General features: G+C 48.3%; 1 protein-coding gene across 1 annotated transcript; it reads right to left on the reverse strand.

Annotated features, from left to right (window-relative positions):
- Positions 1-4,835: 4,835 nt before the first annotated feature.
- LOC135877954 (zinc finger protein 420-like) lies at positions 4,836-76,222 on the reverse strand. Its single transcript, XM_065403475.1, has 12 exons — positions 76,207-76,222; positions 74,771-74,862; positions 74,088-74,214; positions 53,112-53,203; positions 52,726-52,852; positions 52,387-52,500; positions 51,906-52,019; positions 35,841-35,929; positions 19,279-19,370; positions 18,601-18,794; positions 16,492-17,872; positions 4,836-5,916 (listed from the first exon to the last, which is right to left on the reverse strand). The coding sequence occupies exons 1-12, from the start codon at positions 76,220-76,222 to the stop codon at positions 4,836-4,838; spliced, it is 3,519 nt and encodes a 1,172-aa protein (XP_065259547.1).
- Positions 76,223-119,561: the final 43,339 nt, after the last annotated feature.

Below are 119,561 nucleotides of genomic sequence, written 5' to 3' on the forward strand. Positions count from 1 at the left end.
AGGGCCCTAGGTATAACCCCTGCCCCAGCAATGGGGACTCCAGGGCCAGAGCTGGGTGAATGCAGAGCGTTGGGATTGGGGAGGTGGGAAGAGGGGCCCCCACGGGGTGACACTGATCACCTAGCCAGGAACTAGAGAGTTATACAAGGGAAAGGGTCTGGAAAGTGCATTGGATACAAAAAGCCTCCCTGGCTGGCCTCTTTAAATGCTGCAGTAGTACACTGAGCCCAGTTCTTACTGGGCTAATAAAATACTAGTGATTATAATGCTTTCCACTCACGTAGTTAATGCTCTCAAAGGCACCTGCAAACAGCCATCACGTAAGCTCTCCAACCCCCCTACTACAGACCCAAGAGGGGTTTCCCTTCACATCTCCACTGAATTGCAGCCACCTCTGGGGTAGTGTGTTGCAAAAAACAATATGAACAGAGCACAGCAATGGTTTGGGACAGGAAGTGGAGAATCCTATATGTGACTGAAACTGCAGGCGGGTTAGGGAAGGTTGATGTCCTGACACTGGGGATCAGGATCTCAGTTTGATGTCTTACCTGAAAAACAGCAGCTCCATGTCTCCTGGCAGGGCTTTGAGGTCAGCACTGACTGGGGGGGGGGGAAACATCCCCGACGGAGCCTCCGCCCTGCTCCCTAGCAGTGGGGCCAGCCCGGACGACATGGGGAGAGCACCCCCTACTCAAGCCAGGGGTCCAAGTAAGAGGCTGGGCTATTTCAACCGTGAAGCCAGACCTCAGACAGGTTGCAGGCAGGGGTATCAGCAGCAGGACTTGAACATAAGACATCTGGCTCTTAAGGCACAAGACCCCACTCTGAGCTCAATGACTCAGCTCCGCCAGCCAACACGTGCCCTGGCCACTGCTTGTGGGGGAAAGAGCACTGCACTCACTGGGTTACGCGTACTGTCCTTCCCGTCACCCACCACCGATTCCCCGCAGACACGTACCGTCCTTCCCATCCCCCAACGCCTGACATGTACCGTCCTTCCCATCCCCCGCCGCCTGTTCCCCCCAGACCAGCGGTGACTCCAGGCACCAGCGCTCCAAGCGAGTGCCTGCGGTGGCAAGCCTCGGGGGGGGCGCCCTGCCAGTCCCTGCGAGGGCGGCAGTCAGGCAGCCTTCGGCGGCATGCCTGGGGAGGTCCGCTGGTCCCGCAGATTCGGCGGCAATTAGGCGGCAGGTACGCCAAAGCCGCGGGGCTGGCGGACCTCCTGCAGGCTTGCCACCGAATCCGCGGGACCGGGGACCTCCCGCAGGCATGCCGCTGAATCCGCGGGACTGGGGACCTCCTGCAGGCACGCCGCCGAAGCCGGCCTGCCTGCCGTGCTTGGGGTGGCAAAAAAGCTAGAGCCGCCCCTACCCCAGACACGTACCGTCCTTCCCATCCCCTACCGCCCATTCCCCCCAGACAGGTACCGTCCTTCCCGTCCCCCCTGTACACGTACCGCCCTTCCTGTCCCCCGCCGCCCATTCCCCCCAGACACGTACCGCCCTTCCTGTCCCCCGCCGCCCATTCCCCCCAGACACGTACCGTCCTTCCCGTCCCCCGCCGCCCCTTCCCCCCAGACACGTACCGCCCTTCCCGTCCCCCCCAGACACGTACCGCCCTTCCCATCCCCCGCCGCCCGTTTCCCCCCGACACGTACCGTCCTTCCCGCCCCCCGCTCCCCCCAGACACGTACCACCCTTCCTGTCCCCCGCCACCTGTTCCCCCCAGACATGTACCGCCCTTCCTGTCCCCCGCCGCCCGTTCCCCCCAGACAGGTACCGTCCTTCCCATCCCCCCATGCCCGTTCCCCCTGGACATGTACCATCCTTTCCATCCCCCGCCGCCCATTCCCTGCCGACACATACCGCCCTTCCCATCCCCTACCGCCCGTTCCCCCCGACACGTACCGCCCTTCCCGACCCCCCCCCCAGCCACATATCCCCCTTCCCGTCCCCCACTGCCCGGTCCCCCCAGACACGTACCACCCTTCTCGACTCCCCCAGACACATACCGCCCTTCCCATCCCCCCCAGACACGTCGTGATGTTGGACTCCATATGATTTTATGAAAATATGCTAATGAGTATTAATATAATGTGCCTAGAATATGCTTCCTGCAAAAGGTCTTTTGTAAGGTACCATTACAAAGTTTATAATCTACTGAGTGTGGTCACTCTATTTGTATGAATGTATCATTCTTGTATCTGAAACTAGAAATATGAAATATAACTCTGAGGGCCTATTGTAATTATGCAAAGTGTGGGCCATTAATGGTGGTTTAGAATCTTGATGGCACCCATTGACTAGGACAATTGACTGTAGATGGCTCTGTTTACTTGCAAGCCTTCCTGTGAGTCAGGCCGGGAAGAATGAAGGCTTGGGGTCTCACAGGACATGTGACCATGTCACCTGGTACCGGAATCCATCTTAAACCTGGTGCTTTTCCATTGAGAAGGAGGGGTGGGGACCTAGAGAGACAAAAGATTCCTGCCATGTGCCAAAGCTATATTGGGGGTGGAATAGAACAAAGGAGGCTGGAGTCATGAGAAATCCCGTAGCTACCACCTGAGCTGGAACAAGGATTGTACCAGGGGAAAGGATTGGGCCCAGACTAGTTCCCCGTTCCCCCCAGACACGTACTGCCCATCCTGACCCTCGCAACTTTCCCCCAAAACACATACCACCCTTCCCATCCCCTGCCGCCCATTCCCCCCAGACACGTACCGCCCTTCTCGACCCCCCCAGACACATACTGCCCTTCCCGACCCCCGCCACCTATTCCCGTCAGAGGAGGGCGGAGAAACTAACTGAATTCTTTGCATCAGTCTTCATGGCTGAGGATATGAGGGAGATTCCCAAGCCTGAGCCATTCTTTTTAGGTGACTGATCTGAGGAACTGTCCCAGATTGAGGTATCATTAGAGGAGGTATTGGAACAAACTGATAAATTAGACAGCAATAAGTCACCAGGACTAGATGGTATTCACCCAAGAGTTCTGAAGGAACTCAAATGTGAAATTGCACAACTATAACTGTAGTCTGTAACCTATTATTTAAATCAGCTTCTGTACCAGATGACTGGAGAATAGCTAATGTGACGCCAAATTTTTAAAAGGGCTCCAGAGGTGATCCCGGCAATCACAGGCCGGTAAACCTGACTTCAGTACTGGGCAAACTGGTTGAAACTATAATAAAGAACAATATTGTCAGACATATAGATAAACATAATTAGTTGAGGAAGAGTCAACATGGTTTTAGTAAAGGGAAATCATGCCTCACCAATCTACTAGAATTCTTTGAGGGGTCAACAAGCATGTGGACCAAGGGGATCCAGTGGATATAGTGTACTTAGATTTTCAGAAAGGTCCCTCACCAAAGGCTCTTACTCAAAGTAAGCTGCCACGGGATAAGAGGGAAGGTGCTCTCATGGATTGGTAACTGGATAAAAGATAGGAAACAAAGGGTAGGTATAAATGGTCAGTTTTCAGAATGGAGAGAGGTAAATAGTGGTGTCCCCCAGGGGTCTGTACTGGGCCCAGTCCTATTCAACATATTCATAAACGATCTGGAAAAAGGGGTAAACAGTGAGGCGTCAAAATTTGCAGATGATATAAAATTACTAAAGATAGTTAAGACCCAGGCAGACTGGAAGAGCTACAAAAGGATCTCTCAAAACTGGGTGACAGGGCAACAAAATGGCAGATGAAATTTAATAAATGCAAAGTAATGCACATTGGAAAATATAATCCCAACTATACATATAAAATGATGGGGTCTAAATTAGCTGTTACCACTCAAGAAAGAGATCTTGGAGTCCTTGTGGATAGTTCTCTGAAAACATTCACTCAATGTGCAGCAGCAGTCAAAAAAGCGAACAGAATGCTGGGAATAATTAAGAAAGGGATAGATAACAGGACAGAAAATATCATGTTGCCTCTATGTAAATCCATGGTACGCCCACATCTTAAATACTGTGTGCAGATGTGGTCACCCCATCTCAAAAAAGATATATTGGAATTGGAAAAGGTTCAGAAAAGGGCAACAAAAATGATTAGGGCTATGGAACGGCTTCCGTATGAGGAGAGATTAATAAGACTGGGACTTTTCAGCTTGAAAGAGACGGCTAAGGGGAGATATGATTGAGGTCTATAAAATCATGACTGGTGTAGAGAAAGTAGATAAGGAAGTGTTGTTTACTACTTCTCATAACACAAGAACTAGGGGTCACCAAATTAAATTAATAGCAGCAGGTTTAAAACAAACAAAAGGAAGTATTTCTTCACACAACGCACAGTCAACCTGTGGAACTCCTTGCCAGAGGATGTTGTGAAGGCCAAGACCATAACAGGGTTCAAAAAAGAACTAGATAGATTCATGGAAGATAGCCATTGATGGACCTATGAGCCAGGATGGTGTCCCTAGCCTCTGTTTGCCAGAAGCTGGGAATGGGCGACAGGGGATGGATCACTTGATGTGTATCTGTTCTGTTCATTCCCCCTGGGGCACCTGGTACTGGCCACTGTCGGTAGACAGGATACTGGGCTAGATGGACCTTTGGTCTGACCCAGTAGGGCCATTCTTATGTTCTTATGTTCCCCCTCAGACATGTACCGCCCTTTCTGTTCCCCCAGACATGTACAGACCTTCCCGTCCCCTGCCACCCGTTCCCCCCAGACACGTACTCCCCTCCCCTTCCACCCTGGAGCTTGAACCAGGCCGCCTCGAGCCGTCACAGTGATCCTCCTACTATCAATCCCCTCAGCGTCCACTGCAGCTTCCACTTTTCCCTTCATTGCCCCGCCAGGCACATATTCCCTTCCCGGTGCCCTGGTCCCAATCACCCCAGCCCGGCGCTCTCCTTGCTTCCTGCCTCATCACCCTCCTCCTCCTCCCCCTGGCTCTGTCCGAGTTGGGCCGCACCCCAGTCCCCCAGTGGGATCACTCCGGTGGGCTCCTGGCCCAGGTGAGTTCTCTGGTGCTGGGCCATGGCCGCCTTCTGCCCGAAGCCCTTCCCGCAGTGGCTGCAGCGGTAGGGCCGCTCCCCGGTGTGGGTGCTCTGGTGCTGGAGTAGGGCAGAGCTGCGGCTGAAGGCCTTGCCGCAGTCAGCGCAGGTGTAGGGCTTGAGGCCGGTGTGGGTGCGCCGGTGGATGTTGTAGGTGGAGGAGACGCTGAAGCTCTTGCCGCACTGGGGGCAGCGGTAGGGCCGCTCGCCGGTGTGGGTGCGCCGGTGCTGCAGCAGCGCCGAGCTGACGCCGAAGGCCTTGCCGCAGTCGCCACAGACATAGGGACGCTCGCCCCGGTGGGTGCGCTGGTGCTGCAGCAGGTTGGAGCTCTGGTTGAAGCCCTTGCCGCACTGCGGGCAGCGGTAGGGGCGCTCGCCCATGTGGGTGCGCTGGTGCCGGATGAGGTGGGAGCTCTCCACAAAGCGCTTGCCGCACTCGGCGCAGCTGTAGGGCTTCTCGCCAGTGTGGGTGCGCCGATGCCGCAGCAGGTCGGCGCTGAGCCGGAAGGCCTTGCCGCAGTCCGGGCAGCCGAAGGGTCGCTCGCCGGTGTGGAAGCGCTGGTGCTGGGTCACCTTGGAGCTCTGGGCGAAACGCTTGCCGCACTGCGGGCAGGGGAAGGGCTTTTCCCCCGTGTGCACCCGCCGGTGCTGTGCCAGGTCCGAGCTGTGCCCGAAGCTGCGCCCGCACTCCCCGCAGGTGTAGGGGCGCTCGCCGGTGTGTGTGCGCTGGTGGATGATGAGGTTGGAGCTCTGCGAGAAGGCCTTGCCGCACTCAGTGCACTTGTAGGGGCGCTCGCCGGTGTGGGAGCGCCGGTGCTGGGCCAGGTGCGAGTCCTGCCGGTAGCTCTTGCCACACTCGGGGCAGGTGTAGGGCTTTTCCCCCGTGTGCGTGCGGCGGTGGCGGGCCAGGTGGGAGCTGTTCCCGAAGCTCTTCCCGCAGTCAGGGCAGATAGTGGATTTCTGCCCCTTGAGGGCTTTGGGAAGGAGCTCGGGGTCCTCTGATCCTTCGGGTGTCTCCCCCGCGGGGTCTCCCTGCTGCCGTCCCACCAAGACGGTGTCTCCACATGCAGGGCTCTGGGACCTCCCGCGAGACTCGGCTCCCACAGGCCCTTCCTGCTGGGGATTCTCCTCCTCTGTCCTGGCACCTGCTGGACGAGAGAGAGAGTCCAGGCAGGGCTGTGCCAGGGATGGCAAAGGGCTTTGCTACAAAGAAATCAACATTTGTACCAATCCCACAGCCAGAGCCCCCCAGCCCCTGCTCTGATGTGCTTTGTCCTGCCCGGTGCTGCAGCGGCTCTCATCAAGAGATGAGACTGAGACCCGGGTCCCATTGCGCCTGGCGCTGCACAGACTCCAGCTAAAATCAGGGCCCCCTCGTGCCGGGTACTGCACCCACCCACACCCGGAGAAACAGTCCCTGCCCTCACAATCTAAGGAGGACAGGGAGGCCCAGAGGGGGAAGCGGCTCCCCCAGGCCCTGCAGCAGAGGCCGAGTTGGGGAATAGAACCCAGGAGTCCGGGCGCCCAGCCCAGCTTCGGAGAGCAACAGCGATCGCTCCCCTGCGGGTCTTCTCCTCTGCGGCCTCTTCCAAAGATCCAGGATCTGCACCGCGCTGGAAAATCCCCTGAGCTTCCCCCCTCGGCTCGGACACCAATGGAAAAGCCCAGCCGGGCAGCAGGACCCCCAGCTCGGGGGGCGAGTGTAACCCACCCCCTGGCCTCCCCCTTCCCTCCCGGAGCCGCGCGTTCCTCACCCGTGCGGGCGCCTCCGGGGAGCTCCCTGCCCGGGGAGCGCTGGAGATCCGGGACCCGCGGCTCTGCCCCCGGCTCCATGCGGGGGGGCAGGGCAGGGAATGCCGCTGGGGGCGGGGGGAGGAAACAGCGGCTATTTCCTACACACAGAGCTCCGGGGGGTTAATCCCCAGACCCGCCCCCGTCCCTGCTGCCCCGGAGCTGGCTGGGGGTGTGTGTGTCTCTAGCCCCCATCTGGCTCCGATCCCCCCCGGCCCTGCGGCCGCTTCCCCCGGGCAGCGATTTCCTGCCTCCGCGGCTGCTTCTCTCCCTCCCCCGGGGCCGCCCCTGGCTGCGCCCCGCTGCGGGTTCCCCGGGGTGCCGGGCGCTGGGTTCCCGGGCGCGCTGGCTCCGCGCTCAGCCCCGCCGCCGCTTTCCGAGGGGGCAGCTGGGATTGGGAACAGGAAGGTCCCTGCGTTATCCAGACCCCTTCGCCGCACTTCCGACGCCTTAGGAGGAGGGGGAGAGATTTTCCCAGGGAAGAGGGGGGAGGGGCGAGGGCTCACCCTGGGGTGGAGGTGGGTGATGATCATGGGGGCCCTGTCCCCGGGGAGGCAGGTGAAGCCCCATCACTGCAGTGATCCCAGTCCAAGAGCCTCTTGTATTTCTTCAACGTCTGCCACAGCAGAGCCTTTTTATACGCCTTGCAAATCCTCCATAGGCACTGGCTGAACCAGCACTGAGATGCAGCCACCTCTGGGGTGGGGGCTGGGTATACAGGGACCCCTCGCCGGGTGCTGACAGTGGCCTCTGGGGTGGGGTGCAGAGGCTGTTTACCCAGCAATCCCTTCGCAGCAGCCACCTCTGGGGTGGAGCACGGCTCTTCTCAGCCCCCCACTCCTGGTTCCAAAGGTTGTAAACTCTGAGGCAGGGTCCCTGTTCTGCACATAACTAATGTCCCTTTATTATCAATTTAGCAAAGCTGGCTGGGTTTATTGTCTGGGACGGGGGTGGCCAACCTGTGGCTCCGGAGCCACATGCGGCTCTTCAGGAGTTAATATGTGGCTCCTTGTATAGGCACCGACTCCGGGGCTGGAGTAGGGTGACCAGACAGCAAGTGTGAAAAATCGGGACAGGGGGTGGGGGGTAATAGGAGCCTAGATAAGAAAAAGACCAAAAAATTGGGGAAAAGAACAGGAGTACTTGTGGCACCTTAGAGACTAACAAATTTATTTGAGCATAAGCTTTCGTGGGCTACAGCCCACTTCTTCGGATGCAAGAATGCAAGAATCTTCGGATGTAGCCCATGAAAGCTTATGCTCAAATAAATTTGTTAGTCTCCAAGGTGCCACAAGTACTCCTGTTCTTTTTGCGGATACAGACTAACACGGCTGCTACTCTGAAAAAAATTGGGACTGTCCCTATAAAATCAGGACATCTGGTCACCCTAGGCTGGAGCTACAGGTGCCAACTTTCCAAGGTGCCGGGGGGTGCTCACCAGGGGCGGCTCTATTTATTTTGCCACCCGAAGCACAGCAAGCGGGCTGCCTTCGGCGGCATGCCTGCAGGAGGTCTGCCGGTCCCGTGGCTTCGGCGTACCTACCGCCAAATCCGCGGACCGGCGGACCTCCCGCAGGCATGCCGCTGAAGGCAGCCTGACTGCCGCCCTCACGGCGACCGGCAGGCCACCCCCTGCGGCTTGACGCCCCAGGCACGCGCTTGGTGCGCTGGTGCCTGGAGCCTCCCCTGGTGCTCACTGCTCAACCCCTGGCTCTGCCACAGGCCTTGCCCCCACTCTACCCCTTCCCATCCCATCCCCTGAGCCTGCTGTGCCCTCGCTCCTCCCCCTCCTGCCTGGAGCCTCCTGCACCCCACGAAACGGCTGATCGGGAGGTGCGAGGAGGGAGGGGGAGGCGATGATCGGTGGGGCTGCCAGTGGGTGGGAGGCGCTGGGGGGGGGGGGAAGCTGAGGGGGGGCTGCTGACATATTACTGTGGCTCTTTGGCAATGTCCATTGGTAAATTCTGGCTCCTTCTCAGGCTCCGATTGGCCACCCCTGGCCTGGGAGATTCCTGCATACCTGACTCTGCCACTCACCTATTGTGAGACCTTGGGCAAATCATTCCTCTCTCCTGCCCTTTGTCTATCTTATATTAACCTCTTTAGGGCCTCAATTATCTCTTATTCTGTGTCTGCGCCGCGCCTGAAGCCCTGATCTCACAGGAGGCCTCTAGGTGCTACTGTTAAGATTAACTATAATAAGAGTAATTAATTAGTCTTTCCACTAGTCTCCCAATCTTGAAATGAAGCATTTTCTATATGAAAAAAACAAACAGATTTTATAATAATAATGAGATATACCTATCTCATAGAGCTGGAAGGGATCCTGAAAGGTCATTGAGCCTTTACTAGCAGGACCAAATACTGATTTTGCCCCAGATCCCTAAGTGGTCCCCTCAAGGATTGAACTCACAACTCTGGGTTTAGCAGGCCAATGCTCAAACCACTGAGCTATCCCTCCCCCTTATTTATTGGGTGTCTTTGCAAATGACAGATACAACCGGCCTCTCCCCCAAAGTCATTGCAGAGCATGGGGCCATTTGCATCCCTGATTGGAGTCTCCAAAGATATTAACGCCATTGACCATTCAGATGTCTTGTTGATTTCATGAATCTGTGGTGGGGCTAGGAGGGGAAAGGATACAGCTCCCCGATCACACAAGGAGACAGAGAATCTGAGAATCATGAGCAAAACAGAATTCAACAGCTGCTTTCAAACAGGGCCAGGCCTGCGTTTTTCTGTCACAGGGGGAAGGTGTGTTACTTACAGGCCTGTTCCAACACCCATTGGAATTAGTGGAGAGGTTCTGTGAGGTTCTCAGATCCCCAGCTGGTGTGAATGGGCTGTAAATCCACCGGAATCAATGGGGCGATTCCAGTTGACACCAGCTGAGGCTCTGGCTCACTGATTTTGATGGGAATTGGATCAGGCCCTGAATTCAGGAATCAACCAACAGTCTTGAGTCTCTTTGGAGTCTGCATTTGGATGCCAAGTGCTGTGCTGCAGGATAACGAGGGTGATGCTGCAGCTGGGAACAGTGAAGATCCTGCGAATGTCCCTGAAGGCCAGGATGTGACCTCAGATTATATCAGGAGGACCAGTTTGGAGAAGAAGTCAGTGAAAACCCTGGAGAGGGGGATATGCCTGGCCAGAGACTGGAAATCCAAGCTGGTTACTGCAACTCTCCTTCCCTCCCCTCCCCTAGTTTTCTGGATAAATTGTACTTTCAACACTGAGGACTTTAAGTTATGGCCAAATAATTTACTGTCCTGGCTAATATGCCGTGCATTGGCATTGGTTGGGTGTGTGTGCGTGTGTGTGTGTGGTAGTGCAGACGCCATGACATTTGCACGGCCTCCTCTATCTTCCCCTCCCCTCCACCAGCCTCTGCTGGGCACAATCCCAAGTGGATGCAGAGCCCTGGGGGAAAAGGTTTCTGAAAAGCCAACGTTGCTGTTTATCCAAGAGGTCAGAGTATGGGTTGTACGGCTTGTGCTGAAGCCCACGGTCTGTAGCAAGTTCACAAACAGAAATCAGCGCCCCTCTGTGGGGGTGGAGGGGTTCAAACACTGCTTGGATCAATACTCTCCATCCTAGCTCAGGCTTCAGTTGGTTTCCTTCATTTCCCCCCAGTCCTGGTAGCTTATTCTGGGAAGTTTCTCAGGCAGCATGAATTCTACATGGCCTTTCAAGAGAACTGGGGTGCAAACCTGCTAGGGCCTCCATAACAGCCAGGTCCCTACCAAATTCACAGCTCATTTTGACTAATTTAAAAACCCTCTGGCCTTGAAATTGACCAATGTCACCATTTCAGATGTTTCCAGCTGACATTTCATGGTATTGTAACCATGGGGGTCCCGCCAAAATGGGAGAATGGGGGAGTTCAGAGGTTGTTGTAGGGGGGTCACAGCATTGTCACCCTCACTTCTGTGCTGCCTTCAGACCAAGGCTCTGAGGGCAGCAGCCAGCAACCTTTCTGAAGCTAGAGGAGGTTCCCAGATGTGGAGGTGGGTCCCGGCTGCTGGGAGCACCTGTCACGGAGTCCCTGGGCAATGCTTTGGAACTGCTCCCCACAAAGCCAGTCAGGACTTTGGGGAGCCTCCTCTCCCTTGGAGGCTCTTTCCAGGGCAAGAAGCTCACACGGCTTCACCATCCTGGGTCTGACCTTGGAGCATTCAGCATATACCCCTCCATGCACTTCTCACACTGAGTCTGTCCAGGCGGGGTGCTGGGGAAGCCACAGGGTCCTGCACGCACCCCCACTTCGCAGTCAGACGTGACTCTTAGCCAGCCAGTAAAATAGAGGTTTATTAGATGACAGGAACACCATCTAAAGCAGAGCTTGTAGGTACAGAGAACAGAACCCCTCAGCCGGGTCCATTCTGGGGCCCAGCGAGCCAGACAACCCCGTCTGCCCTCACTTCCTGTCCCCGGCCAGCTCCCTACTGAAAACCCTCTCCAGCCCCTCCTTTCTGGCCTTTGTCTCTTTCCCGGGCCAGGAGGTCACCTGATCTCTTTGTTCACCTTTAGCTATTCCCTTACAGGGGGGAAGGGCCCCAGCCATTTGTAGCCAGGATACAGAGTGTTGGGCAATTATGCACACTGGAGACTTAAGAAATGCATAGGGGAAACTGAGGCACCCACACAGTATTCAGAGGAAACATTAAGAACAGTCCCACTTTGTCAGAGCATCTCAGCTGGGGGCTCCTACCTGCTAGTCCCTGGCAGATTAACACAAGGGCCTTGGCCCATTTGGGGGCATCCAGAAAAATGGACACCTGAGCCCCAGAAGGAACTGCAAGGGAACCCCTGAGCCCCAGCTGCAGATGCCAGGCAGAAGCCTCAAGCCCAGGCATGCAGAGCGCCGGCAAGCGTGGGGAGGGGCATGAAAGTCCTGAGCTCAGCGCCCCAGGAGATGCTCACTATCATAAGATTCAGTCCCAGTCCAAGGGAGGTATAAATTATTACGCATCAAGTAAATGTTTCACCTTCATAGTCCTTCCTAGCAGATGGGGGCGTTGGTTTCACTGTGGATCTGGGTAATCACTTACCACTGGCACTGGTAATTCCAGGTGCAATTTTATAGACCCCTGACTTCTTATATCAGGGGTCGGCAACCTTTCAGGAGTGGTGTGCAGAGTCTTCATTTATTCACTCTAATATAAGGTTTTGCGTGCCAGTAATACATTTTAACGTTTTTAGAAGGTCTCTTTCTATAAGTCTATAATATATAACTAAACTATTGTTGTATGTAAAGTAAATAAGGTTTATAAAATGTTTAAGAAGCTTCATTTAAAATTAAATTAAAACACAGAGCCCCCCGGACCCGTGGCCAGGACCCGGGAAGTGTGAGTGCCACTGAAAATCAGCTCGCGTGCTGCCTTCGGCACGCGTGCCATAGGTTGCCTACCCCTGTCTTATATACTCCGTGGGGGAGGCAGAAGTCTTAAAGAAAAAAGCAGCCTCAAAAATTGTTTCCAGTAAAACAGACCAAGCAAAGAATATCTTCCTTCTATCTTAAATACAGTACAGACATTGCGGGTGGAGCAGAATAAGGACCAGTCTATGCCTTGAAGTGTAAAAGAGAGGATCCGTCTCCAGGGTGCTGACCAGAAGAGAGTCCCTCACAGAGAATCCATAAATTTCGTAGCTTCTGTTGCTGTGCAAAAACTGTGGCATTATCCTTCAGTCTTAATCTGAAATGTGGCCGGAAATGAAATGTAGTACGTCATCGGCCTTGTATGTTCATATCCATGGCCTTATTGAACTGTCTGGTGCCACATTTTAAAAACTTCATTAAAAAATGAGGAAAGGTCTTGGTCTCACATCTGCTGGGGGCTTCGGGGCAAAGAAACAGTGCTCCCTCTCAATTTCAAAATCAGTTCCCGAAGGGAGTTTTAAGAATTCAGGGACAGCCTTATTTAGGAATTCAATAGACTTACCTTTCTCAAAGCCCTCCAGAAAGGCAACCAAATGCAAATTATTATATCTTGTTCTGCCCTCCTGATAGTCCACTCTCTCCTGTAGGGCTCTAATTCTCTGCACTTGCTGATTTGAGGAGGCGTTACTGGCTGTTACAGAGTCCTCCAATGCAGACACATGGGCCTCAACTTACCCCACTCTCCTTCGTAGGCTGGTTTGATGAGCTGCAGTGGTCTTTTTCACATCAGCAATATCTGCTGACATTGTTCTTCAGAGAGTTAATTCTTCTGAGATCTACTGAAGCACCTGCAAGGTCTGTTCAGGATTCTATCCGGAGCTTCTTCCTACATCTTCATATGACATGAGCTCTCAAATAGCTTTTGCTTTTTGCAGGCCTGCTTCGTTACTGGAGAAGAGGAGAGGTCCAAACTCTTATCCAGGGATCCCGTAGCAGATGGTGCATTGATATCAATCTAAATTAACTACATTTATAGTAGGATTGCTGTTATTTTGAACAGATTCTGCGGGGTATCGCGAGGAGCTTGGAGTTCAGGCAGCCTACCTCCCCTGTTGGCTCCCCTGGAATCCTGTTGTTATTATTAACCATATATTTGATGAAAGTGGCCGCTAGTGCTACTAGCCAGCTAGGGCATGTCTACACAGTGAGGGGCAGCCAGCAGCACCAAGTCTCAGAGTGTGGGTCAACAGACTTGACCTTGAATTACTGTGCTAAAAAGAGCTGTGGAGACATTGCCGCTCGGGCTGAGACCCTAGGCTGATTAGCCAGGTCTCACAGCTATTTTTAGCACTATAGCGTGGGCTCCGCAAGCCCAAGTGTGTCAACCCGGGCTCTGAGACTCACTGAGCCCAAGCTCCAGCCCGAGGTGAAACATCTCACAGCTATTGTTAACGCTGCAGAGTGAGCCCGAGTCCGTCGACCTGGGCTCTGAGACTTACTGCTACTTGCTGTGTAGATAGCCCCAAAGTGGCATAGTAGGCTGCTGTGGGGGTGGAGCATGACTGACTGACTTCTGCTCTCAGCTATCTCCGTGACACCACTGATTTCCTGAGAAAACGACAATACATTGCAAAAAGAACAGGAGTCCTTGTGGCACCTTAGAGACTAACAAATTTATTAGAGCATAAGCTTTCGTGGGCTACAACCCACTTCTTCGGATGCATAAAGTGGGTTGTAGCCCACGAAAGCTTATGCTCTAATAAATTTGTTAGTCTCTAAGGTGCCACAAGTACTCCTGTTCTTTTTGCGGATACAGACTAACACGGCTGCTACTCTGAAACCTACAATACATTGGTGATCTTCCAGAAAACACCATCCTAGCCACCATGGATGTGGAGGCTCTCTACACAAACATCCCACACACAGATGGAATACAAGCTGTCAGGAACAGTATCCCTGATGATGACACAGCACAACTGGTTGCTGAACTCTGACTTTATCCTCACGCACAATTCTTTCAAATTTGGTGACACTATATACCTCCAGACCAGTGGCACCGCTATGGCCCCACAATATGCCAACATTTTTATGGCTGACCTGGAACAACGCTTCCTCAGCTCTCGTCCACTCACGCCCCTTCTCTACCTACACTACATTGATGACATCTTTATCATCTGGACTCATGGGAAGGAGACTCTGGAAGAATTCCACCACGATTTCAATAGCTTCCACCCCACCATCAACCTCAGCCTGGACCAATCTACACGGGAGGTCCACTTCCTAGACACCAGAGTACAAATAAGTGACGGTCACATTAACACCACACTATACCGAAAACCCACCGACCACTATGCCTACCTTCATGCCTCCAGCTTCCATCCCGGACACACCACACGATCCGTCTACAGCCAAGCGCTGAGGTACAACTGCATTTGCTCCAACCCCTCAGACAGAGACCAACACCCACAAGATCTTCACCAAGCATTCTCAAAACTACGATACCCGCACGAGGAAATAAGGAAACAGATCAACAGATCCAGACGTGTACCCAGAAACCTCCTGCTGCGAGACAAGCCCAAGAAAGAAACCAACAGAACTCCACTGGCCATCACCTACAGCCCTCAGCTAAAACCTCTCCAACGCATCATCAGTGATCTACAACCCATCCTGGACAACAATCCCTCACATTCACAGGCCTTGGGAGGCAGGCCAGTCCTCGCCCACAGACAACCCGCCAACCTTAAACATATTCTCACCAGCAACCACACACCGTACCACAGTAACTCTAACTCAGGAACCAATCCCTGCAACAAACCTCGATGCCAACTCTGCCCACATATCTACACCAGCGACACCATCACAGGACCTAACCAGATCAGCCACAACATCACCGGTTCATTCACCTGCACGTCCACCAATGTAATATACGCCATCATGTGCCAGCAATGCCCCTCTGCTATGTACATTGGCCAAACTGGACAATCCCTACATAAAAGGATAAACGGACACAAGTCAGATATCAGGAATGGCAATATACAAAAACCTGTAGGAGAACACTTCAACCTCCCTGGCCACACAATAGCAGATTTAAAGGTAGCCATCCTGCAGCAAAAAAACTTCAGGACCAGACTCCAAAGAGAAACTGCTGAGCTTCAGTTCATTTGCAAATTTGACAACATCAGCTCAGGATTAAACAAAGACTGTGAATGGCTAGCCAACTACAAAAGCAGTTTCTCCTCCCTTGGTGTTCACACCTCAACTGCTAGCAGAGGGCCTCATCCTCCCTGATTGAACTAACCTCATTATCTCTAGACTGATTCTTGCCTGCATATTTATACCTGCCTCTGGAAATTTCCACTACATGCATCTGACGAAGTGGGCATTCACCCACGAATGCTCACGCTCCTATACGTCTGTTAGTCTATAAGGTGCCACAGGACTCTTTGTCGCTTTTTACAGATCCAGACTAACACGGCTACCCCTCTGATACTTTACTTCTGCTTGGCAGTCACCTTTAATCTTCCCTCATTAAGGGTTTGTCTGCATGGGGAATTTTACAGGCCATACACAACTGTAATTATATCTCTCTCACTCCCCACGTGGACACACTTATTCCAGAATAAAAGTGTCCACATGGGAAGTTGTACCAGTATAACCATAGCGGCATAACTATACTGGTAGAACTCCTCATATAGACAAGTCCTAAAAGATACACAAACGCGCACAAGTATTCCTCCTCCTGCAACATCCCAGTTTTCAAATGATCCATATCTCCATTACCAGGCACTCTCTGTCTTGGTTCCTGACGCTGTGCCCTTACGATCAGTGTTCCCACAAAATTCAACTCCATTACCTTGCAATTCCCACTAATCCCCCCACCCCTGCCAAAGGATCTGTTCCTACCTTCACCAGCTCCTTTGCCCTCCTGAATCTCGGATCTGTCATCATAAATAAGCCAATACTTCCCGCCCATCCTTCTTACACCTTGAACTTAAGTGCCCCTCTCCAAGCAAAGAAAGTACCATACCACTGTTTTATATTACACGTGGAATCCCTATTGTGCTGCTAGAGCTAATGTCATCGGAAGTTACACTTTCTGTATTGGGTTTCTTGTTCACATGGAGGTTTACCAAGGGTGTAACAAGCTTTTGTGTTTGATTGACGCTTTTCCCACATTCAGTACATTTGTGAGGTCTCTCTCCCTGGTGCGCTGACGGTTGCTGGGTAAGGGTGAAGGTCTGATGAAAGCTTTTCCCACATTCAGTGCATTTGTGAGGTCTCGCTTTGCGATGCACTAACTGATGCTGGGAAAGGGCGAACTTCTGACGAAAGCTTCTCTCACAGTGAGGGCATTTAAAGGGCCTCTCCCCAGTGTGGATCCTCAGGTGCTTAGTCAGAGTTGATTTCTTCCTGAAGCCTTGCCCACATTCAGTGCATTTATAAGGTTTTTCCCCCGTGTGGGTTCTACAGTGACTGGAAAGGTCCCCTTTCAGCCTGAAGCTTTTGTCACAGTCAGGACACTGATAGGGTTTCTCTCCTGTGTGGATTCTCCTATGCAGAACAAGGTATGAGCTCTCTCTGAAGCTTTTCCCACAGTCAGCGCAGCTATAGGGTTTCTCCTCTTTGTGCGTCCGTAGGTGTTTACTGAGTGGCGACTTCCGTCCAAAGCTCTTCCCACAGTCAGCACATACATAAGGTTTCTCTCCCGTGTGGCTTTTTTGATGCCTTCGGAGGTGTGAGTTCCGGCGGTAGCTTTTCCCACACTCAGCACAGCTGTGTCGTTTCTCATCTGGGTGGATTTTCTGATGCAGGTCAGCGGCTGAGCTCCTACTAAAGCTTCTCTTACTTTGTGTATTCAGTTGTGCTCCCACCTTGGTTCCCTGGTAGGCGACGGTGCGGTTCAATTTCTTAGAACTTCCTTCACATACAGCAGATTCACAGTCTTTCCCCCCTGCCGGGTAAACTCGCTGCTGTCCTCTCCTTCCCCGACTCTTACCAGCATCTGCCCATTCACATCTCTGAGATGCCTCACAAGGCTCCGCTCCCACTGGCTTTTCCTGTTGGGGATGCTCATCCTTGTTCTCACTCACAATCCCATTGTGAAACCCTCTATGCATCTCTTCATTGTGGATTCTCTGATGCTGAATAAGTCTCTTTCTCAGGATAAAGACCTGGCCGCACACTGGACACTTATGGGGTCTCTCCAACTTGTGGACTGTGTAACGATGAAGAACAAGGCTTGTCTTGTGTCTGAAGCTTTTCCCGCATTCATTACATTTAGAGAGTCTCTCCCCTGTGTGAATTCTCAGATGTATCTGAAGGCACTGTTGTTGAGAAAAGCTTTGGCCACATTCATTACACTTGTAGGCACCCTTTTCTGCACAAGTTTGCTGACAATGCTTAACGAGGAGTGAGCATTTATTGAAACTTTCCCCAGGTTCAGTACCTGTGTTTGGGCTCTCCCCCGTGCAGGCTGTCTGGTGGGTGCTGGTGTCTTTGGATTTCTCTAAACTTCTTTTGCTATGAGTGGATTTACTCCTGCCTGGAGGGTCTTCCCAGAGCCTCTCTGTCCTGCCCTGACTCTCACAGGCATCTCTCCACTCAAGGCAACAGTGTCTCCCTGAGAACATCCTTTGTGGTTCTGCTCCTGTAGATACAACTTTCTGGGCTTTTTCCTCCTTCTCGCTCACCGTCCCAGCACCTGGCGGGAGAAAGAGAGAATCCAGATGCGATTCATTGCCTGTGCTGGGTGCAGACGGGGCAGCAAAGGGATTTGTCTCTGATCAGAAAACCTGATGGACAAGAAGCAAATTTCCCTAATATTTCCCTGGAGGAATGAGGAGGGGCCAGTTCTGACTCAAAGTCCCATCTGAACCTGAAGAAAAAGGCTGGGGGAGGAGAAGGCTTCAGGGTCAGGCAGGACAAGTGGGAGCCAGGAGTGACTCCTGCCCTGAGGACAGGACACAACAGAGAGTGAGATGAGATGAGACAGAACAGGAGCAGTCCTTAGTGGGTTTGCTGAGATCCCAGCTTTTCCCTCAGCCCCAGATGGTTTCCTGATTGGTGTCACTCATTCCTCACCAGTGCTAGTGCCTCTTGCGTTCTCCCTTTCATCAGAGCACTGGAGATCTGGGAACCACGGCTCTTCCCCTCGCTCTATCTGGGACAGCACATCTGGTTTAGTGATCGGAAATCCTGCTCATTGGAAAGAGGTACATGCATCACAACATATCAAGTATTTCTCGATCACTTAACTACAAAGAACAGCAAAGAAAATCTTGGAATGAAGGGGAAAGACACAATCCATATAGGTTGTCACCCATTCAGTATCCCATTTTGGCAAGCAGATTATCTGGTGGGAAATGGGCTGTGTTCCTTACAGGAGATTTAGGCCATGTCTACACTACAGGGACTATAGCAACTGCTCACCCAACGACATGAGAGTCTCGTAATTCTCCTGCATGACGTCTCTGTAGAGTTCCTTCTGCTTTTCATCCAAAAGAGCCCATTCATCTTCAGAGAAGAACACGGCCACCTCCTCAAATGTCACTGGCATCTGAAAGGACATGGGTCCCCCACTCAGCCCGTCTAGTCTGGCCACAATCCCACCAATCAGACACAAGCTGAGCAGCAAAGGGCAAAGCCATCACTGTCAATGCAGCATTATGGGGGGGGGGGGAGGTATCCCATTTCCCACTCTCCCAACCTCCTCCACACAGCAAGAGATGCCAGACTCAGCTTGCCCTCAAAGCTCCCCATCCCTACAGGGCTCTTAGCCCCAACCCAGGCCACTGAAGCAAGCACCTGGATCCACAAGGGAGCCCCACTCAGCACATGCTGTTCCCGCAATAGCCTCACCGCTCAGTCACGGGATGAACAGCCAGGGACAAAGCCTGGCCACCTGGAGGGGCATGAAGTGAGCTATCCAGGATGTGGGAGGAGCTCCACATGCACAAGGCACCTCCCAAAAAAGCGGTGTGATTATTTTATTGATGGTGGAGAAGGAAAGTTGGAAAGGCTGGGAGGAGGTGGGAGCAATGAGCGAGGACAGACAAGGAAGTAGCACGGCCCGGCAGGAAGAACAGTACAGACCATTTCACCACTCACCATAAAGCCAAATCTATGGAGTGAGGCCACCATATCTTGGTCTCCTTCATTCCCCTTATCAGGAGGAGCAGAAAGATGAGGTCCAGGTAGGTCTAAAGGATGATAAAGATACCGTTGGAGGGACCCACACAGACACATATGCTCCTGGACCTCACAACTCTACTAGGAACAGGGAACCACCCACCCTTCACACGCCACTAGACAACCAAATGCTGTTCCGATGATTTCATACAGGCTGCCTCAGGGACACCCCTCCCTGCTGTGCTATCCATGCTCCCCAACACCACATGCATTTCCACACACAACTTATTACCTAGTTGCCGTGAATACTGCAGCTTCTCTCTGAAGTCACAGCTCAGTTGTGGCCCTGGGCGGTGGAACCTCTGAGACCTTGAGCTGGACGGGGGCTCCATCATCTCAGAAATCCCTTCTCTTCCGATCACAGAAACTGAGACCTGGGAAACATAGACGTTGTTAGCTCTGTGTGAGGGACAAAGGTAGCATCTGAGGGGTAGTGACAAATGGCTCTCGGAGTCTCTACTAAACAGTTATTGAAAGCCAATGGGCCTCCCACAGATATGAAAGGGGCTCTGTGTCCCCCCACATTTCCATCTTCCAGTTTTCACCAATATCAGTTGGGTTCTGCCCATTGATAACTAGAAGAGATCCCTCAATTTTGTATTTCTTCCTTGTAGCCTTCTGCCCAGACCAAACCTTCTTCCTTCCTGGGCTGATTTTTTCTTCCTAGTGAACCTTTCTGAACTCAGGTGATGTTACCTCAATTCTACCTTTTATTTGACTGATCCTGGCACCTAGGAATATCAGATCACAATTGCACTCCTGCAGGTAGTTGGCTCTTTTTATGCTTTTTAAATGAACATTATTATTATTTATTGGTATTACCCTAGAGCCCAGGAGTCCTAGTCATGGGCCAGGATTCCATTGTATTGGGTGCTGAACAAAGAGAGAAAAATGATATTCGATTCCCCAAAGAGCTTCCCTTGTAACATAATCCCTCTACATTTGAGGGGCATCACTCAAAGGGGTATCTAATTTTCTCATGAGTCTGAGTTAACAGAATTTTATGTAATGGAAACCTTTTTGTTTGAACCTCGACCAGATCCAGATTTAGCTGTTCCTCTTACAGGATGTATTTGTCACATTCAGATCTAAAAGGTTTTGACCCTCAAAACTGAGGACACACTTTATTTTACATTTCACATTGATCATTTGGACAAGGGGGCCTGTTTGCTAAGCCATCTCTTACTTAACGGGTAGTAATTTCCAAACCATGCTAGTATAACCAAGGTACGGAGTAAATCTTTACGAATTCCCTTGGTGCTTTTGTCTAAAGACATTGGCCAGTGGGCAGCAATCTTTAATTTCCCATTTCAGCTAGGGAGAAATTTAGATTACACTAACTAGTTTAAAAGCAATGCGGTCTGTCACTCTCACTTCCATAGCCTCCTAGGGACGGTCAGGAAAGTTACAATATGTCTACACTAGAAAGGTTATGGTGGAGCCCAGCATAGCCCCCTAGTGCAGACGCAATGTACACTGACAGGAGTGTTTCTGATGGCAAGTGAACACCTCCCCGAACAGCATTAGCTATGCTGCTAGCAGCATTTTTCTTTCGGCATAGCTGTGTTCATACTGGGGGTTTTGTCAGCATAGCCATGTTACTGAGGGTGTGTGGTTTTTCAGCCCTGACTGACAGACCGACGCCGGCATAAGTTTTAAGTGGAGACCAGGCCTTAGTTCCTCTTTTAGAGTACAACCAACTTTTGGCTGCACACCCAGAAGTGTAGCTGGTGCTCTTGCTTTTTCACTGTTTCTTTTGCCTGGAAGATGTTTATCTTAAACTAAACTTTACAGAAGCAATAACTTAAAGGGACAGTTCCAGTAAATAACCCCCAAATTCCTTGTTGAAGCTAATTAATACTCCAATTGTATGGAGGTTAGACTGACTTTGCATCCACAGCTGGAATCGCAAGGTTATACATGCCAAAGATAAAACTACCTAAGCATAACATAGGCTCTTTTAATTTCTCACTTGTATTTCACAGAATCATAGACATGTAGGGCTGGAAGGGGCCTCAAAGGGTCATCCAGTCCAGTCCCCTGCGCTGAGGAAGGACCAAATAAACCTCCTAGAACATCCGTGACAGGTGTTTGTCCAACCTGTTCTTATAAGACAGCGATGATGGGGTTCCACAACTTCCCATGGAAGATTATTCCACAGCTAAACTCCCCTTCTAGCTAGAAAGCTTTTCTTAACAGTATTGGACCCAGGACTGACCCCTGTGGAACCCCACTAGATACACCCTCCCAGTTTGATAGCAAACCATTGACATTTACTCTGAGTAATTTTTACACTTTGAATAATTTTTTCAACCACCTTATCATAATTTCATCCAAACCACATTTCCCTGGTTTACTCGTGATAATGTTATCTGGGACTGTGTCAGAAGCCCAACTAAAATTGAGATATGTCATGTCTAGTGCTTCCCCTTTATCCACTAGGCCAGTGACCTTCAGCCTGCTAAGTGCCACGGCAACAGCCAGCATTAAAAACTTTTTACGAAAGGAACAGAAAAAAGAAAAGAAAAAACAGTTAAGCCATTTGAAATATAAAGTATTAAGCAAGGCTTTCATTTCAACTATATCCCTTATTCCATTTTCCTTTAGCTGTAGAATGTTTTTAGAAAAAGGGCGGGGGGGGGGGGGAGAGGAGGAAACTGTTCAGAAGTCCTTTGGATGGTGTTATGGATGATAACAACATTCTTTTTTGAGGGGGAAAGGAGAAGAAGTTAGATGAAATGGGCTGGATCTGTTTCTATTGTTAAAGTCTGATCTTGTTTCCTTGAAGACAGAACAAGACAAATGCACAGAAGAGGGAAGAGGAAAGAACAGCAAAGATAGAAAATGCAGTTCTGTCTCGCATGCTGACTCTTACTTGTAACCCAGCTCTTGGAGAAACAGAAAATGGAAAAGGTACTTGGTTGTATTGCAAGGTTTACAAATTCCTCATCCCAAAATTGGGATTTTCAAATCTTATTTGATTAGATGACATATGAACTTTTCTAATGTTAATAAAGATAAGAACTTACAACTCACTTTATTTACACCTAAAACAATCTTAACAGTGCTGCTGTTCTCTGTCTTAAAAAGTTTAGAAACACACTAGCTCTTATCACATTTTGACTGAATGCCCAGAGTGGGTAAAGATCGAAAAAATCTCCCAATCCCATCCCCCACCTTTTCCATATTTAAAGCTGCACATGTCATGAACCGTGAAACTGTCATGCACAAGTGGTTAAATTTCCTGACTTGCAAAAATTTTAGCCCTAGTGGCATTTTTACCCCTATATATTTCCTCCTTTTTAAAAGGAAGCAGCCAGCTAATGTTCTTTAGCCACATGTGCATCCATAAGCCATTTGCTACACCCAAAGGTAGTTAAAATCCACCAGCATTTTAGTCTATGGCAGACCTTGCCCACCAACATTTCACGGCTACTGAAGCAATGTAGCCGCTCCCAGAGATCTAAGCCGAATCACCAGAACTGCGCCAATTCACATACACAAAAACAACCACCACCATGTTTTGTTTTTCCAATCACAAAAATCTTTTGGGCTGCAACAACCGTTTCCAATGGTTTGAATCTCAATTTACAGTCAATGCAGTAGCAGCCTTGAATTAAGTTGGCATTCAGTTAAAAAAGAGTTACTCGTGATGTTGTCTGAGCAGAAGTTTGCTTTAGCAACTTAACCTTTAACAATTTAAAACACTTTATTTTATCACTTTTGCATTTTGCTTAAAAATGCCTTTATGTTGATGGTTCAAAGTTATTACCAGTTAGAGAAACTACAAACCTTAAGAAACACAAAACAAAGCATTTGTAAAAAGATTTCAAAAACAGTAATAACTATCAAACAAAATTATAAAACCCTCAGATTTTTCAAATAAGACCATTAGCAGATGGCTTTGCATGCCCAACCCAAACAAATTCAAACACACTTGGAGAACAATTGCTAGTTTGCCAGAGTTTTCAGCTACGGAGTACGTACATTAATCTTAACCAATTTGGGTCCATTGATTTCTGATCCCACACTCTTCCAGTTTATCAAACACAATCTTAACAGAATCCTAGGCCTGGTCTACACTACGAGTTTAGGTCGACTTTAGCCGCATTAATTCGAATTTAGCCTGGACACGTTCACACGACGAAGCCCTTTCTTTCGACTTAAAGGGCCCTTTAAACCGGTTTCTTTACTCCACCTCCGACGAGGGGATTAGCGATAAAATCGGCCTTAGGGGGTCGGAATTGGGTTAGTGTGGACGGAATTCGACGTTATTGGCCTCCGGGAGCTATCCCACAGTGCTTCATTGTGACCGCTCTGGACAGCACTCTCAACTCAGATGCACTGGCCAGGTAGACAGGAAAAGCCCCGCGAACGTTTGAATTTCATTTCCTTTTTGCTCAGCGTGGAGAGCACAGGTGACCACGCAGCTCATCAGCACAGGTAACCATGATGGAGTCCCAGGATCGCAAAAGAGCTCCAGCATGGACAGAACGGGAGGTACGGGATCTGCTCGCCATATGGGGAGATGAATCAGTGCTGGCCGAACTCCGAAGCAGTAAACGAAATGGCAAAATATTAGAAAAGGTCTCAAAGGCCATGAAGGACAGAGGCCATAACAGGGACGCACAGCAGTGCCGCGTGAAAATTAAGGAGCTAAGGCAAGCCTACCACAAAGCCAGAGAAGCAAACGGAAGGTCCGGGGCTGAGCCGCAAACATGCCGCTTCTACGCGGAGCTGCATGCCATTCTAGGGGGTGCAGCCACCACTACCCCAACCGTGTGCTATGACTCCCTCACTGGAGAAACACACAGGGAAGCGGGTTCGGGGTACGAGGAAGATAAGGATGAAGATAATGTAAATAGCTCACAGCAGCAAGGAAGCGGAGAAACCGGTTTCCCCAACAGCCAGGATATGTTTATCACCCTGGACCTGGAACCAGTAACCCCCGAACTCACCCAAGACCCTGTGGGCACACAGGGGATCTCTGGTGAGTGTACCTTTGTAAATATTACACATGGTTTAAAAGCAAGCGTGTTTAATGATTAATTTGCCCTGGCAATCGCGGCCAGTACAGCTACTGGAAAAGTCTGTTAACGTGTATGGGGATGGAGCGGAAATCCTCCAGGGACATCTCCAGAAAGCTCTCCTTCATGTACTCCCAAAGCCTTTGCAAAAGGTTTCTGGGGAGGGCTGCCTTATGCCGTCCGCCATGGTAGGACACTTTACCACACCAGGCCAGTAGCACGTAGTCTGGAATCATTGCATAACAAAAGCATGGCAGCGTATGGTCCCGGTGTTTGCTGGCATGCAGACAACATCCATTCCTTATCGCTCTTTGTTATCCTCAGGAGAGTGATATCATTCACGGTCACCTGGTTGAAATGGGGCAATTTTATTAAGGGGACATTCAGAGGTGCCCCTTCCTGCTCTGCTGAACAGAAATATTCCCCGCTGTTAGCCACGCGGTGGGGGGGAGGGGTGAAGTGATCGTCCCAGAGAATTGGGTGTGTGGGGGAGGGGAATTAGTTGGGTTTGTGCTGCACGTTAACCCTGAAACCGCAGCCCCTCCTTTTACATTGCAAACCCATTTTAAATGGCCAACCCAACGGGTGCTTGGTACGATTAATGAGAGCAGTACTGTTTTAAACCATCCCCACATGTTAACAAGGTTAAAAAAGCCAAAAGACTGTGTCTTACCATGGCTGCCTGCAAGCTGAAATCTGTGGCCTGGCACTGCGTGAGTGATCTCTCACACCAAACCGGCAGGCCCTCAATATAAGAGGAAAAATGCGACCTTGTAATGAAAGCACATGTGCTGTGTGATGTGAACAGCAAAATGTAACGTGAAAGAGTGTACCCATTGTTCTCTAAAATGTATCTTTTTTAACCACCTCCCCCTTCTCCTCCACCAGCTGCAAATGTTTCTCCTTCACAGAGGCTAGTGAATATTCGAAAGCGGAAGCGAAGGACGCGTGATGAAATGTTTACTGAACTACAGACTGCCTCCCACGCTGACAGAGCACAGCAGAATGCGTGGAGGCAGTCAATTACTGATTTTAGAAAAGCCCAATATGAGCGAGAGGAGAGGTGGTGTGCTGAATCGCGGGCTGAAGAGGAGAGGTGGCGTCAGCTTGCACACAGAAGGCAAGAGTCGATGCTCCGGCTGCTGGAGCATCAAACTGATATGCTCCTGCGTATGGTTGAGCTGCAGGAAAGGCAGCAGGAGCAGAGACCGCCGCTACAGCCCCTGTGTAACCACCAGCCCTCCTCCCCAAGTCCCATTGCCTCCTCACCCAGACGCCCAAGAACACGGTGGGGGGGCCTCCGGCCACCCAGTCACTCCACCCTAGATGATTTCCCGAGCAATAAGTGTTAAAGTTTTAAAGTTTTAAACTGCAGTGTGTCCTTTTCCTTCCCTCCTCCCCCACCCATCCCGGGCTACCTTTGCAATTATCCCCCTAGTTGTGTGATGAATTAATAAAGAATGCATGAATGTGAAGTAACAATGACTTTATTGCCTCTGCAAGTGGTGCTCGCAGGGGGGAGGGAAGGGTGGGGTGGTTGGTTTACAGGGAAGTAGAGTGAACCGGGTGGGGGGTGGTGGAGGGTTCATCAAGGAGAAACAAACAGAAGTTTCACACCGTAGCCTGGCCAGTCACAAAACTAGTTTTCAAAGCTTCTCTGATGCGCACCACGCCCTGCTGTACTCTTCTAACCGCCCTGGTGTCTGGCTGCGCGTAATCAGCGGCCAGGCGATTTGCCTCAACCTCCCACCCCGCCATAAATGTCTCCCCCTTACTCTCACAGATATTGTGGAGCGCACAGCAAGCAGCAATAACAATGGGGATATTCTTTTCGCTAAGGTCTGAGCGAGTCAGTAAGCTGCGCCAGCGCGCTTTTAAACGCCCAAATGCACATTCCACCACCATTCGGCACTTGCTCAGCCTGTAGTTGAACAGGTCCTGACTCCTGTCCAGGCTGCCTGTGTACGGCTTCATGAGCCATGGCATTAAGGGGTAGGCTGGGTCCCCAAGGATCACGATAGGCATTTCAACATCCCCAACGGTTATTTTCTGGTCCGGGAAGAAAGTCCCTTCCTCCAGCTTTTGAAACAGAACAGAGTGCCTGAAGACGCGAGCATCATGTACCCTTCCCGGCCAGCCCACGTTGATGTCGGTGAAACGTCCCTTGTGATCCACCAGGGCTTGCAGCAGCATTGAAAAGTACCCCTTGCGGTTTATGTACTCGGTGGCTTGGTGCTCCGGTGCCAAGATAGGGATATGGGTTCCGTCTATCGCCCCACCACAGTTTGGGAATCCCATTGCAGCAAAGCCATCCACTATGGCCTGCACGTTTCACAGAGTCACTACCCTTGATATCAGCAGGTCTTTGATTGCCCTGGCAACTTGGATCACAGCAGCCCCCACAGTAGATTTGCCCACTCCAAATTGATTCCCGACTGACCGGTAGCTGTCTGGCGTTGCAAGCTTCCACAGGGCTATCGCCACTCGCTTCTCAACTGTGAGGGCTGCTCTCATCCTGGTATTCTGGCGCTTCAGGGCAGGGGAAAGCAAGTCACAAAGTTCCATGAAAGTGCCCTTACGCATGCGAAAGTTTCGCAGCCACTGGGAATCGTCCCACACCTGCAGCACGATGCGGTCCCACCAGTCTGTGCTTGTTTCCCGGGCCCAGAATCGGCGTTCCACGGCATGAACCTGCCCCAGGAACACCATGATTTCCATATTGCTGGGGCCTGTGCCTTGTTAGAGGTCTAGGTCCATGTCCATTTCCTCATCACTCTCGTCGCCGCGCTGCAATCGCCTCCTCCTCGGCTGGTCCTGGTTTTGCTTTGGCATGTCCTGGCTCTGCATATACTCCAGGACAATGCGCGTGGTGTTCATAGTGCTCATAATTGCCGCGGTGATCTGAGCGGGCTCCATGATCCCAGTGCTATGGCGTCTGGTCTGAAAAAAGGCGCGAAACTAGTATCTGAAGGACCAGGGGAAGGAGAGAGGGAGGGAGGGAGGGAGGGAGGGGCGAGTGACGACATGGCGTACAGGTACAGGGAATTAAAATCAAGAAAGGTGGCTGTGCATCAGGGAGAAATACAAACAACGGTCACACAGAATGCCCCTCCCCCCCCCCGAGATTGAACTCCTAAGCCTGGGTTTAGCGGGCCATTGATTTGACGGAGGGAGGGGGGAAGGAAATGAATACAGAACAAATCTATTTTTTACATCTTAATACGACGGTGCAGCATGACTGATAGCCCTCGACATTTTCTGGGTGCTTGGCAGCAAATACTGGGCGCTTGGCAGTATGATGATGACGGATACCAGTCATAATATACTATTTACTGCCAAAAGGCAAGGGGTTGCTGCTGTGTAGCAATGTAGCCCCACGTCTGCCAGCCACATGTCTGCCAGCACCCAGATCGCCCTCGGCCTCTTCTGGGTGCTTAGCAGACAATACTTGGCAGAAAATAGTATACTACGACTGATAGCCATCATTGTCAAGACAGTTCGATAGGTGTCAATGATTGATGGCCACGGCTGTCCGACGAGGACGGTTACCAGTCGTAATAAGCCATCTACTGCCAAAAGGCAAAAGGTAAGGGGCTGGTGCAATGCAGCCCTACGGCTGCCAGCCCCACAGCTACCAGCACCCAGATCGCTGATGAAGGCTACCAGTGATGCTGCACCGTCTACCGCCAAAAGGCAGTTAGCTGCTGCTGCTGTGTAGCAATGCAGTCCCACGTCTGCCAGCACCCGGATGACATATGGTGACGGTGAGCTGAGCTGAGCGGGCTCCATGCTTGCCGTGGTATGTTGTCTGCACAGGTAACCCAGGTAAAAAGGCGCGAATCTATTGTCTGCCGTTGCTGTGACGGAGGGGGAGGGGCCTGACGCAATGTACCCAGAACCCCCCGCGGCACTGTTTTGCATCATTCGGGCATTGCGATCTCAACCCATAATTCCAATGGGCGCCGGAGACTGCGGGAACTGTGGGATAGCTACCCATAGTGCAATGCGCCGGAAGTCGACGCTAGCCTCGGTACTGTGGACGCGGTCCGCCGACTTCATGCACTTAGAGCATTTTATGTGGGGACACACACAATCGGCTGCATACAACCGATTTCTATAAAACCGGCTTCTATAAATTCGACCTAATTTCGTAGTGTAGACATACCCCTAGAGTTATAGGATTTACAAATCTCGTTTGATTAGATGCTATCAAAATCACAGTTAAACCCTTCCCAGGTTAATAAAGCTAAGAACTCACTTCATTTGTAGCTAAAACAAACTTAAAACTGTGGCTGGGTGGAAAAGCTTCCCCCACTGATTTCTGATCCCACACACCTCTTGTTTACCAGACATGATTTTAACACAATCCTAGAGTTAGATCAGCAGGCCTGTTTGTTTTGAGTAACCCAATCTGTCTGTTTCCCTTTTGTACCTTTTCCCATTAGTATTTTTTATAGGTGACTTGAACGTTTTATAAAATTTTAGCCATTTTCCCACAGTTGGTGTAGGCCTGTCTGGCCCCAGTTATTACAACAGGTGTACATGTAATGTAGTTTTTATTACCACAGTGCTTCGGAGGCGTACTCCTGGACCATGGTCCCATTCTGCTAGGCACAGCAGTGTGAAATGCAAGTTTGGATGTAAATATCACTAGGCGGAATCGTCACTAAAAGGAAATTAGTACGTACAGTTTTCTTTCTCCGGCTATGAACTCCGATGGTTCCTCTTACTGTTGCTGAGTCTCTGAGTTGATGGAGTTTCTTCTTGGTGGTTTCTAGAGACTATGGAACAGAGAGATTCTAGTAGGGTAAAAATCTTCCGTAACTCAGGAAACATCTTTTCTACAAGGGACCCACTGATTTTCAAATATAGTTGGTTTTCAACCAATTGCACCAAAGAAATTATTTTTTTCAGAGGCTTTCACAGGAAGCTTTGAGCTTAAAGCAAACTCTACTGCTCTGTGTCTGTGAAGTTCCTACTTCATTCACATCAGAGCCCTGAGCTACTTCCGCTTTTTCAGTAAAAAATGATCAAATGAGGAGAGTTCTTTATAGCTCTTCTCCATTTTCAACCAGTTACACTGAAGAAATTATTCTGTTGAAGAAGTTCTCAGCAGGAAGCTTTTCGCTTAAAGCAAACTCTACCACTTGGAGTCTGCTTGTAACAACAGGAACATACTGGAATAAGGAACTTCCTCCCCCCCCCCCCCCAGGGTGAAGAGCCCTGAGTTACTAACCCTTTTTCAGTAATAATCAATGATGAGATACGGAGGGCCTCTACGGCTTTCCAGCTTTTCCTTTTCAAAGCATGCGGCTGGCTAGTGTGGAAGGGAGATACACGGACATTGAGAGAGAGACAATCCTTTTTTTGTTCACGTGGATTAAAGATTTGCCTTATTAGCTACTCTTTTGTAACTTTGTCATTTCTACAGTGTTATATTTTACATTTTTTTCATTTACTGTCACTTTCTTAAAGTGCCCAGTTTTAGGTACCAAACTTAAGACAAATTGGAGAGGGGCCAGAAGACAGCAAAATAAATAAATAAAATAGTAAGAGATTCAGAAAACCTGACCTATGAGGAAAGGTTAAAAAATCTGGAACGTTTAGTCTTGAGAAAAGAAACTGAAGGTGGACTTGATAATAGTCTTCAAATATGTTAAGGGCTCCTATAAAAAGAGGATGGTGATCAATTGTTCTCCATGTCAACTGAAAACAGGAGAAGAAGCAATTGGCTTAATCTACAAGGGAGATTGCGGCCTGGTCTACACTACGAGTTTAGGTCGACTTTAGAAGGGTTAAATTGAATTAAGCCTGGACACGTCCACACGATGAAGCCCTTTCTTTCGACTTAAAGGGCCCTTTAAACCGGTTTCTTTACTCCACCTCCGACGAGGGGATTAGCGCTAAAATCGGCCTTTGCGGGTCAGATTTGGGGTAGTGTGGACGGAATTCGACGTTATTGGCCTCCGGGAGCTATCCCACAGTTCTTCATTGTGACCGCTCTGGACAGCGCTCTCAACTCAGATGCACTGACCAGGTAGACAGGAAAAGCCCCGCGAACTTTTGAATTTCATTTCCTGTTTGCCCAGCGTGGAGAGCACAGGTGACCACGCAGAGCTCATCAGCACAGGTAACCATGATGGAGTCCCAGGATCGCAAAAGAGCTCCAGCATGGACCGAACGGGAGGTACGGGATCTGCTCGCCATATGGGGAGATGAATCAGTGCTGGCTGAACTCCGTAGCAGTAAACGAAATGGCAAAATATTAGAAAAGGTCTCAAAGGCCATGAAGGACAGAGGCCATAACAGGGACGCACAGCAGTGCCGCGTGAAAATTAAGGAGCTACGGCAAGCCTACCACAAAGCCAGAGAGGCAAACGGAAGGTCTTGGGCAGAGCCGCAAACATGCCGCTTCTACGCGGAGCTGCATGCCATGCTAGGGGGTGTAGCCACCACTACCCCAACCGTGTGCTATGACTCCCTCACTGGAGAAACACACAGGGAAGCGGGTTCGGGGTACGAGGAAGATGATGATGATGAAGACAATGAAGATAGCTCACAGCAAGGAAGCGGAGAAACCGGTTTCCCCAACAGCCAGGATATGTTTATCACCCTGGACCTGGAACCAGTAACCCCCGAACTCACCCAAGGCGTGCTCCCAGACCCTGAGGGCACACAAGGGACCTCTGGTGAGTGTACCTTTGTAAATATTACACATGGTTTAAAAGCAAGCGTGTTTAATGATTAATTTGCCCTGGCAATCGCGGCCAGTCCAGCTACTGGAAAAGTCTGTTAACGTGTATGGGGATGGAGCGGAAATCCTCCAGGGACATCTCCAGAAAGCTCTCCTTCATGTACTCCCAAAGCCTTTGCAAAAGGTTTCTGGGGAGGGCTGCCTTATCCCGTCCGCCATGGTAGGACACTTTACCACGCCAGGCCAGTAGCACGTAGTCTGGAATCATTGCATAACAAAGCATGGCAGCGTATGGTCCCGGTGTTTGCTGGCATGCAGACAACATCCATTCCTTATCTCTCTTTGTTATCCTCAGGAGAGTGAGATCATTCACGGTCACCTGGTTGAAATGGGGCAATTTTATTAAGGGGGCATTCAGAGGTGCCCCTTCCTGCTCTGCTGAACAGAAATATTCCCCGCTGTTAGCCACGCGGTGGGGGGGAGGGGTGAAGTGATCATCCCAGAGAATTGGGTGTGTGTGTGGGGGGGTAGTTGGGTTTGTACTGCATGTTAACCCGGAAACCGCAGCCCCTCCTTTTACATTGCAAACCCATTTTAAATGGCCAACCCAACGAGTGCTTGGTATGGGAAATGAGAGCGCTACTGTTTGAAACCATTCCCACATGTTAACAAGGTTAAAAAAGCCAAAAGACTGTCTTACCATGGCTGCCTGCAAGCCGAAATCTGTGGCCTGGCACTGCGTGGGTGATCTCTCACACCAAACCGGCAGGCCCTCAATATAAGAGGAAAAATGCGACCTTGTAACGAAAGCATATGTGCTGTGTAATGTGAACAGCAAAATTTAACGTGAAAGAGTGTACCCATTGTTCTCTAAAATGTGTCTTTTTTAACCACCTCTCCCTTGTCCTCCACCAGCTGCAAATGTTTCTCCTTCACAGAGGCTAGTGAAGATTAGAAAGAGAAAACGGAGGACGTGGGATGATATGTTCACGGAACTCCAGATGTCCTCCCACGCTGACAGAGCACAGCAGAATGCGTGGAGGAAGTCAATGTCAGACTACAGAAAAGCACAATATGAACGAGAGGAGAGGTGGCGGGCTGAATCGCGGGATGAACAGAGCAAGTTGCGGGCTGAAGATGATAGGTGGCGTCAGCTTGCAGACAGAAGGCAAGAGTCGATGCTCCGGCTGCTGGAGCATCAAACTGATATGCTCCAGTGTATGGTTGAGCTGCAGGAAAGGCAGCAGGAGCAGAGACCGCCGCTACAGCCCCTGTGTAACCAACAGCCCTCCTCCCCAAGTTCCATAGCCTCCTCACCCAGACGCCCAAGAACACGGTGGGGGGGCCTCCGGCCACCCAGTCACTCCACCCCAGATGATTGCCCTAGCATCAGAAGGCTGGCCTTCAATAAGAGTTACAGTTTTAAACTGCAGTGTGTCCTTTTCCTTCCCTCCTCCCCCACCCATCCCGGGATACCTTGGCAATTATCCCCCTAGTTGTGTGATGAATTAATAAAGAATGCATGAATGTGAAGTAACAATGACTTTATTGCCTCTGCAAGCGGTGCTCGAAGGGGGGAGGGGAGGGGAGGGTGGGGTGGTTGGTTTACAGGGAAGTAGAGTGAACCCGGTGTGTGTGTGTGTGGGGGGCGCAGAGGGTTCATCAAGGAGAAACAAACAGAAGTTTCACACCGTAGCCTGGCCAGTCACAAAACTAGTTTTCAAAGCTTCTCTGATGCGCACCACACCCTGCTGTACTCTTCTAACCACCCTGGTGTCTGGCTGCGCGTAATCAGCGGCCAGGCGATTTGCCTCAACCTCCCACCCCGCCATAAATGTCTCCCCCTTACTCTCACAGATATTGTGGAGCGCACAGCAAGCAGCAATAACAATGGGGATATTCTTTTCGCTGAGGTCTGAGTGAGTCAGTAAGCTGCACCAGCGCGCTTTTAAACGTCCAAATGCACATTCCACCACCATTCGGCACTTGCTCAGCCTGTAGTTGAACAGGTCCTGACTCCTGTCCAGGCTGCCTGTGTACGGCTTCATGAGCCATGGCATTAAGGGGTAGGCTGGGTCCCCAAGGATCACGATAGGCATTTCAACATCCCAAACGGTTATTTTCTGGTCCGGGAAGAAAGTCCCTTCCTCCAGCTTTCGAAACAGACCAGAGTGCCTGAAGACGCGAGCATCATGGTCCTTTCCCGGCCATCCCACGTTGATGTTGGTGAAACGTCCCTTGTGATCCACCAGGGCTTGCAGCAGCATTGAAAAGTACCCCTTGCAGTTTATGTACTCGGTGGCTTGGTGCTCCGGTGTCAAGATAGGGATATGGGTTCCGTCTATGGCCCCACCACAGTTTGGGAATCCCATTGCAGCAAAGCCATCCACTATGGCCTGCACGTTTCCCAGAGTCACTACCCTTGATATCAGCAGGTCTTTGATTGCCCTGGCAACTTGGATCACAGCAGCCCCCACAGCAGATTTGCCCACTCCAAATTGATTCCCGACTGACCGGTAGCTGTCTGGCGTTGCAAGCTTCCACAGGGCTATCGCCACTCGCTTCTCAACTGTGAGGGCTGCTCTCATCCTGGTATTCTGGCAGGGGAAAGCAAGTCACAAAGTTCCATGAAAGTGCCCTTACGCATGCGAAAGTTTCGCAGCCACTGGGAATCGTCCCACACCAGCAACACGATGCGGTCCCACCAGTCTGTGCTTGTTTCCAGGGCCCAGAATCGGCATTCCATGGCATGAACCTGCCCCAGTAACACCATGATTTGCAAATTGCTGGGGCCCGTACCTTGTGTGAGGGCTGTGTCCATGTCAATTTCCTCATCACTCTCGTCGCCGCGCTGCAATCGCCTCATCGGCTGGTTCTGGTTTTGCTTTGGCATGTTCTGGCTCTGCATATACTCCAGGACAATGCGCGTGGTGTTCATAGTGCTCATAATTGCCGCGGTGATCTGAGTGGGCTCCATGATCCCAGTGCTATGGCGTCTGGTCTGAAAAAAGGCGCGAAACTGACGGACGGAGGGAGGGGTGACTGACGACATGGCGTACAGGTACAGGGAATTAAAATCAATAAAGGTGGCTGTGCATCAGGGAGAAACACAAACAACTGTCACACAGAATGGCCCCCCCAAAGATTGAACTCAAAACCCTGGGTTTAGCAGGCCGTTGATTTCATGGAGGGAAGGGGAAGCAAATGAATACATCATTTTTTAGATCTTAAGCTGGCAGCAGACGGTGCAGCATGACTGATAGCCCTCGGCATCTTCTGGGTACTTGGCAGAAGATACTGTACTATGACTGCTAGCCATCATCGTCAAGACGGTTCAATCGGAATGCCGGCAGGACTGAGTCTCCAGGAGACAAAGCATGTCTGCCCAGGTGCCTCTGACTGAACTGGAATACGACGATGACGGATATCAATCTTAATACACCATCTACTGCCAAAAGGCAAGGGGCTGCTGCTGTGTAGCAATGCAGCCCCACGTCTGCCGGCACCCAGATAGCCGATGAAGGCTACCAGTCATACTGCACCGTCTACTGCCAAAAGGCAATTAGCTGCTGCTGTGTAGCAATGCAGTGCCACGTCTGCCGGCACCCAGATGACATATGGTGACGGTGAGCTGAGCTGAGCGGGCTCCATGCTTGCCGTGGTATGTTGTCTGCACAGGTAACCCAGGTAAAAAGGTGCGAATCGATTGTCTGCCGTTGCTCTGACGGAGGGGGAGGGGCCTGACGGCATGTACCCAGAACCCCCCGCGACACTGTTTTGCATCATCAGGCATTGGGATCTCAACCCAGAATTCCAATGGGCGGCGGAGACTGCGGGAACTGTGGGATAGCTACCCACAGTGCAACGCTCCGGAAGTCGACGCTAGCCTCGGTACTGTGGACGCAGTCCGCCGGCTTCATGCACTTAGAGCATTTTATGTGGGGACACACACAATCGACTGTATAAAACCGATTTCTATAAAACCGGCTTCTATAAATTCAACCTAATTTCATAGTGTAGACATACCCTTAGAGAGCTCAATGGGTTTAGCTTCGCAAAAAGAAGATTCAGAGGTGATTTGTTACCATTTAAATGCCTTTATGGGGAGAAAATCTCAGGGCCTAAAGGGCTGTTTAATCTAGTGGAAAAAGGCAGAGCCACCGCCAATGACTGCAAGCTGAAGCAAGCTAAATTTGAATTAGCAATAAGTACCAAATTTTTAAACCACTGGAACAAACTACTAAGGGAAGTTTATATAAACCTATGGAGCTGATTTCCACTAGATAGCATTGAGATTTGGACCGCATGGAATTTTGATAAAGGATCAGATAGAAACAGAGATAACGAAAACCTCCAGAGTTACACTAGCTGAATTAATATATAATGTATATATGAGGAATCTGTTTCAGGGCACAAGCCAACAACTGGTTGACAGGATTAGACAGAAACTTTTGCTAGGGAGAGATTTCCCTATAATTGTCCACTACGGGGTTTCCTGGCATCTGAAATAACCTGGGTCCCCCACTCAGCACCTGCCTGCTCTGGCCACAATCCCACCCCTCAGACACAAGCTGAGCAGCAAAGGGCAAAGACATCACTGTCAACGCAGCATTATGGGGGGGAGGAATCCCATTTCCCACTCTCCCAACCTCCTCCACACAGCAAGAGATGCCAGACTCAGCCTGCCCACAGAGCTCCCCATTCCTCCAGAACTCAGCCCCAACTCAGGCCACTGAAACAAGCACCGTTTCACAACTCACCATAAAGCCAAACCTACAGAGCGAGGCCACCATCTCCTGGTCTCTTTCATTCCCCTTATAAGGAACAAACAAATAGGGCGCAGGAAGATCTAAAGGATTACAAAGATACCGTTAGAGGGACCCACACAGACACACACACTCCTGGACCTCACAACTCTACTAGGAACACTGATTCACCCAGCCTCCACATGCCATTAGACAGCCAAACGCTGTCCCAATGATTTCATACAGGCTGCCTTGGGGACTCCCCTCCCTGCTGTGCTATCCATGCTCCCCAACATCACATGCATCTCCACACACAACTTATTACCTAGTTGCCGTGAATACTGCAGCTTCTCTCTGAGGTCACAGCTCAGTTGTGGTCCTGGGCAGTGGAACCTCTGTGACCTTGAGCTGGACGGGGGCTCCATCGTCTCAGAAATCCCTTCTCTTCCGATCACACAAACTGAGACCTGGGAAACATAGATGTTGTTAGCTCTGTGTGAGGGACAAAGGTAGCATCTGAGGGGTAGTGACCAATGGCTCTCAGATTCTCTACTAAACAGAGTTATTGAAAGCCGATGGGCCTGCCACACACACGAAAGGGGCTCTGTGTCCCCCCACATTTCCATCTTCCAGTTTTCACCAATATCAGTTGTGTTCTGCACATTGAGGACTAGAAGAGATCCCTCAATTTTGTATTTCTTCCTTGTAGTCTTCTGCCCAGAACAAACCTTCTTCCTTCCTGGGCTGATTTTTTCTTCCTAGTGAACCTTTCTGCACTCAGGTGATGTTACCTCAATTCTGCCTTTTATTTGACTGGTCCTGGCACCTAGGAATATCAGATCACAATTGCACTCCTGCAGGTAGTTGGCTCTTTTTATGCTTTTTAATTATTATTATTTATGTTCCCTTAGAGCTCAGGACTCTTAATCATGGGGCAAGACCCCATTGTATCAGGCACTGAAAAAGGACAGAACAAAAAAAGACAGTCTTTAACCCAAAGAGCTTCCCTTGTAACATAATCCTTCTACATTTCAGGGGCATCACTCAAAGGTTTTACAATTTTCTCATGAGTATGAATTTACAGAATTTTATTTAATGGCAACCTTTTTGTTGGAACTTGTACCAGATCCAGATTTAACTGTTCCTTTTTCGAGACTCTTAAGGAATTTGAAATATACAGTACTACATAAGGCTTTCATTTAAACTATACGCCTTATTCCATTTTCCTTTAGCTGTAGAGAGTATTCAAGAGAGGGGAGGAGGAAACCCTGAGAAGCAGTCTTTTTGATGTTCCTATGGATGGTAACAACATTCCTTTTCGGGGGGCGGCTGAGGGGAGGGGGAAGAGAAGAAGTTAGATGAAATGGGCTGGAGCTGTTGTTTCTGTTGTTAAAGTCTGATCTCGTTTCTGTGAAGACAAAACAAGACAAATGTGCAGAAAAAGGGAGAGGAAAGAACAGCAAAGATAGAAAATCCAGTTCTGTCTCGCATGCTGATTCGCAACCCAGCTGTTGTAGAAATGGGCGGGGTGGGGGAGGAAAGTACTTGCTTGTATTGTAAGGTTTGCACATTCCTCATCCCAAAATTGGGATTTTCAAATCTTATTTGATTAGATGCTACAAACATCACATTTGAACCTTTCCAATGCTAATAAAGATAAGAACTTACAACTCATTGGATTTGTACCTATAAACTTAAAACTGATGGTGGTCTCTTGTCTTCAGATTTTTAGAAACAGAAACAGACTAGCTCTTGTCACATTTTTCCTCCGAGTCTAGATTGGGGAAAGAGCGAAAATCTTTCCCCACCCCCCACCCCTCTTGCGGAACTTCAGCGGCAGCTCAAAGAGGAAAAGAGGGACCCGCTGCCGAATTGCCGCTGAAGACCCGGACGTGCCGCCCCTTTCCATTGGCTGCCCCAAGCACCTGCTTCCATTGCTGGTGCCTGGAGCCGGCCCTGCAAGTGGTTAAACTTGCTGACTAGCAGAAATTTTAGCCCTTGTGTCATTTTTACCCCTGTATATTTCCTCCTTTTAAAAAGAAGCAGCCAGTGAATGTTCTTTGGAACCAATTTTGCATCCATGAGCCATTTGCTACACCCAAAGGTAGTACACCCTACAGCAGGCCTTGCCCACCAACATTTCACGGCCACTGAGGCAATTTAGCCGCTCCCAGAGGTCTAATTCGAACCACTAGAACTGCGCTGTTTCACATAACAAAATCCACCACCAACACGTTGTTTTGTTTTTCCAATCACAAAAAAATCTTGAGGGTTGCAACAGCCCTTGCGGATGGTTTGAAACTCAATTTACAGTCAATGTACAGCCCTGAATTAAGCTGCCATTCCGCTGAAAAATGTTATCCGAGCAGAAGTTTGCTTTAGCAACTTAACAATTTAAAACACTTTATTTTATCACTTTTGCATTTTGCTTAAAAATGACTTTACGTTGAAAGTTCAAAGTTACCACCAGTTAGGGAAACTACAAACCTTAAAATACACAAAAGAAAAACAAAGCATTTGTAAAAAAAGATTTAAAAACCAGTAATAACTATCAAACAAAATTATAAAACCCTCTGATTTTTTAAAGAAGAACATTAGCAGACGGCTTTGCATGCTCAGCCCAAACACACTTGGATAACAATTGGTAATTTGCCAGAGTATGTACGTTAACCTTAACCAATTTTGGTGCATTGATTTCTGATCCCAGACTCCCGTTGTTTACCAGACACGATTGTAACAATTCTAGAGTGATAGGATATACAAATCTCATTTGATTAGATGCTAGCAAAATCATAGTTAAACCTTTCAAAGGTTAACAAAGCGAAGAATGTACAACTCACTTCATTTGTAGCTAAAACAAACTTAAAACTGGCTGGGTGGAAAAACTTTCCCCACTGATTTCTGATCCCACATTCCTCTTGTTTACCAGACATGATCTTGACACACTCTTTGACTTAGACCAGCAGGCCTGTTTGTTGGGAGTAACCCAATCTGTTTGTCTCCCTTTTGAACCGTTTCCCATTAGCATTTGTTATAGGTGCCTGGAACATTTTAGAACATTTTAGCCATTTTTCCACAGTCGGGGTAGGCCTGTCCGGCCCCAGTTATTACAACATGTGTACATATCATGTAGTATTTATTACCACAGTGCCTTGGAGGTTTACTCATGGACCACAACCCCATTCTGCTAGGCACAGCTGTGTGAAATGCAAGTTTGGATGTAAATATCACGAGGCAGAATGGCGACTAAAAGGAAATAAGCATGTACAGCTTTCTCTCTTTCAGAGTCCAGCCATGGACTCTCGCGGTTCTCTTACCGCTTCCGAGTCTCTGAGTTGATGGACTTTCTTCTTGGTGGTTTCTAGAGACTGGAGAACAGAGATTCTAGTAGGGTAAAATACTTCTGTAACTCAGAAAACACCTATTAAACAATGGACCCACTGCTTGTCAACTACAGTTGGTTTTCAACCAATTGCACCAAAGAAATTATTTCTTCACAGGCTTTCACAGGAAGCTTTGAGCTTAAAGCTGTTGCGTGTCTGAATTAATGACTCAAGATTGTCAAAATAACAGGCTCAATTGGAATTATTTAATCTCAGATTGTTAATCAGAGATTAGTACAGCACTATATAGAAAGAAATAGCTACATTACCCCCCTTTCTTGTCAGTCTAATTGCTGAATGTGTGTCTGTCCTGCATCTGGAAGGGAAGTGCAGTCTTCATTCTCTCAATTAAGTTTCCATATCAATTTGATTAGATAGGGTTTCAGACAAAAGAAACCTCGTTGCCAAGAATATTCTGCCAGAGACATATGTTGTGATGTCATTTCTATATATTCTCAGTTTACCTGATTTATGTGTGAAGACACGGTTATTTACAGCTGGGAGGACTAACAATTCTTTAAGATAATCTCTCCCAGTGTATCCTTCTTATCCCACTATCATTCTTCCCTTTTGATTCCCCAACAGGAAATATCTACTCTAACAATCATCCTGTTAGAGCAAAAGGTCAACTATTTGCCTATTATCCCAGCTGCTCCCCACATGCACGAAGCTGCTTTCCGCATACACGTATACAAAACAATCAGTCAAGGAAGTCAGACATATGTATCCTGAAGACCCCCAAAAGGAATTCAAAAAATTGCATAGGCTAGCAAACTGTATGCACGCTAAGTTGTTTGTTACCGGGTATAAAAAGGCCTGCTCTGCACTTGTAAAGTGTGCTTCTCCCTCTGGCATTAGTCGAGGGGTGCACCCGCTCAGCTGACTGATCAATAAAGAACTTGAAGCCGTCTTCTAGACTCCCGTGCCTCCTTGGGGTAATTGGGTAGCTCCAGCGGGAAACGAGCCCATTTGGCTAACAATCCCTTACTGGCAGCCACTCTGACAATTTTTCCTAAAATAGTTAATTAACTTTAGGAAAAACAAATAATTGTGCACATACACATGTCCAAATCATTGTCATTTATTTATGATGATTTTTTTTTTAAATTTGCAAACTCAATAATAAAAATATTGTACAGTTGTCGCTATTCTTTACTGGACCTAAACAGAATAGCAACAAAACAAAGGTGCTTTGCATGTTCTTCTGGTCTTTTGTTGTTGTTGTTTCTTTTGCTTTTTTAGTGGTCTGTTTTTAAGACTTGCTAGCTAGCAAGTCTGCTCCTGTGAAAAGTGTTATTTGTATGTTTGTTAACATCACTTTTCACAGAAGCAGACTTGCTAGCTAACTGGGAGGCAGTGAAAAGCGCTATTAACAAACATTTCACTTTTCAAAGCAGATTTACTCAGCCCCAGCAAGCTGTAGGACAAATTAAGACCTGGATGGGGAGGTGGGTAGGGAGGTGGCGGCGGCCAGGGAGAATGGGGAGTGTGTGAGGGGCCAGGGGAAGCAGCAAGGACCAGTGGCAATGGGTGGGGATGAGCCCGGTGCCCAAAGCCCTGTGGCTGGGGACCGGAGCCTGCTGCTAAGCGACTAGGGACCAGGGCCGGAGAATGCAGCAGGGTCCAGGGGTGATGGTGGGGGATGAGCGCTGGGCCAGAGCGCTCATCCCCCACCACGAAGGGGGGGGGAGCGGTGAGCCCAGGACCAGTTGACGGAGCCTGCCACCACGCGGCTGGAGCCCAAAGCCCCACGTTTGGAGCCGGCCGCCTGTCACTGCAGGGTTGAAGTTGGAAGCTCGAGCCCCACCACCCCTAGGAAGGTGGGGAACTCACACCAGCTGCCTGTTCCTCTGGCATTTCTGGCTCCAGAAGGGGGCAGGGTCCAACCCCTGCTGGCACCGCTCGCTCCCGCCGCTTTCCCCTCCCTGCCCGCTCTGCTCCCGGACCCCGGACTCACCGCCGCTCCCGGGGCTGTTCCCGGCAGGGATCGGGGGGTCTCGCCCGCAGCGCAGCCAGACGCGGCCCGGGCGCCGGGAGTTTTCCCAACGAGGAAACAGGAGCCGCGGAAACCAGGAAGTCCCGCCCCTATTAACTTCCCCCCAGCCCATGGCCCGGGCCCCTCTCCGCGGGGATCGCCCCGGGGGTGATTAGGGGCGGGGCTTATTCAGGGGCCGCAGGTTTGTATCATTTTCGGTGGTGCCCAGAACGGGTCCAAGTCCCGCCCCCAGCATATTGGTGCATATAACACAATGCATGGGGTGGGGCTGAGGGGTGTGGGAGGGGCTCAGGGCTGGGAATTAGGGTGTATGGGGGTGAGGGCTGTGGTTGGGGATGAGGGGTTTGGGGTGTGGGAGAGGATAGGGCAGAGGGTTGGGGTGTATGGGGGTGAGGGCTGTGGTTGGGGATGAGGGGTTTGGGGTGTGGGAGAGGATAGGGCAGAGGGTTGGGGTGTGTGGGGGTGAGGGCTGTGGTTGGGGATGAGGGGTTTGGGGTGTGGGAGAGGATAGGGCAGAGGGGTGGGGGGTGGGGGGTGAGGGCTGTGGTTGGGGATGAGGGGTTTGGGGTGTGGGAGAGGATAGGGCAGAGGGTTGGGGGGTGGGGGGTGAGGGCTGTGGTTGGGGATGAGGGGTTTGGGGTGTGGGAGGGGCTCAGGGCTAAGGCAGAGGATTGGGGTGCAGGGGTGAGGGCTGCAGGGGGGGCTGGGGATGAGGGGTTCTGGGTGCAGGAGGGGAGCTCAGGGCTGGGGCAGAGGCAGGGCCGGTTCCAGCGTTTTTGCCGCCCCAAGCGGCGGGGGGGGGGGGGAGCCGCGATCGGCACTTCTACCACTGCTGCTTCATTCTTCGGCGGTAATTCGGCGGCAGTTCCTGCCCTCCACGGGGGACTGAAGGACATGCCGCACCTTTCCCTTGGTCTCCTTGCTGCGCTGGTGCCTGGAGCCGGCCCTGGGCAGAGGGTTGGGGTGGGGGGTGAGGGCTCTGGGGTAGGGCTGGAGATGAGGAGTTTGGGGTGCAGGCAGGCAGCCCCAGGGCTGGGGACAGAGAGGACTCCACAGTCCCCCCAGCCCTCTCCCCCCAAAGCAGCGAGCTCCAGGGGAGGGCCCCCATCTCCCCCTGGCAGTACACTCACTCGGCACTGTCACTGCACATGCTCCTAGGGGCTGGGCCCCTCTGGTCCAGGAAGCCCCCTCGCTTCACCTCCCCTGTGGTGGGTGCCAGGGGGAGGGGGCTGCCATCACATGTGTGCCGCCGCCTCATCCTGCTGCCGGTGCCGCTCCCTTTTGTAGCCGGCAGCGGCCGGCAAGGGAGCGGAGCAGCAGGGCAGCTGCCCAGGGCACAGGCAGGGACGCTCCGGGGCAGTGCACGGGGGCAGCAGGTGGGGCCGGAGGAGAGACCCAACCCCAAACATTGGTGGAGCCGGTCCCCCAGGCCCTGAATTTGCTGGAGCACGGACACCACAGGCCCATATAACTCGCCGCTCATGGGTTTATTTGACCACCTCTGTGGTTGTTTCTTCTAATTCACCAGAGATACTGTAATAGGTCAGCCAGAGAAATCACAGGATTTATTAGGACACTGCAACTACCAACTCCGATACACACACAGGCAAGACAGGTTTCCTCTGACCTTGAACTAAGCTCACGTGTTCCAGAGGACGAGGGTTGACACCTGTCTGGGTTTTACCTGGGCCGTCCGGTTTTTGGCTTCTGTGTCCAGGTGCTGTTTAGGGTTGCCAGGTGGCAGCTTTTTGACTGGAAAGTCTGGTCAAAATGGGGACGTGGCAGTGTCTGGTCAGTACAAAGTCCAATGACCCCGAGGCGGGGTCAAGTGCCGGGTCATTAACCCGTGCCAGCCCGGGTCACCTCCTACCTGCAGGCAGGCTCCTTGTCAGCCTGCAGCAGCTGCCATCCCAGCCCCAGAGCAGAGGGAGCCCAGCTGGTGGGGGGAGGTGAGGTGGAGACAATTCAGCAAGCAAGGGGGGGGAAGAGGAGCAACAGGGGTGGGGCCTTGGGGGGCAAGAGGCAGACAAGGGAGCAGGGCCTGAGTGAAGAGGGAGAGAAGAGGTGGAGCCTGGTGGAAGAGGCGGAGAAGGGGTGGGGCTTTGGGGGAAGAGGCAGGGCAGGGGCAGGGCTTCAGGGGTCGAGTTAGCAGCAGTTAGAAAGGTGGCAACCCTACAGAAAACACTCTGATATTTCCAGAAACTGGGGGGACAACATGAGTGTGAGATCCCGCCACATGGGGGACATGATCTTTAAGAGCATGCCCACCCTGCCCCTGCCCCTGCTGGTGTGACCTCTACTCATGGTGAGTGCAAAGTCACGCTGCATGGGGGACACTATTTTTAAGAATGCCTTGTCCCACTGGCGTGACCTACGTGCAAGGTCATACTGCATGAAGCGTGCCATTTTTAAGAGTCAGAAGGGGCAGAACATTGTCCCCCATCCAATACCAGTCCCAGTACTGAAAAGAGGACAAACTTCTCAAAAAGAGGACCAGCCAGTTTTATACGGAACAAGTGGCCTCCCCACCCGTAACCCTGCGCTTCCCAACCAGGACAACACACATTATGAAAACAAGACAACTTAACACTAAGATAAAGATGCACCAGCTGTTGGTGGAGGTGCTATCTGCACAGATCATTACAACATTCCCCACTTCCGTTTAATAAGAGTTTGAAAACAGCAACCAAAACATTACTGCTGAAACTCCTAGGAATCCAGGTAGTCTGCCGTCCACGCGGGTTTCCGGGTTGGTCTTCCCTCTGAAGCCCTGTATTCAGTCATGGACACATCAATTTTGGTTTTGTTTTAACAACAGTGGCAGGGCTTAGCACGTTTGGCATTCACTTTGTATTCCCTGGTTTTCAGAGGTTTAGGTTTAGCCACTTTTCAGTCTGGAAGGGCATGAGGCACCACTGAGCAACCCTAACTCGGCATACATTAATGATTTTGGGAGGCATTTAAATACAGGATAGACACTATACGTCTCTACTTAGTGCCCCAGTTCCAGGAGTCATGTGATTACAGCAGAATCTCAGCTTTGATTAAAAGAAAACTCTCATCTGTTATTTTTACAGAGGCCAAAGAGTGTGCTTATTCACCTAAAAAGGAGAGAAATTCCTGGTCTCCATAGGACACTCCTCAAATAAGGAGACAAGGTCCTTGCCCCCCAAAGAGTTTACAGTCTACATCAGGGGTAGGCAACCTATGGCACGCGTGCCAAAGGCGGCACGCGAGCTGATTTTCAGTGGCACTCACACTGCCCGGGTCCTGGCCACCCGTCCAGGGGGCTCTGCATTTTAATCTAATTTTAAATGAAGCTTCTTAAACATTTTAAAAACCTTATTTACTTTACATACAACAATAGTTTAGTTATATATTATAGACTTATAGAAAGAGACCTTCTATAAACATTAAAATGTATTACTGGCACGCGAAACCTTAAATTAGAGTGAATAAATGAAGACTCGGCACAGCACTTCTGAAAGGTTGCTGACCCCTGGTCTACATATTGGATTTGGTTTGCACTTTGCAGTGCAGAGCTGGAAGATATCGTGTGTAGGAAGCTAGAAACCCTGAGAAAGTTGCTGTGTCTTGAGGCAAGTGCATTGTTTCCATATCTAGCCATTTTATCCCTTCTTGCAATATTTGGTGCTTTTCTTAAAGCCTTGCTCATGGAATCAGGTGATCATGTGAGAATCTCTGCTTTAATTTTTTAAAAGTGTTTACTAACCTTCTGTAAAGGTTGTTCTTTGAGATGTGTTGCACACGTCCATTCCTTCTAGGTGTGTGTGCACCCCAACACACTTGCTGAAAATTTTTTCCTCAGTGGTACCTGTCACTAAGGAACCCAGCCATCCCCTTGCCCCCTCTGTTCCTTCTTTCCAGAAAACTACGATGTAGAGGGCAGGAGGGTGGATCACGGAATAAACATGTGCAACACACCTTGAAGAACAACAGTGTTACCAGATTTGCCCATTACTTTGTGGTATGCTCATTTATTAGGGTTACTCTTTGGGGAGCGGGGAGTGTAATTCTATCAATGTACTGCTTGTGTCACTTGTGTTCTCATATGGAGCTCTACTTCTCCCTGCTGCAAGTTCCCTCCCAATGGAGCTATCCTGCAGGACCGAGGTTCTCCAGGGCTGGGTTCCTCCAGCCCCAGAATCAGATGAACACACACATTAACAGAGCGTATCTGAGCGGACCAGGTCAACCAGCACTCCCAAGCATACCCCTTATATGTCCCTGGACTCAGCAGGCTGGGTCGAGCAGCACTTCCAAGCTGCCACCCTCATATGCCACGAGCACGGTACCAGAATAGAGCACGCCTGAGTAGGCAGGGTCGAGCAGCACTTCCAAGTTGCCGCATGTCCCTATCCCCACTTTCCCATTACAGTTGTTCTGGTAGTAACCCACGTGATGAGCAAACCCCACAGGATTTTTGGGCGCTGCAGGGCTCTTTAGCTTAGGTAAGAGGAGCGTTGCTGCAGAGCGAATGGGGAAGCCAAAAACACAAAAGAGAGAGAGGGAGGGAGGGAAACAACCAGCTTAACCATAAAAGTTATTTATTGCCAGGTAATAACCATATAAGGAGAACTAAACAAACAATACAGCCAAATACAAGTGTTGTGATATATAAAACTATATCCAGTGTGATTCATATACCATGTAATATGTTATAGGTCATTGAGGCCTGGTATGAATGACGTGTACTTGACATGAATACGTGCGTTGCAAGTTGGCAACCAAAGCAAGAACTTAAGATCAAGAACTATTAGAACTATTTGTGCAAAAACAATCTTATGTTCAGAGAAAAATACAGAAAATCATCAGAAAAGGAAACAACACCAGCTGGACTGATATAAAATTGTATAAGAATTGGAGGAAATGGCATGCCTTGGATCATGGCGGCCTGCCCAGGATTGTGTCTTTGAAATCGTGTGGGTAGAATGCCTTTGCTTACTAGGCCAAGAACCGATGATGCAACAGAATGGACTATAAATGGTTGCCTATGATTTCTCCAAATCGGAATAGTTTATTGATCCAGAGCCCCGTGTGGATATAGATGTGGTTTTTGCCGGCTCCCAGCATCTTATGATCTTATCCTGACGGAAGGAACCTCGACTGACCATCGGGACTATGCTGACCTTTGGATTCTGGTATAGTATGTTTGGGGTATGAACGTAGAGTGAGTAAGGTTTGTTTTGTAATCAATAAAGAGCATTTAGAGTATTATATACCAACACTGTGTCTGGTATCTACTTGCTCCCCATGGGAGACCTCTACTGCGGGTCTAACACAAGGCCATTCACTTAAGAATGCCGGCCGTGGCTGTAGAATGGGCAACTGTATCCTAGAAAGCAGTGACTCTGAAAAGGATTTAGGGGTCACAGTTGACAGACATCTGAACATGAGCTCCCAGTGTGATCCTGTGGCAAAAAGGGCTAATGTGATGTTTGGATGTATAATCAGAGGAGTAATAAGTAGGGCGAGAGTGATTTTACTCCTGTGTACCACATTGGTGAAACTGATACTATAATACTGTGTACAGTTCTTGTAGTCACATTTTACAAATCATGTTGAAACACTGGAGAGAGGGTACAGAGAGGAGCCACAAAATGATCACAGGGCTCGACAAAATACCTCACAGTGAAGGACTTAGAGAGCTCAATGTGTTCAGCGTCTCAAAAAGAAGATTCAGAGGTCAGGTGATTTGATTACAATTTAAATGCCTTTAAAGGGAGAAAATGCTGGGTCCTAAAGGGCTGTTTAATGGAATGGAGGAAGAGCCACTGCCAATGACTGCAAAATGAAGCAAAACAAATTTGAATTAGGAATAAAATTCCCAAATTTTAAAGGTGAGGGTGATTAACTACTGGAACAAACTTCCGAGGGAAGTGGTGGATTCTCTTTCTCTCTTCAGATCAAGGTTGGATGCCTTTCTAGGTGTTCTTTAGGCAAACATAGGTTATTGGGTAGCTGGGTGAAATGTAATAGCCTGTGATATACAGGAGATCAGATTATCTCATATATAGAGTTATAAACCTATAGAAATCATTTCCACTAGATAGCATTGAGATTTAGGCCTCATGGAATTTTGAAAAAGGATCAGATAGAAACAGAGATAATGAGAACCTCCACAGTTACACTAGCTGAACTAATATATAATGTATATATGGGGAATCTGTTTCAGGACACAAACCAACAATTGGTTGACAGGATTAGGCAGAAACTTTTGCTAGGGACAGATTTCCCCATAATTGTCCACTACAGGGTTTCCTGCACGTTCCAACCAAGTGTGTTGTGCTGGCCGCTGTCAGACACAGGACCAGCTGAACGACTGGTCTGCTCTGATGTGGCTATTGAGACTGAACAACGTCAGGGCAGTTGATGAAAGAAGAAAGAATTGATTTTGCAGACCGGTAAAAGAAGCGGGGCTCAGATCCCAGACTCTTCCCAGTGAGAGGGAGGGAACAGGCAGCTGAGCAAAAATGGATCCCCTTAAAAATTCTTCAGGAACAAGGGATTTACCCGTACAACCTTCCAGAGAAAAAGCAATGTGTTCCTTAGTACTAGGAGCCAGGGGGGTGTTTTTGTTGTGAACTACAGTGTCACCACAGGCCCCAGCACAACCAAAGAAATACACAAACTCACTGTTTCATAATAGGCACACCCACCTTCCCTGGGGCATTCATGTTTAATTAATAGCACACAGAGTTAACAGTGTAAAGTAGTGCTACTTTTGTTAAATCAGTCTATTGAGAAATGAAAAGAAAGGCATCTCTTCTTTGATCTGTAGTCACTTCCCCTTAATGCCTCACACTTCTGGGACACTGTCCTCCATCCTTATGAAATCCAGTCACTATTAGGCCCCATTCCCCTTACAGCTAGAAATGTGATCTTGTAAGTGGTTTGAGATGGTTGCTGATTAAGTTTGTCATCAGTTAATGAGACCTCAGATACCTCGGCTCAATCACTTTATTGATTAGCAATAAAACAGCATAATACAGAAAGGTCAGACATTACCAGTGTAGAGAACAGTCTTTCAGTGACTGTAGTTTCCATATTTCTTGTGTTGATAATCAACCAATAATTTGTCAATAATTAATAAATGACTAGCTAATAATGGATAGGAATTTTAATTGTGATTATATATTTAATGAATAGCCTTCTCTTAAATTTAGATTTGGTTAACAAGTCAGCTTTGAATGAATTTATTCAACAGTCAAGACAGCACATACAATTACTCACAACTGTAGAAGGCCTTCTCTGTAGTTTCAGACAGTCTGGATCCTGTCTGCCAATGGTCTTACTTATGATTTCTTGTGGTAACTATACTCTGGTAACTCTCCTTAGTTCAACATTTCAACCCTTATCAATTTCCTCCTTTTGGTGTATACTTCTCCATATCTTAGGCCTTGTCTACACTACAGTGGTAAGTCGACCTAAATTACACAACTCCAATAACGTAGCTGGAGTTGATGTAGCTTAGGTCGATTTACTGTGGTGTCTACACCGCGCTGCATCGACAGGAGATGTCCTCCCATCAACTTACCTTACACTTCTCATTCCAGTGGAGTACCGGAATTGATGAGAGAGCGATCTGCAGTTGATTTAGTGGGTCTTAACTAGACCCACTAAATCGATGCCCAGTGCATCGACTGCAGCAGCATCGATCCCCGGTAAGTGTATACATGCCCTTACTTCAGTTCCCTCAGACTCTTACTTCAGTTCCCTTTTCCTTGTACTTTTTCAACTGTTTCAAAACCTACTGGTTATTCATTGTTTATGGCCTTTTTTGGCCAATTTTATGCATTACATATCTTGCAAATATGTTGCACTTAGTACATTGCAAAAATATATTGCATAACAAAATATGTCATCGGTTGCTGCATTGTAAAATTCCATTCCTTGCTAGATAGCTTTTTCTTAATTGCAAAGTATCATGGGAATCTTGTCCCAAGGCAAGCCGTAAAATCTTTCCTCACCTATCTTAAAGTGTCAACACCTGTCTACTCCAATTTGCTTATCCCGACACATATACCCCAATTGTTTACAACCTAGTAGCTCCTTATTCGTTGGCAACCCATTATTAACCATATGCCTTTGAAAGTGAGCTGTATCTTTAGCCAATAGCACTATAGCCAGTTAGTACATGGCAGAAAGCTGTTGTGAGGGTGGGGCAAGGCTGACTTACTCCTGTTCACCTGTCACCTTTCAAATTTCTCTTGCTAAGGGCTTGTCTACACGTGGAATTAAACTGGCATAAAATATACCAGTATAATTATACCTCTGTAACTTCCCATGTTGACACACTTATTCACAGGAAGTTATGCCACTATAACCGTACTGGCAAAATTACCTACTCGAGATTCCCATTTATCCATCTCAGGACTGCATGAGCTCTTTTGGAGACCGCATCGCACCAGGAACTGATATTCAGCTGATTATCCACCACAAACCCAAAATCTTTTCCAGAGTCCCACCTTCCCAGATAGAATCCCCCATCCTGTAAGTATGGCCTACATGTTTTGTCCTAGATGTAGACGTTTAGCCACATTAAAATGCAGACTGTTTTCTTTCGCCCAGTTTGCAAAGTGATCCAGTTCACTGTGAATCAGTGACCAGTCCTCTTCATTGATTTACCACCCCCCGGATTAGAGTGTCATCTGCAGACTTGATCAATGATCATTTTAGTTTTTTTTCCAAGTCATTGATAAAAATGTTACATAGCAGCAGATCAAGAATGGATCTCTGCAGGACCCCACTAGAAACACACCTGTTCAATGAGGATTCCCTGTTTACAGTTACAGATTGAGACATCTCAGTTCGCCAGGTTTTAATCCGTTTGTAGAGCACCATGTTAAATACCCGTGTCTTCGCAATGTGTGGAGGATGCCATTTTGTTCTACAAAATGGCATCCTCCCTGTGTATTCAGGGGCCGGGTGGAATCATCCCCCTGGCACAGCCAGTCAGGAAGTCATATTCAAGGCTCACATGGGAATGCAATCCATCCATTGCATCCATTGATGGCATGCTGCTGCTCAGCTTCCAAAATTCAACTCCACTGCCTTGAAATTCCCACTAACCATCCCCAAAACCCATTGACAGATCAGTTCCTCTCTTCATCAGCTTTGTCCCCCTCCCATCATCATAAATAAGGCGATACTACCCACCCATCTTCCTTAAGCCTTGTATTTTAGAATACATACGGATGGAGAAGTGTCTCACCAGAATAAAAAAAAAAAAATACCACTCCACTGTTTTCTACCATTGCAATTACAGATCTGTTTAATCTGAAGCTACATTTGCTGTATGGGGTTTCTTTTTCAAGTGCAGTTTTGCCAAGTGTTGAACAAGGTTTGATTTGTGATTGAAGCCTTTCCCACATTCCGTACACGTGTGAGTCCTCACTTCCCGGTGCCTTAACTGATGCTGGGAAAGGGAGAACTTCTGACGAAAGCTTCTCTCACACTGGGTGCATTTATAGGGCTGCTCCCCAGTGTGGGTCCTCATGTGTTTCTGTAGGGTTTCTTTCCGCCCAAAGCCTTGCCCGCATTCGGTGCATTTAAAAGGTTTAGCTCCCGTGTGGGTTTTACGGTGAGTACAAAGGACCCCTTTCAGTCTGAAGCTTTTGTCACAGTCAGGACACTGATAGGCTCTCTCCCCTGTGTGGATTGTCTGATGTGAAGCAAGGTGCAAGTACTCCCTGAATTTTTTCCCACAGTCAGGGCAGCTGTAGTTTTTCTCCTCTTTGTGGATCCTTTCATGTCTGCTGAGTGACGATCTGCAGTTAAAGCTCTTTCCGCAGTCGGCGCATACATGGGATTTCTCTCCCGTGTGTTTTTTCTGATGCCATCGGAGGTGCGAGTTGTGGTAATAGCTTTTCCCGCACTCAGCACAGCTGTAACGTCTCTCTTTGGGACGGACTTTCTGATGCACTGCTGGGTTACTACTGAAGCTTTTCTGGTCACTACTTGTACTCGGTTGTGCTCCCCTATTGGTGCTCTCGTGGCCAATGGTGCAGTTCAGTTTCTTGGAAACTTTTTTATGTTGCACAGATATGCTGCCGCTCTCCCCTGTAGGGCTCCCGTGCTGCCTTCGTGCAGCTCCCTCACTTCCACAGGCTTCTTCCCACTCAAGACTCTGGGGTCTTGCCAACAACATCCTGTCCCGCTCTGCTCTCACAAGCCCTTCCTTCTCTCTCACCATCCCATCGTTAAACCCTCTAGATACCTCTCCTGAATGGATACTCTGATGCTGAATAAGTCTCTCTCTCAGGATAAAGAGCTGGCCACAGTCTGGACACTTATGGGGTCTCTCTGACTTGTGGACTGTGTAACAATGAAGAACAAGGCTTGTCTTGAGCCTGAAGCTTTCCCCACATTCATTACATGTATAAGGTTGCTCCTCTGGGTGAATTCTCAGATGTAGCTGAAGGTTTTCTTGTCGAGCGAAGCCTTTGCCACACTCATAACACTTGTAGACACTTTTTTCTGCACCAGTTTGCTGACAGTGCTGAATAAGGAGCGAACTGTTACTGACTCTTTCCCCCAGTTCATTGACAGTATTTGGTGTCTCCCCCATATGGGTTACCGGGTGGGCACTGGATTTCCTCAAACCTCTTCTCTTGTGAGTGGATTTACTCCTGCCTGGAGGGTCTCCCCTCTGCCATCCCACCCTGCCATGACTCTCACTGGCATCTGCCACGTCAGGGCACTGCGGTCTCCCTAAGAACATCCTGTGCATCTTCACTCCCACAGCCCCTTCCTGCTGGGGACTCTCCTCGTTTTCACTTGCTGTCCCGGTACCTGTTAGGAGAGAGAATCCAGATGGGATTCACTGCATGTGCTGGGGACGGAGGGGGCAGTAAAGGAATTTGTCACTGATAAGAGAACCAGATAGGTAGGAAGTAAATTCCCCCAAATCTTTCCACAGAAGGGAAAAGAGGGGCCAGTTCTGCCTGAAAATCCCATCTGAGCCTTAAGGAAAAGGCTTCTGCCAGGGATCAGGCAGAATGAGTGGAAGCCAGGAGTGAGACCTGCCATGAGGACAGGGCACAACAATGAGTCAGATGAGATGGGACAGAACAAGGGGAGGACTCAGTGGGTTTGCTGGGATCCCAGCTTTTCCCCTCAGGCCCAGATGGTTTCTCAGTTGGTGTCACTCATTCCTCACCTGTCGTAGTACCTCTTGGGATTTTCCTTTCCTCGGAGCCCTGGAGATCTGGGAACCACATCTCTTCCCCTCGCTCTATCTGGGACAGCACATCTGGTTTAGCAATCGGAAATCCTGCTCATTGGAAAGAGGTACATGCATCACAACGTGTCAAGTATTTGTCGATCACTTAACTACAAAGAACAGCAAAGAAAATCTTGGAATGAAGGGGAAAGACACAATCCATATAGGCTTCAGTATCCACTTTCGGCAAGCAGACTGTCTGGTGGGAAATGGGCTGTGTTCCTTATAGGAGATTTAGGCCATGTCTACACTACGGGGACTATAACAACTGCTCACCCAATGAGAGGAGAGTCTCATAATTCTCCTGCATGACATCTCTGTAGAGTTCCTTCTGCTTTTCATCCAAAAGAGCCCATTCATCTTCAGAGAAGTACACGGCCACCTCCTCAAATGTCACTGGCATCTGAAATGACATGGGTCCCCCACTCAGCCCCTGTCTGGTCTGGCCACAATCTCACCACTCAGACACAAGCTGAGCAGCAAAAGGCAACGCCATCACAGTCAACGCAGCATTATAGGGGGGGAGGAATCCCATTTCCCACTATCCCAAACTCCTCCACACAGCAAGAGATGCCAGACTCAGCCTGCCCACAAAGCTCCCCATTCCTCCAGAACTCAGCCCCAACTCAGGCCACTGAAACAAGCACCGTTTCACAACTCACCATAAAGCCAAACCTACAGAGTGAAGCCACCATATCCTGGTATCCTTCATTCCCCTTATCATAAGGAACAATCAAATAGGGCGCAGGAAGATCTAAAGGATTACAAAGATACCGTTAGAGGGACCCACACAGACACACACGCTCCTGGACCTCACAACTCTATTAGGAACAGGGATTCACCCAGCCTCCACGTGCCACTAGACAACCAAATGCTGTTCCGATGATTTCATGCAGGCTGCCTTGGGGACTCCCCTCCCTGCTGTGCTATCCATGCTCCCCAACATCACATGCATCTCCACACACAACTTATTACCTAGTTGCCGTGAATACTGCAGCTTCTTTCTGAGGTCACAGCTCAGTTGTGGTCCTGGGCGGTGGAACCTCTGAGACCTTGAGCTGGACGGGGGCTCCATCATCTCAGAAATTCCTTCTCTTCTGATCACACAAACTGAGACCTGGGAAACATAGATGTTGTTAGCTCTGTGTGAGGGACAAAGGTAGCATCTATGGGGCAGTGACAAGTGGCTCTCAGATTCTCTACTCAACAGAGTTATTGAAAGCCGATGGGCCTGCCACACACATGAAAGGGGCTCTGTGTCCCCCCACATTTCCATCTTCCAGTTTTCACCAATATCAGTTGCGTTCTGCCCTTTGATGACTAGAAGAGATCCCTCAATTTTGTATTTCTTCCTTGTAGCCTTCTGCCGAGACCAAGCCTTCTTCCTTCCTGGGCTGATTTTTTCTTCCTAGTGAACCCTTTCTGCACTCAGGTGATGTTACCTCAATTCTGCCTTTTATTTGACTGGTCCTGGCACCTAGAACTATCAGATCACAATTGCACTCCTGCAGGTAGTTGGCTCTTTTTATGCTTTTTAATGAACATTATTATTATTTATTTATGTTCCCTTAGAGCTCAGGACTCTTAATCATGGGGCAAGACCCCATTGTATCAGGCACTGAAAAAGGACAGAACAAAAAGACAATCTTTAACCCAAAGAGCTTCCCTTGTAACATAATCCTTCTACATTTCAGGGGCATCACTCAAAGGTTTTACAATTTTCTCATGAGTATGAATTTACAGAATTTTATTTAATGGCAACCTTTTTGTTGGAACTTGTACCAGATCCAGATTTAACTGTTCCTTTTTCGAGACTCTTAAGGAATTTGAAATGTACAGTACTACATAAGGCTTTCATTTCAACTATACGCCTTATTCCATTTTCCTTTAGCTGTAGAGAGTATTCAAGAGGGGGGGAGGAGGAAACCCTGAGAAGCAGTCTTTTTGATGTTCTTATGGATGGTAACAACATTCCTTTTCGGGGTGGGGGGGGAGCGGGGGAGGGAGAGAAGAAGTTAGATGAAATGGGCTGGAGCTGTTGCTTCTGTTGTTAAAGTCTGATCTCGTTTCTGCGAAAACAACACAAGACAAATGTGCAGAAAAAGGGAGAGGAAAACAGCAAAGATAGAAAATGCAGTTCTGTCTCGCATGCTGACTCGCAAACCCGCTGTTGTAGAAACTGGGGTGGGGGGGGAAAGAGAGTACTTGCTTGTATTGTAAGGTTTGCAAATTCCTCATCTCAAAATTGGGATTTTCAAATCTTATTTGACCAGATGCTACAAAAAAAAAAAAAAAAAAAAAAAAAAAAAAGATTTAAAAACCAGTAATAACTATCAAACAAAATTATAAAACCCTCTGATTTTTTAAACAAGAACATTAGCAGATGGCTTTGCCCAAACAAGCTCAAACACACTTGGAATACAACTGGTAGTTTGCCAGAGTTTTCAGCTACTGAGTATGTACGTTAACCTTAACCAATTTGGGTCCATTGATTTCTGATCCCAGACTCCTGTTGTTTACCAGACACAATCATAACACAATTCTAGAGTTATAGGATTTACAAATCTCATTTGATTAGATGCTACCAAAATCATAGTTAAACCTTTCAAAGGTTAACAAAGCTAAGAATTTACAACTCACTTCATTTGTAGCTAAAACAAACTTAAAACTAGCTGGGTGGAAAAACTTCCCCCACTGATTTCTGATCACATTCCTCTTGTTTACCAGACATGATCTTGACACACTCTTTGGCCTGGTCTACACTACGCCTTTAATTCGGATTTAGCGGCTTTAATTCGAATTAACGCTGGACCCGTCCACACAACGAAGCCATTTAATTCGATTTCTGTACTCCACCCCGACGAGCGGAGTAGCGTCAAAATCGAATTTGTCAATTCGAATTAGCGTTAGTGTGGCCGCAATTCGATGGTATTGGCCTCCGGGAGCTATCCCACAGTGCACCATTGTGACCTCTCTGGACAGCAATCTGAACTCGCATGCACTGGCCAGGTAGACAGGAAAAGCCCCAGGAGAATTTGAATTTCATTTCCTGTTTGCCCAGCGTGGAGAGCACAGGTGACCACAGATACCTCAGCTCATCAGGCACAGGTAACCATGCAGGCTGATAATCGAAAAAGAGCACCAGCATGGACCGCACGGGAGGTACTGGATCTGATCGCTATATGGGGAGAGGATTCAGTGCTAGCAGAACTTCGTTCAAAAAGACGAAATGCCAAAACTTTTGAAAAAATCTCCAAGGGCATGATGGAGAGAGGCCACAATAGGGACTCAGATCAGTGCCGCGTGAAAGTCAAGGAGCTCAGACAAGCCTATCAAAAAGCAAAGGAGGCAAACGGTCGCTCCGGGTCAGAGCCGCGGACATGCCGCTTCTACGCCGAGCTAAATGCAATTCTAGGGGGGGCCGCCACCACTACCCCACCTGTGACCGTGGATTCCGGGTCGGGGATAGTCTCATCAGCTACACCTGAGGATTCTACGGATGGGGAAGAGGAGGAGGAGGAGGAGGACGAGCTTGCAGAGAGCACCCAGCACTCCGTTCTCCCCAACAGCCAGGATCTTTTTCTCAGCCTGACTGAAGTACCCTCCCAAGCCTCCCAAGCCAGTACCCAAGACCATGACCCCATGGAAGGGACCTCAGGTGAGTTTACCTTTTAAAATATAAAACATGGTTTAAAAGCAAGCGTTTTTTAATGATTAATTTGCCCTGAGGACTTGGGATGCATTTGCGGCCAGTATAGCTACTGGAAAAGTCTGTTAACGTATCTGGGGATGGAGCGGAAATCCTCCAGGGACATCTCCATGAAGCTCTCCTGGAGGTACTCCAAAAGCCTTGCCACAAGGTTTCTGGGCAGTGCAGCCTTATTCCGTCCTCCATGGTAGGACACTTGACCACGCCATGCTTGCAGCAAGTAATCTGGTATCATTGCCTGACAAAGCCTGGCAGCGTATGGTCCCGGTGTTTGCTGGCATTCAAGCAACATCCGTTCTTTATCTTGCTGTGTAATCCTCAGGAGAGTGATATCGCTCATGGTAACCTGGTTGAAATACGGGAACTTAATTAAGGGGACAGAGGTGGCCGTTCCTACTGGGCTGTTTGCCTGTGGCTGAAAAGAAATCCTTCCCTGCAGTTAGCCAAGCACGGCGGGGGGGGGGGGGGGGGGGGGAATTGGCCCTGAGCTTTTCGCGTTTGGCTAGCAGGGATCTTCCCTGTTACCAGCCACGCGGTCGGGGGAGGGGTACATTGATCATCCCAGGGAATTCATGGCGAGGGGGGGGGTTGAGTTTGGTTTCTGCAGGGATCTTCCCTGATACCTGCCACGCGGTCGGGGGAGGGGTACATTGATCATCCCAGGGAATTCATGGCGGGGGGGGGGAGCGGGGGGGTGAGTTTGGTTTCTGCAGGGATCTTCCCTGATACCTGCCACGCGGTGGGGGGAGGGGTACATTGATCATCCCAGGGAATTCATGGCGGGAGGGGTGGGGTGGGGTGGGTAGTTTGGTTTCTGCAGGGATCTTCCCTGATACCTGCCACGCGGTGGGGGGAGGGATAAAGCGATCATCCCAGAGAATTGGATGGTGGGGGGGGTTAGTTTGTTTTCTGCTGCTGAAGGTTAACAGGAAAACCGCAGCAAACAGGCTTTGCTTGGTATGTGGGAAAGGAGGGCGCAGAAGCCGAAAGACAATGGCTTACCATGGCTGCCTGCAAGCTGAATTCTGTTGCCCGGACCTGCGTCTGTGATCTCTAACACCAAAGCCACAGGCACTCAATATTAAGATGGAAAATGCGACCTTGTACTGAAATCACATGTGCTATGTAATGTGAATAGTGTTTTTCACCATGAAAGAGTATAAGCATTGTTCTGTAAAATGTATCAGTTTAAAAACTTTTCTCCTTTCTTTCAACGCTCCCTCCAGCAGCTGCAAATTTTTCAAGGCTCCCTCCTCCGTCCCGAAGGCTCTCTCAGATAAGGAGGCGTAGAAAGAGGACGCGAGACGAGATGTTCACAGAAATCATGGAATCCACCCGCAATGAAAGAGCTCATTTGAATGAGTGGAAGGACACTGTATCTAAATTTAGGAAAGATGCCAGTGAACGTGAGGTCTTGAGGGACGCTCGAGATGAGAGGTGGCAGGCTGCAACGCTGGGGCTGCTGCGTGAGCAAACGGACATGCTCCGGCGTCTGGTGGAGCTTCAGGAACGGCAGCAGGAGGATGACAGAGTGCCGCTGCAGCCGCTGTATAACCTCCCTCCCCCCTCACCATGTTCCATATCCATATCCCCCTCACCCAGACGTGTAAGAACGCGGGGGGGGGGGGGGGGGGAGGCTCCATACACCTTCCCATTCCACCCCAGTGGACAGCCCAACCAAAAGGCTGTCATTATATTGAATTTATTCAGTGGCCTTTTACTTCCCTCCTATCCTCCTCCCAAACCTCACCCAGATTACCTTCTTGGTTCTCTTCCTATGTTTATAATCACTTAATAAAGAATACATGATTTTTAAATGGGGAGGGTGGGTTCCTTACAGAGAATGAATGAGTCAATAAAGGGGGCTGGTTTTCATAACAGAGTGCCGCTACAGCCCCTGTATAACCCCCCTCCCCCCTCACCATGTTCCATAGCCTCCTCACCCAGACGTGTAAGAACGCGGGGGGGGGGGAGGCTCCGTACACCTTCCCATTCCACCCCAGTGGACAGACCAAGCAAAAGGCTGTCATTTTTTTAACCATTTTTTAATGGCCTTTTCCTTCCCTCCTCCCAAACCCCACCCGGTTTCCCTCCCTCTTTTTATAATCTATGAATAAAGAATAAATGATTTTTAAACGATAGTGACTTTATTTTGGTTTGAAAGCAAGCTGGGGGAAGGGGGAGGGTGGGTTCCTTACAGAGAATGAGTCAATAAAGGGGGCGTGTTTTCATGAAGGAGAAACAAACTGAAATTTCACACTGTAGCTTGGCCAGTCATGAAACTGGTTTTCAAAGCTTCTCTGATGCACACTGCTTCCTGGTGTGCTCTTCTAATCGCCCTGGTGTCTGGCTGCGCGTAATCAACAGCCAGGCGATTTGGCTCAGCCTCCCACCCTGCCATAAAGGTCTCCCCCTTACTTTCACAGAGATTGTGGAGCACACAGCAAGCAGAAATAACAATGGGGAGATTTCTTTGGCTGAGGTCAGAGCGAGTCAGTAGCGATCGCCAGCGACCTTTTAAATGGCCAAATGCACATTCTACCACCATTCTGCACTTGCTCAGCCTGTAGTTAAACAGCTCCTGACTCCTGTCCAGACTGCCTGTGTATGGCTTCATGAGCCATGGCATTAAGGGGTAGGCTGGGTCTCCAAGAATAACTATTGGCATTTCAACATCCCCAACAGTCATTTTCTGGTCCGGGAACTAAGTCCCTTGCTGCAGCCCTTTAAACAGAGTAGTGTTCCTGAAGACGCGAGCATCATGAACCCTTCCCGGCCAGCCCGCGTTGATGTTGGTGAAACGTCCCTTGTGATCCACAAGTGCTTGCAGCACCATTGAAAAGTACCCCTTGCGGTTTATGTACTGGGTACCCTGGTGCTCCGGTGCCAAGACAGAGATGTGGGTTCCATCTATCGCCCCACCACAGTTAGGGAATCCCATTGCAGCAAAGCCATCCACTATGACCTGCACATCTCCCAGAGTCACTAGCTTGTGTAGCAGCACCTCAGTGATTGCTTTGGCTACTTGCATCACAGCAGCCCCCACAGTAGATTTCCCCACTCCAAATTGATTCCCGACTGACCGGTAGCTGTCTGGCGTTGCAAGCTTCCACAGGGCTATTGCCACTCGCTTCTCAACTGTGAGGGCTGCTCTCATCCTGGTATTCTGGCGCTTCAGGGCAGGGGAAAGCAAGTCACAAAGTTCCATGAAAGTGCCCTTACGCATGCGAAAGTTCCGCAGCCACTGGGAATCGTCCCACACCTGCAACACTATGCGGTCCCACCAGTCTGTGCTTGTTTCCCGGGCCCAGAATCGGCGTTCCATGCCTATAACCTGCCCCATTAACAGCATGATCTCCAAAGCACCGGGTCCCGCGGTTCGATAGAATTCCATGTCCATATCCTCATCACTCTCGTCGCCGCGCTGCTGTAGCCTGCTCCTCGCCGCCTGGTTTTCCAGGTTCTTGTTCAGCATAAACTGCACGATAAGGCGCGAGGTATTTACAATGTTCATGACTGCTGTCTTGAGCTGAGCGGGCTCCATGCTTGCCGTGGTATGACGTCTGCACTGTTCACCCAGGAAAAAGGCGCGAAACGGTTGTCTGCCGTTGCTTTCAGGGAGGGAGGGGGAGGCTGTACCCAGAACCTCCTGCGACAATGTTTTTTGCCCCATCATGCACTGGGGTCTCAACCCAGAATTCCAAGGGGGGTGGAGACTGCGGGAACTATGGGATAGCTATGGGAAAGCTACCCACAATGCAACGCTCTGGAAATCGATGCTAGTACGGTAGCTTGGACGCACACCACCGAATTAATGTGCCTAGTGTGGCCGAATACATTCGAATTTATAAAATCGGTTTTCTAAATTCGAATTATATAAATTCGGATTAATCCCGTAGTGTAGACATACCCTTTGAGTTAGATCAGCAGGCCTGTTTGTTGGGAGTAACCCAATCTGTTTGTCTCCCTTTTGAACCGTTTCCCATTAGCATTTGTTATAGGTGCCTGGAACATTTTAGAACATTTTAGCCATTTTTCCACAGTTGGGGTAGGCCTGTCCGGCCCCAGTTATTACAACAGGTGTACATGTAATGGAGTATTTATTACCACAGTGCCTCGGAAGTTTACTCATGGACCACAACCCCATTCTGCTAGGCACAGCTGTGTGAAATGCAAGTTTGGATGTAAATAACACGAGGCAGAATGGCGACTAAAAGGAAATAAGCATGTACAGCTTTCTCTCTTTCAGGGTCCAGCCATGGACTCTCGCGGTTCTCTTACCGTTTCCGAGTCTCTGAGTTGATGGACTTTCTTCTTGGTGGTTTCTAGAGACTGGAGAACAGAGATTCTAGTAGGGTAAAATACTTCTGTAACTCAGAAAACACCTATCAAACAATGGACCCGCTGCTTGTCAACTACAGTTGGTTTTCAACCAATTGCACCAAAGAAATTATTTCTTCACAGGCTTTCATAGGAAGCTTTGAGCTTAAAGCTGTTGCGTGTCTGAATTAATGACTCAAGACTGTCGAAATAACAGGCTCAACTGGAATTATTTAATCTCAGATTAATCAGAGTTTAGTACAGCACTATACAGAAAGAAATAGCTACATTACCCCCTTTCTTGTCAGTCTAATTGCTGAATGTGTGTCTGTCCTGCATCTGGAAGGGAAGTGCAGTCTTCATTCTCCCAATTAAATTTCCATATCAATTTGATTAGATAGGGTTTCAGACAAAAGAAACCTCGTTGCCAAGAATATTCTGCCAGAGACATATGTTGTGATGTCATTTCTATATATTCTCAGTTTACCTGATTTATGTGTGAAGACACGGTTATTTACAGCTGGGAGGACTAACAATTCTTTAAGATAATCTCTCCCCGGGTATCCTTCTTACCCCACTATCATTCTTCCCTGTTAATTCCCCAACAGGAAATATCTGCTCTAACGATCATCCCTTGCTGGCAGCCACTCTGACAATTTTTCCTAAAATACTTAATTAACTTTAGGAAAAACAAATAATTGTGCACATACACATGTCCAAATCATTGTCATTTATTTATGATGATTTTTTTTTTTAATTTGCAAACTCAATAATAAAAATATTGTACAGTTGTCGCTATTCTTTACTGGACCTAAACAGAACAGAAACAAAACGAAGGTCTTTGCATGTTCTTCTGGTCTTTTGTTGTTGTTGTTTCTTTTGCTTTTTTAGTGGTCTGTTTTTAAGACTTGCTAGCTAGCAAGTCTGCTCCTGTGAAAAGTGTTATTTGTACGTTTGTTAATATCACTTTTCACAGAAGCAGACTTGCTAGCTAACTGGGAGGCAGTGAAAAGCGCTATTAACAAACATTTCACTTTTCAAAGCAGATTTACTCAGCCCCAGCAAGCTGTGGGACAAATTAAGACCTGGATGGGGAGGTGGGTAGGGAGGTGGCAGTGGCCAGGGAGAATGGGGAGTGGGTGAGGGGCCAGGGGAAGCAGCAGGGACCAGTGGCAATGGGTGGGGATGAGCCCGGTGCCGATGCCCAAAGCCCTGTGGCTGGGGACCCGAGCCTGCTGCCAAGCGACTAGGGACCAGGGCCGGAGGATGCAGCAGGGTCCAGGGGTGATGGCAGGGGATGAGCGCAGGGCCAGAGCCCAAAGCCCCATGGCTGGATCCTGGGGTCCCACAGCCAGAGGCCGGGGGATAGAGCCCGCTGCCGTGCAGCTAGAGCTTGGGGATGGAGGAGGCAGTGGGGCCAGGGTGATGGGCAGGGGGTGGTGAGCCTGGGGACGGAGCCCAAAGTCCCATGGCTAGATCCCAAGGCCCCACAGCCGGAGCCCAGGGAACAGAGCCTGCCGCACCTTTGGAACAAAATAATTATAGCCACATGCGGGGCTGGCATGGGGTGGCGCTGTACCACTTTAAATACACCGGTATTGTTAAAGCACGACACCTTGTGTGTGTGCACAAGGCCTTTGGGGATTACCAAGGCTTTTTTAAAAGTGTTGTCTCTCAGGACAGTTGCTGGCTGGGTTGCAGGGGCCCCTCCTGGGCACTGGCTGCACAGAGCTCCCCACTTTGCACCCCAAACACTGGCTGGGTGGAGAGGACCCTGCAAGGCTCAGTTACACACAAACACACACACACACACACACACACACAGGGCTCCCCGGAAACTGGCTGGGTGGAGAGGACCCTGCAAAGCTCAGTTACACCCCCACACCCCTCTCCCCGGGAGCGGGGCTGGGCGAACCCAGCTGTGCCCCGCTGGGCTCAGGCTCTGATCCCTCGTCGCGGGCACCGCTCGCTCCCGCCGCGGCAGGGGCCGCTTTCCCCTCCCTGCCCGCTCTGCTCCCGGACCCCGGACTCACCGCCGCTCCCGGGGCTGTTCCCGGCAGGGATCGGGGGGTCTCGCCCGCAGCGCGGCCCGGGCGCCGGGAGTTTTCCCAACGAGGAAACAGGAGCCGCGGAAACCAGGAAGTTCCGCCCCTATTAACTTCCCCCCCGGCCATGGCCCGGGCCCCTCTCCGCGGGGATCGCCCCGGGGGTGATTAGGGGCGGGGCTTATTCAGGGGCCGCAGGTTTGTATCATTTTCGGTGGTGCCCAGAACGGGTCCAAGTCCCGCCCCCAGCCCCCTGCATATTGGTGCATATAACACAATGCATGGGGTGGGGCTGAGGGGTGTGGGAGGGGCTCAGGGCTGGGAATTAGGGTGTGTGGGGGTGAGGGCTGTGGTTGGGGATGAGGGGTTTGGGGTGTGGGAGAGGATAGGGCAGAGGGTTGGGGTGTGTGGGGGTGAGGGCTGTGGTTGGGGATGAGGGGTTTGGGGTGTGGGAGGGGCTCAGGGCTAAGGCAGAGGATTGGGGTGCAGGGGTGAGGGCTGCAGGGGGGGGCTGGGGATGAGGGGTTCTGGGTGCAGGAGGGGAGCTCAGGGCTGGGGCAGAGGCAGGGCCGGTTCCAGCGTTTTTGCCGCCCCAAGCGGCGGCGGGGGGGAGCCGCGATCGGCACTTCTACCACTGCTGCTTCATTCTTCGGCGGTAATTCGGCGGCAGTTCCTGCCCTCCACAGGGGACTGAAGGACATGCCGCACCTTTCCCTTGGCCTCCTTGCTGCGCTGGTGCCTGGAGCCGGCCCTGGGCAGAGGGTTGGGGCGGGGGGTGAGGGCTCTGGGGTAGGGCTGGAGATGAGGAGTTTGGGGTGCAGGCAGGCAGCCCCAGGGCTGGGGACAGAGAGGACTCCACAGTCCCCCCAGCCCTCTCCCCCCAAAGCAGCGAGCTCCAGGGGAGGGCCCCCATCTCCCCCTGGCAGTACACTCACTCGGCACTGTCACTGCACATGCTCCTAGGGGCTGGGCCCCTCTGGTCCAGGAAGCCCCCTCGCCTCACCTCCCCTGTGGTGGGTGCCAGGGGGAGGGGGCTGCCATCACATGTGTGCCGCCGCCTCATCCTGCTGCCGGTGCCGCTCCCTTTTGTAGCTGGCAGCGGCCGGCAAGGGAGCGGAGCAGCAGGGCAGCTGCCCAGGGCACAGGCAGGGACGCTCCGGGGCAGTGCACGGGGGCAGCAGGCGGGGCCGGAGGAGAGACCCAACCCTAAACATTGGTGGAGCCGGTCCCCCAGGCCCTGAATTTGCTGGAGCACGAACACCACAGGCCCATATAACTCGCCGCTCATGGGTTTATTTGACCACCTCTGTGGTTGTTTCTTCTAATTCACTAGAGATACTGTAATAGGTCAGCCATGTCTGGTTTTGTCCCAGTACTGAAAAGAGGACAAACTTCTCAAAAAGTGGACCATCCAGTTTTATACGGGACAAGTGGCCTCCCCACCCTTAACCCTGCACTTCCCAACCAGGACAACACACATTATGAAAACAAGACAACTTAACACTAAGATAAAGATGCACCAGCTGTTGGTGGAGGTGCTATCTGCACAGATCATTACAACATTCCCCACTTCCGTTTAATAAGAGTTTGAAAACAGCAACCAAAATATTACTGCTGAAACTCCTAGGAATCCAGGTAGTCTGCCATCCACACGGGTTTCTGGGTTGGTCTTCCCTCTGAAGCCTTGTTTTTAGTCATGGACACATCAGTTTTGGTTTTGTTTTAACAACAGTGGCAGGGGCTTGGCATGTTTGGCATTCACTTTGTATTCCCTGGTTTTCAGAGGTTTAGGTTTAGCCACTTTTTAGTCTGGAAGGGCATGAGGCACCACTGAGCAACCCTAACTCGGCATACATTAATGATTTTGGGAGGCATTTAAATAAGGGATAGACACTATACGTCTCTACTTAGTGCCCCAGTTCCAGGAGTCATGTGATTACAGCAGAATCTCAGCTTTGATTAAAAGAAAACTCTCATCTGTTATTTTTACGGAGGCCAAAGAGTGTGCTTATTCACCTAGAAAGGAGAGAAATTCCTGGTCTCCATAGGACATTCCTCAAATAAGGAGACAAGGTCCTCACCCCCAAAGAGTTTACAGTCTACATCAGGGGTAGGCAACCTATGGCACGCGTGCCAAAGGTGGCACGCGAGCTGATTTTCAGTGGCACTCATACTGCCCAGGTCCTGGCCACTGGTGCGGGGGGCTCTGCATTTTAATCTAATTTTAAATGAAGCTTCTTAAACATTTTAAAAACCTTATTTACTTTACATACAACAATAGTTTAGTTATATATTATGGACTTATAGAAAGAGACCTTCTAAAAACATTAAAATGTATTACCGGCATGCGAAACCTTAAATTAGAGTGAATAAATGAAGACTCGGCACACCACTTCTGAAAGGTTGCTGACCCCTGGTCTACATATTGGATTTGGTTTGCACTTTGCAGTGCAGAGCTGGAAGATATCGTGTGTAGGAAGCTAGAAACCCTGAGGAAGTTGCTGTGTCTTGAGGCGAGTGCCTTGTTTCCATATCTAGCCATTTTATCCCTTCTTGCAATATTTGGTGCTTTTCTTAAAGCCTTGCTCATGGAGTCAGGTGATCATGTGAGAATCTCTGCTTTAATTTTTAAAAAAGTGTTTACTAACCTTCTGTAAAGGTTGTTCTTTGCACATGTCCATTCCTTCTAGGTGTGTGTGCACCCCAAGCACAGTTGCTGAAAATTTTCCCCTCAGCAGTACCTGTCATTAAGGCACCCAGCCATCCCCTCACGCCCTCCGTTCCTTCTTTCCAGAAAACTACGATGTAGAGGGCAGGAGGGTGGATCACGGAATAGACACATGCAACACACCTCGAAGAACAACAGTGTTCCCAGATTTGCCCGTTACTTTGGGGTACGCTTATTTATTAGGGTTACTCTTCGGGGGGGGGGTTCTGTAATTCTATCAATGTACTGCTTGTGTCACTTGTGTTCTTATATGGAGCTCTACTTCTCCCTTCTACAAGTCCCCTCCCAATGGAGCTATCCTGCAGGACCGAAGTTCTCCAGGCCTGGGTTCCTCCAGCCCCAGAATCAGATGAACACACACATTAACAGAGTGTATCTCAGTGGACCAGGTCAATCAGCACTCTCAAGCGTACCCCTTATATGTCCCTGGACTCAGCAGGCTGGGTCGAGCAGCACTTCCAAGCTGCCACCCTCATATGCCACCAGCATGGCACCAGAACAGAGCACGCCTGAGTAGGCAGGGTCAAGCAGCATTTCCAAGTTGCCGCACTCCTATGCCACAGGTTCAGCATGTCCCTATCCCCACTTTCCCGTTACAATTGTTCTGGTAGTAACCCACTTGATGAGAAAACCCCACAGGATTTTTGGGTGCTGCAGGGATCTTTAGCTTAGGTAAGAGGAGCGTTGCTGCAGAGCAAATGGGGAAGCCAAAAACACAAAAGAGAGAGAGAGAGAGAGGGAGGGAAGCAACCAGCTTAACCATAAAAGTTATTTATTGCCAGGTAATAACCATTCAAGGAAAACCAAACAAACAATACAGCCAAATACAAGTGTTGGGATATATATATGTACACACACACTCACACACATTGTGATTCATATACCATGTAATATGTTATAGGTCATTGAGGCCTGGTATGAATGACGTGTGCTTGACATGAATACGTGCGTTGAAAGTTGGCAACTGAAGCAAGAACTTACGGTCAAGGACTATTAGAACTATTTGTGCAAAAACAATCTTATGTTCTGAGAAAAATACAGAAAATCATCAGAAAAGGAAACAACACCAGCTGGACTGATATAAAATTGTATAAGAATTGGAGGAAATGACACACCTTGGATCATGGTGGCCTGCCCAGGATTGTATCTTTGGAATTGTGTGGGTAGAAGGCCTAGTAAACAAAGGCAAAGAACCGATGCAACGGAATGCACTATAAATGGTTGCCTATGCTTTCTGTAAATCGGAATCGTTTATTGATCCAGAGCCCCGGGTGAATATAGATGTGGTTTTTGCCGGCTCCCTGCATCTTATGATCTTATCCTGATGGAAAGAATCTCAACTGACCGTCGGGACTATTCTGACCTTTGGACTCTGGTATAGTATGTTTGGGGTGTGAATGTGGAGTGAGAAAAGTTTGTTTTGTAATCAATAAAGAGCATTTAGAGTATTATATACCAACACTGCGTCCAGTATCTACTTGTTCCTCATCCCGTAGGGAGACCTCTATTGCGGGTCTAACACAAGTCATCCACCTAAGAACTAAGAATGCTGGCCGTGGCTGCAGAATGGGTGACTGTATCCTAGAAAGCAGTGACTCTGAAAAGGATTTAGGGGTCACAGTTGACAGACATCTGAACATGAGCTCCCCGTGTGATCCTGGGGCGAAAAGTGATAACGTGATGTTTGGATGTATAATCAGAGGAGTAATAAGTAGGGCGAGAGTGATTTTACTCCTGTGTACCACATTGGTGAGACTGATACTATAATACTGTGTACAGTTCTTGTAGTCACATTTTACAAAGCATGTTGAAACACTGGAGAGAGGGTACAGAGAGGAGCCACAAAATGATCACAGGGCTAGACAAAATACCTCACAATGAAGGACTTAGAGAGCTCAATGTGTTCAGCGTCTCAAAAAGATTCAGAGGTCAGGTGATTTGATTACAATTTAAATGTCTTTAGAGGGAGAAAATGCTGGGTCCTAAAGGACTGTTTAATGTAATGGAGGAAGAGCCACTGCCAGTGACTGCAAAATGAAGCAAAACAAATTTGAATTAGGAATAAATTCCCAAGTTTTAAAGGTGAGGGTGATTAACTACTGGAACAAACTTCCGAGGGAAGTGGTGGATTCTCTTTCTCTTGCTGTCTTCAGATCAAGGCTGGATGCCTTTCTAGGTGTTCTTTAGGCAAACATAGGTTATTGGGTAGCTGGGTGAAATGTAATAGCCTGTGATATACAGGAGATCAGATTATCTCATATATAGATATATAAACCTATGGAAATCATTTCCACTAGATAGCATTGAGACGTAGACCTCATGGAATTTTGAAAAAGGATCAGATAGAAACAGAGATAATGAGAACCTCCAGAGTTACACTAGCTGAACTAATATATAATGTAGATATGGGGAATCTGTTTCAGGACACAAACCAACAACTGGTTGACAGGATTAGGCAGAAACTTTTGCTAGGGACAGATTTTGCCATAATTGTCCACTACGGGGTTTCCTGCACGTTCCAACCAAGTGTGTAGTGCTGGCTGCTGTCAGACACAGGACTAGCTGAACGATTGGTCTGCTCTGATGTGGCTATTGAGACTGAACGTCAGGGCAGTTGATGAAAGAAGAAAGAATTGATTTTGCAGACGGGTAAAAGAGAGGCGCAGATCCCAGACTCTTCCCAGTGAGAGGGAGGGAACAGGCAGCTGAGCAAAAATGGATCCCCTTAAAAATTCTTCAGGAACAAGGGATTTACCCCCACAACCTTCCAGAGAAAAAGCAATGTGTTCCTTAGTACTAGGAGCCAGGGGGGTGTTTTTGTTGTGAACTACAGTGTCACCACAGGCCCCAGCACAACCAAAGAAATACACAAACTCACTGTTTCATAATAGGCACACCCACCTTCCCTGGGGCATTCATGTTTAATTAATAGCACACAGAGTTAACAGTGTAAAGTAGTGCTACTTTTGTTCAATCAGTCTATTGAGAAATGAAAAGAAAGGCATCTCTTCTTTGATCTGTAGTCACTTCCCCTTAATGCCTCACACTTCTGGGACACTGTCCTCCATCCTTATGAAATCCAGTCACTATTAGGCCCCATTCCCCTTACAGCTAGAAATGTGATCTTGTAAGTGGTTTGAGATGGTTGCTGGTTAAGTTTGTCATCAGTTAATGAGACCTCAGATACCTTGGCTCAATCACTTTATTGATTAGCAATAAAACAGCATAATACAGAAAGGTCAGACATTACCAGTGTAGAGAACAGTCTTCCAGTGACTGTAGTTTACATATTTCTTGTGTTGATAATCAACCAATAATTTGTCAATAATTAATAAATGAATAGCTAATAATGGATAGGAATTTTAATTGTGATTATATGTTTAATGAATAACCTTCTCTTAAATTTAGATTTGGTTAAACTTACCGGGGGATCAATGTGCGCGATCGATCCTCCGGGGGTCAATTTAGTGGGTCTAGTGAAGACCCGCTAAATTGACCACCGATTGCTCTCTCGTCGACTCTGGTACTCCACTGGAACAAGAAGCATAAGGTAAGTCGATGGGAGAGTTTCTCCCGTTAACCCAGCGCGGTGTAGACACAATAAGTTCACCGAAGGTACGTCAACTCCAACTACGTTATTCACGTAGCTGGAGTTGCGTAACTTAGGTCGACTTAGCCCCGTCGTGTAGACCTGCCCTTAAGGCCCTTTCCTCAGTTCCCTCTTCCTTGTAATTTTCCAAGTGTTTCAACACCAAGTAGTTAATCATGGTTTATGGCCTTTTTTGGACATTTTTATTCGTTACATATATGTTGCGGTTAGTACATTGCAAAAATATATCTTATATAAAATATGTCATCAGTTATTGCATTGTAAAATTCCATTCCTTGCTAGATAGCTTTAACTGCAAAGCATCATGGGACTCTTGTCCCAAGGCAAGCCGTAAAATCTTTTCTGACCTATCTAAGTGTCAACACCTGTGTCTGTTCCAATTTGTTTATACAGTCACATATACCCCAGTTGTTTTCAACCTAGTTACTTCCTTGTTTTGTTCATACCACTCACATCTCCCTTACACAGCAAAACATTTAGGACTTGCAATTAATGGTTAAAACATCTGCAAACAGATCAGTCTCAGTACCTCTCCATTCCTTATTTCACCAGCAAGCATAGCAATCGGTCACACATATCCTTTATACATTTTGCATAGCTGCAAAGCCTTAGGGGACTTTGTCTCATAAGCTAACAAATCACACTCAGGCTTAACTGGCTGTAAGTTTAACGGGGCATTTTCTGTTTTCCAGTTCATACCCAGCACTCTGCCCAACTGTGTTTTTTAGGAGTAAATTGTGAAACCTTTCAGGCAGCTATTCCATACAGGATAAGTAGCAGGTCCCTGCACCAAGGATTATGAGTACTTTTCCCAGACACCTTCAATGGACTATGGGATGCACAGCTCAGGGAGGGAGTAGCACTTGCATTACCAGTTACACTGGCCCAGTTGGGGTACTTGCCTTACAGGAGAAAAATCACGGTGTGCCTACCCACTTGGAATAGGCTGAACTGCTGGGGATGGAAGATCCAGGTGAAGATGCACTCGTTGGCATCCCATTATTAACCATATGCCTTTGAAAGTGAGCTGTATCTTTAGCCAATAGTGCTATAGCCAGTTAGTGCATGGTAGAAAGCTGTTGTGAGGGTGGGGCAAGGCTGATTTACTCCTGTTCACCTGTTACCTTGAAAACTACTCTCGCTAAGAGCTTGCCTACACGTGGAATTTAACTGGCATAAAATATACCAGTGTAATTATGCCTCTGTAACTCTCCAGGTTGACACACTTATTCACAGGAAGTTATGCCATTATAACCGTACTTGCAAAATTATACCAGTAAAACTTCCGGAGTAGATAAACCCTGAGACATGTTTAAAAAAAAATCCAGTTGCCTCAGTACCAAATACAGAGGTAAAAGAACCTCTCTGCTCCTACTCGAGATTCCTGTTTATGCATCTCAGGACTGCATGAGCTCTTTTGGAGACAGCATTGCACCGGGAGCTCATATTCAGCTGATTATCCACCACACCCCACATCTTTTCCAGAGTCCCACGTTCCCAGGATAGAATCCCCCCATCCTGTAAGTATAGCCTACATTCTTCATTCATACATGTATATATTTACGTTTAGCCACATTAAAATGCATATAGTTTTCTTTTGCCCAGCTTGCAAAGTGATCCAGTTCACTGTGAATCCGTGACCTGTCCTCTTCATTATTTACCACTCCCCCAATTTATGTGTCATCTGCAAATTTTATCAGTGATCATTTTCTGTTTTTTTCCGGGTCACTGATAAAAATGTTACAAAGCAGAGGATCAAGAACCGATCTCTGCAGGACCCCACTAGAAACACACCTGCTCAATGAGGATTCCCTGTTTACAGTTACAGATTGAGACATCTCAGTTCGCCAGGTTTTAATCCGTTTGTAGAGTGCCATGTTAAATACCCGTGTCTTCGCAATGTGCGGAGGATGCCATTTTGTTCTGTAGTGTGTTCAGGGGCTGGATGGAATCGTCCCACTGGCACAGCCAGTCAGGAAGATGGCATGCCGCTGCTCAACTTGCAAAATTCAACTCCACTCCCTTGAAATTCCCACTAACCATCCCCAAAACCCATTGACAGATCAGTTCCTCTCTTCATCAGCTTTGTCCCCCTCCCACATCTCACTCCCATGATCATAAATAAGGTGATACTACCAACCCATCCTCCTTAAACCTTGTATTTTAGAATAAGTACGAGTGGAGAAGTGTCTCACCAGAATCAAAAAAGTACCAGCCCATTATTTTCTATCATTACAATTGTAGATCAATTTAACCTGAAGTTACATTTGCTGTATGGGGTTTCTTTTTCAAGTGGACATTTGCCAAGTGTTTAAGAAGATTTGATCGGTCATTGAAGCTTTTCCCACAGTCAGTACATTTGTGAGGTCTATCTCCCCGATGCACAGACTGATGCGTGGTAAGGTGGGACTTCTGAAGAAAGATTTTCCCACATTCAGTACATTTGTGAGGCCTCTCTCCCTGGTGTATTAACTGATGCTGGGAAAGGGCGAACTTCTGACGAAAGCTTTTATCACACTGCGCACATTTATAGGGCCGCTCTCCGGTGTGGATCCTCATGTGTTTAGTCAGGGTTGATTTCCGCCCAAAGCCTTGCCCACATTCGGTGCATTTGTAAGGTTTATCCCCTGTGTGGGTTCTACAGTGACTGGTAAAGTGTCCTCGCAGCCTGAAGCTTTTGTCGCAGTCGGGACACTGATAGGGTCTCTCTTCCCTGTGGATTCTCTGATGCATAGTAAGGTATGAGTACTCGCTGAAGTTTTTCCCACAGTCAGTGCAGCTATAGTTTTTCTCCTCTTTGTGGGTCCTTTCATGTCTGCTGAGTATTGACCTGTACACAAAGCTCTTTCCACAATCCGCACATACATAGGGTCTCTCTCCTGTATGGTTTTTCTGATGCCTTCGAAGGTGAGCATGCTGGTGGTAGCTTTTCCCACATTCAGCACAGCTGTAACGTTTCTCTTCCAGGTGGGTTTTCTGATGCACAGAAAGAGCTGAGAAGCTTTTCTCATTGTCACCATTTGTGCTTGTTTGTGCTCCGGTGTTGGTGCCCTGGTGGGTGATGGTGCTTTTCAATTTCTTGGAATCTCTCTCGCGTTGATTAGATATACTGCCTCTTTTGCCTGCAGGGCGTCTCTGCTGCCTTCGTGCCATGCCCTGACTTCCACAGCCTCCTCCCTGCTCAGGACCCCGGGGTCTCCCCGATGATGTCCTCTGTGGTTCTGCTCCTGCAGGCCCTTCCCGCTGGAGATTCTTAGCTTCATCTTCACTCATGATCCCATCATTAAATCCTCTAGGTTCCTCTTCTTTGTGGATTCTCTGATGTTGAACAAGTCTCTCTCTTAGGACAAATTGCTGGCCACAGTATGGACACTTATAGGGTCTCTCCACCCTGTGGACTATGTAACGATGATATATAAGGATTGTCTTCGCTCTGAATCTTTTCCCACACTCAGTACATTTATAAGGTTGTTCCATTCTGTGACTCATGGTGTGATCTTTGAGCACTGAACTCCGACTGAAGCTTTTCCCGCATTCTTTACATTTATAAGGTCTCTCTCCTTTGTGAGTTCTCAGATGTATCTGAAGGTATTTTTCTTGAGTGAAGCTTTTCCTACACTCACTACACTTGTAAGCACTCTTTTCTGCACCAGTTTGATGATGCTTAATCAGGAGAGAGCAGTCATTGAAAATTTCCCCAAGTTCAGTGTCTGTATTTGGTCTCTTCCCCATGCAGTCTGTATGCTGTGTGCTGGTGTCTTTGGATTTCCTTAAGCCTGTTTTGCTGCAAGTGGATTTACTTTGTCTCGAGTCTGGAGGGTCTCCGTGCTGCTGTCTCACCTTGCCCCTACTCTCACTGGCATCTCCCCACTCAGGGCACTGGGGTTTCCCCGACAACATCATGTCTGGCTTTGCTCTCGCAGACCCTTTTTTCTGGGGATTCTTGTCCCTGTTCTCACTCACAATCCCATCGTTGAACCCTCTAGATGCCTCTTCGTTGTGGATTCTCTGATGCTGAATAAATCTCTCTCTCAGAATAAAGAGCTGGCCGCAGTCTGGACACTTATGGGGTCTCTCTGACTTGTGGACTGTGTAACGGTGAAGAACAAGGCTTGTCTTGTGTCTGAAGCTTTTCTTGCATTTGTTACATTTATAGGGTCTCTCCCTTCTGTGAATTTTCAGATGTATCTGAAGGTATTCTTGTCGAGTGAAGCTTTTGCCACACTCACTACACCTGACGGCACTCTTTTCTGCACTAGTTTGCTGATAATGTTGAATAAGAAGAGAGCTGTTACTGACTCTTTCCCCCAGTTCATTGATGGTATTTGGTGTCAACCCAATATGGGTTACTGGGTGGGCGCTGGTGTCTGTGGATTTCCTCAAGCCTCTTTTGCTGTGAGTAGATTTACTCCTGCCTGGAGAGTCTCCTCTCTGCCGCCCCATTCTGTCCTGACTCTTGCTGACATCTGCCCCATCAGAGCCCTGCGGTCTTCCTGAGAACATCCTGTGCATCTTCACTCCCACAGCCCCTTCCTGCTGGGGACTCTCCTTGTTTTCACTTGCTGTCCCGGTACCTGTTGGGAGAGAGAATCCAGATGGGATTCACTGCATGTGCTGGGGACAGAGGGGGCGGTAAAGGGATTTATCATTGATAACAGAACCTGATAGGCAGGAAGTATATTCCACCAAGTGGCAGAGGAGGGGCGAGTTCTGCCTCAAAGTCTCATCTGAGCCCTAAGAAAAAGGCTGAGGGAGGAAAAGGCTTCTGCCAGGGATCAGGCAGGACGATTGGGAGCCAGGAGTGACACCTGCCATGAGGACAGGACATAATAGTGAGTCAGATGAGATGGGACAGAACAGGGAGAGGACTCAGTGGGTTTGCTGGGATCCCAGCTTTTCCAAGCCCCAGATTGTTTCTCAATTGGTGTCACTCATTCCTCACCTGTCTTAGTGCCTCTTGGGATTTCCCTTTCCGCAGAGCCCTGGAGATCTGGGAGCCACATCTCTTCCCCTCGCTCCATCTGGGATAGCACATCTGGTTTAGCAATCGGAAATCCTGCTCATTGGAAAGAGGTACATGCATCACAACATGTTAAGTATTTGTCGATCACTTAACTACAAAGAACATTCCAAGATTTTCTTTGCTGAAGGGGAAAGACATAATTCATATAGTTTATAAAAGATTTAGGCCATGTCTACACTACGGGGACTATAGCAACTGCTCACCCAACGAGAGGAGAGTCTCATAATTCTCCTGCAAGACATCTCTGTAGAGTTCCTTCTGCTTTTCATCCAAAAGAGCCCATTCATCTTCAGAGAAGTACACGGCCACCTCCTCAAACGTCACTGGCATCTGAAATGACATGGGTCCCCCACTCAGCACCTGTCTGGTCTGGCCACAATCCCACCAATCAGGCACAAGCTGAGCAGCAAAGGGCAGAGCCATCACCATCAATGCAGCATTGGAGGAGGGGAAGGAATCCCATTTCCCACTATCCCAACCTCCTCCACACAGCAAGAGATGCCAGACTCAGCTTGCCCATCCCCACAGAGCTCTTAGCCCCAATCCAGGCCACTCAAGCAAGCACCTGGAGCCACAAGGGAGCCCCATTCAGCACATGCTGTTCCTGCAATAGTCTCACCACTCAGTCGTGGGATGAACTGCCAGGGGCGAATCCTGACCACCTGGAGGGACATGAAGTGAGCTATCCAGGATGTTGGAGAAGCTCCACATGCACAAGGCACCTCCCAAAGAAAGGGGTGTGATTATTTTATTGATGGGGAAGAAAAAGTTGGAAAGACCATTGAGCAATGGAGGAGCCGGGAGGAAGTGAGAGGAATGAGTGAGGACAGACAAGGAAGCAGCACGGCCCAGGAGGAGGAACAGTGCGGACCGTTTCACAACTCACCATAAAGCCGAACCTATGGAGCGAGGCCACCATATCCTGGTCTCCTTCATTCCCCTTATCATAAGGAACAATCAAATAGGGCGCAGGAAGATCTAAAGGATTACAAAGATACTGTTAGAGGGACGCACACAAACACATACGCTCCTGGACCTCACGACTCTACTAGGAACAGGGATTCACCCAGCCTCCACGTGCCACTAGACAACCAAATGCTGTTTCGATGATTTCATACAGGCTGCCTTGGGGACTTCCCTCCCTGCTGTACTATCCATGCTCCCCAACACAACATGCCTCTCCACACACAACTTATTACCTAGTTGCCGTGGATACTGCAGCTTCTCTCTGAGGTCACAGCTTAGTTGTGGTACTGGGCGGTGGAACCTCCGAGACCTTGAGCTGGATGGGGGCTCCATCGTCTCAGAAATCCCTTCTCTTCCGATCACACAAACTGAGACCTGGGAAACAGATACGTTGTTAGCTCTGTGTGAGGGACAAAGGTAGCATCTGAGGGGCAGTGACAAGTGGCTTTCAGATTCTCTACTAAACAGAGTTATTGAAAGCCGATGGGCCTGCCACACACACGAAAGGGGCTCTGTGTCCCCCCTCATTTCCATCTTCCAGTTTTCACCAATATCAGTTGGGTTCTGCCCTTTGATGACTAGAAGAGATCCCTCAATTTTGTATTTCTTCCTTGTAGCCTTCTGCCCAAACCAAACCTTCTTCCTTCCTGTGCTGCTTTTTTCTTCCTAGTGAACCTTTCTGCACTCAGGTGATGTTACCTCAATTCTGCCTTTTATTTGACTGATCCTGGCACCTAGAACTATCAGATCACAATTGCAGTCCTGCAGGTAGTTGGCTCTTTTTATGCTTTTTAATGAACATTATTATTATTTATTGGTATTACCCTAGAGCCCAGGCGTCCTAGTCATGGGCCAGGATTCCATTGTATTGGGTGCTGTACAAAGAGAGAGAAAAACTATATTCGATTCCCCAAAGAGCTTCCCTTGTAACATAATCCCTCTACATTTGAGGGGCATCACTCAAAGGGGTATCTAATTTTCTCATGAGTCTGAGTTAACAGAATTTTATTTAATGAAAATCTTTTTGTTTGAACCTCGACCAGATCCAGATTTAGCTGTTCCTCTTTCAAGACCCTTTTTAGACCCAAACAAAGCTTTATACCCGTGCTCTACATTTTCCAGTGTACTTGTCTTTTTGGTAGTGAGAGAATAGCTCTAGTTTGATTTAAATGAGTGCTTTTCCCAGAAGGGGCTCCAGTCATCATCATATCGGAACTGTTAGGTTACCTCCGGCCTCTGTGTCAGACCAAGCCTCGTCATAGGAAGATGCTGAACTCTGAAGTAACATTAAAATACCCAGAAAACCATCTGTTCTATGTTTCTTGTTAAATGAGAGAGACAGTCTATACGATTTACCTGTGTCCAGCTTCATGGTTCAAGATGTATTTGTCACATTCAGATCAAAAAAGTTTTGACCCTCAAAACTGAGGACACACTTTATTTTACATTTCACATTGATCATTTGGACAAGGGTGCCTGTTTGCTAAGCCATCTCTTACTTAACGGGTACTAATTTCCAAACCATGCTAGTATAACCAAGGTATGGACTAAATCTTTACAAATTCCCTTGGTGCTTTTGTCTAAAGACATTGGCCAGTGGGCAGCAATCTTTAATTTCCCATTTCAGCTAGGGAGAAATTTAGATTACACTGACTAGTTTAAAAGCAATGCGGTCTGTCACTCACTTCCATAGCCTCCTAGGGACTGTCAGGAAAGTTACAATATGTCTACACTAGAAAGGTTATGGTGGAGCCCAGCATAGCCCCCTAGTGCAGACGCAATGTACACTGACAGAAGTGTTTCTGATGGCAAGTGAACACCTCCCCGAACAGCATTAGCTATGCTGCTAGCAGCATTTTTCTTTCAGCATAGCTGTGTTCACACTGGGGGTTTTGTCAGCATAGCCATGTTACTGAGGGTGTGTGGTTTTTCAGCCCTGACAGACCGATGCCGGCATAAGTTTTAAGTGGAGACCAGGCCTTAGTTCCTCTTTTAGAGTACAACCAACTTTTGGCTGCACACCCAGAAGTGTAGCTGGTGCTCTTGCTTTTTCACTATTTCTTTTGCCTGGAAGATTTTTACCTTAAACTAAACTTTACAGAAGCAAAACATAAAGGGATAGTTCCAATAAATAACCCCCAAATTCCTTGTTGAATGTAATTAATACTCCAATTGTATGGAGGTTAGACTGACTTTGCATTCACAATTGGAATTGCAAGGTTATACATGCCAAAGATAAAACTACCTAAGCATAACATAGGATCTTTTAATTTCTCACTTGCATTTCATAGAATTATAGAAATGTAGGGCGGGGAGGGGCCTCAAAGGGTCATCCAGTCCAGTCTCCTGGGCTAAGGCAGGACCAAGTAAACCTTCTAGACCATCCTGGACAGGTGTTTGTCCAACCTGTTTTTACATCCTCCACTGATAGGGATTCCACAACTTCCCATGGAAGATTATTCCAGAGCTTAACTACCCATCTTGTTAGAAAGATTTTCCTAATACTACCGGAACTAGGACTGATCCCTGCGGAACCCCACTGGATACACACTCCCACTTTGATAGCGGACCATTGATGATTACTCTTTGAGTAGGGGCTCTCAATAATTTTTGCATCCACCTTATAGTAATTTAATCTAGACCACATTTCCCTAGTTTCCTTATGATAATGTTATGTGGGACAGTGTCAAAAATCTAAGTAAAATTGAGATCATAGAATATCAGGGTTGGAAGGAACCTCAGGAGGTCATCTAGTCCAATCCCCTGCTCAAAGCAAGACCAATCCCCAGACAGATTTTTACCCCCGTTCCCTAAATGGCCCCCTCAAGGATTGAACTCACAACCCTGGGTTTAGCAGGCCAATGCTCAAACCACTGAGGTATCCCTCCCCCCATGTCTGCTGCTTCCCCCTATACATTAGGCCAGTAACCCTCAGCTTGCTTAGTGCTAGGTCAACAACCAGCATTAAAAACTTTTTTTAACCTTTTACTAAAGGTACCAAGGAAAAAAAGAAAAAACAATTAAGCAATTTGAAATGTAAAGTATAAAGCAAGGCTTTCATTTCAACTATATCCCTTATTCCATTTTCCTTTAGCTGTAGACAGTTTTTAGAAGAGGGGGGAGGAATCTTTTAGACGGTGCTAAGGATGGTAACAACCTTCCTTTTTGTGGGGGAAGAGAAGAAGTTAGTTGAAATGGGCTGAAGTTGCTGTTTCTGTTTTTAAAGTCTGCTCTCGTGTCCGTGAAGACAGAACAAGACAAATGCACAGAAAAGGGAGAGGAAAGAACAAGACAGACAGAAAATGCAGTTCTGTCTCGTGTGCTGACTCTTACTTGCAATCTCGCTGCTGGAGAAACAGAAAAAAGATAAAGGTACTTGGCTGTGTTTTAAGGTTTGCAAATTCCTCATCCCAAAATTGGGATTTTCAAATCTTATTTGATTGGATGCTACAAAAATCACATTTGAACCTTTCTGATGTTAATAAAGATAAGAACTTACAACTCACTTTATTTGTAGCTTTATTTGGCTTTGTCCATATTGTTAGTAATTTGTATGAGGTGAGTTTTTTTACAGGCCAATAATGACTTTAACTGTAACTCTAGTGGGGGAATGTAGACAAGAAAGGTGGGTGTACTTTGGATAGTTAAATCCTGATAGGCTGGGTTGGACTGGAATTAATGGTGATGTTTTTAAAAGTGGGAATAGGGGAAATAGCTTGATTTCCTATTAAAGTGGGTTGCTTTGGAGTAAAACAAAAATTTGATTTTGTGACAAGACACTTTAAGGAACCATATTGGTACCTCTTTTGATTGGTAACCACGCAAAAATATCTATTTTTAGCATAGGTTACCCTTTTTATTGGAGTTTTTTAATTGGTCAACCTTACCAGGCATGATGATGAATTTTGTAAAAAAAAATTCTGCAGTTTACACAGAACAGTGATTGTCTTAAACACATTACACCTACAGATATACGGAGGCCCTTTTTTAGAGCAACAGGCCATCTGTGGTACTTTTCAGGTTTGAGTTAGAGTGTGATAGACCACCAAGGGAGGTACATTAACGTGTTTCCTATAGATGTCGCCTTTGAGGTGACCTATAGAATGGACAGCTACCAATTGCCAGTACACATCCTTGTCTGGGTTAAATACTGGTAACGAGACTGTGAATGAGACATACAAGGATCGTGCCATTATACAATTTTTTGAAAAAGAACAACCGTTTTGGTTAGGGTGAGGTGTTACAGATCCCATCTTGTTTATAGCACCCACTGATAAATGCCGGCATGAATTTAAACATGTGGATTGGTTTTTTTTTTGTTTTCAGCTTTTGAAAACATTTGGGACAGTACCAACTTAACAGTTGCTCATTTTTAATTAAGTTAGGAACCTTTTTTTAATTTTAAGGATTGTAATATATTAGTGATTACATTTACAACGTATTTTCCATATGCAGAGCATATAATCTTTTTAAAGTGTTGATTCCTGTGCTGATTATTGTTTTAAGCGATTAGCTGATTAATTTTATGTTGGGTTTTATTAAATAGTTGGGTTATGTTATGCATATTATGAACAGTAAATTGCTTTTTCTGAGACAATTTTTTTATTTTTTGTAACATTGGATTTAAATGTTCGCTTGATTTTAAATTGACACTTTTGAATTAAATAGTTCTGTTAGGGATTTTAAACTTTTAAAGAGTTTTAAGCTACGCTTTCTTCTAGAGGTATGTGGTTTATGGAATTTATTATTAATTCCCAACAGAACAATATTTTGCACTTGTTGATGTGAATAAAATTGCAGCCCAAATTGTACTGAGAAAAAGGAAGCCACTTTGGTATGCTGACAATAGCTAATTTTTTCTAGATACCAATTAAACAAATGTAACACTACGGGAATATGCATAAACTGAACCTGATTACTTTTTCTATTATGGGTGTTGTGGTGAGACCACTAGCAGGGTCTGGGTTTATTATTGGACAAGTTACATGATTTGGTATTGGGTTATTATAATTATAGTTAATACTTGGATTTTGAACCTAAAGTTCAAATGTAACATTTAGTACACTTTTTTGCTTTCTGATTTGGTTTGAAAATTAGCTATAATGAGCATTTTATATTGTTCTTTATTTTTATATTTAAGTTTATATAAGGTTAAACTCCCCCCACACACCATTATTAGATTATTACAAATGGCTTTTTTTTTTTTTTTTTTTTTTTTTTTTTTAAGTTTTATAAGGTATTCTGTGTTTTAGGGAAGTTGAATCTGTTGGTGAGGAGGTATACATTTTACATTCTTCCCCCTTTGAGTTATTATTTAAAAGGCCAAATGTTTTTCCAGCCATTGGATGGCAACGAGATTACTTTAACCAATTGATATTTAACGGTGACATTTTCCCCTTTAATTTCCTTAACCTGGTGTAGAGGACTGTGGATAAGTTTTGGGTTGAGTATAATAGTTCGTTCCTTTTGTGTTGGTATGTTTTGTTTTACATGCTTAGGCAACTGAGCACAACAGTGTAGTCTGGTTTTATGGGGTTGTAACAGTTTAGTTCCAAATTTGTGATTTTGGCTTAGTTTTACCCTTAGAGCAACGATAAGGGTGTAGTAAATTAGAAATATTAGTGTTTATTTTATGGTTGCAATTTGCTGGACTTCAGCTGTGGTGATTATGTTGGATGCTGTTTACTTAAGTTCTGAGGAGGAAGTTGCTTCTGTGACCTGAATGATTGATAGAGCTTTAACTGATTAGCATGGTAGATTTTGTTTTTATTACACTTGCCTTCTGTTATTTTAATGTTATGCACTGCTGAACTGAGTTTATTGATGACTTGGAAGGGTCCAATCCATTGGTTACACAGCCCATGCTCTGGTGCTTTATATGATAACAGCATTACTTGGTTTTCAACCTTTTACGTTTTTTTGTTTTGTTTGAAAGTAAGCCTTTGCCTTTTGTTTGGATTTTCCCAATTTAGCTGCTACCTGCAAATGGACCCGATTTAAATGTTTTTGCAGATTTTGCAGGTAGGTGTCCATTTTTATTTTATTTAATTGAGTGCCACTGGTGTGCCAAATTAAATGGGGAGGCAGTGACTTGGATCTCTGCAGGCATGAATTGTTCTGGGCGGCATCTGAAAAGAAAGGAACATGGTCCCGGGCCCCTACAAGGGGTCCAAACGCATAACCCTGTCGAGGGGCATGCCCACTCGAAGGTCCACCCATTATTACGTGGGTTAGGGTCATTTTGCCGACACTGGTACCTAGGGAATCTAGGAACACCTCAGCCTAACCATGGGGGTCCCCCAATCCTCATGGTGGGATTAGCTTGTGGTTCCTGAAGTATTGCAACAGGGGCTCCACGCTGACCTATTTCAGGGCCTCCCTGAGAATATGCCTTGGCCAGGGGTAGTAACAGAATATTTTTTTTTTTTTTTTTTAAACTTTAATTGGCCACCCTGGAACAGTGATTGTTACTGCTAACCAGCGGAAGTATTTTACCAGCGATGCATACCTAATAGGTGAGCCAGTAGAAGATGTGAACCCATTTGTTTCTCAAGATGGTAGAAACTTTGTGAGAGAACTGCATACCCATACAGAGTTTGAAAAGAGACAGATACTTTGGTATGTGGTGGTGATGGAGAACTGCACACAGTACTCCAACACACAAGCCACCGCTGTTATTTTAGCATTTTGAGCCGAATGTGGAATGCATGCATATGCCTTCTTCCAAGGCTCTTTTCTCTCCTCGGGAGGAACTGCGTAGATTTTAAACCCGGTAGAAGGTTTGCCTTGATGGTAAATAACTAGAATCGTTAACAAAGAAATGATACCTTTTAACGGAATTTGTTTTCTGGCTTAATGGTTGGAAAAGCTATTTTTTTCCTTCCCCCTTAGATTCAATTGATTAAGATCGGGACACACATGTGGCTCCCCTTAGTACAGTAGGGCAGTTGGTAACAAAGATGGTGTCCTAACAGGTTTTACTGCAATATTTTTTTTGCAGCAGCAGCAGCAATGCCCAGTGGGCTAGGCGAGCATTTGAGACTTGCCCATCTTTTACCCTATTGGACAGTAAGAACTGAAGGGGAGTATGCGATGAGTGTAATATGATTGGGCTGAGGCCAATTAGAAAATAAAAGTGTTGTATGGCCTAACTGGTGGCCAATAGGTACTTTTCACAATTGTCATACTTATGTTCAATTGATGACATTAAACGTGAGGCATAGGCCACAGGTCTGATTTTTTCATGCCTCTCTTGTGAAGCCACAGCCGCTAACGCATTAACACTTACCGCTACCTTTAGATGATCGGGTATCTTAGGATTTGGAATGATCAACACCAGAGCCTTGACAATGGTCTGTTTTAGCTGGGATACTGCTTCCGTGTGTTGCTCAGTTCATTTTCATTGGACGTTTTTCTTTAACAGTTGGTACAAGGGACCTGCAATGGAAGCAAAATTAAGAATGAAATTCCTGTGGTACCCAATTAAACACAAAAAGGATTTTAAAGCTGTTAGGTCCTGTGGTAAAGGCGATGTTTGAATTGCATTTACTTTTTGTTACGCCAGGGTTTTACCCCATTTTGTCAGGGACAGGCCCAAGAAAGAGACACGGTTGGCCATTAGCTGTGCCTTGGCCGGATTGCATTCTAGCCCTGCTTCCTTTAGGATCTGCAGGAGCTTGTCAAGCCTTTTCAGATGCTCCTTCTTGGTTCGTGTTGCTAAACAAAGGTCATTTACGTATTGAAACAGAACAGTTGGTTTAGAAAATTGCGACAGTACCCGCCTCATTTGCACATAGAATGAAGCTGGAGAATTTTTATACCCCTGGGGTAAACGTGTTTAGGAATATTGGCCCCCCCTGGAAACTAAATGCAAAACAGTACTGTGAAATGCAGGCCAATGGTAATGTCCAAAAGCTGTTATTGATGTCAAGGACAGTAAACCACACAGCCTCTGGATCAAAGGACTTGATTAGATCTGGCATTTTGACCACTGTAGGAGCACAAGTGGGTGTGACCTGATTTAGGCACCTGTAATTAATTGTGAGACGCCAAGAACCATCTAGTTTCTTCACAGGCCAAATAGGGGAATTGGCAGTGGAAATACATCTACATAGTACTCCCTGTGTCAGCAAAGACTTGATAGTCTTTTCTACGTATGGGTTTGCCTGGTCTGGGTAAGGATATTGTCTTTGGGCTGATACATCTTTTCCTTTTACAACAATAGTGACTGCCATACATCCACAATCATGTTTGTGTTTAGCAAAGCCATCCGCATGCTTGCGAAGTAAAGCCTGTAACTCAGGTTAGTTTGCATGATTAGCCACTATTTTGTTTAAATCATACTCCTCCACTGGAGACACCATGCCATACTCAGGTATGATTACTGGTGAGTCATCCTTTGCCTGTTCTACGGTGACACAATAGGTTAACCAAATCAAGAACACAGCCCTGTTTGTATAGGAAATCAGTTTCCAATAGGCAATTCTTTGGGTTTGCTAATTTTATTAATGCAAACGTATGAACCTTTTTTAGGTGACCTATCTGTACTTTAATGGGTTTAGAAGTGTGGTAACAACCTGATTTTCAACTTTTGCAAGCAGTGTTTTTGTACGCCCTGATGATAGAGAAGAGGATCTAGGATCCTTGACATGGATAATGCCAATTGCTCCCCCAGTATCTATAATAAAATTCCTGTGGCGGCCCCCTACCACTGCAGATACTGTGGGTCTCCCGCTTGCATCCCTGCCTAAAGGGACTATGACTTCACTTGGGGCCGGTTGGCATCATGCCGAGTAATTTGTAGAGTATGCAGACAAATAATCTATGGGTTTTCCTTTTATCTCTTCGGAGGCAGCCAACTCTGGAGGAGGAGAGGCTGTCCACTGGAGAGAAGGAAATGGATCAATGGAGGCCACTGGACGGTTTGAGGGTGCTGGGCCTTGCCTTCCATCATCAGCTCATTCACGCGTGCTTGGAGTTCCCGGATATTCCGTCATTGAGCCTCAAGCGTCTGCTGCACTGTCTTAAACATTATTACAACTGAGTTTTAATTTCTCTGGGGAGGCAGTGACTTGGATCTTTGCAGGCGTGAATTGTTTTGGGCAGCATCTGAAAAGAAGGAACACGGTCCCGGGCCCCTACATAGAATCCAAACGCATAACCCTGTCAAGGGGCACGCCCACTCGAAGGTCCAGGATTATTACGTGGGTTAGGGTCATTTTGCCGACGCTGGTACCTAGAAAATCTAGGAACACCTTGGCCTAACCCTGGGGGTCCCTCAATCCTTACAATGGGATTAGCTTGTGGCTCCTGAACTATTGCAATAGGGGCTCCACACCGACCTATTTTAGGGCCTTCCTGAGAATATGCCTTGGCCAGTAAGGCTAATGCCTTCTTTAAAGAAGTGCTATCATTTATATGCATGTTCCCCATTTTCAGGGAAAGGTTAAGAGAGTTATTGACCAACAAACTACCATATGATGGCTTATCTGTTTTCTCTTTTATGTGATTGTGCCATGCTGCACTTAACCGCAGGTGAAATTGATTGAGGGACTCATTAGGTCTCTGCTTTAGGTTAGACAGGATGGCCACTCCAGCTTGCCCCGGATGCGGATTATGTTCCAATAAGGCTACTGTGTCTTTAAAAGATCTCTCGCCTACCCTAAACTCAGGTGGCAAAGTACTCCATAATGCTCAATTCACTGTGAGGAGTTGTAAGATTTTAACCCAATCTTTTCTTGGTAAGCCAAACACTTTTGCTGTTTTTTGTACATGTTGTGCATGCATTGCAACCGAAGAATCCTCCATCATTCCCACTACCAGATCTAGGGTCTTAATATCTGTAACAACTGCTACATGGCAATCAGAATTAGAATTTGAGGAGCTTTTCTCCGGATTGGGATTTAGGCTTTTATTTGAGCTTGAATCTATAATTTTTATGTTTTGACTTTTTCTCCCCAATTCAAATGTTTCCCCTCGGAGCTATTAGAACTTTCCTCTGGAAATAATCCTGGATGAGCAGGGTAACTTTCCATAAAACCTCTACATCCTACACTCAAGGCATCTCCACACGGACGCAGGACATCTTTCAGTTCATTAAGATCTGGTGCAGTAGGGTGTGCTACCGGTACACCAGGTAATACCAGCATATACCAAGGGTTTGTAGAGGGTTCACAAAATTCTAGGGACCTAGGCAATGTTGATGATTGCCCAAATGCCAATAAGTGTCCACCCAAAGGGGCTGGGTCTCTTGATCTATATGGTGCCAATGTAACATTGGGTGGAGGAGCAGGAATTGCATCCCTTGGTTGTTGTAACCTAGAGATTACTACATCACAGGCATTAGCTACTCGTGTCATTTGTGACACCGCATCTTCTAGTCCCTGAACAATTAGTCTCTAAAGGCACTCCCTCTTCACTATCAGGGGAGGACACTAACAGAGGAGAGGATATTTCCTCCCCCTTTGCTCTGCTCACCTTATCCTTTACATCACTAGTTGCCTTCTCTGTGATGACACTCAACTCCACCTCTTGAGATGCCACCCTAGGACTTCCTTTCTTTTTAATCTGCAGACTGCTGGTAGCTGCTGCACTGCTAACTTCCTCTTTTGACTCTCCCAGTGGCTTCTGAGACTCAATCTCCAACTCCGCTCCTAAAGGTACTGTATCAGCCTGAACTAACTCTCTCGCCCTACTTTTAGTAACTGGCCCTGCAGGTTTCTCTATCTCCGTCGGTTTCACCATGCCAATAGAATCATAGAATCTCAGGGTTGGAAGGGACCTCAGGAGGTCATCTAGTCCAACCCCCTGCTCAAAGCAGGACCAATCCCCAGACAGATTTTTGCCCCAGATCCCTAAATGGCCCCCTCAAGGATTGAACTCACAACCCTGGGGTTAGCAGACCAATGCTCAAAGATGGGAACTGATTCTTTGAGCATTTTCGATCTTTTCCAACTCTTCGATTCTTTTCAACAGCCGACCTCAGTCTGATTTATAGCTGTCCAGTGATTTTAAGCTGACATTCACTCGCTCCTGCCAACAATGTGCTTCCTCTCCTGCTTCCTATATTTGGTACCTACACCATGTTAACGTTTTCTTTAACTCCTGCTTCTTTTGGAAAAGTACTGACTGCTTCTTTGACACTACATGTAGCCGATTTGTTAAATCCTGAATAACCTTTCCTCCCTCATCCAAAGTTTGCTGGGCTTTTCTGAGTAACTCTAATTTTTTATTCAATTTCTTTCCCAGTGAACTACAAGCCACGAGCAGACATTCAACAGCTATTCCCTTCACCAGTTTAGCCTTTTTCTTTTTTTTTTTTTTTTTTTTTGTGCTTTGTTTCTACATTAAACACCTCAGTTACAAAACCCCACGGGTTAAAATGCTTAGAGATCATTTCGCTATTTCTCAGCTGTACTAAACCTCCATCATGTTCCTTAATGTATTTTCTGGCAAAGTTTTGTAAAGCCATACTGCGGGTAACTCCAACAGATTCTACTCTTGCCCTTGCTCCACTCATCTTAACACGCAACATAGAACTCATTTCAATTCTAAAACTTCACTATTGACTAGCCTATGTAATAAACTATATAATGAACACTCTGCTGTTCTTTACTCTGAAACTGAAGGTGTCCCTTCACAGAAACAACAGGAAACAACACCCCAAATCATTTTTTACACTTAGTTCAATAAGTCCCAAATAAACGATAGAGAGGTGGGGGCGCGTTCCCCTCTCTTCCCTCGATGGCTCGAAGCTGATTGAGAGGTCTCTTGTCCTCTGTTGGGACCTGCCAAACAGCTGGGGAAACTGAGGCAGATGGATCAGAGGTGCAGTCCGGGAGAATTGAGGGGACTGAAATAAGGTACCTCGAATCGTACAAGTTCTGAGTTACTGTGGCCTCTTGTCAGCAATTAATACATAGATTTATTAACCCCCACGCCACCACCAGTGTGGGTCATCGGGCCCGATGCTACTGCTAATATCTTATCGGTACCATTTGTTATAACTTCAACCTTCAATAAAGCCCCTTAAATGCGCGTATCACTTGACATAATAACACTATAACTCTTTATCTTGCAAGATTAAATTCAAAACCTCTAAGCTAAAACTCTAAGTCAAACCACAGTACATAACAGGAAATTCTGGAATCGCTGCCAAGAAGCAGTCACAGGAAATCAGGTTCCTGTGTTCTTAAGAGTGAGTGAGTAAGACACACAATCTTGCTCTCTAACTCTAAGGGTATGTCTACACTACTAGCGATCGATCTATCGGGGATCGATTTATCGCATGTAGTGTAGACGCGATAAATCGATCCCCGATTGCTCTCCTGTTGACTGCTGAACTCGAGCTCGGCGAGAGGCGGAAGCAAAGTCGACGGGGGAGCCGCGGCAATCGACGCCGCACCATGAGGACGCGAGGTAAGTCGAACAAAGATACGTTGACTTCAGCTACGCTATTCTTGTAGCTGAAGTTGCGTATCTTAGGTTGATCCCCCCCAGTGTAGACCAGGCTTAACTCTTCACTTATGCCTCAGGTGAGATTCTCAGGGGTCTAAAGATGCCCGGAATCCCTGTCACACACTCCTCGAGTGTCCTGCCTGTTGTATGTTGTACCCCTATAAAAAGATCTTGTGTGCTTTTTATATAAGCATAACATGCCTGGCTCACCAGTCTGTTGCCTGATTTAGGAGGTTAATAATATTAATTTGGATAGTATCAGTTTTAGGCTCGCCAATTTGTTTGATTAGAAGATAATAAGGTTCTTGTCCCGAATTAGGCTCCACAGAATTTACAAAGTACCCTCGGGGGCATGACAGGAAGCTTACACTGAGACAGATATAGCCTTAAAGACTTTTTATTAAGATAAATAAAGTAGTAATTAAATAGTAAAATAATCAGTGTTACAAAGTTACAATTGTATTACTGCTATTCAAAAGATACATATGGTATTATATGTTACAAAGCTTTGGTTAATATACTCACACCCTTCCTTGATAACCTGGTGGTGAGAGACACAGGACCAGCCTCGCCTTTGGCAGTTCAGGTTCGAGTGAGAGGTGCAAAGCTTAGAAGAATCTAGAGCTATTGAAGCTAACTTAAAGTTTACTTAACTAACTTAAAATTAAAACCTAATACAAAAAATTAAAAACAAAAGCTTAGGGAAACCAAGCTTAGCCTAGTCCCCTTGGAACTTAGAAAGTTCTAAGAAAAACAAGTACAGCCTCTCTAGCAAGGCCCTTTTTTATAGGGCACAGGTGTCTGAACCCTCCTTCTATGCCCAAACTTTATTTCTCACCCACAAAAATGTTAGGGTACACTTAATCCCTAAGCTAGTATGTTTGTACGTATTGATGACATGTATATACATATTAATGACATTAGATCATACACACACGTTATTTTTATTCTCCCAGTTATTTCAGTTCTTTCCTTGTGGTGTACCTGTTAAGTTTGAGGGTACAGACCTGGAAACCCCCTATGCCATTCTACCATTATCTATCTAGGTGAAATGTCCCAGACATATGTGTGTGTGTGTGTGTGTGTGTGTGTGTGTGTTGACTTTGCTATCTGGGTGAAAGGTCCCAGACATAGATACAAAAAACGAGGAGTCCTTGTGGCACCTTAGAGACTAACAAATTTATTTGGGCATAAGCTTTCGTGGGCTAGAACCCACTTCATCAGATGTATGAAGTAAAAAATACAGGAGCAGGTATAAATACATGAAATGATGGGGGTGCTTTACCAAGTGTTAGGTCAGTCTAACGAGATAAATCAATTAACAGCAGGATACCAAGTGAGGAAAAATAACTTTTGAAGTGGTAAGAGAGTGGGCCATTACATACAGTTGACAAGGTGTGAGTAACAGTAGGCAGAAATTAGTATTGGGGAAATTAAGTTTAGGTTTTGTCAGGGCCGGCTCCAGGCACCCAAGCACATGCTTGGGGCGGCACCTGGTAAGGGGCGGCGGGGGGAGCGCGGCGCGGCATTCCGCGGGGGGGGGGGGAGCGCTCCGGCGGCGCGGCGCTCGGCAGGGGGGCGGCGCGGGCGCGGCGCTGGGGGTGGGGGTTCCAGCGGCGCTCGGCTGGCTTGCCTGCCCAGTCAATCGGACTGACCTGGAGCACTGCCCTCTCCCCATTGGTCCTGGGGACTGTCATTCTCAGGTTCCTGAGTTCTTGTCAGCCCTCCCCCCTTTTTTTTTATATTGGGAGAGGGCCAACCAAAAAACCCCACTAATTTTCAGTCAGACACCAACAGCCCCATTAAACATGACACAATGAGGCCTTCATTCTCCGGCTCATGAAAGATGTCCTGACCAGTGCAGGGCAAAGCCAAGGAAAGAGATCGCCTAAAAATTTAACCTTTAACCTTGCATTTCAATTTATTGAAATTTTCTTGGGTCAAAATTGATACCTGTGAAATATTGCAAATGCTTTTCTACACGGGACAACAACCAGAAAAGCTAAGATGAGTGCTCCACTGCTTCTCCCCTTCTCTTTGTACTTAAAAACATCAAATGTGGATGACACCTGAACTTTAAAAATGTTGAAAACAAGTAAAAGGCCTGATGATCAATAGTTTTTAGGGGAAACACTCCTACAATCTTCTATGGTGGCCCTGACTGTCAGTGCAAAACTAAGGCCACTTCTGAAAGAGAGCATTCACACAGAGGTTTAAGGCATTGTAATTTATGTGCATTAATGTCACACCTTTAGTGTCACACCATGTAGACTAGCCTTTAATAACTAAAGGGAAGGAAATAAGTGAAATTAAGGGAGGAAAAGTCTCTATTAATGCTTTAGTTTAAAATATTTTAACTGTTTTTTCCTGATACCCACATAACTGGGGGCTGTAGGCATTCAGATGCAAATACCTCTGATGGCAAAGGAGCAGTGTTAGCCACATAATCAGTATCAGGGTTGTCAAATTCTGAATAATAATGGTTCATTTAACATCTGTGTCCTCGGTGCTAAGAAAAGGGGTGTTTTTAATCACAGGGTAACAAACATGCATTACCTATCCCACTGTAAAAACACAGTGGACCCAAAGCACTTTTAGTTTCACCAAAAGACAAGCTAGGTGATATCACCACCCATGTCCCCACCAACCAATGCAAAGAAGTAACAGTATACTCCTTGTTTAAAAAAAAAAAATCATTGACTTTGGCAGTAACGAACAATACAGCAGGGCTGCATGTACATCTCTACCCCGATAGAACGCTGTCCTCGGGAGCCAAAACATCTTACCGTGTTGTAGGTGAAACCGCGTTCTATCGAACTTGCTTGGATCCGCCGGAGCGCGCAGCCCCGCCCCCCGGAGCGCTGCTTTCCCGCGTTCTATCCGAATTCGTGTTAGATCGGGGTGGGGGGGTAATAGGAGCCTATATAAGAAAAAAACCCCAAAATCAGGACTGTCGCTATAAAATCGGGACGTCCGGTGACCCGGCTCGGCCTGGCTCGGGGCGCAGGGAGCTTCTTGGGAAGCGGGCGCTGAGCTGCCCCCTGTGACCGCAGCCAGGGCAGGGGTCCCCCCGCCTGGGTACCTGCTATTGCCCCCGCGCCGCCCTGCCCTAGCCCGGGGGTCCCCTCGGCCACTGGCAGGGAGCGCCCCGGCTCCTCCCCCCCGACCAGCCGGGCGCGGGACGCTCGGGTCTGATTCTGAGCTTCTCAGCCCGCCCCCCGTAACGGCCACAGCGCCCCGCCCCCCCCGTAACGGGCGCAGCGCCCCTCAATAACCGCCATGGCCCCCGCTCCGGAACGGCTGCGGCATCCGCCTCCCCCCCTTGTAATGGCCGGGCCGCCCTATAGACAGGGCGGGGGAGGGGCACCTGCCGCCCGCCGCGGGCCGCACACAGCCCCGCCCCGCCCCGCGCTCCTACCTGCGGCGCCGCGCGGCCAGGTCCCCGGGAGCCGGGGAATGAGCCTCCCGCCTGCCAGTGGGCTCCCTACCCGCTCCCCCATCCCGCCCCCTCCTCGGCTTCCCCCAATCAGCAGCTGAGAGGAGCCTGGAGTGACAAGCCTCCTAACCAATAGCAGCGTTCTACGACCCGGGGCCCCCGCCCCCGCCGGGGTGATGACAAGTGCCTCTGACAGCCGGGGGCACCGACCGACCCGCGCGGGACGCGCTCAGCGTGTCCGTGCCCCCCCTAGGCTGGCGGGGGGAGGGGGGTGTTGGAGCAGTGGGAGGGCATAGGGCTGTGTCCTGCGGGGGGAGCAGTGAGTGTGGGGGGAGCAGTCCCTGGGGCAAGGCTCCTGGGGGTGGGGGGGGGGAGAAGAGCTGCAGAAGGGTGGGGGGGTTGGGATCAGTTAACTGGGTCTTGGGGGCGCTCAGAGCAGCAGGGAGACCCGTCACCTCTCCCGGGGAAGAGACCCGGGACAGGCCCTTCTGGTCCAGAGCCATCACGGCCACTAGCACCAGGACACGGGGGGGGGGTCTCCGCTGTGCTGCACATTCTGCCGGTGTAGCGGCACAAACTGCTCTCGCTCCCGTTTCCGTACTTTGGGTGTACTGAGCAGGCTCACTCGAACTGAGCATGCCCAGTAACCTTCGCTGTAGCCACTGCCCTCTCTCTGCCCTCACTTCTACTTACGATTTGCTGCCTCCTCTTTGGGGGGGTTCAAAAGGATGAAGGGGGGGGCAAATCGCAGCGGGGGGGCTGTCAGGGTCTGAGCAGGGGGCAGAATTTTACTGGCCTGGGGGGTTCAAGCTCCTGTAGCTAGCGGCAGAAGAGGGGCTGAAGGGGAAAAATCGGTGGTGGGGGGTGAGAGCCGGGGTTAAGCGGCGGGGGGGGAAGACACTGCCAGACCCCGTGCGGGTACAAAACCCCCGTTTAGGGAGGGGGAGGGGGGGGACAGTGACCCCGTGGGATGAGCCACCCACTGTGCTCGGTAATCTAGGGGTGGGGGGGGGGGGGCAGAGGCGCTGCATGTCAGCCTCGGAGCAGGGGGCGGGTTCCTGGGACTGGGGTCTTAAAGGCACAGGCCTCCAATTCCTAGCCTGTCAAAGCTTAATCACCGCAGCTCCTCTCTCTCCTATACAAGTGTTGCAGGGCCAGGGCCGCCCAGAGGGGGGGGCCAAGTGGGGCAATTTTCCGCAGGGGCCCCCACGAATATGTCGGAGGCTTCCCCTGCCTCCGTCTTCCCCCAGTGTCTCAGCGTGCCGCGTCCGGGAGCGGCCCTGGCGCACTGCAGCGCCGTGGCTCCAACGCTGTCCGGGGCCGCTCTTGGTCGCAGCACGCTGAGGCTCCAGGAGAGGGGGTAAGCGGCATGGTAAGGGGTGCCCCCCCCCGACCCCATCCCAACCATCACCATCACCCAGCAACAGCCCATTATATAATTGCAAATGTATACATACCATTAAAGCATTTAATGTTTTTAAATAATGTTTTTAGTGTATTTTCAAATTATTACAAATTAATTTTTGAATGTATGTCACTGGTTATTTTTTACATTTCCAAATACATGTTACTATAGTATTGCAACTTTTTTTATGGAAGGGGCCCCCAAAATTGCTTTGCCCCAGGCCCCCTGAATCCTCTGGGCGGCCCCGTACACGGCTACGTTACTGCTCCAGCCAGGAGACTGAATGCGGTGAAATATTGTACAGATACTCCCGCCCTCCAACTCTGCCTCTCACATTTTGAATATGTAAAAGTGTCTTCTATCAGTTTCTATGCCTATATGAAATCACTGCAGCTCATTTCTCTTATATAACGTGCTGAGTTGCTAACTCCCTCCCAGAGCCCACATGTCTGCACCCCCTCCTGTACTCCAATCCCATGCCCCAGGTCAGAGCCTGCACCCCTCACTCAAACTCCCCATAGCCTGCAACCCTCCTGCACCCCAACTCCATCCCAGAGCCTGCACCCCAAAAAGGGCTGGATTAACTTTTTGTGGGCCTGGTGCTAAACATATTTGTGGTCCCCAAGGGGGGAAATGGGGACATGGGGCAGGGGGGGCAGACTCCTCAGAGCGACAGGCTGGCCGGGGGCAATGGGAGATGGGTCATGGCACGGCAGGGACAACCCTGCTCCACCCAGCCCAGTACAATGGCACTGTTTACAAACCGGGAGCTGCCAGACGCACACTGGCCAGCCCGGCCCTGCGCTCCCATCATGCTTCTTCCCCTTCGGGGCGGGCCCATGACTGCAAGGTGATACCAGAGTGGCCCCTTTGGTCCATCTGCTTCCTCCTGGCTAATGTGACAAATTGATCTATTGTACGATTGAGGCGCGCTGTTTCACGTATTTGTGTGTGAGTCCGTGAAAAGGGAGGTAAGCTTTGGGGGTACGGAGCATGCCCCTGAGCCCAAGGTGAGACCAGAGTGGCCCCTTTCATCGATCTGCTTCCTCCTGGCTAGCATGCCCCTGAGCCCAAGGTCATACCAGAGTGGCCCCTTTCATTTTTTCCACTGGCTTCTTCCTTTCTTATTTCCAATGACTTGGCTGCTCATGCACCTGTCACTGGTCCATGGGGTTGCAAATCAGGAGGGATGGGGTTTGTGGTCAAAGACACTCACGGTCTGCTTCCTCCTGGTTAATGTGCCAAATTGATCTATTGGACAATTGAGGCGCGCTGTTTCATGTTTTTGTCTGTGAATACGTGAAAAGACCCCCACAAACCCCCATGCCCAGTGCCCTCCCACAGACCACTCCGAACCCCCCCCAGATCCTCTCACTGCCCAGTGCCCCCTAGCTGTAGACCCCCCACAGCCCTCCCACAACTGCACAGTGCCCTGCCCCTCCCCGCCCAGAGCCCCCCCACAGATTCCCTCACTGCCCAGTGCCCCCCACCGCCCCACTGCCACAACTGCACAGTGCCCCACCCAGACCCCTGCACACTTCCCAGCGCCCCAACACACACAGATCTCCCCACCCCCCACTGCACAGCACCCCCCCAGACCCACTAGAGACCTACTCTCCCACACCCTAACCCCCAGCCACAATACCCGGCCCTGATGGGAGGTGACTGTGTCTGCCAGGCTCAGCCGGCAGCGCAGCCAGAGCTTGTCCTGGGGCAGGATAACTCCGGCCCCTTGGGGGTGCAATCAGCCAGGCTGGAGCAGGAGCAGAGCCTACCCGGGCCAGGCTCCCTCAGGACCCACATGCCTGGCAGGACCCAGCTGAGCCTCCCACACTCTCCCCCTCCCCCAGCCGTCCCCTGTGACTGGCTGAGACTGGCCCAGCCTCTGCACCAATCCCAGGTGGCTCTTTCCCTGGGGAGGCAGGTGGGGCCCCACAGGTCCCAGGCAGTGGCAGTGGAGACAGCTCAGAGCTGGAGCAGTGCTGGGGAGTGGGGCATATCCCTGGGACCTGACTCCTGAGATCCCACCCACACCCATTGGCCCCGTGGCCAGCAGCCCTGCCGAGCCCACATGGTGGCCCCCAGCTGCTGGGTGATGAGCCCCCTACAGCAGCGGCATAGCCAGGTTCTAACATCAGGGATTTCTTGTATTATGTATAGTGAGTGTATTATATAAAAATCAGGTAGTAGGGTTTACAATGTTATAACAAGAAATTATGCTATTATCATTATCCAGTCAACTTGCACACTACTATTTTGAATTAGTGATAATTCACAGAGAGAGAAAGAAGAAAGCTGAATTTAGAGAATAATTATTAACCAGATTCTTGGTTATTCACCAGCCACTTTGCTCCAGTCCATAGCACAAAGCACCATAAACCCAGTAGAATCTGGCCAAGAGAATATTCACCTCAAATTGTCATCTGCTACACACACCCCTCCCCCATTCCCAGTCACCGCTATTCAGCAGGGCCGCCCAGAGGGGGGGGGGCAAGTGGGGCAATTTGCCCCAGGCCTGGAGTATGTTGGAGACTCCCCCCACTTCCGTCTTCCCCCATCCCATCCCCCGGCATCCTGGATGCGGCACGCTGAGGCTCCGGTAGAGGGGGTAAGCGGCATGGTAAGGGAGGGGCCGGACAACCCCCTGACCCCATCCCCCCACAGCCATGACCCCCAGCTCCAAGCCCAGCCCCTCTGAGCCGGACACCCCTGACCCCATCTCCCCACATCCCTGAGCCCAACCCCTGTGAGCCGGGCACCCCCCAACCCAGAGCCCAGCTCCCCCCGCAGCCCTGGGCAACAGCAGCACCACCCCCAGGCAGCGACAGCCCATTGGCACCAACCATCACCATCACCCAGCGACAGCCCATTATGTAATTGCAAATGTCTACATCCCATTAAAGCATTTAATGTTTTCAAATACTGGATTTAGTGTATTTTCTAATTATTACAAATTAATTTTTGAATGTATTTCACTGCTTATTTTTTACATTTCCAAATACATGTTACCATAGTATTTCAACTTTTTTTTATGGAAGGGGCCCCAAAAATTGCTTTGCTTTGTAATAATTTGAAAATACACTAAATACATTATTTTAAAACATTAAATGGTTTAATGGTATGTATACCAGCTGCTTAGCTGCAGCGCGCCAGTGCCGCTCCCGGACACGGCGCACTGAGACGCCGGGGGATGGGGGAAGACGGATGCAGGGGGAGCCTCCGACATATTCATGGCGGCCCCTGCGGGGCCCCCGGGGCCTGGGGCAAATTGCACCACTTCCCCCCCCTGCCCCTCTGGGCAGCCCTGAGACAGTATCTCACCTAGACCTAGACCAGTTTCAACAGATTTAAAATTTTTATTAAGATGATGTTAAAAAAAAAAAAAAGGGAACAGAGTTTGAGCATAGAAGTTTCTGGTTATCAGGGAATACTGTACAGATTATCGATGGTGCAAAGTTTGGTTTAAAATCAGGTGGCATAAGGAATACATAATCTGCAATATCCCCGATTGGGGGTAAAAGGTTGATGGGTCAAAGTACAGGCATTGAGATATGAGGGTATGAAGTTCATATAGTGGCTATGTACGGGTGTGGAGTATAATGAGTAGATATAATGATGAGGATGGATTGACCCTCATTTGGTGAGATTTAATGTTCAGGGAGTTTATGGTTCCAGTAATTCTCTACAGATTTGTCACCAAGATCAAGGACTGTAGTGAAAAGACAGCAAGGCCTGTGTGCTGGACTTGTGTGTAGAAGCTGATTCACAAATATTCAGTGTAGTGTATTATATGGTGTCATCTTACATCCTTCCCAAGGGCAAAAAATCTTCTGAACAATGAAGGCTTGGGCTCATAACCAGTGGCTGCAGAACTTTTGGATGCGCAAGTCCACATTTCTGCATCTGTGTGCAAAACTCACCAAAATAAAAGCTGCACTGACAATGGAAAAGAAAAAAAAATTGCACTATGGGGATATGCAACAACCGATTCTTATTGGTCAATCAGTGGTCTCTCTCCTAAACCAAGGTGGACTGGATTTCTTTAATGTAAGTAGTCACAACATATTGTTAAAGCTCATTTTATGCTCAATGTTGTGTTAAGATCTCTGCAGTCACAGATAATAACGGTCTTCTTGGGGAATCAGGGCACAGTATCCAGTCTGCAAGACACACACACACACACACACACACTCCGCTTGAACAAAACCCCATCCCTCCCGTTTTGCCACCATCCCCAGAGGAAGCAGCCCGTGAGTGTTTTCGACCACAAACCCCATCCCTCCCGTTTTGCCACCATCCCCAGAGGAAGCAGACCGTGAGTGTTTTCGACCACAAACCCCATCCCTCCCGTTTTGCCACCATCCCCCAGAGGAAGCAGACCGTGAGTGTTTTCGACCACAAACCCCATCCCTCCCGTTTTGCCACCATCCCCCAGAGGAAGCAGACCGTGAGTGTTTTCGACCACAAACCCCATCCCTCCCGTTTTGCCACCATCCCCCAGAGGAAGCAGACCGTGAGTGTTTTCGACCACAAACCCCATCCCTCCCGTTTTGCCACCATCCCCCAGAGGAAGCAGACCGTGAGTGTTTTCGACCACAAACCCCATCCCTCCCGTTTTGCAACCATCCCTGGACCAGTGACAGGTGCATGAGCAGCCAAGTCATTGGAAATAAGCAAGGAGGAAGCCAGTGGAAAAAATGAAAGGGGCCACTCTGGTCTCACCTTGGGCTCAGGGGCATGCTCCGTTCCCCCAAACCCTACCTCCCTTTTCACAAATTCAATGAAAGGGGCCACTCTGGTCAGGAAGCAGATCGGGATTGTTTTTGACCACATACCCCATCCCTCCTGATTCGCAACCCCATGGACAGGTGGTAGCAAGTTAACAAACCGTTTAACAAACTGGCCACTCTGGTCAGGAAGCAGATCGGGATTGTTTTTGACCACATACCCCATCCCTCCTGATTCGCAACCCCATGGACAGGCGGTAGCAAGTTAACAAACTGTTTACCAAACTGTCACGTTGCGTGGCAGAAACCGCACCCAGTTGCAAAACGGGAGGGTTGCATTTTGTGTTGTTACACCGGCAGGTGCTGAGCTGGCGGGGGATGAAGGCTGTGCTGCTGGCCACGGGCTCCAGCATCCGCCTTCCCCCTGTCCCGCTCTGTGATGTCCACAGCGACCACCTTCCTCTTCCCCATCTAACTGTCACGGCAAGAACTTCCCCTGTCCCCCTCTGTAGCGGCCACAGCACCCCCTTCCCCTCTGTAACAGCAGTGCCCCCATACCAAGAGGGCGGAGGGATCACCTGCTGCCCCCGTGCGGCACCGAGGTCTGCTGGCTGCACACGGCCTGTACTCCAGCACAGCACAGGCTTCAGAAGTCCGCACCCAAAGTCCATGCCTGACTTTACCCCTGACAGAATTCTGCGCCCCTGTGAGGGCGCAGAATTCATATGGCCCGCATTTTTCTGTGCCCCCCCCCCAAACACCCCCATGCAGAAAAACGCAAAAAAAATCTGCCAGGGGACACGCACCTCTTCCCCGGCAGCCCAGGCACCGCGTCTGTTCCAGCGTTCCTGGAGCAGCCGCAGAGACAGGGGAGGGGGGCTGGGCATGCATTCCTGCATGGTTGATCACCGTTGGGGGGGCAGGGCGGGGTTGGGCGTACGTGCATGCCAACAAATGAGAGAGAGAGAGAGACTCTATCCCTCTTGCTTGCTACTGCAGCTCGCTGGCATGGAAGGGATGTGCTTTTTATTATGCACGAGGCAGGCTAGAGGCAGAAATGTAACAGCCTGCCTGTTAGTTAGTTGATCTCATTCTCTGAGGCAGAAATGTAGCAGCCTGTCTATGTAGTAACATTGTCAATGTTCCTATCGTTAGTTAACTGTTCCCATTCTCAGTCAATTCCCCCAGGAGCATTAAAACTGTGAAAGTTTTAAGGCCCCTACATTGCCACAGTGATGTAAAGGAGCCCATAGGCAGCGAGTTATATGGGCCCGTGGTGCCCGTGCTCCACCACTATTCAGGAACATGGGCCCGGCTCCACCAATGTTTGGGCTTATATTTTACATACATTTTGATGTAAGCAATATCTCTGTTCACAATTGTCCACTGAGCATCAACTTGAAAGGCACGCTTAACCTTATTTTCATAGGTGCGGGAACTAGGGATGCGGGGGGTATCCGCACCCCCACATTTTATGCGGGGTACCGGCTGCCACCTGGGGGCTCTACTGCCAGCCCCGCACCCGGGGACTCTGCTGCCGGCCGAGGCTCCACTCCCAGCCACGCACCCGGGGTCCCAGCTGTGGCCACAGCCTTGGCCCCCTTACCCCTGTCCAGGTCCCCCCTCCCAGAGACATGGCCCTGCTCCCTGCCCCAGCTGGGGAGGGGGGGTGGACAGGGGTAAGGCTATATATCGGCTTACAAGGCAGGTGTGGGGCCACCACCAAAAATTATACAAACCTGGAGCCCATGAAGGAGCCTTATTATAAATGACTGCTTGCCTATATATCTTTTCTTATAAGTTTCTTATTTTCTTATGGGTTTGATTATTTGTTATATTATTATAGATTTATATTAGAGAATATTTTGGCTGTAACACAAGGCACCTGCAGGCCACATCCTGTATGTTGAGCTAAGGCGAAGTTAGCATACTTATGTTTGGGACCTTTTACCTAGATAGATGGTGATGAGCTAAAGCATAAGGTCCATGTATGGCTGCGACCTTTAACATAGAGGATGCGTTGAAGTAGGTTGGCATAGGGGCTTTCCTAAATGCATTCCCTTTTAAACCTAACAGGTTAAAATTAACTGGTACACCACACCTTGGAATTTGGAAAGAACTGAAATAACCGGTTAGGACAGAAATAACAAATGTGATACCTAGCCACGAAAGGGCCATGGTAACGAATTGATGTATATGATAATAAGTTGAGATCATTGATATACTAACATATAGGAAAAAAACACTCCAACATTAGTAAGGTGAGGAAATACAAATAAGGAAAAGGGGGGAAATCCCTTTCTGAATATGCATCAAACATAGCGGTGTCAGCGTAACGTATTATAAAAGTGGCATCCCAGCCTAGGGGTGGTAGGAGAGAGAGATGTAGTCCTTGGGAGGTGCCAGAGTGATGGCCGCTGGTGATGATGGGGAAGGTGATTGTGATGAAGATGATGGCTAATGTGACACTGCATCCCATATTCTTCATAGTGATATTAGTATGATATAATTATATCATAATTATGATGTACCTTATGCAAGATAAGGCATGTGAGATGTCATTATGATTTGCTGAATATGATTATCCTATTTGTATGCATGTATCATCTTTGTATCTGAAGTTATGAATATTGAGTATGTATCTGTATCTCACATGTAGTTACACCTGGGTAACGCCCACTAGGCAAAAGGCTCTCAGTCTAGATCAGTGGTTCTCAAACGTTTGTACTGGTGACCCCTGTCACATACCAAACATCTGAGTGCGACCTCCCTTATAAATGAAAAACACTTTTTAATAGAGGATGTTACAGACAGCCTCCGAGTAATGGCTGCTGTGTCACTACAGGGACATATGACCAGGTCACCTGGTGCTGTCTCCATCTTGGGATGTTAATATTTTTCCACTGACTGGCATGGGAAGCAAGCTTTGAAACAAAGGGTTCCTGCCGTATGCAAAAGCTAAGGCGGGGGAGTGCCATAATTGAGGTCCTTCACTGACTCCCCACCCAAGAAGACTCCTGAAAACACCTGTGAAACAGAGACTGAACTGGGGGAAGTGCTGGACCCAGGCTAAAAGGGATTTTTAGCCTGTGAATGGAACATCTGGGGATTCCAAGCTGTAAGCAAGTGCAGCTTGTCCCTTAAGAATCTGCTTGTATCATCACTTAGGGTGAGGATTTGCTATTCATATCTGAGCTGTATAGTATATTAAGCTCAGTTTGCCTTTTTGTTTATTTGCTTTGATCTGTTTGCTCTCCCTTATAATCACTTAACATCTATCTTTTGTAGTTAATAAACTTGTTTTTGCTTTGTCTAAAACCGGTGTGTGGGAGTCATAACTCAGGGCAGAAAGCTGTTGTGTATCCCGCTCCACATTGAGGGAGGGAGCCAATTTCATGAGCTTACGCTGTACAGTTCCCTGTGCAGCGCAAGACGGTATAATTTTGGGTTTACACACCAGAGAGGGGTGCATGCCTGAGTAGCTGGGAAGTTCCCTAGCTGTAGCCTTCCCATGCAGGGCTGATCACAGCATCTGCATGTAACTGCAGCTAGGTGTGTCCCTACCTGTATGTGTGCTGGTGAGCTGGGCAGCTTGTCACAGCAGTACAGTGGTAAAGGGAGCCCGAGCTGGTGTGGGTCAGGGGGGCTCAGTGGTACCCCAGTTCCAGGTGGTACCCAGGGGGGAACCTGTCACAGGGCCACAAGTGGTGATAAGGAAGGTGATGGTGATGAGGAAGATGATGACTAGCATTTCCGGTTGTTCTGCAAGGGATGGTGAGAGTATATGGATGTGCAGATGTATATTCTGTAGTATTTCTGTCTATCTTACTAAGTTGGTGTGTTTGTGACTGTGCTAAATGTATTCATAAACTGTCAACCCTCAAAGTGATAACTGGGAATTCTTAAGTAATCAATATAATTAATATATAATCTAAAGATCAGGCAACAGATTGGCACCTGCAGATGGGACCCTGAGAGGCGCACAGGGGCAACCTCCCTACTGGGATTGTGATAAATAAAGGAAGGGGGGTAGCTCCCTTTTATGAACACCCAGTCAGCCAGTAGGTATCAAATCCCTCTTAGTAGCTGTTCTCTAATTGCTCTACCTGTAAAGGGTTAAAAAGTCTCACTGCTATGCATAGGTAAAAGGAAGTGAGTGGGCACCTGGCCAAAAGAGCCAATGGGAAGGCTAGAACTTTTTAAAATTGAAAAAAGACTCCCCTTTGGTCTGTCTGTTGTTCTCCTGGGGAGAAGCTGACAGGGCAGCAGTTATGCTGTAAGAAGCTTGGGCCAGGTATGAAAAATCATCAGTATCATACCAAGAAACTACTCATTAAAACCCCAGCTATGTAAGTAGATCAGGAAATGTCTAGGAAGACGCGATTAGGTTTATCCCTTTTATTTCGTTATGGCTTGTGGATTCCTCTGTGCTAACCCCAGGTGCTTTTGTTTTGCTTGTAACCTTTAAGCTGGATCTCAAGAAGCTATTCTTGGTGCTTAAGCATTGTAGTTGCTCTTTTAAAATCTAGCAATAGCCTGAGTTCCCAGATGTATTTTCTTTCTTTTTATGATTATTATTAATAAAATGTACCCTTTTTAAGAACAGAACTGGATTTTTGTGTCTTAAGAGGCTTGTGCACATGATGGTTAATTAGCTGGTGGCAACAGCTGATTTCCTTTTTTTTTTTAATTTCTCAGCTCTTCCCCGGAGGGGGTGTGAAAGGGCTTGAGGGTATCCCAAAGGAAGTAATTCCCAAGCCCCTCTTCCTGGGCTCTCAAAGGGGTTTTTTGCATTTGGGTGGTGGCAGCATCTACCAATCCAAGGTCAGAGAGAAGCTGTAACCTTGGGAATTTAATACAAGCCTGGAGTGGCCACTATTAATTTTTAGAATCCTTGTGGAAGTGCCGGAGTGGGAAATTAGCCTTGACAGGGATAGCAAACTCGAAGTAAAAATCTAAGTTGAAATCCAACTGATGTCTCAGCGGGAGTTTGATGCTGGTCAGAAACACTGTACATCTCACCAGGGACTTCCTCTTTTTCCTCAACTGTTTCCTTTCTGTTTCTTTGCCTGTAATACATTACTTCTACTTTTCTTAACTGATTAATTTTACAATAAAGGGAGGAATATGTCCTCCATGGGGAAATAGTAGACATAGACACAAAGCAGCGCTCGAGGTCTTGACCATCAGACTAACTTGGCGTGCCTTGTGGGTGACCACCTGTCTCCCACCATTAGATCTCCATGGATATTGTAAGTGTGTAAGGACTCCTCATTGCTCTCGGAGGACATCCTCATTGGGTATTATTGACCAGTCACTGGAGTTTAGAATCTTGCAAGAAGGAGATTCCTTTATTCATGTGTTAAGTGGGCTTTGTAAGTTGAATTGTGATAATATTAGGGTACCTGAAGTTACCTTAGCCCTGGTCTACACTACGAGGTTAGGTCAAATTTTGCCGCGTTAAGTTGATTTTATAAGCAATGCGGCTACATAACCAACCCCTTTCCATCGACCTAAAGGGCTCTTACAATTGACTACTGTACTCCTCCCTGGTGAGGGGAGTAGCGCTAAAATCGACCTTGCTGGGTCGAATTTGGGGTAGTGCAGACGCAGCGCTGTGCAATTGGATGGAATTGATCTCTGGGAGCTATCCCAGAGTGCTCCAATGTGACTGCTCTGGACAGCACTTTCCACTCCGATGCACTGGCCAGATACACAGGAAAAGCCCCGGGAACTTTTGAATTTCATTTCCTGTTTGGTCAGCGTGGCGAGCTCAGCAGCACAGGTGACCATGCAGTCCCAGAATCACAAAGGAGCTCCAGCATGGACCGAATGGGAGACACTGGGTCTGATTGCTGTATGGGGAGAAGAATCTGTGCAGGCAGAACTCTGATCAAAAAGAAGAAATGCTAATATATATGCCAAAATCGCACAGGGCATAGTGGAGAGAGGCTACACCAGGGACACACAGCAGTGCCGTGTGAAAGTTAAGGAGCTCAGGCAAGCCTACCAAAAGACAAAGGAGACAAACGGTCACTCTGGGCCAGAGCCCCATACATGCCACTTCTATGATCAGCTGCATGCCATTCTAGGGGGGGACCTTACCACTACCCCACCACTGTCCGTGGACACCTGCAAGGAGGGAGTCTCACGCAACACGGAGGAGGATTTTGTGGATGAGGAAGAGGAGGAGGAGGAGGAGAATGCGCAGCAGGCAAGCAGAGAATCCGTTTTCCCCAGCACCCAGGACCTTTTCATCACGCTGGAGGCAATACCCTCCCAGGGCGTATTGTTCCTGGACCCTGAAGGTGGAGAAGGCACCTCTGGTGAGTGCACATTTGTAACTACACTACAGGGGTTAAAACCAATTGTGTTTACTGTTTGATTTGCCCTGAAGAATTGGGATGCATTCGCGGCCAGTACAGCTACTGGAAAAGTCTGTTAACATGTCGGGGGATGGAGCAGGAATCCTCCAGGGACATCTCCATGAAGCTCTTCTGGAGGTACCCTGAAAGCCTTTGCAGAAGGTTTCTGAGGAGGGCTGCCTTATTCCATCCTCCACGGTAGGATACTTTACCACGCCAAGCCAGTAGCAAGTGGTCTGGAATCATTGCAGCACAAAGCATGGCAATGAATGGTCCTGGGTTTTGGTCACATTCAAGCAACATTCGGTCTTTATCTTTCTGTGTTAGCCTCAGGAGAGTGATATCATCCATGGTCACCTGGTTGAAATAGGGGAATTTTTATAAGGGAACAGTAAAAGGACCCTGTTCATGCTGGGTTGTTTGCGCTTGGCTAAATGGGATCATCCCTGAGAATAGCCACACAGTGGCAAACCCAACCGGCATTGCTTGCTATCGGAAAGGAGGGTGCTGCAGTTTGAAACCATTCCTACATGTTATGAAGGCAGAAGAAGCCAACCCCTCGTACCCTGTGCCTTACCATGGCTGCCTGGAAACCGAATTCTGTTGCCCAGCCGTGTGTGATGTGTCACCATACCGGCAGGCGCTAAATATAAAAGGCAAAATGCGACCTTGTACCTAAAGCACATGTGCTGTCTGCTGTGGATTGCTTGATTCAATGTGAAAGAGTCTCCCTTTTGTTCTCAGAAATGTATCTTCTTAAATTTTACTCTCCCTTTTCATCTCCCCTGCAGGTGCAAATGTTTCTATGCTCCCCCTATCATCTCCGTCCCTGAGGTTATCGCAGATTAGAAGGCAAAAAAAACGCACTCACAATGACATGTTTTCCGAGCTCATATAGTCCTCCTGAACTGATAGGGAGGCATTCGGTGGCAGAGGCCAGGAAACCATTCAGTGAGCGTGATCAGAACACATAGGAGGCAATGCTGAGGCTAATGGGGGAGCAAATGGACATGATCAGGCATCTGGTGGAGCTGCAGGAAAGGCAACAAGAGCACAGACTGCCGCTGCATCCACTGTATAACCGCCTGCCTTCCTCCCCAAGTTCCATATTCTCCTCGCCCAGACACCCAAGAATGTGGGGGGTGGCTCCAGGCACCCAGCCACTCCATTTCAGAGGATGGCCCAAGCAACAGAAGGCTGTCCTTCCCTCCTCCCCCACCCCACCCCACCCAGGCTTCCTTGTCAGTGATCTCCCTTTTTAAAAATAAATAAAGAATGCATTGATTCAAAACAATAGGGACTTCATTTCCTTTGCCAGCTGTGGTCGAAGGGGGGAGGGGGACTGGCTTACAGGGAAGAACATTCAACAAAGGGGGCGGTTTTGCGTCAAGGAGAAACACACACAACTGTCGCACTGTAGCCTGGCCAGTCATGAAACTGTTTTTCAAAGCCATACCACCAATGGATTAAACATTGTTGTTCAGAGCAGGTCCAGGAAACCTAAGAGTTGAAATCATTAATCGTTTCAGGTTTACGCCTTGGTTTGCCTATAAAATAGGTTTAATGATTTAGTTAGGAGCCAAATATGTTTTCTTGCATCTTTAAACCCTAGATTAAAACACAAGTGGGTAAGAGAAAAATATGAACATATATTAACTTTATTTGTTTAGGCGATCTAAGGGGGAAATTGCAAGAGATAAATCGATTTTTTTTTTTGGTGAATTAAGACTTTTAACAATAACTATGATTTAGGTTGTAGGTAGCAAAGGTGGCTGCATTTTGCTTTGATACTTCCTGTGTAAAGCAGAAAGATTATACGATGCTGGCTTCCTTTACCGTGCTGGGTATGTCTGAAATCAAAACTAACGTGATACCTATTTTTGCAATCATAATGCACAGCAACTGATTTAACCCCCAAAGTTTTGTGACTGCAATTTGGCTAATACAAAGATGCAAGTAACAAAACAATAATTAATTTCACCCTTCTTAATTTCTCGCTTCTTTCTCACTTCTTTTCCTACTGCCTCCCACTTACAGGTTGGGGGAGGGGAGTAAGAGAGAGTTTGCTTTACCTTGTATGTGTATATTAGACATAGCCCAATGAATCAAAAGGATGGTGAATTAGATGTTCTACGGGTTTTTAATTTTAATATTATTCGGTCAGAAGCAATTCACTTTGCCCACTTCCTCTTTTCTTCAAAACGCTCAAAAGCTTTGTCCCTTATGGTTTTTACAGCAACATGTTAGCTGCTAATCAAAGATTCAGTGACTTTTTGTTTCCTGTTGGCTTAGAAATCCTAAATTAAAAGCACAGTGGCTGTCAGCCTGACAGAGTACAGGATATGAGTTACAGTCTCTACGACAGGGGGAAGAGCGGGGCGAGGAGGGGGGAGATGAGCTTTCGGAACTTTCTGGTAAAAAGTTTTAAGTAAAAGTTGTTCTTTCTTTTGATACATCTAAATTGACTGCAAACCAGTAAAAGAATTCCAAAACTCCTGGTGGTAACATTCCTATTATAAATACCTTAACCTAACATACTCACACCCTTCCTTGAGGACCCAGTAATAGGAGGTGAAGGAACAGCCTTACTCCTGGCATGCCCGATAACACGATGGTTCTGGGTTCCCCAATAGTTAGAAATGTTGAGTAGTTATACTATACTACACAAGCTGGGCTGACAGCGTGATAGAAGATAGAATGATAGGTAGATAAAAAGATATTCTATAGAATATAGGAGAACAAAGAAAAGAAAAAGCTCCCTAAGATATCCTTACATGGTATTTTATAGGAACCTGATGCTATGTAATTCAGGCCCAACCTACTATACCCAAATCTTATTTCCGTACCCTAAGAAATTTATGGGTACCCTTATCCTATAGGTTAGTAGATTATGACACTTACTCTCTACATATTAATAAGGATTGTCTCACTCGAAAAACCGGCAACCTAGGCTCTCTTGACGATTTCCAGGTTTGTGGTGTACCCTGTGGTTACCAACTGCTTGCAGACGCTGGATAAACCTGTTCAGTGTTGTGTGTAGTTCCTCCTTTTGGTTCCCCAAAGTTCAGGGACCATGTCTATCTGTGTCAAAGGTTGCCAGCTTTTATGCTGACTTACTCTTAACTAATCATACTTTTAGCTATTTAGCGGATATTACCGGATACAGGCCAGTAGGCTTCTTGCATTTCAGCAAAACGTATTCTATGTATAATTATTAGGAAACACATATCATATGCCTCAACACATCCTAATTTCATAGGAATTAATACTGATAAAATATAAGAATCATATATGAAATGGATTAATTCAGAAAGAGAAACATATTATTTGATACGGCTGGCTGGATTAGTAGGATACAATAGCTAGCAAAGTAATCCAATGGGCTACAGCAACAATACAAAATCCTCAGAGGGGACCCAAGTCAAAACCAGCTCACAGCACCAGGAAGCTGACAGCATTGTTCCTCCCCTGCAGCAGTCCTAATGTCCTAACAGTCGGTTCGGAAAAACACCTGGCCAATTAAATGCAGACACCCAAGCTCCAGTGTTTGTACCACGTGAAGAAGCTGAGAAAACAGACTTTGGCGTAAACCTCCAAATGGTGAACTCTAACTCTGTAGTAGTTGTGGTCTGGAGCCAATGGCAGCAGCTCAGTGCAAAAACACCCTTTGGTGTACTGGTGCAAGGACACTCTTTTGTGCACTAGTATAATCTTCGGGGCAATATAGTCTCATTCCCAGTGGACAGTATTCAAAACTTGGGGAAGACTGAACATGGACAGTATTAAGTTTATTGCCTAAACTGTTGGTGTCATATATATATATTATGTACTAAAAAAAAAAGTATCTAAAAGGGACATATTGTAAAGGGGCATACCAGGTGACAGTACAACCCTCAGCTATAAGCTAGTGAATGTAACCATAGAATCATAGAAGATTAGGGTTGGAAGGGACCTCAGGAGGTCATCTAGTCCAACCACCTGCTCAAAGCAGGATCAACACCAATTAAATCATCCCAGCCAGGGCTTTGTCAAGCCGGGCCTTAAAAACCTCTAAGGATGGAGATTCCACCACCTCCCTAGGTAACCCATTCCAGTGCTTCACCACCCTCCCAGTGAAATAGTGTTTCCTAATATCCAGCCTAGTCCTCCCCCACTGCAACTTGAGACCATTGCTCCTTGTTCTGTCAAGGGGTTTATCTTCAAATCAATAACTCCATCTATACCAGGGGTAGCAATGGGTATAGTATGGCATAAATCAGTTCTGCATACAGTATACACATATAACACCGTCCTATAATTTTAGAATTGGAAAAGATCCCACATTTAATCAAGGATTAGCAATAGCTAAATTGTATTGTTAATGACTGTTCAGGAAAAGCCACTTGTTTAATTCTCGTCAAAAGTGCCACTGAAAGCAATTCAGGTCTGGGGTCTGTAACACTGCACCCCAATTAAGACTCTTATTTAACTAAGATTATCATGGGAAATCCTTATGTATCCTGTTCCCAGCCTCTTTGCCTGTGTTCAATCCAGGTGAGAATGTGTTCGGTCACTTGGCAGTTACCCACTCAGTAGGTCACCTTGTAGACAATGTCTACAATAAACGCAGCAATGTACCTCCTCTCAGGGCCGGCTCCAGAGTTTTTGCCGCCCCAAGCAGTGGGGGGGGAAAAAAGCTGTGATCAGCAGCACTTCGGGGGCAGCTCTACCGCTGCTGGTTTATTCTTCACCGGCAATTCAGCGGCGGGTCCTTCCCGCCGAGAATTGCTGCCGAAGAGCCGGACGTGCCGCCCCTTTCCGTTGGCCGCCCCAAGCACCTGCTTGGTGCGCTGTTGCCTGGAGCCGGCCCTGCCTCTTCTGGTAGTTTATCACCCAAATGGGAAAATTCCACTGATGGCCTGTTGTTCTAAAAAGGGGTATCAGTACGTTGGCAGGTACAATATGTTTGAGGTGGACACACCACAGTGTGGCCAGAAGGAAGGTACCAACATAATCTGTCGTCATAGTCGTCGGTAGCCTGCCAGGCTAACCAAGCAAGAGGCTTGTATGCGGAGTGTGACATATAGTGGAGATGGCCAATATTCTAGTATTGTAATATACATACAGTATATCTCAAAATGACTGTTATGGTCAATTGGAGTGCAGGGTCACAGGTTCAAATTTTGTCCAAACCCCAAAGGCACGTAAACACATTGAGCAGGTGGTAATTCCTATTTACCTGTTATCTATTGTGTTACGGGTGAAGTCCTCATCTTCTGTGATTATGTTCAACAACAATCACCCTATCAAAGGGGGGCCTTTAGCCCAGTGGGCGAGCTTGCCTTTATTATATATTCTGCTTTGCATTATATTCAGCAGTAATGCAAAAAACCTACAGGCCTGTATCCTATCAGACATTAGCTTCAGCAAGTTAGCAGAAGGCTTGAGGCCTATGAACTTTGAACAAATAAACTTTGCACAGATAAACGGCCCAACGGAAAACCCCAAGTATTTGGGGAGCTGAAAATAGAGTTTAATGGGGAGTTCTGGCCACAGGTACATGAGTCAACCACAGAAGCGTCCTGGCAACGAACTGACGTACATAACAGGTACATAAGATACATCTAAGGCTAGCCTGCTTGCTTGCCTATAAATCTTTTCTTATAAGTTTCTTATTTTCTTATGGGTTTAATTATTTGTTTTATTATAATAGGTTTATATTAGAGAATATTTTGGCTGTAACACAAGGGACCTGCAGGCCACATCCTATATGTTGAGCTAAGGCGAAGTTAGTATACCTATGTTTGGGACTTTTCACCTAGATAGAGGGTGATGAGCTAAAGCATAAGGTCCATATATGGCTGTGACCCTAAACAGAGGATATGCTAAAGCAGGTTGGCATAGGGGCTTTCCTAAGTTCATATCCTTTTAAACTTAACAGGTACACCACAACTTTGAAAGAACTGAAATAACCAGTTAGGACAGAAATAACAAATGTGATACCTAACCACAAAAGGGCCATGGTAACGAATTGACGTATATGATAATAAGTTGAGATCATTGATATACTAACCTATAGGAAAAAGACAGTCCAACATTAGTAAGGCGAGCAAATACAAATAAGGAAAAGGGGGAAAATCACCTACTGAATATGCATCAAACATAGCGGTGTCAGCATAACGTATTATAAAAGTGGCATCCCAGCCTAGGGGCAGTAGGAGGGGGAGATGTAGTCCTTGGGAGGTGCCAGAGTGATGGCTGCTGGTGATGGTGGGGAAGGTGATGGTGATGAGGAAGATGATGGCTAACACTTCAGGTTGTTCTACAAGGGATGGTGTGAGTATCTGGATGTGCAGAGGTACATTCTGTACTATCTCTATCTTACAGAGTTGGAGTGTTTGTGACTGTGCTAAATGTATTAATAAACTATATTTGTAAATATAAAAGAGTTCTATAGTGTGTGTTGCAACTGTGCACAGCGGGGTTCCCAACTATATAATAATTTGATTAATACTGGGCCTGATCTTGGGGCAAAAACCTGTCAACCCTCAAAGTGATAACCAGGGATTCTTAAGTAATCAATATAATTAATACATAACCTAAAGATCAGGCAACAAGCAGTAGTTACGAGCACTGTTAAGGCACAGTGGGAGCTAGCCCAGAAGGTGTCGTAGAGAGACCCTGGAGCACTGGGCCTGGTGCAAGACCTGAGGCCTGAACCAGAGGCTCTGAACCAAAGTCAGGCCATGTAGTAAAGCAAATGCTTACGAGTTCACTGTCAGGTACGGGAACTTGGCAAAGTTGTTGCTGGTGTACTAGGCACTAGATATTTATGTAATTATAGTCCAGCTAGTACAGATACATCCCAATCTAGTACAAGATAAGATGGTTTGACAAAGCAGGGGGTTGGATGCCAAATCCTAATGAAAAAAAGAAGGTGGGGGAGCAGGAAGGTAAGTGTTCTTCCCTTCTGGGGTGAGGTCTGCAGGGCCGTCCTTACCCATACGCAAACTACACAGCTGCGTAGGGCACCAGGAAATTTGGGGCACCTGAGCCGTCCAGAAAAGCTGCCCCCTCCCCACCTCTTCCCACCCCTGCTCCGCCCCAGCCCCGCCCTCCACCCCTTCCCCTGAGCTACATCCCGGGGGACTGCAGCAGGGGTCGGGCGCGCCCTGCACTCACCGGGCGGCGGGAAGTGGAGCAACCCGGCCCCATGCCCCAAGCCTGCTCCTGCCCCCACAGACCTTGGGCGCCCCCCTCCCGTGGATGCCTGTGGATGCCCCCCCCCCTGCTGAGGCCTGGGGCCAGCTCCCCCCCTGCAGGGGGGCTGCATAGAGCACCACAATGTCTAGGGACAGCCCTGGAGGTCTGGCTAGAGTCCTAAGCACCATTTGACCTTTTTCTCTCCAGTGTTTAAAGACAGGGCTAATTAGGCTGCATTGAAATTCATTGCTTCCTTTTAGTGATGGTCAGAGATGGATTCCTGAGAAGCAGGTCTAGGCTAAGGGCTATGCCTTAGATGCGGTGAAAGGACAGCGGGGAAAGGAAAGGCAATGCATATCCAGTGATATCACTCAGAGCTGAAATCACTGAAGACGTAGGTTAAGCAGCGGCAGCAAAAAGCGGTGGCAGCACATGACCCCGGCAGCAGTTGCAGAGACACACACTGACTGCGGACATTGCTCAATGCCCCCCTCCTTTCTGGGGTGGGAGGTGAACCCTTTAGGGTTGCCAGGTGTTCGGTTTTCGGCCGTTAAAAGTCCAGTTAGCGTAGGGCTGGCAGGCTTCCTACCTGGCTCCGCGTGGCTCCCCGGAAGCAGCAACATGTCCCTCAGCTCCTAGGCAAAGGAACAGCCATGGGACCTCTGTGCATCGTCCCTGCCCCGCCCCAAGTGCCGGCTCTGCAGCTCCCATTGGCCGGGACCTGCGGCCAATGGGAGCTGCGGGGATAGCACCTGCTGCACCTCCGCCTAGGAGCCAAGGGACATGTTGCCGCTTGCGGGGAGCCGCCCAAGGTGAGCCCCCTCAGTCCAATTTTTCCACATCCTTCTTGTAGTGTGGGGCCCAAAACTGGACACAGTACTCCAGATGAGGCCTCATCAATGCCGAATAGAGGGGAATGATCACGTCCCTCGATCTGCTGGCAATGCTCCTACTTATACAGCCCAAAATGCCATTAGCCTTCTTGGCAACAAGGGCACACTGTTGACTCATATCCAGCTTCTCATCCACTGTAACCCCTAGGTCCTTTTCTGCAGAACTGCTGCCTGGCCACTCAGTCCCTAGTCTATGGCAGTGCATGGGATTCTTCCGTCCTAAGTGCAGTACTCTGCACTTGTTCTTGTTGAACCTCATCAGATTTCTTTTGGAACAATCCTCTAATTTGTTTAGATCCCTCTGTATCCTATCCCTACCCTCCAATGTATCTACCACTCCTCCCAGTTTAGTGTATTCTGCAAACTTGCTGAGAGTGCAATCCACACCATCCTCCAGATCATTAATGAAGATATTGAACAAAACCGGCCCCACGACCGACCCTTGGGGCACTCCGCTTGATACCGGCTGCCAACTAGACGTGGAGCCATTGATCACTACCCGTTGAGACCGATGATCTAGCCAGCTTTCTATCCCCCTTATAGTCCATTCATCCAGCCCATACTTCTTTAATTTGCTGGCAAGGATACCATGGGAGACCGTATCAAAAGCTTTGCTAAAGTCAAGGAATAACACATCCACTGCTTTCCCCTCATCCACAGAGCCAGTTATCTCACCATAGAAGGAAATTAGGTTAGTCAGGCATGACTTGCCCTTGGTGAATCCATGTTGACTGTTCCTGATCACTTTCCTCTAAGTGCTTCAGAATTGATTCCTTGAGGACCTGCTCCATGATTTTTCCAGGGACTGAGGTGAGGCTGACTGGCCTGTAGTTCCCCGGATCCTCCTTCTTCCCTTTTTTAAAGATGGGCACTACATTAGCCTTTTTCCAGTCATCCGGGACCTCCTCCGATTGCCATGAGTTTTCAAAGATAATGGCCAATGGTTCTGCAATCACATCCGCCAACTCCTTTAGCACCCTCAGATGCAGCACATCCAGCCCCATGGACTTGTGCTTGTCCAGCTTTTCTAAATAGTCCTGAACCACTTCTTTCTCCATAGAGGGATGGTCACCTCCTCCCCATACTGTGCTGCCCAGTGCAGCAGTCTGGGAGCTGACCTTGTTCGTGAAGACAGAGGCAAATAGAGCATTGAGTACATTAGCTTTTCCCACATCCTCTGTCACTAGGTTGCCTCCCCACTTTTCCTGACCTCCTTCTTGTTGCTAACATACCTGTAGAAACCCTTCTTGTTACTCTTAACATCTCTTGCTAGCTGCAACTCCAAGTGTGATTTGGCCTTCCTGATTTCACAACTGCATGCCTGAGCAATATTTTTATACTCCTCCCTGGTCATTTGTCCAATCTTCCACTTCTTTTAATCCTTCCTCCTATGCCCAAATTTCATTCCTCACCCACAAAAATGTTAGGGTATGCTTATTCCATAGGCTAGTATGTTTGTGTCTATTGATGACATATACATATGCACATAGGTTATTTTTGTTCTTTAGTCATTTCAGTTATTTCCTTGTGGTGTACGTGTTAAGTCTGTGGGTAGAAACGTGGAAACGCCCTGTACCATTCTTCCATTATCTATCTGTCTCGGTAAAAGGTCTTAATATGGATATGCTAACTTAGCCTTAGCTTAACATACAGGATATGGCCTGTAGGTCCCTTGCATTAAGGTACATATTAAAATCATCAATGTGTTTTTTTTAAAAAGTCATCCTCGCTCTCTCCAATCTCTGGTGGCTCAGTGTGGTACATTCCCATGTTGAACCATTGAAGCATATCCCGGTGTGGAACAAAAACCTGGAACATAGGATATGTCAAGTGAGTGGGCCAGAAAGTTCATGAATGTGGGTGTGTTTTCTTTACTGAACGGGACTAGGAGGATTCTGAAATTCTAATGATGTGCGTATACATTGGCACCAGGGATCACTGAAACCCATCCTACAACCATTTTCAAACTGTAACTTTGGCTTGAAGTTGCCTATTACAAAAAAGCCCAAATAAGCGACCTACAAACGAAACTAAGTCCAAAACCCTGCAAGCCCCGGCTCCCAAATACTTGAACCGCCTTTTCAAACAACAAGCCCAATTCCGCTTGTTATAAGCAGACTTGCCGCTTCCCCTCGGTCACATGCCTCCTGCCCCCTCCCTCAGCACTCAGCTGCTTTCACCCCCCAGTAACCCGTCTCCACCGAGCTGCCTCTTCCATGAAGGGCAGGGAGCACAGGGCTGAACCCCGCCCCCTTCAGTACGGTTAATGTCACAGGACAGTGCAGTCAGCAGGAGTCGAGGGGCTTGCTCAGTCCATAGGGGTAAACTCCATGGGGCTCACTATACAGAGTGCATATAGGGCTCCCTCAGCGTAGCAGGGCAGGAATCTGTTGGGGATATGATATGGGGCTCTCTCAAGGTAGCGGGTGTTGTAGGAGCAAGATTGTACCTCCCGCGAAGGCCCTTCGCCCGGACCGCCTGGCCAGTGGTTCGCCGCGTTGCATTCCATCGTGTCTCGGGAAGACTTACCTTCATCGCACCATCCATCGCTGCACTGTGGGACACTTCCCTTGAAGGATCCTTACATCTCCAGTGCCGTGCCTGTCCTCGGAGCGTGAGTATGCGAGTTTGAGTGTGACACCCCCCCCCACTTCTTTTGAGCTTAGCTATCGGTATAATAAACGTGCTGCTTTCTGCCAAACTCTGGTGGTTCATTAGTCCTCCGTAAGCTTACTAGCTGGCCCAATTTCGGGTAATAGTGGGCATGCCCAGTATCTATACAGGATACAGAGCATACAGGAGGAATGCTCTACACAGCCTTCAATAAATAAGGGGAAATATACATGGTTCAGTATACAGGGAAAGGACTCGATAGGGCTTAATGTATGCAGAACACAACATGGGGCACAGTGTCTAAGAAGGAGTATAGAGGGTACTTGGGAAGAGCTCCGGATGTAGGGGTTACTGCATACAAGGGCCCACGACATAAAGACTGGATGTCAGCAGGACTGCATGTAGGAGTTAGGATAGAGGGGGACAAGGAAAGCGCAGAAGAGCTCACTGTGGAGTGGAAGATTTTGTATACCGGCAGGAAAACCAGGCTGTAACAAATAGGTTCCCAACTTATAAACCTAGACATCTCCTGGTAAATCTTTTTGAGGGACTGGTACTAGGCTGACGCTATTCAACATGACACGATTCAACATCAATGTTAAAAATTGCGGATGATACAAGAATTGGCGGCATGGTAAATCACGATGAGGTCACAGAGCTGTCATACAGACAGCCAATCCGATGTGTGCAAAAAAGAGATGGAATTGAGGGTTTCATGATAAAAGCCTGACATTTGCCGGAGGCTTGGGGCATGACCCCATAAAGATTTTCAGATACGGGGCCATCGCCAACTCATGCCATGTTGGCTGTGGCAGCCGTTTTAACAACGTTGTCATAACTGGCAAATAATGTTGTTTTACAGTTGGACATACAAGTACTATATGCTTGATTTTCCTTCAAAGCGACCTTAACAACTGGTGTGAGGACACATTTTGTACTAATTTTGACTATCGGTGTGGTGTTGGCGGAATTTAATCACGTCTCTTTTTTCTTTCACATGCTACTTTGGTTGTGTGAAACCTGCTTGGTGATTGGGTAATATTAATTGTACACAATAGCAAAAGTTATTAGATTACCATTGGCTACTACTAGTGCTTCAAAAAAAATGCATTATTGGGTAACCGGGTGAAATGTAATGGTCAGCAATATACAGGAGGTCAGATTATATGTTCTAAAAGTGCCTTCTGGCCTTAACTTTTATGAATCATCTCGTCCTTCCCCTGAGGAGTATGACCCCACCCAGCCCTGCACCTCAAAATTACGGCGCTTTCTCGATCTCGCCTATATATACATGCACACACCCCTGTGGAACTCATTTAGCATTGAGGCCTGGAGCTCATGGAATTTTTAAAGAGGATCCAGTAGAAACATGGATAATGAGACTCTCCATAATTGCATTAGCTCAACTAAAAAAAAAAAATGTATACTGTACTAGGAATCGCTTTCCGGGCACAAACCAACACCTAGCAAACAGAATTAGGCAGAAATTTGGTGTAGGGACAGATTGTGCCATAATTGTCCACTACAAAGTTTCCTGCATGTTCCAGCTAAGTGTGTAGTGCTGGCCACTGTCAGACACAGGACTAGAGGGACCCCTGGTCTGCTCTGATATGGCTGTTCCTATTGGCCTGAACAACATCAGGGCAGTTGATGAAAGAAGAAAGAATTGATTTTGCAGACGGGTAAAAGAGAGGCGCAGATCCCAGACTCTTCCCAGTGAGAGGGAGGGAACAGGCAGCTGAGCAAAAATGGATCCCCTTAGAAATTCTGCCGTAACAAGGTGTAAGTAGGGGAATGGTCCCGCTACTGTGGGCAACGCTCCTGGCTTATACACTACCCCAGTGGAATTGGCTAACAAAAAGCTCTGAGACCTCATTCCCACTCCCTTTACCCAGAGGCCTCCCTGACCTCAAGGGCTCCCCTTCCAAGCGCCCGTGTGGCAGAGTCCTTGTAACCCCGACAAGGCTGGGCCCAGGATTCATGGGCGCTTGACCCCCCAGTCTTGTGATCACTTAGGGCAGGGGCTAGGGTGTCCCCACTCCAGGGTGCTCTCTTCGCACCAGACGCTTCCCTGACCCACTGATCATTGCAATAAGTTCAAAGCAAATATGATTTATTAAACAGCAACTAATTTTAAAAAAAGGGGGGGAAATGGGAAAGGAAAACACGTAACCCCACTCTGTGGGCACAGGGACACCACAAACAGCCGTCTCTGGAAGGTAGCGGAAGTTCACAGTCTGTTCCTCACACCTCCCAGGCCTCCTGCCCAGGGCCTGGCTGCGCTGCAGGGGTGCAGCAGGTCAGACACTTGTTCTGGTGGTGGCTACACACCCTCAAGCTCTAGAGAGCAGGGCCTTCCCAGCGTCAGCCCTTCTGTGGTACTGCACTCCATATTTGTCATAGTGGTATGGTTATGATATGATTATGCTGCATCCTGTACAAGATATGTCGTGTGAGGTGTCATTGGAAAAGTTATCATTTGCTGAATATGATTATCCTATTTGTGGGCATGTGTCATCTTTGTATCTGAAGTTATAAATACTGACTATGTAGCTGTATTGCAAATGTGCTTACACCGGGTAACACCCACAACTAGCCTTTAGGGACAATAATGAAGAAGCTAAACCGTGCTGATGGCCCATCAGCAAAGACAATGGATTGTGGCAGAGCTTAGCCTTCCTGTGAATGTTTCAGCCAGCCTCTAAGTAATGGCTGCTATGACCCAGCAAGGGCAAGTGACCCCACCACATGATACTGAACTCCATTTTGATACCTGTATTTTTCCACAAACTGGGCTGGGAACTGTTTTTTGAACAAAGGGTCCCCACAATATGGTAAAGCCATATAAGGTGGGGAGTGACTCCCCCCACAAGAGAACTCCTGAAACACCTGAGGAACAAAGACTGAACTGGGGGAAGGGCTGGACCCAGGCTAAAGGGATTTCTAGCCTGTGTGTGGAAACCTGGTGAACTGCTTGTATCATCAGCCAGGGTGAGAGATTGCTAATTCATATCCAATCTAGCTAGTATGTTAGGCTTAGTTTGTGTTTTGTTTATTTGCTAGGTAATCTGCTTTGAATATCTGCACCCCCTTCCTCCGCACCCCCTCCTGTCTCCAAACTCCCTCCCAGAGCCTGCACTCCCTCCTGTCCCCAAAATCCCTCCCAGAGCCTGCACCCCCCACTCCCAGCCCAGAGCCTGCACCCCCTCTCTCCGCACCCCCTCCTGTCCCCAAACTCCCTCCCAGAGCCTGCACCCCCACCCCAGAGCCTGCACCGCCACCCTCCGCACCCCCTCCTGTCCCCAAACTCCCTCCCAGAGCCTGCACCCCCACCCCAGAGCCTGCACCGCCACCCTCCGCACCCCCTCCTGTCTCCAAACTCCCTCCCAGAGCCTGCACCCCCTCCTGTCCCCAAACTCCCTCCCAGAGCCTGCACCCCCTCCCTCCACACCCCCTCCTGTCCCCAAACTCCCTCCCAGAGCCTGTACCCCCACCCCCAGCCCAGAGCCTGCACCCCCCAAACTCCCTCCCAGAGCCTGCACCCCTCATCCCCCTCCTCCTGCACCCCCACCCCCTGCCCCAGCCTGGAGCCTGCACCCAGCACCCAAACACCATCCCAGACCCTGCACCCCAGACCCCCTCCCCCACCCAAACTCCCTCCCAGAGCCTTAGGCAGGTGGGGGGCGGAGTTTGGAGGAGCAGGTTCTGGGCATTCTGGGCACCACCAAAATTTCTACAAACCTGCCGCCGCTGTCCACAGACCTAAGTTCCCTCTAAGCTGCACAGCCAAGCAGCAGCCTATTAAGTGCCCCGACCCCAACCCAGCCCAACCCCAGATTTGCCGTGGCCGGGAGAGAGGCGCCCCTCCCCCAGCCCCAACTCAGCCCTGCTTCTCCCCCAGCCCCAGCCCCGGAGCTGCTGCAGCAGGGAGAGGCGCCTCTCCCCCCAGCCCAGGTGCTGCTGTGGAGAGACAGAGAGGGAGTGGGGGGGGGGGGGGGGGGGGAGTCCTCTCTCCCCGCTGCAGTCCTGGGGCAACCTGCATCCCAAACCCCTTATCCCCAGCCCCACCCCAGAGCCCGCACCCCCAGCCAGAGCCCTCACCCCCCCATCCCAACCCTCTGCCCCAGCCCCACCCGAGCCCACATCCCCAGCCAGAGCCCTCACCCCCCCACATCCCAACCCTCTGCCCCAACCCTGAGCCCCCTCCTGCATCCTGAACCCCTCATGCCTGGCCCCAGCCCAGAGCCCTCAGCCCCCTACACCCCAGCCCTCAGCCCCTCATCTCCAGCCCCACCCCAGAGCCCACATCCCCAGCCAGAGCCCTCAGCCCCCCATACCCCAACCTTCTGCCACAGCCCTGAGCCCCACCCCACACTCCAAACCCCTCAGCCCCACCCCCAATATGGAGTGATGTGTCACACTTCACCTCCATATTGGTGCATATAACAAAATTCATTCTGCACATGCTTGGGAAAAACTAGCGGGAACACTGCCACAGACTGTGTATAAAGGGCCCACGAAAGGTGACTATGAAAATAAAGTTTCAGATCCCAGAAAAGGCATTCCGTTGTTATGATCAAGCCAAAGTATGTGAATACCCCACCTACAGGTGAAAACCCAGAAGTGTTGTTGTTACCATAGACGCCAACAGTTTAGGGCTCTTTCTTATGCTGCGTCAAACGCCATGCTGAGCACGAGCAACATTTATAAAATTAAAATAAATAAATATATGGAGCTATCCTATCTCCTAGAACTGGAAGGGACCCTGAAAGGTCATCAAGTCCAGCCCCCTGCCTTCACTAGCAGGACCAAGTACTGATTTTGCCCCAGATACCTAAGTGGGCCCCTCAAGGACTGAACTCACAGCCCTGGGTTTAGCAGGCCAATGCTCAAACCACTGAGCTATCCCTCCCCCGCCGAATTCTGTTCAGTCAGTTTTCAGTCTAAGACTTGGACTGAAAACTGACTGAACAGAATTCAATGATATACACAGACAACAGATTTCCAAAGGGGGCTGCACCTCCATTTGAAAATTTTTAGGGGTCTGCAAATGAAAAAAGGTTGAAAACCACTGGTGCATGAAAATCCACCTCCCCGAGAGACGGTTGCTAGGTTGACGGAAAAATTCTTCTATCAATCTAGCGCTGTCTACATGGGGACTGAGGTCAGCTTCATTATGTCACTCAGGGTTGTGGATTTTCACACCCTGAGCAACGTAGGTGGGTCGATCTACTTTTCTAGTGTAGAACAGCCCTTAGAAATAAAGACCCACAGAGCCCTGCGCTTCTTTTAGTACTGCCCTTCATGTTTACTAGATTCAGTGCAGAGGGGATTAGAATCATGATGTAGCACCAATGGGGGGAGTAAGGGGGGGGGGGGGGGGGAGACAATATTCTTTCAACACTTCTGTAAGAGGGAAATAGTCCCAAAAATCCCAGCAGGAAATCACAGGAGCACAAGCGTGCAGCTACAGTAGCTACTGCAGAAGCTACAAACAATCCACATATTAAAGCAGGAAGTACAGATAAATGACTTGAATGTATGTCTCGTTCCTTCCAACAGTACACAGCAAACGAGTGCTGTAAATTTAATCTGGATGTGGTAGTGACCTTTGCATCACATTTTCATGTAGTT

The sequence above is a fragment of the Emys orbicularis genome, chromosome 4, assembly GCF_028017835.1.
Source record: "Emys orbicularis isolate rEmyOrb1 chromosome 4, rEmyOrb1.hap1, whole genome shotgun sequence".
Taxonomy (NCBI): domain Eukaryota; kingdom Metazoa; phylum Chordata; order Testudines; family Emydidae; genus Emys; species Emys orbicularis.

Coding starts and splice junctions, on each gene's coding strand:
- LOC135877954 (XM_065403475.1), bottom strand. Junction 53,204..74,087: donor TGAGACTCTCCTCTCGTTGG/GTGAGCAGTTGC, acceptor GTAATCCTTTAG/ATCTTCCTGCGCCCTATTTG. Junction 5,917..16,491: donor GAGAGAAGCTTTCGTCAGAA/GTTCGCCCTTTC, acceptor CTTCGGGAACAG/CTCCCACCTGGCCCGCCACC.